The 144,179-nt window shown below is 33.3% G+C and overlaps 10 protein-coding genes, 2 long non-coding RNA genes and 1 pseudogene across 28 annotated transcripts; 5 read left to right on the forward strand and 8 right to left on the reverse strand.

Moving 5' to 3' along the window:
• The first annotated feature begins 2,339 nt into the window (after positions 1-2,339).
• Positions 2,340-11,311, forward strand: LOC107955574 (importin subunit alpha-like; annotated as a pseudogene).
• A 1,748-nt stretch (positions 11,312-13,059) lies between these two features.
• Positions 13,060-13,985, forward strand: LOC107886993 (uncharacterized). Its single transcript, XM_016811116.2, has 3 exons — positions 13,060-13,395; positions 13,485-13,710; positions 13,815-13,985. The coding sequence occupies exons 1-3, from the start codon at positions 13,252-13,254 to the stop codon at positions 13,928-13,930; spliced, it is 486 nt and encodes a 161-aa protein (XP_016666605.1). The 5' UTR covers positions 13,060-13,251; the 3' UTR covers positions 13,931-13,985.
• Positions 13,986-14,691: 706 nt separating this feature from the next.
• Positions 14,692-16,559, reverse strand: LOC107886986 (F-box/FBD/LRR-repeat protein At4g26340). The gene is made up of 3 exons (XM_016811105.2): positions 15,504-16,559; positions 15,271-15,408; positions 14,692-15,200 (listed from the first exon to the last, which is right to left on the reverse strand). The coding sequence occupies exons 1-3, from the start codon at positions 16,515-16,517 to the stop codon at positions 14,919-14,921; spliced, it is 1,434 nt and encodes a 477-aa protein (XP_016666594.1). The 5' UTR covers positions 16,518-16,559; the 3' UTR covers positions 14,692-14,918.
• Positions 16,560-27,462: 10,903 nt separating this feature from the next.
• On the reverse strand, positions 27,463-30,968 carry LOC107887002 (pentatricopeptide repeat-containing protein At1g09190). 3 transcript variants are annotated; one of them, XM_041079915.1, is made up of 4 exons: positions 28,961-30,968; positions 28,556-28,875; positions 28,294-28,442; positions 27,463-28,202 (listed from the first exon to the last, which is right to left on the reverse strand). In XM_041079915.1, the coding sequence occupies exon 1, from the start codon at positions 30,779-30,781 to the stop codon at positions 29,456-29,458; it is 1,326 nt and encodes a 441-aa protein (XP_040935849.1). In that variant the 5' UTR covers positions 30,782-30,968; the 3' UTR covers positions 27,463-28,202; positions 28,294-28,442; positions 28,556-28,875; positions 28,961-29,455. The 3 variants fall into 3 exon arrangements, with proteins under 3 accessions (XP_040935849.1, XP_040935850.1, XP_016666617.1); XM_041079916.1 differs by having other exon boundaries at positions 27,463-27,762; positions 28,162-28,202; positions 28,556-30,968; XM_016811128.2 differs by having other exon boundaries at positions 28,556-30,968.
• A 10,577-nt stretch (positions 30,969-41,545) lies between these two features.
• On the reverse strand, positions 41,546-48,318 carry LOC107887009 (uncharacterized). Of its 4 annotated transcripts, none has more exons than XR_005904475.1 (5): positions 47,736-48,318; positions 47,557-47,663; positions 47,415-47,477; positions 46,980-47,332; positions 41,546-41,876 (listed from the first exon to the last, which is right to left on the reverse strand). It is a non-coding gene; the product is annotated as an uncharacterized lncRNA (long non-coding RNA). The 4 variants fall into 4 exon arrangements; XR_001680965.2 differs by lacking the exon at positions 41,546-41,876 and adding an exon at positions 42,533-42,784; XR_001680964.2 differs by having other exon boundaries at positions 41,639-41,876; positions 47,557-48,279.
• Positions 48,319-53,049: 4,731 nt separating this feature from the next.
• On the reverse strand, positions 53,050-54,664 carry LOC107887019 (uncharacterized). The gene has a single exon (XM_016811156.2). The coding sequence runs from the start codon at positions 54,537-54,539 to the stop codon at positions 53,271-53,273; it is 1,269 nt and encodes a 422-aa protein (XP_016666645.1). The 5' UTR covers positions 54,540-54,664; the 3' UTR covers positions 53,050-53,270.
• A 2,616-nt stretch (positions 54,665-57,280) lies between these two features.
• Positions 57,281-62,130, reverse strand: LOC107887029 (uncharacterized). Of its 11 annotated transcripts, none has more exons than XM_041079919.1 (6): positions 61,592-62,122; positions 61,221-61,331; positions 61,036-61,091; positions 59,180-60,934; positions 58,472-58,598; positions 57,281-57,981 (listed from the first exon to the last, which is right to left on the reverse strand). In XM_041079919.1, exons 2-6 carry the CDS (start codon positions 61,321-61,323, stop codon positions 57,431-57,433), a joined length of 2,592 nt encoding a protein of 863 aa, XP_040935853.1. In that variant the 5' UTR covers positions 61,324-61,331; positions 61,592-62,122; the 3' UTR covers positions 57,281-57,430. The 11 variants fall into 11 exon arrangements, with proteins under 11 accessions (XP_040935853.1, XP_040935852.1, XP_016666674.2 ...); XM_041079918.1 differs by having other exon boundaries at positions 59,180-60,931; positions 61,036-61,094; positions 61,592-62,121; XM_016811185.2 differs by having other exon boundaries at positions 61,036-61,094; positions 61,592-62,121.
• Positions 62,131-63,905: 1,775 nt separating this feature from the next.
• On the reverse strand, positions 63,906-68,254 carry LOC107887081 (ATP-dependent DNA helicase Q-like 1). Its single transcript, XM_016811217.2, has 10 exons — positions 68,086-68,254; positions 67,513-67,874; positions 67,158-67,409; positions 66,733-66,896; positions 66,505-66,601; positions 66,375-66,418; positions 65,290-65,404; positions 64,849-65,202; positions 64,211-64,435; positions 63,906-64,139 (listed from the first exon to the last, which is right to left on the reverse strand). The coding sequence occupies exons 1-10, from the start codon at positions 68,198-68,200 to the stop codon at positions 64,032-64,034; spliced, it is 1,836 nt and encodes a 611-aa protein (XP_016666706.1). The 5' UTR covers positions 68,201-68,254; the 3' UTR covers positions 63,906-64,031.
• A 2,753-nt stretch (positions 68,255-71,007) lies between these two features.
• Positions 71,008-72,690, reverse strand: LOC107887087 (uncharacterized). The gene is made up of 2 exons (XR_001680994.2): positions 72,025-72,690; positions 71,008-71,449 (listed from the first exon to the last, which is right to left on the reverse strand). It is a non-coding gene; the product is annotated as an uncharacterized lncRNA (long non-coding RNA).
• Positions 72,691-79,145: 6,455 nt separating this feature from the next.
• On the forward strand, positions 79,146-81,340 carry LOC107904485 (universal stress protein A-like protein). Its single transcript, XM_041079922.1, has 4 exons — positions 79,146-79,596; positions 79,682-79,794; positions 79,882-80,000; positions 81,047-81,340. Exons 1-4 carry the CDS (start codon positions 79,419-79,421, stop codon positions 81,150-81,152), a joined length of 516 nt encoding a protein of 171 aa, XP_040935856.1. The 5' UTR covers positions 79,146-79,418; the 3' UTR covers positions 81,153-81,340.
• Positions 81,341-81,425: 85 nt separating this feature from the next.
• Positions 81,426-85,474, forward strand: LOC107955582 (histidine kinase CKI1). Its single transcript, XM_041079921.1, has 7 exons — positions 81,426-81,651; positions 81,729-81,950; positions 82,042-82,704; positions 82,793-83,168; positions 83,261-83,847; positions 83,922-85,097; positions 85,170-85,474. The coding sequence occupies exons 1-7, from the start codon at positions 81,589-81,591 to the stop codon at positions 85,368-85,370; spliced, it is 3,288 nt and encodes a 1,095-aa protein (XP_040935855.1). The 5' UTR covers positions 81,426-81,588; the 3' UTR covers positions 85,371-85,474.
• A 20,262-nt stretch (positions 85,475-105,736) lies between these two features.
• LOC107887091 (calreticulin) lies at positions 105,737-109,059 on the reverse strand. The gene is made up of 14 exons (XM_016811233.2): positions 108,867-109,059; positions 108,087-108,194; positions 107,812-108,004; positions 107,459-107,717; positions 107,295-107,351; positions 107,155-107,202; positions 106,976-107,062; positions 106,835-106,892; positions 106,670-106,737; positions 106,482-106,577; positions 106,334-106,381; positions 106,226-106,255; positions 106,048-106,137; positions 105,737-105,962 (listed from the first exon to the last, which is right to left on the reverse strand). The coding sequence occupies exons 1-14, from the start codon at positions 108,964-108,966 to the stop codon at positions 105,951-105,953; spliced, it is 1,254 nt and encodes a 417-aa protein (XP_016666722.1). The 5' UTR covers positions 108,967-109,059; the 3' UTR covers positions 105,737-105,950.
• Positions 109,060-113,682: 4,623 nt separating this feature from the next.
• LOC107887100 (uncharacterized) lies at positions 113,683-116,280 on the forward strand. 2 transcript variants are annotated; one of them, XR_001681004.2, is made up of 5 exons: positions 113,683-113,801; positions 113,942-114,089; positions 114,701-114,816; positions 115,285-115,759; positions 115,905-116,280. XR_001681004.2 is itself a non-coding variant. In XM_016811244.2 (4 exons), exons 2-4 carry the CDS (start codon positions 113,982-113,984, stop codon positions 115,625-115,627), a joined length of 567 nt encoding a protein of 188 aa, XP_016666733.1. In that variant the 5' UTR covers positions 113,683-113,801; positions 113,942-113,981; the 3' UTR covers positions 115,628-116,280. The 2 variants fall into 2 exon arrangements, 1 of the variants encoding a protein (XP_016666733.1); XM_016811244.2 differs by having other exon boundaries at positions 115,285-116,280.
• Positions 116,281-144,179: the final 27,899 nt, after the last annotated feature.

Genomic DNA, 144,179 nt, shown 5'->3' on the forward strand with positions numbered 1-144,179 from the left:
TAACAAATCTATAACATCGTATTGTTTTAATGAAACAGAAATAAGAATACAGACGATTAATACTATTTGAGATCAACTTAAATAGCCATAGTCGAATATGATTCAATTATAACGTTCTGAATACCTTTTTTCCACGCAACTTCAACCCCAAGGAAAATTTCCCATAGCTCTGCCATATTAACACTGCAAATTCCATGGAAGATTGAAAAACCCACAACCCAATTACCATGGCAATCTCGAGTAGCACCTCCCACACTACTTGCTCTCATCCCCCACCACTTGTTTTTCATCTATAAGAACAATTGCCATAAAGTATAGTAAAACTTCATTTGTTTTTGTAATGCCCTAAGTTTTTAATTTTTGAGTGTTAATTTATGTCAAGTAATTCATTTAGTTTAGTGGTTAAGTGTTCTAGACGTGTGTTTGAGGTCCTATGTTTGATTCCCTTTCCTTAGAGGTTTTTTTATTATTTTTACTTACTTTTAGCTTATCTTAGCGGTTGATATGGGTAGGAACCTTTTTGCATTGCATCATGTGCACAACATATTTGAATGTTATTGATTTATGCTATGTATTGTATTTTTTTGTATTGAATGGTATCGAAATTAATGATTGTTACTCGAATGAATGATGACCTATGCTCATACACCATTTGACAACAATTTGATAATGGCTATGTAACGATATGAAATTCCCATGATACTTCTGTTTTCTTCTATTAAAGCTAATCTTTTTCATTGTATTCGATATTTATGTTTGTTTAAATAATTGTTTGACTAACACTGAGCTTTTCATAAGCTCACCCCCCAATAGTGTTTAACTTTTCAGGTAAACCTCAAAATTAAGACCAAACTCGGCATTCGGAGAATCAACTTGGACCTCTGATTATTATTTTTTAATTAAGTATTATTAAGTCTTTATTGCTTTTGGCTTGTAATTTTTAATTATTTCTGATCTGTGGCTTAGTAACTTTTCTTTTGGGAATTTTTGTATGCATGAATTACTCAAGCATAATAACCGGATAATGCATTATATCGGGCTTAAGTAAAATTTGATATTGTTTCCTAGTTTCCACTACATTGCAAATGAACTGTTTTTGAAAAACAAATCGATAAGGCAACTAATTTTCCAAAATGACTTGAAAAATGGTTTTTCCGCTGCAATAGTTTAACATCGAGTTTTTTTTTAAAAGAAGAGCAACAAGCAAACGATTTTTCTAAAACAACTCTATCAACAATAAAATGAATCCTAACCATACACGACCTAATGAATGAATGCTTTTAAGCTAACTTAAAGTACAATTATAGTTTTCTCTAAAATGAGTTTATTTAAAATCTTCAAAAGTAACGTAAGTTAGCTTAAACATTTCGGTGGCTAATTTAGCCTTCTCAATCTAGCCATAACGTCTAGGCCGAATTTAGGAGGTTACAATTCAGGTTGTCCAGGCATTGGGAAATATTGCTGCTGGTTCTCTTAGATGTCGTGATCTTGTCCTTAGCCATGGTTCTTTGCTACCTTTGTGAGCTCTATTGAATGAACCTATTTCACGTTTTATGCTGAGAATTGCTACATGGACATTGTCATTGTTTTGTAAGCCTCACTTTGATCAAGTTTAACCCAAAGTCCCTTCTTTTTTTAGGATATATTGCTAGTTTAACATGAATTAACAATTTTTTTCATGTAAAATATTTTTTTCCTTGCTAAATCATAAATATATTAAAAGCTAAAAAGCAAGTGTAGTAACAATTTACAAAGTCTAAACCAAAATAGAGCAAACCACAAACACTCAAACAAATCATCTACCAAACAACATAAACACCCTCACAATCAATTAAATTAATTTTTGGCTTGCTATTTATCCTTTATCTACTGTTCAAGCTAAGCTTGTACTCCTTACATTAGCCCGTCTTATTCATTCCAATGATGAACAAATGTTGACTCATGCATGTTAGGCACTCTCTCATCTTTCTGGTGGTACAAATGACAAAATCCAAGTTGTTATTGAAGCAGGTGTATATGGGCATCTAGTGAAACTTTTGATTTGAGTTAGACTATTTTTTTGTTGATTGACTTTAGAACCATTCTATTTCTAAGCTATTTTGTTTGGTTTCTTGACCGAAATCGTAAATTTTTGTGCTTTTACAAGCACTCATCTCCTTCAGTGATAACTCATGCTCTTTTTACAATTCAACATATTGTTACTGGAGATGATGTGCAAACTCAGGTATTAGCCATTTATTATATCTTTTTCTGTTAATAACTAGTTTTCTCACTAAAACCACATTTTCTCATTTACGAGTAAACCTTGTTGCTAGACAATTTTGATTGTTATGAATGTGATGGAAGTTGTAAAGGAGAACCCTTATTGTTGTCTAAAGTACGATACCAGTTTTCATTTGAAATATGTTTCCATATTAGACATTGTGAAATCCAAATATCATATTCATCCTGTTGAAGTTGGCCTGCATGCAGCATGTGAAGAAGCCAAAGTATCAAGAAGCAGCCCGAGTCATGCATGCAGCTGTAAAGAAAAGAGATCAAACTGTTGTATTTTTACTGATTGAAGTATGCATCTTGAACCAGAAAAGGCGGCCATGCAGCTGGAGACCAATAGACAGAAGCAGAAGCTTACTGATGCTGTCCAATTTCAACTCATTTTGGTTACCTTAAGTTCATAGTTTGTAACTTAGTTCTTTTAGAACTTAGTTGGTAAATCTTTTGATGTATTTTTAGATGTTGATTGACTGAAAATTCAGCAAAGCAACTTGTGCAAGCTAGTTTAGCAATTTTCAATGTTTTAAGTGGTGTTAGGTAAATGTTTAGGTAGCATTTTGACTTGTAATGATCATCTCATGTTTGATATATGTAATGACTGTTTGCTAATGTTTAATTAATGAAAATCATCATCTTTTCCATTTAATATCCTTTCCATTTCCTTTGCTTATTTCCTTTGCTTTTCAATTTTGTTTCTATTTTACTTAAAAACTCCAAACCTGATTCACAAGTTTTCTTCATTTTTTATCCGGATAAAGTGTCCCAAAACACCAACACATCCTTTGAACTTAAAGGATTCTTTTATTGAAGATGATTCTAAAAAGTATTATTGTGATTCTTGTGAGAAAGAAATAATTCCAAATAATAATATATATTATTGTGAAGAATGTAATGGTCAAACAATTGCTCACATAGAATACATGTTGACTGAAGTAAGTTAATTACATACTTAACTTTTTAAATATAAAGGTCTAATATTTTTTGCTCTAATAGATCTCTAACATGATATATGCTCTTGTTTTTAGGTAGAGGATAACATAGAGATTAGGAAGAATAATCACGAAGAGCGTTTGTGAAAAAAGGTCAATTTTCCATTTTTATTGTAAACATACAATGTCAAGACGGTAACATTTCCACATTAGCAAATTAGTTTATTGGTTTTCATAAATTTGTTTTTAGTTTATTTATTTTATTAAGCTTAATGATCAAAGTTTGAAGCCAATTAAGTGGTTCGATTACAGTTTTGTTGTTGGCATGTGCATGATAGTAACATGCTTATTTCTTTAATTTTTGTTTATGTCATAGTTTTACCTCGTGACCATCTTCGTAAATTATTTGCATGATATGTTGATTGGTTCTACTTCTGACTTGATTGAACATTGAGTTGTTCTTATCACGTTCCGCTCCTTGACTGCAGCTGGAAAATTTGGTTGCCAGTGTCTGGTCTGATGATAGTAGTTTGCATCTTCAAGCAATCACTCAGTTGACAAAATTGGTTTCAAATAGTGAGAAAATTATTTTGTAATAAACTTTATTTAAATAGTGATATAAAGTTTAAATTATATCTTTTTTCCATTTATTACGGAATGTAAAGCACCTATTGAGGAAGTAATTCAAGTTGGAGCGGTTCCTCGCTTTGTTGAGTTACTTAGTTCCCCAAGTGATTCTGTTCGTGAGAAAGTATGCATATGAAATGAAATTATTCTAATTAGAAAGTGAGATCAATTATGTTTTACTTAGCAAAAGCTGGTATGGAATGTTTTATAATATTATGTATTCATCTCTTCTTTTTTTTCTTTTTGAAATTCAGGCTGTCTGCGCATTGGGAAATATTGTTGTTGATTCTTTTAGATGTCGTGACCTTGTCCTTAGCCATGGTGCTTTGCTTCCTTTGTTGGCTCTGTTGAATGAACCTGTTTCATATTCTATGCTGAGAAATGTTGCATGGACACTATCAATGTTTTGTAAGCCCCCATTTGATTAGGTTTGACCTTAAGTCCCTTCTTTTTTGGGAGCTATTGTTAGTTTAACCATTGTTTTCTTGCTAAATCATAAATATATTTGTTAAAGGTGGCAACAAACAGCAGTATGTATGTTACCCAGATGAAATACAACAACTACAAATGTACGTATATTATCCAGATGAAGTATGTTTTTTTGTAACAGACGACCTGTATATGATATGACAGAAAACTTTTTGACTGGATAAAGTTGGTCAAGTACTTTCCAGTTTTAGACAGGTCTTAGGTTATCATTAGGATGAATTTAATGTTTGTTCACTTCTACAAGTTAAAAATATTGTTGTAGTTTTATATATGTACATCATACATTTGATAAATCAATGTAAGAAGAATAGCCAATTCTTGCTCTCTCAATTTCTCATTTTTGCTTCTGTTTGTTTGGTTGTTTCTTGCAACTCTCATCTCTTTGAATCTCAAACTTATTTCATACTTTATCCAGAATTATTACTTTGTTGCTCTAGCTTTATCAAGAGCTTCATATTTTATCCGGATAACTTTGTTCTATTTTTCTTCCTGTATGAAAAACCCAACAAATGGTATCAGAGCTTCATATTTTATTCGGATAACTTTGTTCTGTTTTTCTTCCTGTGTGAAAAACCCAAAAAATGGTATCAAGAGTCTAAGTTTTTGAGGACCTTGGTTGTGTTTGAGAGAAAAGAAGCAGAAGCTATTTTTTCTATTGGTCTGTTTGTTTGCTGCAAAGATGAGTTTCACACCACCACCACCACCACCTATGTTTGCTAGAGAAAACTACCACATTTGAGTGGTTAAGATGAAGACATACCTTCAAGCACATGATTTATAGAGTGTGATCGAGAATGATGCTGAACCACCTCCATTGAGGGCCAATCCAACTATTGCTCAGATGAGGCAACACAGTGAAGAGTGTGCCACGAAGCATAAAGAAATGGCCTGCTTGTAAAATAGGGTCTCTGATGTGATCTTCACAAGAATAATGACTTGTGATTCACCAAAGCAAGCATGAGAGAAGCTAAAGGAGAAGTTTATGGGGTCAGACAAAACAAGAGAACAACAGCTGATCAACCTTAGAAGGGATTTTGAGAATCTGAAGATGAGAGAGTCAGAGACCATTAAGCAGTACTCTGACAGAATAATGGCCATAGTCAACAACATTAGGCTCCTTGGTGATAATTTCAGTGAGAGTAGAGTTGTTGAAAAGGTCATTACAATTCTCCTGGAGAAGTTTGAGTCAAAGATTTCTTCATTGGAGGACTCGAGGGATTTATCAGCCATCTCACTGTCTGAGTTTGTAAATTCCCTATATGCACTTGAGCAAAGGAGGGCCAACAGGCAGGAAGAGCATCCTGAAGGAGCTTTCCAAGTAAAGGCTAAGGAAGGCTCAGGTTCTGGTCAAAACGGGAAGAAACCTTGGGTCGATAGAAGGGAGAAATTAAGGAGAGATGCAGGGAAAAAGAGGTTTCCACCATGTATTCACCGCAAGAAAACTTCACATTTGGAGAAGAACTGCTGGTACAGACCAGATGTTCAGTGCATGAGATGCAAACAACTGGGACATGTTGAGAGGGTGTGCAAAAACAAAGGGAAGGCACAAGCTCAACAGCAAATGCAAGCTAAGGCTGCTGATGATCTTCAAGCTTAGGAGGAGTATGTTTTTATAGCCTCTTGTTTTGCAACCTCGAGCAAGGTTAGTTGTGACTGGTTAGTAGATAGTGGCTGCACACACTACATGGTAGCTGATGGAAGGCTGTTCAAGGAGCTCGACAGAAGTTTTGCCTCAAAGATCAGGATTGGTAATGGAAACCTGATTGAAGCCAAAGGCAAGGGTAATGTGGTGATCAACACAAAGTTAGGTAACAAAGTGATTTCTGATGTACTTTTTGTGCCTGACATAGATCAGAATCTACTTAGTGTTGGTCAGCTTGTAGAAAAAGGTTACTCACTTACTTTTAATAATGGCTTATGCATTGTTGAAGACTCTTATGGTCAGGAGTTGGTCACAGTAGCAATGACAGACAAATGTTTTATGCTTGATGTCAATCAACTTGTGAAGAGGACTTACACCAGCCTTGTTGATGATGCTAGTTTATGGCACAAGAGATTAGGACATGTTAATTACAAATCACTTGATCAGTTGCATAAGTTGAACTTGGTTGAAGACATGTCGAAAGTTGAACCCAAAGACACTGTCTGTGAGGTTTGCCAGCTTGGTAAGCAAACCAGGTTGCCTTTTCTTGCTAATGTGGCATGAAGGGCTCGAGAAAGACTTGAGTTAGTCCATTCTGATGTCTGTAGACCAATGAAGACCTCTTCCTTAAATGACAGTAAGTACTTTGTGCTATTTATAGATGACCTAACCAGGTTTTGCTAGGTTTATTTCTTGAAGCAGAAATCTGAAGTGTTTGAAGCCTTCAACAAATTTAAGGCATTGGCTGAAAATCAGTTTGGTTGCAAGATTAAGGATTTAAGAACAGATAATGGCACTGAGTATCTGTCTGAAAGGTTTCAGAAGTTGTGTGAACAAGCTGGGATGCATCATCAACTAACAACAGTCTATACTCCTCAGCAAAATGGAGTATGTAGAGGAAAAATCGAACAGTACTTGATATGACTAGATGTTTGCTGTTTGAAAGCAAGCTGCCAAGCAAGTTTTGGGCTGAGGCTGTCAATACCTTAGTGTACCTGTTCAACAAGTTTCCAATCGTTACTGTGAAGGAAAAGACTCATTTTGAAGCCTGGCATGGAATCAAACCTTCTGTTTCACTCCTAAAAGTGTTTGGCTGTGTTTGCTATGCCCTTATTCCAGCTGAGAGGAGAACCAAGCTCGAGAGAAGGGCTACTCCAGGAATATTGGTTAGCTACAGCAGCACTAACAAGGGCTACAGGGTATATGATCCCTCGAAAAAGAAAATATTGGTGAGTAGGGATGTGAGGTTTGATGAAGGTAGAGTATGGAGTTGGAATGATGCTGATGCAAGGTTGACTGATGAAGATCAGCTGGACAGTAGTTTGGAGCTAGCTGATGAAGAGCCAGTTGATGATATTTTTGATGAAGCACCTGTAAGAGGGACAAGGACTATTGCAGACATCTATCAAAGATGTAATGTTACAATAGTTGAACCTTCAAATTTTTAAGAGGCTGCTAAAGAAGAATGTTGGAAGAAGGCCATGGAAGCTGAAATGGAGATGATCCATAAAAATGACACATGGGAGCTGGTTGATAGGCCAGTAAACAGAAAGATCATAGGTGTCAAATGGGTGTTCAGGACCAAGAACAATGCAGATGGATCTCTGAACAAGCATAAGGCCAGACTAGTTGTAAAGGGGTATAGTCAGCAGCTAGGTGTTGATTATTTTGAAACCTTTGCACCTGTTGCAAGGTTAGACACCATAAGGCTATTGTTTGCCTTAGCTGCTCAAAAACAGTGGAAGGTGCATCAATTGGATGTAAATTCAGCATTTCTGAATGGATTTCTCAAGAAAGAAATCTTCATAGAACAGCCTAAGTGTTTCAAGGTCCCTGGTGAGGAAGACAAGGTTTACAAGCTCAAAAAGGCATTGTATGGCCTAAAACAGGCTCCAAGGGCCTGTTATGACAAGATTGATGCATACCTGTTGAAGCTTGGATTTGAGAAGAGCATAAGTGAGCCTACACTCTATGTGAAGAAGGCTAAGAAAGAAACCTTGTTGAGAGTCTCACTTTATGTGGATGACTTATTGATTACTGGTTGCAGGGGTGAGCTGATTGAAGATTTCAAGAAGCAAATGCTAGATGTGTTCGAGATGACTGATTTAGGTTTGATGACCTACTTTCTTGGTATGGAAGTTAATCAGAACGAGCATGGCATTTTCATAAGCCAGCAAGCATTTGCACAGAAAGTTTTAAATAAATTCAGCATGTCAAAGTGCAAGTTTGTTAGCACTCCTGTTGCACTAGAAGAGAAACTCTCAAGCATCAATGAGCATGATCGAGTAGATGAAAAGGAGTATAGGAGTTTGGTTGGTTGTCTACTCTACTTGACAACAACAAGGCCAGACATCTTGTATGTTGTTAGTCTTCTATCGAGATTCATGCACTGCTGCAATGTTGCACATTTTAAAGCTGCTAAAAGAGTCCTAAGGTATGTCAAAGGCACCTTAGGCTATGGTGTAAAGTTTGAGAGAGCTGAAGAACTGAAGCTGGTCGGTTATTTAGACAGTGACTGGGCTGGCTCAGTTGATGACATGAAGAGTACATCAGGATACTTCTTCACTCTAGGATCAGGAATCTTTAGCTGGAGCTCAAAAAAGCAACAAACCGTTGCTCAATCAACAGCTGAAGCAGAGTATATTGCGGTTGCTGAGGCTGTTAATCAAGCAATTTGGCTTAGAAAACTGTTGGATGACTTGAATGCTGGTCAAGCTGAAGCAACAGAGATCAAAGTTGACAATCAGTCAGCTGTTGCAATTGACAAGAACCCTGTGTTTCATGGAAAAACTAAGCATTTCAAGATCAAATACCATTTTGTGAGGGAGGTAGAGTTGTCAAAGGAGATCAACTTGGTTAATTGCTGCTCAGAAGTTCAATTAGCAGACATTTTGACCAAGCCGTTAGCTGCCACCAGGTTCGAGTATTTGAAGAAGCAAATTGGAGTTTGTTGTTTTGTAGCCAATGGGGAGTGATAAATGTGGCAACAAACAGTAGTATATATGTTACCCGAATGAACTACAGCAACTACAAATGTACGTATGTTATCCAGATGAAGTACGTTTTTTTGTAACAGACGACATGTATATGATATGACAGAAAACTTTTTGACTGGATAAAGTTAGTCAAGTACTTTCCAGTTTTAGCTAGGTCCTAGGTTATCATTAGGATGAATTTAATGTTTGTTCACTTCTACAAGTTAAAAATGTTATTATAGTTTTATATATGTACATCATACATTTGATAAATCAATGTAAGAAGAATAGCCAATTCTTGCACTCTCAATTTCTCATTTTTGCTTCTGTTTGTTTGGTTGTTTCTTGCAACTCTCATATCTTTGAATCTTTTGGTTGTTTCTTGCAACTCTCATATCTTTGAATCTCAAACTTATTTCATACTTTATCCGGAATTATTGCTTTGTTGCTCTAGCTTCATCAAGAGCTTCATATTTTATCCAGATAACTTTGTTCTTTTTTTCTTCCTGTGTGAAAAACCCAACAATATTAAAAGCTAAAATGCAAGTGCAATAACAATTTACAAGTCTAAACCAAAACAGAGCAAACCACAAACACTTAAACAAAACATCAGCCAAACAACATAAACACCCTCACAATTGAATACAGAAGTATCCAACATCAATGAACAAAAATAGGAAAAGAAAAACACGTCGAGCAAATAATCATAACCATCGGTAGGAAAATACTGTAGATTAACCAAAAGTAGATTAAGTAAGTCTAACTATCATGCAATAAAACACTTTCAAGCAATACACCTTCCAAAGATGAGGGACCTTGTTTTGACACTAGTTCAGCCTCAGATGGAAACCAGCCTAGGAAAAGATAACCACAGCATTAATCCACTCAATAACCCTTAAATTTACCAACACCTAAAATTAACAACAACGAAAGACTAATGGAAAGCCACGTCTTAGCAACTAGAACATCCATAATGGAAATGGAACCTCCAATTCTTCCCATTTAACACAAATGGTGATCTAGTGAATTGTTTGTCTGATACGTAAACTATGCATTGCTGTGCACTACTAACATTAAACTAGAAATTGAGATATATTGCTTGGAGGCTTACAAATGTTTAGTATTATTATATAGCTATGAATATTCCATTCAATTCGCTAGCGGGATTAAATTGATTTTTGTCTTACTAATTATCCTTTATTTACTGTTCAGGTTAAGCTTGTACTCCCTACATTAGCCCGTTTTATTCATTCAGATGATGTAAAATGTTGACTCATACATGTTGGGCACTCTCATATCTTTCTGATAGCACAAATGATAAAATCCAAGTTGTTATTGAAGCAGGTGTATGTGAGAGTCTGGTGGAACTTTTGATGTGAGTTAGACTATTTTTTGTTGATTGAGCGGTTCTATTTCTAAGCTATTTTGTTTGGTTTCTTGACTGAAATCGTAAATTTTTGGGCTTTCAAAGGCATCCGTCTCCCTTAGTGATAACTCTTAGTCTTTATACAGTTGAACATATTGTTACTGGAGATGATGTACAAACTCATGTATTTGCCATTTATCATATCTTGTTCTGTTAATAACTAGTTTTCTCACTAAAACCACATTTATGTTCTCATTTATGGGCAAACCTTGTTGCTATATAGTGTGTCATTAGTCATCAGCCATTATCATACCTTTTAAACCTTCTGACAAATAATTATAAAAAGAGAATCAAGAAGGTTGCTTGTTGGATAATCTCAAATATCACAACTAGAAATGAGGAGCATGTATCAATTTCGAACCCAATGTTTTATCCGCATTGATTTGTACAATCAAACAGTGGGTAATGGTATGAATTTTATAGGTGGTCATTGAAGCTAATATTATTGCTTCTCTAGTTCATTTGCTTCAAAATGCTAAATTTGATATTAAGAAAGAAGTTGCGTGGGCAATCTCAAATGCTACATTTAGTGGAACTCAAGATCAAATCAGGTACGAAAATGGTGTCCCATATTATTTTTCAAGGGAATCATTATTTGGCAGAGTATGAATGATAAACTACCTTATTTAGGCATGTCACATATTTCAGGTTCCTTGTAATTCAAGGTTGCATCAAGCCATTGTGTGAACTTATCAACTGCCCCGATCCAAAAGTTGTTACAGTTTGCTTAAAAGGGCTTGAAAACATTCTCAAGGTAGGAGAAGCTGATAAAAATATGGACACTACAAGAGGAGTGAATCTCTATGCACAAATGATCGATGATGCAAAGGGTTAAGAGAAGATCAAGAATTTACAATCTAATGACAACACCGAAATTTATGAACAGGCTGAGGAAATTTTCTATACATATGGTAATGCTACTCAAAATAGGGTTGTATTTCCATATTAAATGAAGATCTCAAGTTTAAATATAGAGGCATATTGGTGAGCTCTTTGTATTCAATGAAGATCTCAAAATATTATTTGAAAGATTAATTAGGACTATGCGATTATATTCGTTGCATAGAATTCTTTAAATTTGAAAATAAATGATATTTAAATATTTCTTTTCATTTCCAAGTTTTACTTATAAATGTAGATGGTATATTATCACATCCTTATAGGGTAACATAAATTTAGTAGCTTTTATAAAAATATATATTTATTACATTATGTTAATATAAAATTTAAAATCAAAATACAAATAAATATAACAAAATAAATTAAAATGTAAAGAGGTGTTTGTTTAATGAGAAAAAGTTTGTGGGTTAAATCTAAATTTAAAAGATTTTTTTTAAAAAAAAATCTAAATTTATAATACCAAAAATACTTTCAAAAATCTTTTTTAATATAATTTTATTTGTATTTGAATTAAATAATTTTGATGGATAATTAAATACAATTTAATTTATTTAATATTTTTTTATTAAAATCATGTGTTATCTTATATAGCATGCATGAACTTAATTCATCATGTTAAGAAGGATAATTAGGCAAGGGACACACAAGGGAAAATTAAAATCAAAAGTGGCTTTAGAGAAATTATATCATTAGTTACAATTTCTATCATCCATAATAACATTTCATTATAAAAATTAAATTTGTTTTTGGTGAATACGAGAAAGAAATTCCTTAAACTATGAACCAACAACAATTTTAGTAAAATCAACTCTCAAAATATGATTTCAAATTTTATCATGTACAAATTTCTTAACGGTTTTACTAAAAACATAGAGAAGACAAAAGTAATCTAATAATAAAGAAAACAGAAAAATAGAAATTAATTTATAGAAAAATAAACAATTTGTACATTTACTCATTACACTTTAATTTATTATTAATTTGATGATTTTATTATTATTAATGTTACGGCTAATTAACATCATTATTAATGTATTAAGCACAAATATCAAACGCCACCGGTTTTAAAAGAAATAAAGAATTCGAAAATTATATCTTCTTTAATTGACAGAACTTTAAAACATGAAATTAATAATACTTGGTTGCCAAATAATAAATTCTAAAGAACTTAATCCTAAATTAAAGAATTTGGTGTATTATTCGAGATAGGTTTAACTATAAATTTAACCTTCAAATTATATAAAAAAAATTCTTAAAAACATAATTTTTTTGATAAAATGATACTAAAATTATCAATTTCTATCTTATTTTACTCATAAGGCATATAACATCCCATAAAAAAGTTTCACATGTGACAATTTTATTGTCTAATTATATTTTGGTAAAATAATACAATTAATAGTTTAAGTATCACTCTTAAAAAAATAATTACAGAATTAGTATATGGTTTGAAGACCAGTTTTGCATTTAACCCTTCAAAACGGTCAATCATACTAAAAAGTACCTTTTTCCGGAAAATAAGTAGAAGCACATATCAGATGCGTTCGTGCGTGTGTATATATATGATATAAGAGCTGGTTAACAAGTTTTATAACCAAGATATAATATTAATAGCAATAGAGATCCTGTTTTAGAAGTAACAAGTTCCTTTAGTCAAACTTTATGATTTTGTGCTTCTGTCTACTTCACACAACATACCAAAGCTTTAAACTACCAGTTTTGAATCTCAAATGTTGCAGACGCAAGTACAAAGTTGGTGACCTGTTTCACCAACTTACACTTAACACCACTAATCATTTTTTCCAACTCCTAAACACCCTTTGGCAAGCTACCAACCCTCACCTTATTCAAATCCAGGTGGTCTACTCTTTTGGTTTCTTTCCCTTTGCTTTTTTTTTTTTCTTGGAGGGTGTGGGGGGTTACCAATCCCTCGAGCATCAAATAAAACCAGTCTCTCCGCGAAGCTATTTGGTCACAGTTGCTGCAACAATGGCAGCACCTACTTCATCAAACCTCAAGTGTTTCAAATTCATTTTCATTGCCATATTCTGCTGCAACGTTAACTCAGGGAATGCTCAGAATTTCCCCGCACAATCCCTTGCAAAAGCGTTCTTTTGTTTCAGCAACAAATATGTAAGATTTTAATGTACTGTTTTTGTTTTAATGTAAATATTCATTGGTAATTTTCTTTTTTATGGATATATATATATATATATACACAGATTTATACTGGCTGCGACGAGGCTTATAGATTGAATGAGAGTGGTAACCTTAACGTACCACATGAAGCTACTGACATCTTCTGCAACGGACCTTGCTTTGCTGAGACACAGTTAGTGCTTAAATGTGTTGACAACATTTTATCAGACTTCATATTTTATAACAAGGCCACCATTGGAGACGTCTCAAATGTACTCCATGCTGGTTGCAGCTACACAAACAGAAGAGGTAATGTCATTGATTTTCTATTAGTAAAATGTCGCATGCTATCTATATCAGGATTCCATATATTATTCTTCCTTTTGTCTGAAGCTTTTTCACCCTTTTGTCAGGGAATTTCGATGTGGGAGATTATTTTCAGGGTGAAATAAGCGAGGCACCAAGTTTGCGCAGCTTTATCATCAGCTTGTCTACATTAACACTAATCATTGGCTTTTTTATGTTTTAATCTTATATCTGCTCTACGGCAAATTGGCATTGAATAACATGCATTATTTCTAATATATATACACATACTGGCGGTGCTTTCCAAGTTATATGAACAATAAAATAGATTTTGTCTGATATCATAGCATAGGAGAACATGTTATTCACTGATATACTGGAATCAAGCAGGATTATAGCTTATAGATTTTGGAAACTAAAGCTTAACTTGTCTATGTGACATCAAATTTGCAGCGACACAGAGAGATTTAAACATAATATATTAACGTCTGTATATAAATATATAGATATGAAGATAGCATGTCATATGTCCTTCCCTCAAATTCAGTTTCAAGATATGATAATGACTAGCTACCCCCACCACAACCAAGATTAGGCTAAGAAGGCTCATCATTTACACTGGTGGCCTCCTTTTCTTCCTTCTTTGGTGTTTTCACCACAGCAGCAGCATGATGGCTTCCCCTGGTGGTATCTGGTTTCAGATCTTCTTCCTTCTTTGGAGTGCATACATAGATCCTATATCCACAGAAACTCTGCCTTTCCATGTCTGCTCTTTTCTTTCACTGCTAGCTTCTGGGGTTGGGAGGTTATAATCAAAGCAAAGGGCAATTTATGCAACTATGGATGGATGGATAGAATGGAGTGTGGAGTAATAGTAGTTTATAGAAGCAGAAGAGACCAATAAAATTCCTATTGGATCCTTTCATCTTTCATGAAACAATAATCTCTCAAAGTTAATGTCTTAATTAAATTGAGTGCAATGTATAATCCAAAGAGGATTCATAATATGCTTCAAATCAAGTGCATCATAATAATGTCTCAAGGACAGTTCACAAATTTTTTAATCAAATCAATCACTATTTCCCATCAATATATCACCAAAAGACTTTCACTTCACTCCCAAGCAAACTAAAACATATTACTTTTTTCCTATCTATTTTTCCATCAGCAATAAGCACTTGCTGAACACTCCATTAACAAACCAATTCTTGTTATCTTGACGTACCACCGGCCGGAAAATCGGAAAACACGATCTTGCATCTGCTCGCCTTTGGAGATTCCCACAGTTTCCTCCTCAAGTCTATACATGAAAATGGAGTGACAACCATCTTTTTCAATACCTTTCCCATATGCAGAAGATATAAAATCAATTCGATTTCGTAGCTTGTTTGGCCTTCAGGTGCAATGATTTCTACCGTTTCGAGGTGCGATATCAAACACGATGGGACTGGCACCGGAGGCATCCATGTCATTGGTCCGGAGATGAAGTGATCCTGAGGAAGATGACGGGGGAACATTACACTTATTCTAAGTGATCATGAAATCCTCAAAATTGAAACTTACCTTATCAAAGATCAAGTGCTTCAAATGAGGTGAATGTTGAATAATGGAAGAAACAAAATACAAGTCTTGGCAACTTCCTATTTTCAAATGGGTCAAATTGCAGAACTCAGGTAAATTATCAAACTCTACCTTAGCCATCTGGATATGAAAACAGTAATCATATTTAATATCCATGTATGTATCCATGTATGTATGAGATATGATCAGCATAGTTAAAGGTTAAAACAACTTACAAATGTATGGTGGGTGGACCATTCAAGTTTTTGAGCATTGGAGATGCCTTGAAAAAGCTTCTCGACTGATATATGGCCATGATGACCGAAAGATGAACCAATATCCATAACAACAGAAACTAAAGAGGGTGAAACACTCATGCTAAAACCCAACATAGAATGTTCCACAAAATGAAGATGTTCAAGTTTTGGTGCTTTAACAACAAAATAACCACGAAACCCTTCTTCACGTTTCCATTTTAGTATCTTCAATGAAGGTGAAATAAAGTAAAAATGCGGGATTGATTTAAAACCGGTATCCCCGGGTTCCATGTATAGTTCTTCAAGAACAGGACAGCCTGATAAAAGATTCTTCAACGTGTTTTCTTCCTCAAATCGGACTTTAACAAGACGGAGATACTTAAGACTCAATAAATAGACCGTTTCAAGGACATCGAAACGGATAAGAACTCTATTAATGGACTCTAAACTTAATGTTACCAGGTTTTGACATTGAAACAATGTAGGAGGCATATTGAGAGCCGGAAATGTACAATCAATCGAAATAGAAAAATCAAACTTTTCAAGATCATTTGTACTTACAGCATCAACCCATTTGATGATATATGGGCTGTGTCTATACCTAATGAAATCTGCATAACCAAAATAATATGAAAGGGTGAAGGCTTTTACCGGGAATATCATGTTATGGCCAAATAAAACCCCATTGATGAAGTTAATGAAAGTAGTTCTTCGTCTAATCTCTTTGTCAAGAGACAAGCGTTGATCGAAGCGCCTCACACATGATTTGTTATTCAAGTTGATGATATGAGTCAAAGTCCAAACCTTTTCCCATCTTTTTGATAAAATCATGGTTTTGAAAGCATCCCTTAGTTCCAAAAACGACAGAATGTGAGCCAAAACATCGTCCGATAAGTTGCTGATCCTGTCTTGTTCTTCGTCCATCATCGTCTGCCTCTCTTGTTTTTTCTGAGTTCCTATGATGTTAAAGGCAAATAGATCTTTTGGAGGCATATAAGATTCTAAGAGTTATACCCAAACGTTAACTCTCGTTAAAGCAAATCTCTATCATCCTTTTAGAGATTTATACGATTCGTCATGGATTCATCTTTAATATTTAAAGGACTTAATTTATTGGATAAACTGCTAAAACAGTCACTTTTACTTGTATTAGGTTAAATTTTAGTCACTTATGTTTGAAATGTTACGTTTTAGTCACTTACGTTATCATGTTGTAATATTTTATGGACGTTAACGGTGACACGATAAGCTGACATGGTACACTATATCATTATTTCAAATGAAAATTTTAGGTTAAATTCTACAATTGGTCCTTGTATTTTTTTCATTTTGAACAATTTAATTTAAATTAATCTAAAATTTTTGTTTGAAATGATGATTTAACGTGTTACATCAACTTACCGTTACACCGTTAACAGCAATTAACGGCTAAGTGAGTAAGTGACTAAAACATAATATTTCAAACATAAGTGACTAAAATATAACCTAAGACAAACAAAAATGACTATTTTGATAGTTTACCTTAATTTATTTCCCACGGAATAAAAAAACAAGGTGACCTGTTTGCATTTCTTATAACTATCAAAATCATATGATACAAAGATATCACCCTATTAGACTTTGTCCCATTGCTTTCTTAACACTCTTGTTCTCATGCATCCACCACGTGAAGGAGATCAACCATGCCAGCAATTCATTATTAAGTTGGGCCAAAATAAAATTTTACAAATTTGAAAGGTCAAAATAAAAAAAATTATGTTCGAAACAGGTTTAAAGTGAATACCTCATAATTAAAATGGACTAAAAAAGATATTATACCCCTTAACTAGGAGTGTCAAAGCCGCTACCGACCCTCCGAATATAAATTGCCTAATTAAATTACAAGAGTGAAGCAACACAAAAAACTAGAATTCCATCCTTACTCAAATTTGATGTATTATACATAAAAAGGACTTCATTAATAGGTATGCTTTTATATGTTATTCTTCCCTTTGTATATACTTTTTAACCTTTTTTTTAATAAAATTAAAATAATTATTTAATAATTCATTGGAATGCATTGTCAAAAATTAGATAAAACAAATTAACATAATCTTTTAAAGATTAGATATTTTTTTAATAAAAAAGATTAAAGAGTTTTAGTTCAGATAGGAGTATTACTGAAACATGACAACATACTTCTCAAATAGCAGTGAGAAGAGAAGCAAGTTTTCAACTAGACATATATATATATAATGATGACTAGTTACACCCACCACAACCAAGATTAGGCTTAGAAGGCTCATCCTTAACGGTTTCATTCTCTTCCTTCTTTGGTGTTTTCACCACAGCAGCAGGTACTGGAACTGGTGCAGCTTGACGGTTTCCCTTGGTGATATCTGGTTTCACATCTTCTTCCTTCTTTGGAGTCACCATTGCTTCCTTCTTTGGAGTGCATACATAACTCCTATATCCGCAGCGACTCTTCCTTCCCATGTTCGCTCTTTTTCTTTCACTGCTAACTTCAAGAATTGGGATGTTATAAAGAGGGCAAACAACAAATTTTGCTACTATGGATGGATGTATGGAATGTGAGTTAGGAATAGTAATTTATAGAAGTAGCAGAGCCTAATAAAATTCCTAATGGATCTTTTCATCTTTAATTTGTTCATGAAACTAAAATTCCTCAAACTTAGTGTCCCATTAATTGGATTAGTACAATTTACCTTGCAAATTTCCTCGTACAGGAATGAACCCAAATAGGATTCATCAGGTCCTATCTATTTGCTTGTTAACCCCTCCCTCCCTTATTTTTAGACCACCAAGCTTTCATGCCAATTAACTTGAACCCAAAATCCAAATCAGACTCAAACTTAGTCAACTATAAAAAGTTAAAAATCCAAGTTCGTCCAACTTGAATTACGACTCAAATCTGAAACTGATCCAATTCAAAAATACTCAAACTCGGAATGACTTAAACCTCAAGTGGTCAGAATTCAAAGTAACCCGAATCAAAAAGAACTCAAACTCAAATCCAATGACCCTGAACCAAACTGACAAAAAAATTAAACAAGAATAGTTCCCAGTCAACTAACACGAGCTGAAATGATCCAAAAATGAAATCACTCAAATTTATCCAATCCACTGACAAGTATATTTTCCTAACTATTTCCATTAGCAATGAGCACTAGTTGAACACTCCTTTTAACAAAACAACTCTTGTTTTCTTGACATACCACCATCCGAAAAATAGGAAAACATGATCTGGCATATATGAAAACAGGGTGATAGCCATCTTTTTCAATACCTTCCTCGCATGCAGAACATATAAAGTTATAACGGATAAATGTACTTTATGCTCAAGGGCAAAAGACTATTCGATTATTGGAGCAATGGGCAATGGGCAATGGGCAGTTTATTGAAGCAAAAGGAAAATTAGATGTTTTTGTCAGCATTCCAACATGTACTAAAATAGTTTCTTATGTATTGCTAGTGTCTGATATTGATTAGAACTTACTCAAAGTTAGTCAGCTTAGGAATTGCATGATTTATTACCCATATGGATGTGAACTTATATTTGTTTCCTTGAATCAAAGAAGTTTTGTTTTAATTTGGAATTTAGTAGCTTCTAGTACTTATGTTGGTAAAGTTGAGGAAAGAAATTTGTGGCACAAAAGGTTAAGGCATGTGAGTTAGAAAAGCACTTTGTCATTTGTACAAAAGTGATCTTGTTTTAAACGTCAAAAGTTCTTGAGCATAGTGAAATCCTTGGAGTGTGTCAGTTGAGGAAGCATAGAAGGCTTCCATTTCTAGCAAATAAAGCTTGGAGAGCAATAGATAAATTGCATCTCATCCATAGTGATGTGTGTGGAGCTATGAAAATACTAACACTTAATGGAAGCTAGTACTTTAACTTGTTCGTTGATGACAGTACCAAATTTTGCTAGGTTTATTTCTTGAAGCAGAAATCAAAAGTTACACAAGTTTTCTGGAAATTCAAGGCTTTTGTGAAAAATTAGACTAATTGCAAGATAAGAATCATTGGATAAGACAATGGGACTGATATACGTCTCACATGTTTGGAGAGTTTTATGAAGTAGCTGGTATTGAGCATCAATTGGAAAATACTTATTCATCAACAAAATGGGGTTAATAAGAAAAATAAAAAACAGGGTTGCTATGCACATGGCATGATGCTTTCGGTTAAAAGGTACTTGTAACACCCTAAACTCGGCCCAGATGTTACGGCCGAATCCAGCACGTCACGTTGAAGCGTTACTGAAAAACTCATGTTTTATCTAAAATCTTTCTTAGCGTTTAGAGAGTATTTTCGTTATGGGTTAAAGTGAATGGAAGCTGTGCACCAAGTAGGATGCTAGAAAAAGAGGAGGTGAGTCCATTAGACTGCTTAAGTACCAAGCTCTCCACGGATCCACTCCTAGACATGCACACAACTATTGCCACACTTTAACCGAGTGTTTGTTCATGGAAACCGATTCGTTTCAAACCAATATGAAGGTTATTAATCTTGAAAACATTTTCATTGTGGAAGCTTTGCCATGTTATCACGATATTTTGAAAACAAGTAATCCTTTTAAAACGCACCTAGAGCTACTCAACTTCAAACAATTAAATCAGTATCATGCCTAAGCTAACAAAACATATTAAAAACAATTAAAAGTAATTAAAGCGGCCTTATTACAACTTAAACCCAAAGCAATTAAAGTAAATAAAACTAATCATTTCATAAAAAGAGAATTTAGCTTGCAAAACATGTGGCCACTCCGAATCCCTCATAGCTCCAAGTCTACTATGGTTGAAGGTTACCTGCATGGATAAAATTAAGGGGTGAGTTTGGAAAACTCAGTGTGTAAAATAACCCAACCATAGTCCAGATCAGTTCAAACCACAGAAACAGATTAAGTTGGGCCTTAGCCCTATACAGAATTTAGAATGAAGCCTATAGGCCCATAACAGAAACAGAACAGATATATCATGTATGCAGAAAACCCAACCCATATCCATCCGTATAAACCCCCGTGCCAACCTTACACCATGTGGGGAGACTACTCGACCCACCCATTAGCTACACGTCACTAAATTTGCAGCATGGCTGCCAGAATAGATATTATGACAGAGTCACCAGATATAGATATTGTGGCAGAGCCACCAGAACAGATATTTATGGCATAGCCACCAGAACGCTTCCTCCATCAATAAAACCTATAACCCATGCAACAGATATACATGTCATGGCATACCACAAACAGAATCAGAATATCATGCATCTCAGTCAAAATTAACCCTAGGGGTATAATGGTAATTTTGCACCTAGGGGTATAATGGTAATTTTCATACTTAGGGGTATTTTAGTAAATTTAACTACAGCCATTAGCGTATTAACAGAAACACTTACTGAGCATTTTTACCAAATTGGGTCTGTTGGCCCACTAACCCGTTTTCGGCCCATTAAGCCCAAATATATCAAAGTGCACGAAATTGCGCACTCTGCAATGATACCGCTTGTGATTACCAAAACTAACAAACAAATCACCTCACGAACGCTCGCACGCTCGCAAGTTCATAAAATGCCGACTTTTCGGCATTTCGGCGTTTCGATTTTTGCCGATCTAGTCCATGAATGAGTGTCGTTTACACACCTGATTTGTAACGGTATGCTGGCGAGATCCACTCCCGAGTTGCCTACAATCGAGTTACTAAACGTCAGTCTACATACCGAAAACAAACTACGTACTATTTCCCCCTTACCATATTCGGCCAACATTCCCCTTAGACGCTAGAGTTCTTACCTTTTTGCCGAAATATGGATTAGATCTAGAGATCCAATATGAATCAGTCTTCAAACCCTTCATTGCACGCTCCTTGGTCCACGCTAACGCTTACACAATGAAAAAGAAAGAGGCACTAACGCCCTTAGTCCAAACACTAGCCACCCTTAAGGGGTTTCGGCTTTTATCTTAAATCATAAATAATTAACGGAAGTTATTCGACAAACTTACCAATCGTTGTTCGGCCCAGAAAAGTGCTCCTATCTATGATCTTAACTCCAATCCACCGTAGTTACGAGAAGAAGCAGATTCAAGTAGCCAAAAATTCGACTTCCTATACTACAGGTATGAGGGTTTCGGCTTTTTAAGAAAGAAAAGAATAGAGGTTCGGCTATGATGAGATTCGACTATTGAGAAATAATGAAGAAAGGAAAATAAGGAAAGATACAGAGAGAGAAGAGTATGGGTTCGGCTATGGAGAAAAGAAAAAATGGAAGAAAAGAAAAGGTGAGAAGGGGAGTAGTATTTGGTTATGGAGAAAATGGCACAGTGAGGGCTTCCAAGTTCGGAAATTAGCAGAATGAAAGGGAAAGAAAAAAAAACCCTAAGCCAAACCTATTTCGGCAAGCCAAAAGAAGAAAAGAAGGAAAAAGGATTGCCAGGGACGGCACCACACTTCCCAAATGCCGAAATCCCCCCTTCAAAGACCTAGCCGAAACTCCCTACACTAGAGACCCTTGGCCAGCCAACTCTTGCTCCTTAAGAGTCCAACATTCGGCCAAAACCACCCTCCTTGATCAGCTCCTAAATCTTCTCTGTTATCTCCTCCTTACTCAATCTCCTTACCAGCTCAAACTCTCCCTAGCAGAGTTCCCCTTGACTTCCATCACATCCCCTTTTTGTTCAAAAAAAAATTTAATACCTCAAATTGCTTGCCTTGTGTAACTTGAACCTTAGCTCCCCCTAAAGATCTACACGCCACTCCCCCAAACACTTATGTGGCGTCACATGCCACTCTGCCACAGGTCTCTTGTGCCTTATTTTACCATCTTTTAATTTAAAAGCCCACAACGCCCGAACCCTCTCTTTCTAAAATTGGGAATTCAGAAATTGCCTCGAATTGGATTTACTCTTGGGCCTTTTAAAGGCCCACTAACATACTCAGACCCACAACAGATAGTTAAAACACATAATTTCTAGAATTTATTGAAAATCACAGAAATCCTGAAAATTGGGGCGTTACAGAACTTGCCTAAAAAATTTTAGGCAGAGGCTGTAAACACCTTCAATGTCTCCCTTAAAGGTTTTTAGATGCATATGTTATTCTTATATTCCAAAAGCCAAAAGATATAAGATGGAAAGAAAATATCATTTTGGAATCTTCGTTGGTGACACCAGGAAGAAGGGTTGTTAACTTCAGTGAGCATGCATCTTGGAATTGGAGTAAGTCTGAAGTTGAGAATTTTAAGGAATGTCTGTTTGGACTTGGTTTACCTCAAGATCAAGTTGAAGTTGAAAATAATGAAAAATCTGATGATAAGCATCCTATAAAAGATACTGCACCATTTTCAAATGTTTATGAGAGAAGCAATATAACAGTTTTAGAACTTGCTAACTTTGAGGGAGCTATCTTTGAAGGTTAGAAAGAAGCCATGCAAAATGAAATGTCTATTATTCATAAAAATTAAACTTTGGGTGCTCCTTGATATTCCAATGCATAGTATTGTTATAAGTGTTAAATGGGTGTTTAGAACTGTAATACCCTGAAAATTTTTACAGTAAAATATTATTCGTGATCTAGTAAAATAAGGAAATAAAGTGACAAAAAGGGAATTTTTGAGTGCTGTCAATATTGAGAAGTATATTATGATATATTAATTCAAGAAAGGACTAAATTGCAAAGATGAGAAGTTTTGTTGTACAAGAGTAAATACTCAAAATTTAAAGGGTTGAAGTGTAAATATAAAAAAGTTGAAGGACTAATGGTGCAAATATTTTAAGGGTGGAATGATCTAGAAACCAAGAAAAATTGATGAATTAGGACCAAATTGAATAGGTAAAAAATTATGAGGGACTAAATCGCAATTTTACCAAATTAACTGATGACTCAAGGATGGAATTCTAAAAGATCATGAAGGGCAAAATGGTCAATTAGTAAGAGAGAGAATTCTAGAATGTAATGATTATGTTGATGATATTTTAAATTAATTAATTAGATAAATATTATTTTATTAATATTTTATGAGATGTTTATTATTATTATATTATTATTTATTTAGTATAAAAGGAAGGAAAGATGAAGAATTATCAACACATTTCCTTTCCCATGCAAACTAACGTAAGATAAGAAGAAGAAAAGAAGTTTGCTTTCTTTACAATTTAGTCCTTCCACCAAAAATTCATTATTTTCACCTAAAAATTGAAAGAATTTCCATAGCCATCAAGAGAGAAAGATAGCAAGGAGATGATGGGGAGCAATAATATCAAGTTGCATTCAAGAAATCGAAGCTGGAGGAGAGAGAAAAATCAAGTTAAAGATTGAAGTCAATAAGAAAAGGTAAGTACATCAAGATTTCAATATATTTTTAAGTTTGTTATTATTGATAAAGCATGGAAATAATGTTATAGTAGAGTTTTCTTACATAAGGTCCTATGTTCTTGATATGTTAGTGAAGAAAAAAATAGAGAAAGTGATGAGAAATGGTGTAGAAAAAGAAAATAAGAGTGTTATAACATGGTAATTAATAGCTTGCACAAAAACAGTTTGGACAGTAGCAGTAGACTAACTTTGAAAAATCACCATAAATTGTAGAAATCGAATTAGAAGATGAAAAAAATATGGAATTAAATATTATTAAGTATAGTTTCTTATAGAAGAAATGATGTAAGCAATGGAATTGTAAATCATGAGACATGATGAATTTTGTGAGACAAGGTCAGAATGATTTCGGGTTCCCCTATTCTGACTTTATAAAATCATAAAAAATTGGATAAAAATAATTATGGGATTAAATTTATATTTTTAGAATCCTGAATGAGTATATTTTCAATAGAAACAAACGGGAACATCATTCGAATTCTGTACGAGGAGATAATAAATTTTTAGTGAAGAAGGGCCAGAACTGTCAGACAGCAGAACAGGGGTAACTTTAAAGAATAAACTGTACTTATTGGATAAACCAAAAATTATGAAAATTTTATGGTAAGAATATATATGAGTCTAGTTTGAGTGAAAATTATCGTATCTTAATTTTGAGTTCTATAACTCCAGATATAAATAATTTAGTGACTATGACATAGATAGACAGCTTGAATGTTCATAAAAGTAAAAAAATAAAAATTATGGATAATGTTACTTACAAGTGTGTTATCTACATTAAGGATGTGGAATGGAGAGGAGGAGGAGGAAAAATATGTATGAATATTCATCTAGCATGGCTAATTTGTATATTTTAGGCTTAGGGACTAAATTGAATAAAAGTAAAACTTTATGGGAAATTTTGTAAACATGTCAGAAATGATCAAATTGCATGAAATGGATTGTTTTATTATTTAAATTACAAAATTGAATGAAATTATTAATTTAGTTCAAGATCGGGGGGAAAAACATGTTTTAGGGATTAAATTAAAAAGTGTTGAAATTATGAAAAATTCTGATATTTTATAGAATTCATGGACTGTTATCAATATATATGAGAATAATAGCTGGAAATAAGGATTAAATTGCAAGAATTTTATTTTCCTGACCCTAAGGACAAAATCGTCATTAATTAAAAGTTTAGGGGCAAAATGGTAATTTTTCCTAGAGCATTAATTAAATGCATTAGAAGATGAAATGAATGAAAATGATGATCAAATTTATTTATAAAGATCCGGACGACTCAAATATGAGACTTGATCGTGGAAAAGAAAAGATATCGGATTAATGAAATTATAAACACAAACAAGCAATGAGGTAAGTTTGTGTAACTTGAATTGTATTTTAAATACTTGAAATATGTGGTTATGTGATGAAAATATGATTTGAATGTTCAATTCATGATATTTGATGAAATATTGATAATACTCGATATAAATTGAAAATAAATCCCAGTTGAATGAAAGGAAAATTCGATGGATCTCTAAAAAGGAATTGACGGTAAAAAGGATCTAGCCCGGACGGGTGATCCTATTCTGATATAGCCCTCCCGAAGAATACGTGTAAAATGGATTTAGCCCGGATGGGTAATCTGAATTAGGGTCTGAATTTAGCCTGGACTGGTAATTCAGATCCAAGCTCATTAGAGTAATTGTCGTTGCAGGGGATTTAGCCTAGACTGGTAATCCCGACAATACTCTATGAGTTTATATTACAAGGGATTTAGCCTGGACTGGTAATCCCGCTGTAAGGATGAGGTTCGCGGGAGTGTGCTCTCTGAAATGAAATGTGTAAGACCATGGTTGAAAGATACCATGGCAACATGATTAGAAATGTGTAAGACCATGGTTGAAAGATACCATGGCAACATAATATGAAATGTGTAAGACCATGGTTGAAAGATACCATAGCAACCTGATATGAAATGTGTAAGACCATGGTTGAAAGATACCATGGCAGCCTGATATGAAATGTGTAAGACCATGGTTGAAAGATACCATGGCAACGTGATATGAAATGAACAAGACCATGGTTGAAAGATACCATGGCAACATGACAGAAAATGAGTAAGACCATAGTTGAAAGACACTATGGCATCATGTCAAAGATAAATAAGACCGTGGATGGGAGACGCTCTAACATCTGTTGAACAATTAATATTCAGGTAATATGTATCAGATGACGAATGGTTATATGAAATAATTATGAAGATAGATAAACGAAATAAGTATAAGTACATGGAATATAATTTATGTTTACCAGAATAAATATACATAAAATATATGGAAATGATGGAGCATGAAATATTGATATAATGAAATGAATGATATATGCTTATGAAGAAACAGTAAGAGCATGATATGTTTCATGACATGTACATATATGATTATCTTTGATATGTTGATACAAGGAAATTTATGTAAGTTGAGACTATTATTAAACTCAAGTGTGATATGTCGAGAAAATAGATATATAAATGTTGAATTTATATGAGATATGTGCAAGTATACTAACAATGTTGCTGTTTGATGCTTATACAAGTGTCAAACTATTGATTGAATGGTAATATATTTATTTATATGATGCATTGAATCGGTAAGTATTTAAATTTTTTTTTAGTGATCTGTAAATGGTAATAATGCTCCGAAACCCTGTTCTGGCAGCGGATACGGGTTAGGGGTGTTACAAGAACCAAGCTCAATGTCGATGATTTTGTCGACAGATTAAAAGCAAGACTAGTGGTAAAAAAGATATTATCAACAGTTTAGAGTGAACTATTCTAAAACATTTGCACCAGTGGTAAGGTTAGACACCATTAAATTGTTGCTAGCTTTGGCAGCTCAAATGGAATGAAACATCCGTTAACTTGATGTTGAATCAGTGTTCTTAAATGGTTCTTGAAGGAATAAATTTATATCGAGCAATCACCAGGGTTCATTGTGGAGGGAAATGAATCAAAAGTCTATTAGCTTAAGAAAACTTTGTATGACCTGAAGTAGACACCCAGAGCCTGGTATGAGAGGATAGATAATCACCTGCTAAAGTTGGGTTTTGAAACGAGTCTAAGTGAGCCTACCTTTTAGGTTAAGAATCAAAAGAAGAAACTTTGTTGATAGTATCTTTATATGTTGATGATCTCTTGGTAACTGGGAGTAGTGAACAATTGTTGATATCAAACTTTTAAATCATGCATATAAACTACTTTTAGTGAGTTAGTATTGGACTCGTAAAGCTAAACTCTACCATCCATTTAGAGGCCTATCCGATTGATATTTAATATTGAAATGTATTGTCATTAGATAAAACAAACTAATGTAATCTTTTAAAGATTTAAGATTCTTTTTGATAGAAAAGATTTAAGAGTTTTAGTTGAGATAAATAGTAAATCAGATGTTATTCTCTTATATGATAGGATGAGGCAGCTTATACCCTATAGACTTCGGTAACTAGACCTCTTCATATAAGCATTTGTTATTTGAGGGGTATTACTGAAACATGACAATATTCTTCTAAAATAGCAGTGAGAAGCTAGTTTTCAACTATAATATATTAACTGTATAAGAATAGTATGTGATACGGGCTCCGCTCTAACTTTGTTTCTAGATATAAAAATAACTAGTTACACCACCACAACCAACATTAGGCTTAGAAGCCTCATTCTTAACATTGACGGTCTCATTCTCTTCCTTGGTTGTTTTCACCACAGCAGCAGGTACAGGAACTGGTGCAGCATGATGGTAATATCAGGTTTCACATCTTCCTTCTTTGGGGTGCATACATAGTTCCCAGAACCGCAGCAGCTCTTCCTTTTCATTTTTGCTTTCACTGCTAGCTTCAGGAATTGAGATGTTATAAATAAGGCAAAGGGCAATTTTTGCGACTATGGATAGATGGATGGAATGGAGTGTGGAAGAGTAGTAATTTATAGTAGCAGAGAAGAGACCAATACTATTCATATTGGATCCTTTCATCTTTCATGAACCAAAAATCCCCCAAAGTTGGTGTCCAATTAATTAAATTGAGTGCAATGTATAGGAATGAATCAAAAGAGGATGCACCAGGTTTCCTCTATTATATTATGAACCCCTCCCCTCCCATAATTTGAGCATTTATGAATTGACAAGCTCTTAGACCACTAAGTCTTCAAGCTCTAATTCCCCTTTAAGTCAAGCAGAGTAATTCTGTTTCCTATAAATGTATCAGAAAAGAATTGTACTACATTGGAACTGACCCTTGAGACCTCCGGGTTAATGGTCCAAGGATGAAGTGATCCTGAGGAAGATGATGGGGAACATTATAAGTGAAGGATAAAAAACTATTAACTCATCCAAAGTGAAACATGAAATCCTCACAATTAACTTACCTTATCAAAGATTAAATGCATCAAATGAGGTGAATGTTGAAGAATGGAAGAAACAAAATGCATATCTTGGCAACTTCATATTTTCAAATGGATCAAATTGCAGAACTTGGGTAAATTATCAAGCTCTTCCTCAACCACCTGGAGGAAGCCTGCCACATACGAAAACACTAATTAGTATCAAGCCACATATGAAAACAGTAATGATATTATCAAGTATGCACGGCATAGCTATGTTTATCAAGGGGGAAGTTAAAGAACTTACAAATGTAAGGCGTGTGGATAATTCAAGTTTTGAGCATTGGAGATGCCTTGGAAAAGCTTCATGATTGATAAGGTAACCCAAAAAGTTAAAGAGGCTGAAGCACTCGTGCAAAATCCCAGCAGAGAATGTTCCACAAGATCAAGATATTCAAGTTTTGGTGCTTCAACAACATAAAAAACTACCAAATCTATCTGAATGTCCTAAACCTTGCGATCTTAGAATCTTCAATGAAGGTGAAATAACAGAAAACTTCTGGTTTTTACTAAATTGAGATTCTGATTGTCTGAGTTCCATACATAGTTCTTCAAGAACCAGACAGCCTGATAAAAGATTCTTCAATGAGTTTTTATCCTCAAATAGGAGGACTTTAGCAAGATGGAGATTCTTAAGACTTCAAAAACTGACCTTTTGGGGGGCATCCAGACAGATAACAGCTCTATAAATGCAATCTAAATTTCAGATTACCAGCTTTTGGCACTGAAAAATGGTAGGAGGCATCTTGATAGCTAGAAACTTACAATCAATTGCAATACGAAAATCAATCTTCTCAAAATCATTTGTACGTGCAGCATCAATCCATGTGATATTAAGGCCCCGCCTAATTTAATTCTCAGAGAATAAAACAAGGAAATCTCCAAAAGATTCTACAGTTTAAGCTTTTGGCATTTGGTGGTGGAACAAAATATACAGGATTTTAATGGAGGGAAAGGAAGGCAGGTTCAGATTCTATAATTATCAAAATCATATAGTACAACGATTAGAATGTAATCACCCTGTCATGCTTTGCCCTACTGCTTTTTTAACACTCTTTTCCCTCATCAATACTCTTATTTTCTCTACTTCATCCCATCTCCCTTCTTCTGCATAAATGTTTGACAACAATACATAATTACCTGAATTCTATGGTTCAAGATTGATAAGTTCTTTAACAGCAAGTTCTGCAAGCTCTAGTTCACCATAAGTACAACAAGCACTGAGCAAAGAACCCCATAAAGTAGCATTAGGCTGAAAATGCATGCTCCTAATCAGGTCATAAGCCATTCTCACGCATCCACCGCGTGAAAGGAGATCAACCATGCATCCATAATGCTCAAGTTTAGGATCAATATGGTAATTTTTGTTCATTACATCAAACAACTCTTGCCCTTTTTCAAGCAACCCTGCATGTGTACAGCATGTTAGCACCCCTATAAAAGTCGCATCATTAGGCCTCTCACCATTGTTTATCATCTCCTCAAACAACTCCACCCCAAGTTCTCCTCTTCCATTAAAAGCCAGACCTGAGATCATGGTATTCCATGACACAACGTTCTTACAAGGCATATCTTTAAAAACCTGAAGGGCCGTTTCCAAATTTCCACCCTTACTATAAAAATCAACCAATGCATTTCCCACGGAAATCACGTTTCGATAAAGCTTGCTTGACTCCGCATAAGAATGAATCCATTGACCAATATTAACATCCCCTAAATGAGCACAAATAGGCAAAACAATAACCACGGTAGCTTCATCAGGTTGGAACCCCAGCTCCCTCATTTCGTGAAAAAGTTCCAAAGCTTCACTATGCCTCCCAGTCTGTGCTAAGTAAGAAATCATCGAATTCCATGAAACTACACTCCTCTCGCTCATCTGCCTAAATAAACTTAACCCCAAATCGACACCCCCTCTCTTGCAAAACCCACGAATCATCAAATTCCAAATGATGACATCCCTTTTAGACATTCCATCAAACACCTTCTTTGCTTCCTCCATTCTCCCACTAGAACTGTATAACTCCAGAACCCCAACCTGAACTGAGCCAAAAAGCTCGAACCCAGATCTAAGAACTTCCCCATGAATGCATTGTCCGATTCTTACATCACAAAGACCCGAACATGCCTTCAGCAAAGGCGAAAACGTGTATTCATCGGGAAAAATCCCGTGAGCTTTCATTGAAGAAAACAAGGTAACAGCTTCTTCAAAGGGACCATTAAGGGAGTACCCTTTGACCATGGAGTTAAAAAGTAAAATGTTGGGGTTGTGGGTCTGCAAAAACACAAGGTTCGCGTAGTCCATTTTGTTGAGGTGACCACAAACAGATACAAAATGGGAAAGGATTTGGTTGGATTGGTGAAGACATTGACGGATGAAATGAGCATGGATTTGCCGGAGGTTGCATCGAGCTTTCTGGCCATGGAGGAGGCGAAGGATCTTGCGCTCCATCACTAGGGATGCTCTGCTCATCATGTTATTTCTAATGGCATTTGAAAGCTATGTCTTTTGTTTTGAGTCACATGTATGATATGGGATATATTTTGTGGGCGAATTTGCATAAAATTGTAAAGAACAGCTAAATGAATAGTCAGAATTCAAGTATTTGGTTCCAACCATTGCCATTGTTATGAGTTCCAAGCTGGAGGTAACCTGGCATTAATAGTTCTTTTCATTTAATTGGGATACAAGTTAATCCATTCAACTCAATTAAACAGATTTTATAAAAAATCAATATCCCTTTATGAACTAATACCCAATTAATTTCCAGTTTAACCAGTCTAGTTTAGTTCAAAAAACTTTGGATACAAGTTAAGGTTGATAAGATGATTTCATTTGTTTGTGTTTCACTCGGATGGGATACATGGGTAAGTAATTGTATCCTAATTTAGATATAGGATCGAGTTTGGGTTAAATTCATATACAATATTAATGTTATATATAGAAGTAATTTTCTTGGTCCTGCAAAAGTGGTTTTAAATTTTGTCTATATTTATAAATGGTTAACTCGAATTCATTTAGATTTGCTTATATTATTGTTACATTTTTAGAATATAATTACTTTTATTTAATATTTAATAATTATGCATATTATCATCATTATATATTTTTTTTAATTAAATTTATAAAAGCTTAACATGTCGAGTCTGGTTAGGTTTGGGCATTGAATTTTAAAGCTCAACTCATATTTAAACGGGTCTAATTTTTTTACTTAAGCCTATCTTTCGAGCTTAGTCCTATTTTTTTTGTCGAAACCAGGGTATCCACCACTAGTAGCAGTGACTATTTCCCTCATTTTGAGTGTTTTCTATAGAAGTAAACGATTAGCCATGAAATTGCTCCATTCTCATAGGCGAGGGGATTGAACCCTCAACCTCGTGGTTAAATGATGATGTAAGCAACTATTATATCACGTCTCATGGTTTAGTCCTACATTTTCATTGAATACACATTTGGTACCTAAAATTACAAATTGCCATAGAAAAAAGTATACTATTTTCTTTTTCCACTTAACTTACCCAGCTACCCTCATAGCAATTTGTTGATACATGGTATCAATGGAGGTAGAGAATGAAGAGAGGGGGTGGTGTTGAAGGAGGCTGGCTCACTCATTCTCGGGTCGAGAGTCAAAAAAGTAGAGGCACTCAAGATGATCGCTTAATGCATTAGGATTGAGAATGGAGAGGAGTCCCTCCACAATGTTTTGATACATTGGGGTATTTATAATTAAGTGATGGCTTTTACTTGATTATGCTACTTAGTGGGCCCTGAGTGGTCCAATAGAGGGTCTAATCGAGTCCAAGTTGAGTTAAGAATATAACAATAATTCATCTCCTAATCAAGAGTTAGGTTATAAAATAATTGTGTTTCAAGACTATCTACATGGTGGAGGGTACAATTTATTAGTTGGATGACTCGAGAATATACAATGCCTTGTTATTAAAATTTATTTGTACCTATAATAATGCAATGGTAGATGGTGTTCCTATTCATGGTTGGCTCATATAAATTTCGATTTATGATTTAGTGGATGGTATGTCTATTGGCTCGACAATCCGAAAATGAATAACATATACTTAAGTAATATAATTATCAATTAAATGATTAAAATCTATACGATAAAAACGTGTCATATATAATATTATGGATGCAATTATTGAAAATATAAAATAGAGGAGGTTGAAGCCATCTACTGGTAATAAAATATAAGAGATGCAACTCATTCGTTAATAATATGAAACTTAAAAAAATACATACCATCAATTAACGATATAAAATGTAAGAAATGTGTAATGCCCTGCCTACCATCAATACATTCTTTTTCTTACATGGGACTTCTCCCACTAGTCTACACTTTCTTGTTACAAGAATTTCCTTTTTCCCATTTTAACTTCCTCAATTACGAAAAAAAAGCATAATTGTTTCTTTTTATAAAATTCTTTTAATTTTTAATTTAATATTTCACTTTCTTTTAGTTTTTAAATATGTAATTATTTGTCTAATCACTTTAAAATAGATAAAAAAGTTAATTTTATTAAGGTGGCATAAACATGGCAGATTATTTTTTTAAAAAATAAAAAATATTTTAAATTTTGTAATTTTATAATAATTTTATTTTTAAATGATTTTCTGTCATATTAAAAATTTAATTAATTACTGACATGGTATTCACGTGTGCATGGTCAACTAAGTTTATAGATATTAATTTTTTCATCCATTTTGGGTGGTTTGACAAACATACGAAAATTTAAATAAAAAACTAATATAAATTTTTTTATAAAGTTGAAAGGCCAAACAGATCATTATACTTTAAAAAATAACATTGTATAGCTCATAACTTTAAAAATATTTAAATTTAAAATGATTTGAATTCCTAATAAATCAATTCAAAAAACTTAAATCTCATATCCAATTCTAACTTAAAAGAAATTAAAAATTAAAATTAACTTAATCCGAAATTTAAGAATAACAAATTTTAAATTTTAAAATCACTTGATTTAACACAAAATTAATTTAATCCCTCAGATCTATTCAGAACAGAGATAAGGGATTAAATATTTGATGGGAGAAGGAAGAAAAATTAACATAGTGGACTTGTTGTACAAACCCATAACTCAAAATCTACATGAAAAGCCCGTCCTCTATAAGGGGACTTTAGTTGAAGTGATTTTGCCCCACATATTGCTGCTGGAACTGGAACCTTATATGCTACTTTTGGCTTCTATTGGCAACAGCTAACCCAAAGCTTATCTACAAACTAAATCTGATTATGAATCGAGTCATTCTTTGAGGTCCGAAAGTTTATCCGAAAAGTAAAAAATTTTAAATAAAAATATACACCGAAAAAATAGATTTGAACAAATAGTAAAAATGGGCTGAATTTTTGGTAGGATTTTTTTTATTCGGGCCTGGTCGAATCACTCTAAACTTTTTTTTTTTTGTTTTGCTACCCTTTTAGTGTTGTTTTGTTGTCATTTTACAATAGTATTGCTTCTATTTTATTATTATTGTTTGAATACTGTATATAACTCTTATTATATTGTTAATTTTGTTATTATTTTAAAGTCATTTATTTGCTAAGTTGCAACTATCTTAATGTTATTCAAGTATAATTTTTTTAATATTTTTTTAATTTGTTGAAAATATTTATTTTAATATTTTTAATGTATTATATTTTTTATATTTGTTTTTAAATAAAAATAATCTAAAAAGAAGTTATACAGACAAACTGGATCAAGCTCGGCTTAATATTTTTAACTCAAGTTGAGTTTAAAAAAAAATTTAAACTCATATTTTGAACCGAACCAAATCCAAACATAAAAAACAAATTTAAAATTTTTAGTTAACTTTACTGGACCGGTTCATAAACAAATCTACTTCAAACCAATTATATGGATAATGATGGACGTAAGACTATTGGGAAAGGCAGAGAGGTGATGTGTTTTGTTGGATTTTTCAATTTCCCATTGTCCTAAAACGACAAGATGATCACAAGATGGAAGGAAAAGATAAAGAAGAAGCCAAAAGAGTATTAATCCATTTGTTTGAAACTGGTAACACTATCAAAATCAATGCCAAAGTCCCTTAATCTTAACCTCCTTTATGTCCATGTCTCATCATCCCCTTTCATGTCTTCATCTACCTAATTACTTCTGCATTGGTACGCTAATGTCGGTTTATTTTTGTTTATTATTCCAAATTTATTAATATTTTTAAAATATTTAATATATGTATTATTTAAATGAATGAGGTTAAATAAATTTTAAATATAAAATATTTATTAATAAATTTTGGGATGTTCTTGAAGGACTACAAGTAACTCGAAATCTAGGGCTAAAAAGGAGTGTTTAAGATGGATAGTATGCAATTATTCATTTTATTCAAGCAATTTCAGTAGAGTAACATCACTTAATTGTGTTACGAGTTTTTAAAAATCTATTCCAACTATTTTGAACAGTTCAGATTACATATATATTTAAAGAGGGTAACCGGTAGTTGATAGTTTGACATGAATAGCGTCCTCAAAACCTCTGGATATGTATATCTACATGCAACCGTCGGATACAAAAGTATGTAAACTATAAAAACGGGTCAAAGTGGATTGTCCCACACTAGCACTTCCACGTAATAACTCTACTAAAAGCGATCCTATTACCGGAATAGCTTCTAGAACACCTGTTACAATTTTGATTGCCCAATAACCAATTTGGTCCTGAGGTAAGGAATAACCTGTTATGCCAAAAGATGCGATCAACACAGCTAGAACCATGCCTATAACCCAAATTAATTCGTGATTCTTCAACTGTTACACAATAATTACTCTAAAATAACTTTTTCTCGTCTAAAAATAAACAAAAAAAAATATCATTACATGTAATATTGTAACAACCTAATTTTCAGTGGTGTCGGAACAGTGATTTGAGATCACTAAATCCGACAAATGAGTAGGAAATATTATTAATTTAGTGAGTATAAGTTAAACGTGAAGTTAGGAAAAATTTTGAAATTGTGAATAGTGTACTAAAAATATATATATATTAAAATAATTAGAATCGAAAACGAGGTATCGAGACCTCGGGAATTTTAAATCAAGTCATAAATATTTTTATAAATATTTATGGAGTGTTACTAAGTTAGTATTAAAGTTTCGTCAAGAAATTTTAAAGTACTGATAGCTAATTGAACAAAAAAGACTAAATTGTATCAAATGCAAAATTGTGGGAAATGATTAAATAGCTTAAATGATAAAAGAAAAAGGGTTTAAAAGGAAAATAGACCCAAGGTCTATTTGGGTTGGACGGCAAGTGCATGAAATCAGCAAGAAAATAAGGAGAATTAAGGGAAAAATTGCAAAATTGCAAAATTTACTTAATAAAGCTAGGACTAAAGTGGAATTATCTAGATTTCTCTTTATTTTTCTGTATTCTCATCAGCAAAAACACCATGGAAGAGTTCCCTTAAGCTTCTTTTCATATTTTTACTGCAAGTAAGTTCAATTATTGATTATTTCTTGAATTTTTTGTGTTTTTGTGACTTTTACAACTAGGTCCACTTGTTGAATTCATTAGTTTCTTATTCTATGACAGAAATTGAAAGTTGATATGAATATGTGTTGGAATTATATGATGATTTAGCATGGAATTAGAGCTTTAAATTGTTTATATACTGATTTTATTGAAAGAATTGAATAGAAAGTGAATGTTTGGGACCTAAATTGTAAAAGAGTTTGAAGTTAGAGTTTTATGTGGAAATTCTGAATTTAAATAGTTATGAAATAACTTATAATGTCTAGGAAAAGTATTAATTGAGAAAATTAGCTTAATTGAGGGGTTAATTGAGTAAGGACTGAATTGTATGAACTGTGAAATTTGGGGCAAAATGAAAATCAACATTTTACACTAAAACAGTTTTAGACAGCAGCAATAGTCTAACTTTGAAAAATCACCAAAAATTGTATAAATTGAATTAGAGAATGAATAAAATATGAAATTAAATATTATTAAGTCTAGTTTCTTATAGAAGAAGCGGTGTAAGCAATAAATTGTAAATCATGAGATATAATAAGTTTTGTGAGACAATGTCAGAATGATTTCGGGTTCCCCTGTTCTGAATTTGGAAAATCATAAAAAATGGGATAAAAATAATTATGGGCTTAAATTTATATTTTTAGAATCCTGAATGAGTCTATTTTCGAAAGAAATAAACAGAAACATCATTCGAATTCTATACGAGGAGATAGTTGATTTTTAGTGAAGAAGAGTTGGAACTATCAGACAGCAGAATAGGGGAAAATTTAAAGAATAAACTGTACTTATTGGCTAAACCAAAAATTCTGAAAATTTTATGGTAAGAAGATATATGAGTCTAGTTTCATGGAAAATTAGTGGATCTTAATTTGGAGTTCCATAGCTCCAGATATAAGTAATTTAGTGACTATGACACAGATGGATAGCTTTGAATATGCATATAAGTCAATAGTGAAATTATTGATAATGTTACTTGTAAGCATGATATATACATTAAGGATGTGGAATGGAGAGGAGGAGGAGGAAAATATATATGAATATTCAGCTAGCATGGCTAATTTGCATGTTTTGAGCTCAGGGACTAAATTGAATAAAAGTAAAACTTTAGGGGTAATTTTGTAAAAATGTCAAAAATGACTAAATTGAAAGGAATGAATTGTTTTATTATCTAAATTAATAAATTGAATGAAATTATCAATTTAAGATTGGGTGAAATTTGGGAAAATGGTAAATTACCAATATGTCCCTAAATCTTGGTATTTCTGCAATTTAGTCAGGTAGGTTCGTATATCTTGAATGAGCATGTAAATATGACAATTTAAATATTGTATCGTATTATATATGACGTTTGAATTGAATATATGAAAAAGGATGTTAAATGAAACATGAAAATGAATACTAAATAATATAAATTAATTGAAATTATTCTGAAAATCTCGGTAATGCCTCGTATCCTATCCTGGTCTCAGGTACGGGTATGGGGTATTACAAATATTATTTGAGTATAAACCCTAGCCAAGAGTGCTTTGCTTAGTATCCTAGAGAGAACAAATTTTTGTGGCTTAGGATGGAGGAGAGTGGTGGCTCAGAGGGTTTTAAAGGAGATGAGATCTCCCTTCTGGCGGAGGAACTAATCCAATTATCAGTCAAAAGCTCGATGGTGGTACCAAGTGAAAAACCAACCTTATTGTGCACAATATGGATGAAGAAATTCTATAATCCAGATAGTTTTCGGGCACAGATGAAAAGTATTTGGAAGACAAGAAAGAAGTTTGAGATTAAATTGGAAGGGCAGAATCTATTTTTGATCATGTTTGAAAGCGAAGAAGATTTGGAATTAGTTATAGAGGGGCAGCGATGGCTATTTTGGAAAAATTTAATAATTTTTGTGTAACGTCCCCCTACCCGAGACCGTTGCCGGAGTCAAGCAAGAGACATTACAAAACTTATCTTAGCACTTAAACAGTTTTCGTAGTAAACTATCCATCTGCGTCACGGTCGCTAAAAAAATCATATCTCTAGTTACGAAACTCGAAATCCAATTCCATAAATTTTCCCTGAAACTAGACTCATATATCTACTTACTAATTTTTTTCTAGAATTATTGGTCGGGCCAATTAGTATAGTTTATTAGAAAAAGTCTCCCCTGTTTCAGGGTTCGGCTACTCTGACCCTTGTGCACTACGAATCAAATTTCTTCCTGTACAGAAATCCAATGACTATTCCATTTGTTTCAATTAAAAATAGACTCAATGAGGAATCTATACATATAAATTTTTAGTCATAATTCTTAATACACAATTTATGGTGAATTTATAAAGTCAAAATAGGGAATCCAGAAATTGCTCTAACCCTGTTTCACCATAACGTAAATATCTCATAAACTACAACTCTTTTACCTATTTTGTTTCTTCCATATAAAAATAGATTCATTAAGATTCAATTACATATTTTATTCATCATCTAATTCACTTTATATTATTTTTGGTATATTTTCAAAGTTGGACTACTGTTACTGTCCAAATCTGTTTTAGTATAAAATGTTGATAACTAAGTTTATAACATCTTCATTTCTTCTCTCTACAATATTTACCAACACTTCCTCTTATTACTCTTCACTAACATATCAAAACATACCATACTTAGGGTTTTGGTAACATTTACAAAACATACCAAAATATCACTTAACAACTTAGATACTTTCAAAATGACCAAAAGACATCCTAGGTACAATGCCATTTTCCAAAAAGACAGAAACTTCACCAATTTGAGTTCGGGGATCGGCTTGTATGCTAAGTCATTATACTTTCATACCTAGCCTGCGCACAGAAGCAAACCGTACGCTGAGAATACTCTCAGTGGTATTTCTATAAACAATAGCTTAATCAACTTTAAAACATGGTAATTCAAACACATTATTGCTATTATTCAATATCAATCAGTACTTTAATAACATTTACTTTATTTACCCTTATTAACATAACTCGGACACTAACGGATACACGGATCCAACCCACACTCCGGGATAAGCACATAGTGCTTCATCGGAACAAATCCGGAACTTTAACATTATAGTACACAAAGTACTTCATCGGAACAAATCCGGAACTTTAACATTATAGTACATAAAGTACTTCATCGGAACAAATCCGGAACTTTAACAGTAGTCGACACATAGTGTCTCATCGACTCAATGTCGGAATATCCCAATACTTCCAATTCCTATGACATGTCAACTATATCCGACTAGCCCGGCACTGTTAATAGGGTATTCAAAATCACATTCATTTCAATATGGTAAAAATACTTACCTCATTCACATTTTCATACAATATAAATATCAAATATAGCAATAACGATTAAGCTCGGTTTATAGAAATACAAACCACTATTTATCGAATTTAATCGATATCTTCGTTCACTTTCTCTTTTCCCTTCTTTGATGACGTATCTGGTGCTACGTTTGCTACTAACAATCATACAATTAAAAATCATCAATATACTAATTCATAAAACACATTTTCACTTTCTATCAAACTTTTACAAAAATTCCAATTTCGTCCTTTTTCCATTACTAATCTTTTTTTCTTTAACTTAAGCTTCATATTCTCTTTTAATCAACTCATTAACAATTTCTAACTCATAAAATTCATTATAAAACATAAATTTTGAGCTCTATTCAACTTAATCCCTATTTAAACCTAACTTAGAATTCTTTTAATAAATCACTCAATTTTCACTTCTAACTTCAATTTCTATCGATTTAACCCATAAAACCTCAATTTATTCAACTAAATCAATATCTAAAAATTTTCTATTTTTCTTCATTTTAACCTCATACATGTAGAACTTTGAATTAGGCATCCATAAACATAAAAATTATAAGAAAATAAGCTAAAGCATCTTACCAATCAAGCTTTAGGGCCTTAATCTTCAAATTTCCCTTTTCTATTTCTTTCTTTCTTTCTTTCTTTCTCACATTTGCTCTCCGTAACTCTTTCTATCTTTCTTTCTTTCTTTCTTTTTTTAACTTACTCATAAATCTATATTCAATATAATAATATTAATAATATAATATTATTCTAATAAAATAACTTAATCTATAAGAAAAACTACTTTAACACATTTAATATCTTTACTAACTATTACACATGTTATATCATACATTCACACACATGGCACTTAGGGTCTAATTGCTAGATTAGTCCATTTACTAATCTTTATCTATAATTAAACTTTTATACCGTATGCAATTTAGTCCTTTAAACTAAATTCAAGCTACTTCACTTAATTAAACACTAAATAACCATTCAACTATAATTCATAAATATTTCTAATAAATATTCATGAATTAATTTCATGGAAACAGTACTCAAACTCAATTTTCGATACCGTAACTTTTGGTTCATTACATTTTGATCGGTTGATTAGATTGATAGAAAGAAGTCAAATCCGACTTAATTCATCCCTTTTTTGGATAAAGATTGGACCATGTTCTCCAGAATTTGATAAAAAAAGATTTGATGTATGCTATAGAGGTTACTTTTGGAGGCGTCTTCAGATCTGAAACAATTGGGGAATTCTGTCGGCTGAGAGTCAAGCTTGATGTGCAAAAACCCTTGTGAAGGGGTATTTTCGTCTCAACAAAAAATCAAAGTAAGTCCTGGATTCCTTTTAAATATAAAAAATTACCTACATTCTGTTTTGGTTGTGGAAGGATAGGGCATGGGCTCATGGAGTGCCAAGAGTTTACACCTGAAGAAAGAAACAAAATTAGAATTGATCCTCCTTTTTCACTAACTTTGAAAGCAGAATTAAAATTAGTTGGAAGAGAGAGTCTAGCGTTTAATGCCAGTTCAAAAAAGATGTTGCCCCAATGTTTATACGTAGGAAATACTGAGAATTCTCCTGAATTAAACTTACAAGTGAAGGAAATAATATTATGTCCCAAGTTAATTCACAAGGCACAGATAAAGAGCTAGCGTTGAAGCTGCAGGAGGGTAAAATAGATGTTGAAGATAAGGCGACTGGGGCAATTAAAAACTCTACAGAAATTATGAAATTAGCAAAAAAAGTGAGTTGGAAGCGAATCGAGATAGAAAGAGGGGTGGACGCTTTTAATGGCAAAAGTATATTGTGGAAAAGGAAATCGGAAGAGATTGCTTTTGAAGGAGATGATCCAGGATTCTCTCGTGAAGATGAAACAAAAAGAATGAAGTATGAAGCCAAAGAATGTCAAACTACAAAAGATACAATTTTTTCGGATGAATATTTCCTTCAGAATTATGATTTTCACCAATATAGATCGGCGGCTACCAAGAGGCATGTCGACCGGGCACAATGAAAACCATATGCTGGAATGTTCGTGGATTGGAGAGTCCACAGGCAACTCGAAGGCTTCAGTATTTGCTGAACCAACATAAGTCCCGGATGGTTTTCCTTATGAAGACCAAAATTGATGGAAAGTGCATGGAAAAATTAGGAGGAGATGTGGTTTTGAAAATGGAATTGATGTAGGAGCAGAAGGGTCTAGAGGGAGAATTTGTATGGCGTGGAAAACAGGAATTACTATAGTTCTCAAAAATTTCTCAAGAAGTCATATTAATGTAATGGTAAAGGAGGAAAATGTCAATGAAGAGTGGAGATTTACAGGATTTTATGGCTCGCCTTATGTTCAGGATAAGAACGCCTTATGGAATATATTAAGGCAATTGGGTAAAGATCAAATGTAATACCCCTACCCGTATTCATTGCCGGAATAGGGTACGAGGCATTACCGGAGTTTACGAATTAATTTTTTTTTTTCAATTCAACATATTTTCATGATAGATTCATACATTTATATAAGATAACGTCATCACACATCTATAACCAGGTTTGTTAACCATACTAATGGCTAACTTTACATTCATTTCACATTAACATTTACTTTGTTAGCTTATACATGCCATTGATTTCCAAAATAAAGTTTCTTTATATACCGAAATCCTGAGGTTGACAGTGTGATGTGTCTCCGACCAAATCCGACCTCCGAGCTCTTAACACTACAAAACAGGGAAAAAGGAAACGGGGTAAGCACTTTGTGCTTAGTAAGCTCATGTAACAAGAATTATACTTACCTAATATTTTCAATACAATATAATAAACATTCATATATCCATTCAATGCATTATTACCCTAACATGCACAAACTCAACATTCAAGTTAGTACAATAATTTCCATGTATCAATAATATATATATACCATGATTGATGTACTCATCAATACCATGATTTTCATTCCCTTATTATTTTTCATATTTATCCCGTTGAAGTTATCGAAATTTCGATGGATTTTCAGAGGTACACTTTTAGTGTACAATTCCGGGTCCGTCAATTCATATTCATGTGCGCACATTTCCATTTCAGAGAGCACACTCTCGCGAACCTCAACTTTGCAGCGGGATTACCAGTCCAAGCTAAATCCCCTGCAATATAAACTCATAGAGTATTGTCGGGATTACCAGTCCAGGCTAAATCCCCTGCAACGACAATTACTCTAATGAGCTTGGATCTGAATTACCAGTCCAGGCTAAATTCAGACCCTAATTCGGATTACCTGTCCGGGCTAAATCCATTTTACACATATTCTTCGGGAGGGCTATATCAGGATAGGATCACCCGTCCGGGCTAGATCCTTTTTACCGTCAATTCCTTTTCAGAGATCCATCGAATTTTCCTTTCATTCAACCGGGATTTCTTCCCATTTTATCAAATATATCAATGTTTCATTAATTTTCATACAATGAACACACAAATCATATTCACATCAATAACATACAATCTCAAGTATTTAAGAATATAATTCAAGTTACATGAACTTACCTTGATACTTGTTTGTAAACAGTAAAAATCTATTAATCCCGAACTTTTTCCTTTCCTCGATCTAGCTTCGTATTTGAATCTTCTGGATCTAAATAAATAAATTTAATTATCAACTTAATACATTTCATGTTCATATGCAACATTCTCTATAATTCAACTATTATTTATAGTTCATTCAAAGCTGTCTACTTGAGTCATAGTCACTAAATTATTTATAACTTGAGATACGGAACTCCAAATTAAGATCCGTTAATTTTCCCTGAAACTAGACTCATATATATTTTTACCATAAAATTTTCAGAATTTTCAGTTTAGCCAACCAGTACATTTTATTCTTCAAAGTCACCTCTGTTCTGTTGTCTAATAGTTCTGACCCTTCTTCACTAAAAATAAATTATCTCTTTATACAGAATTCAAATGATGTTCTTGTTTGTTTCTATTAAAAATAGACTCATTCATAATTCTAGACATATAAATTTAAGTCCCTAATTATTTTTATTCAATTTTTTATAATTTTTCAAAGTCAGAACAGGGGAACCCGAATTCATTCTGACCTTGTCTCACATAATTCATTATATATAAAAATTTACAAATCCATTGCTTACAATATTTCTTCTATGAGAAACTAGACTCGATAAGCTTTAATTCCATATTTTTTTCATCTTCTAATTCGATTCCTACAATTTTTGGTGATTTTTCAAAGTTAGTCTACTGCTGCTGTCCAAACTGTTTTAGTGCAAGCTGTTTATTACCATTTTTCCCCTAAGCTTTTAATAAATGATAATTTCGTCCCTACTCAATTAGCCTCTCAATTGAGCTGATTTTTCTCAATTAACATTTTATTCTATCACCTTAAACTAGTTTACAACCTTTAGGAATCATAATTTCAGCAATAGACTTTAATTCCAAACATTTTCACAATTAGGTCCCAAAAATCAATTTCCATTGAAATTGCCTAATAAAATCATCTCATAAACAAGTTAAAGCTTTAATTTCATTCTATTTCATCATAAACTTACAGCACTCAACCATGGTGACTTTAAATTTCATCCATGAAATTAAAAACTAATGAATTTAATAGTAGGATCTAGTTGTAAAAGTCTTAGAAACACAAAAATTACAAGAAAAAGGCAAGGATTAACTCACTTGGTGCAAAAATTATGAAATACCAGCTTAGAGAACCCTCCTATGGCGTTTTTAGCTGCTGGAATTGAAGAGAAATGAAGAGAAATCTAGATATTTCCTATTTAGTCCTAGTTTTATTTAGTTAATTTTGTAATATTCCAATTTTACCCTTAATTTATCAATTTTTCTGCTGATTTCATACCCTTGCCGTCCAGCCCAAATAAATTTTGGGTCTAATTTCCTTTTATATCCTTTCTCATTAGACTAATAAGCTATTTAATCACTCTAGCAACTTTTACACCTATTACAATTCAGTCCTTTTCATTTAATTGACTACCCAAACATTAAAATTTCCTAACGAAATTTTAATACAACATTAATAACATTTCATAAATATTTATAAAATTATTTTTGACTCGGTTTTACGAGATAGAGGTCCCGATACCTTATTTTACCCAATTTCTTCAATAATTTCTTTTTCTAACTAATCACTAAATTGATAAAATTTTCCTATCAATATTTTCATACGATTTTCCTATCATATAAATTTTCAAGCAAAAATATTGAAATAAATTTCTCTTTAAATCGGATTTGTGGTTACGAAACCACTGTTTCGATAACATTGAATTTACGCCATTACATCAAAACCATCCATGGCTAGTTTGTGGTGATTTTAATGAAATAATGTACTCTTTTGAAAAAAGTAGTGGCCAACCGAGGGAAGAAAAAAGAATGGGAGCTTTTCGCGAAGTTCTTAATGAATATCAATTAATAGATGTGGGTTACATGGGGGTTTGGTTTACATGGGAGCGTGGAAACTTACCGGAAACAAATATTAAAGAAAGACTTGATAGGGGCGTGGCAAATGAGAAATAGATGCGACTTTTTCTAAATGGAACTATTCATCATTTAACGCATACGATTTCAGATCACTGCCCCTTACTTATAAGTACTAATAATGGGAAAAGTAATAATGGAAGCCAAAGTTTCAAATTCGAGGCATAGTGGACAATGGAGGAATCTTTTGAACAAGAGGTTAGAAGAGCGTGGGAGTCTTCGGATGGATCTATATGCAAAAAACTAGATAGGCTACAATTCAGCCTAGTGGGGTGGGCTAACGTAATAAAGAAAGAACGAGTTGGTTTAAAGAACAGGCTCACAAAGGACCTTGAAGAATTAATGGCAAGCGACAGAGATAATATCACTATGGAAAAGCTGATCGATACTAAGATTCGACTCAATATGGAGATTGACAAAGATGAAATGTACTGGGAACAAAGGGCACGAGCTAACTGGCTTCAATTAGGGGATAAGAATACAGCCTTTTTTCACAAGTATGCTTTAGTACGTAAACAAATAAATACTATAAATAGGCTGGAAGACGATGGAGGACAGGAAATCACTAATGAGTTGGCAATTAATGAGGCTGCTTCAAATTATTTCCAAAATCTATTCATATCGAAGGGTGTGGGAAATTTATCCCATATACTAAAAGGAATAAATACTAGTATTTCAGCTGATATAAATGCAGTTTTAATTGCACCATTTACAGCAAAAGAGGTTTTTTCAGCTTTGAAAGGAATGGGGCCTACTAAAGCGCCATTTCATGATGGTTTTTAAGCACTATTTTTTCAAAAATTCTGGCACATTGTAGGTAAGGATGTTGAGAAATTTTGCTTGGGAATTCTGAATGATGGAAAGAATCTTGATTTAGTAAATCTTACCGATATTGTGCTTATCCCAAAACTACCAAAACCTACAAGTCTAGCTAATTTCAGACCTATCAGCCTATGCATAGTTTTATACAAAATTGTGGCAAAAACAATTGCTAATCGTTTTCAGGGGGTCATTGGAAGAAGCATAAACAAGGCCCAAAGTATTTTTGTTCCAGGAAGACTAATTACAGATAACGTGCTCATAGCTTATGAACTCTTTCACACATTGCAGAAAAAACAGACCGGGGAAAAAGAGTTGAATAGGTTTTTCTAAAGGAAGTTATGCTGAAAATGGGATATGCAAAGGAACGGGTCTCATTGATTATGAAATGTATCTCTACAGCCTCCTACACAGTCAACATCAATGGAAGAAGAGGAATTGCTTCTAAACCCACCTAAAGGCTCCGTCAAGGTGATCCACTTAGCCCTTTTCTATTTCTAATATACAGTGAGGGACTCTCGTCTTTAATAAGAATGGCGACAACTGATGGTTTTCCAAAAGAAGTAAAAGTAAGTAGAAGAGGGCCAACGATTTCCCACCTATTGTTTGCAGATGATAGTATAATGTTTGGCCAAGCGACAAATAAAGGAGCACGAATCTTAAAAGTTATCTTGAAAGAGTACGGATAGTGTTCAGGACAATGTGTGAATTTGAGTAAGTCAACAGTTTTCTATAGCTCAAATACAACAAAAAGAGACAAAGTGGAGGTATCAAGAGTATTAGGGGTGAGATGCTCAACAAATCTAGAAAAATATCTTGGACTCCCTAATGTAGTAGACAGACAAAAAAAGGAAGCTTTTCAGAATATAAAGAATAAAATTAAATCAAAAATTGATAGTTGGAGCATAAGATTATTGTCACAATGGGGTAAGGAGGTTTTTATCAAGTCAGTGCTTCAAGCAATTCCAGCATATGCTATGTCATGTTTTCTCCTACCAAAATCTTTTTGTGGGGGATTTGGAAAATATTTTTTCGAAATTCTGGTGGCAAAAAGGGCAGCGTAGAAAAGGGATACATTGGTGTCAATGGAAATATATGTGCCGATTAAAAGAGGAATGGGGTATGGGTTTCAAGAATATGTCGCAATTTAATATCTCACTACTAGCTAAGCAAGGATGGAGGATTACTAATAATCAGGATTCATTGGTCACACAAGTTTTTAAAGCAAAATATTTTCCGAATGATCACTTTTTAAATTCTCGATTGGGAAAAACTAGCTCCTGTATTAGGAAAAGCATATAGGCAGTAAGGGGTATTTTAGGAAAAGGTATGTGCTGGAGGGTTGGTACAGGTTCAAATATTTCCATTAATGATGATGCGTGGATTCCAGATGCTGTTAATTTTAAAGTATCTTCAGTTGTTAATACTATGCAAGATGCAAAAGTTAGTGAGCTAATCAACAGTACTGCGTGAAAATGGAACAGAGAACTCATCAACAATACCTTTTCAACGGTCGATGCTGGAAAAGTTCTCTAGATACCTTTAGCAAGCACACCTCACGACGATCTGCTTGTGTGGGGAGGTGATCATTCAGGGGAATTCTCGGTACGCAGTGCCTATAAACTATTACAAATCTTTGATTAATTTCATAGAGCTTACGCTTTACAAACCAAATACGGGGATTTTTACAAAAAACTATGGCGACTAAATTTACTGACCAAAATAAATATTACAGTATAGAGAATTGCATAGAACTATTTGCCTACGAAGGTTAATATACAACACCGAAAACTGATCAGTAACAAAGACTGTCCCCAGTGCGGAGAAAGGAATGAAACAACCGACAGAATATGCCCTGTCACAATAGAAGTTTGGACACTATTAAAACTTCAAAATATTCTCATGAATCCAGACATGGATTTTTTACAATAGATTACCTGGGCCTCTGGTCAGTTTAATGTGTGCCAGAATAGACTCTTCTGCTATGGCCTTTGGGATATCTGGGGTGAAAGAAACAAAAGAGTACATGAGTAAAAAATCAGCACAAGGCAAGTAATAGTGAACTTCATTAATAACTACCTTGTTGAACTTAATGGTCTTGAAAAGGCAAAGCCAGTGCGACAAGAGGAATAAAAAAGATGAACTCAGCCACCTAGCGAGTTCTTCAAAATTAATTTTGATGGTGCCTATGATTCGACTTATCAACAATCTGCTTCAGGAGTTGTAGTTAGAAACACTGAAGGAGTCGTTTTACTCACCTACTCAGAGGTTCACCACGATGTACCGTCCACCTTTGCTGCTGAAGTAATTGTATGTCGAAAAGCTGTCCAAATAGGAGTAGAACAAGAATGGCCAAAGATCATCATAGAAGGTGATTCCCTCACAATAATAAAGAAATGTTTGTCAGAGAGTCAAGATCGATCATGTATTGGAACATATATTCACGATATTAAGTAGAAACTAAATAGATCTAGGAGTGTCATATTCAAGTATACACCAAAATCGAGAAACGCTCTCGCGATACAGTGGCAACAGAATCGCTAAAAAGGAAGGAAGAGTTATACGTAGAAATAAAGGCCCAGAATATGCTGAGAAACAAAACCAGATCGAATGGAGAAAGGAACTAGATTGAAGAGGAAATGAAGAAGAAATACATAAGAGGAAAGCAAGGGAAGTAGAGGTATCAGTTTTGAAGAACTCCTTTCCATATACTAAATCGTCAAAAGCAAAGAAAAGTAATGAGTTTTCTAGATGAATAGACAAGGTTCGACAGTTTCTGACTGGGCATTAATTAGAAGCAATAATTAGGAATTCTCTAGACTTCTAGGAAAATATCTAGATTTTTTAGTTTTGGGCTCTGTTGCATTGGACCGATTTTAATTTGATTAAGTTTGAAAAGTTGTCTTTTTCTTTTTTAGGATCTGTTTGTATTTCATTTCCCATTAATAAAGCCCAGTTTGAAGTTTCAAAAAAATATATATATCATTACATACTAGAAATTCCACAAAGTATAACAGCTCGTTTTCAGTGAAATCGGAATAGTGATTTCAGGACAACAAATCTGAGTCCGTAAGAAAAATTATTTTAAAATTATTTTATGGTCTACCGTATGATAGGAATATCGTATAAAAAATTTGTTAAGAGAATTTCACCGATTACATGATTAATTGGTAAAAGAATTAAATTGCATGAAATGCAAAAGTTGAGTTCTAGTAGCTATAAGTATCAAATAGCTATGGAATTCAAAATTTGAGGTCCTTATATGGAAAATAAACCATTACGAGGAGTTAGTAGATAAGTATGATGTATCTTCCATGGAAAATTAAATAAAGAAAAGGACTAAACTGGAAAGATGAAATAATAAAAGATGATATCTTAATTAAATAAGAAATATCATCATTTTATATCATCTTTCCCAAATTAAAGACATGGAAACCCTAGTTATGGGTGTTGAACTCAAGCAAACTATTTTGGCTTAATTAGGTATGTTTTCTTGTCCCGTTTTTAATCATTTTCATATTTCTAAGATCGTAATAGCTTAATCTAACTATCTCGGGGATTAATTTGTAAATTTATCAAAGTGGTAGGATTTTACCATCGATAAATATAGTTGAATTATGAAATTTTATGGTAGAAAATGAAAGGTTGTTGTTAGATAAACAACTTTTGTAAAGGGAATTTTGATGAAATTATGATTTAGGGATTGAAAAGTTGTAAAATTCATAGAAAAATTCTGAATTTTATGAAAGACATGGGCTGTTAATGTTACATGTAAAAATCGGCTAGGTTTGGAATAAGGATTAAATTACATGAATTTCATTTTCCGAATCTAAAGACGAAATTAGAATTAATTAAAAGTATAGGGGCAAAATAGTAATTCTGCCTAAAGTGTGAATTGAATTAAATTGAATATGAATTGATGTTAAATTCATTCATATAGATTTGGATAGACCAAATACGAAATTAGAACGAGGAAAAGAGATGGTATCAGATTAGTAGATTACAAATACATGAACACTTGTTAAGGTAAGTTCGTGTAACTAAATTGTGTATATTTATATGTTTGAAATGAATGTTGTATATGTGAATTGTGAAATTGTTATTTATATGAAATTGATTACATATCCGATAGAGCCTGGTAAATGTTAAGTTCCGTTTGAATAGATGAAATTTCAATAGATACCAGGTTCTCGAATTGGTTATGGTCCTGCATATGTTGCGGATACACCACAGCTCGAAAGAGCTTCTTGTTATTAGTCCTCTCGAGCTTCCCGTTATATAGTTCCTGCGAGATTTCTGTTAATAGCTATTTGAAGCATTCTGATTGGTTGTGATCCTGCATGTGTTGTGGGCACACTGTAGCTCTTATGAGCGTCTCGTTATATGGCTCTTTGGAGCTTCCCGATTAAAGGCTCTTTGTGAGCTTCCTGATTAATGGTTCTCTGAAGCTTCTCGGTATTGGCTCGCTTGAACTTCTCGATATATGGCTATCCGGTGCTTCTCGATTAACGGCTCTTTGGAGCTACCTATTATTAACTCACATGAGCTTCTTGATTATGGCTCTTATGAGCTTCTCGCTTTACAGCCTGGATAAGCTTCTCATTATACAGCCTGGATAAGCTTCCCATTATGCAGCTCAGATGGGCTTCTTGCTATATGGATTAAGAGAGGGCTTCTCGATTATGTGCTCTAATGAGCACCCCCGAATATGAATTGACGGATTTCAGATTCGTACACTTCATGTATACTACCCTTGTATCCATCAATATTTTAAATGATTTAATGGGTAAAGTTCCGATATAAGATGAAATGAATTTAAGATGAATTACTATTAGAAATATTTGAAATACAAAGATATGATATATACATGTTCAGGGATACTTGAAGTGATAAATACATGTATGTGGAAATTGAATATTAATGAGCTCATTCATGTTTCTTGGTATTTATGTGAATTACATGACTAACATGCTTGATGAGGATATGTGTTTAGGCAATTGGCCAAATTGGTTTGAGCATATTTAGTTAGCTTACCTTAAATGTGAAATAAATGGTAAGTTAATTTCATGTTATACGAACTTTCTAAGCATTAAATGCTTACTCTGTTTTATAGTAATTCGAAAGCTCGTTGGGTTAGAGGCTTGGCGGAGATGTTATCACACTATCCATCAGCTCATTTCGGTATATATAGTAATTACATTTTGGTTATAATGGCATGTATAGGCTAAAAGTGATTATGGATGGTATGTATGTGTTTGGTTGAAATTAGCCATTTGGTATGGCATGTAATTGATATTTTTTGATACGTAAAATGTGGTTTTAATATGTTGATGCGTATTTGAAATGGATAAATGATCAAATTTGTATAGGCATGTTGATGATTGGTTTGTGATAGTATAAATTTGGTAAAATATGCCCATATGTATGTATGGTTGTTTTGGTAAGTTTGGATAATTGAACATATGAGTTGATATGTGATGTATAAGACTTAGTTTTGGCTTGATTTGAATTTTTTATATTGGTTTGTGAAAGTGTTAAAGTGTTGATGTATTGGGTGAGAAATAAAGCTTGGAAATAGCTTTATTTTGTCCACACAGGCGTGTGTCTCAGCTATGTATGATACATGACCTGGCACATGGGCGTTTGACTTGGCCGTGTGTCCGCTGCATTTTCAAAATTTCAAAACAAAATGCTCAGAATTGATCACACGGCCTGGCACATGGGCGTGTGGCTTGGTCGTGTGACCCCTGCACCTTCACACAGCCTAGCACACGGGCGTGTGATTTGGCCATGTGACCCAAGTCAGAGAGTTACACGGGTACAAACATGGGTTGAGGCATGGCCGTGTGTCCCATTTCGAATGCCCACACGGCCTGACCACATGGACGTGTGTACCCTGCGCCTAGGAAAAATTTTGAAATTTCGCGAAAAATTCTCTTAGTACCCGATTTAATCCCGACTTGTTTCTAATATATGTTTTGGGCCTCGATGGTTCATATAAGGGACTTTATGAATAATATCTAACATAAATGCTAAATAATATGAAATGCCTGTATTTGTTTTGTTTATTCCGGTAATACTCCGTAACCCTATTTCGACGACGAATAAGAATTAAGGGTGTTACATAAAGAAAATACACGTAAAGCTATATTTGTGAAGCCTTTAAAGATTTTGTTTTTTCTTTTAATCTTTCTATTTCATTTGTTTGTTATATAAATTATTTATCAATTTTTCCTTCAAATTTTAAACATTAAAAATTTAAAGTTGGTAAAGTTAAAGTTTTTATTGTTTATTACTATAAACAGTAAGAATAATAATTTTATATATTTTTAATATTATTTATATATCAGGACACAATGATCTATTAATGGGATCAAAATTAAGTGAAATAAATTGATGCAAACTGAAATTTTCATTGATACGGAATATGAATTTACTACTATAATTTTCTACTGATCGGAAATGGTGCCCACCCATCAATACAACCAGAACCGATGTGGAACCAATTATGTTGACTAACCCTTCATGTCTCCATTGAATAAAGCTCACAAATTTTTAACCATACTAGAAATCATCACGCCTACAAATCATTTTAACTAATAATTTTTTTATAAAAAATTATATTTTAAAGAAAAATAAAGTAAGGGTTAAAAATTAAGAGGTAATTTTTAAGCACATGATTATTTTTAGGTGTAGTTACTGGGTTGGTTATTTTTTAATTTAAATAATTATTTTTTATTAATAAAAGAAAGAGTAAAAGACCATAAAAAAAACTTCAAACTAGTATACTTCCAATGGTGCAAATAGTAATTAAAAAAGAGTTACAATATTAAAGAAGTCCTTGAATATCTACCCAAAAAGAAACTCCTTGAACTATCTAGTTTTATTTAAATAAACCCTTATGCTATTTTCCCTAAAAGTTTTTATAATTTTATTATACCTAAATAAATTATTAAACTTTAATTGATATCAGAACCTCGTGTGATAACCTGATACTTAGACTATTCATCATTCCAAGTATAGTCTGCATTCAAATCGCAAAATTTATCCTGTTCTTTAATTGGTATCCCTTGATCTTTAATTTATACCTAATATTTCAGTTGAAATAAAGACTAATAGGGCTTATTTGGATAAAACAAAAGTAAATTAATTGAAGGGTTCTTCTAGTAGGTTTTTTAGTTATGAGATGCCTTTTTTTTTTTAGGCAGAACAAGTGAAGATAGGAGCAGTGTTGATGTGAATTCATATCTTTCCAAAATCCCAACAAATCCATCATGCAATACATTGAAAAAAAAAACATCATGTCCATGTGCATGTGCATGTGTAAACCAAGAAGAAACAAACAAAAAGATCCAGAGTTTTTTTCATTTAGATTGAGGGTCGGTCAGGTCATATGGGGGGCCATCATCATGTGCTACTGCTGCTTTGGGTTTTCATATTTGCTCATCTGCCATCATATTGTAAACCAGGAAAAAAGGTTGAAACTTTAGATGCCCTGAACTCAAACCATGTGTGTGATATTATTGCCTTAATGGATCACCCTTTTTAAAAATCTTACAAATGCATCAACACTAGCAAAATATACCCATTCTTTTAATAAGTTCATCACTGCAAAATACATGGAAAATATTGAACATTGTTTTACTCAATCATCATCATTTCTAAAGGAAAAGCTTCTCCTTTATTGCAAAAGAGAACTTAATCATAATATTTTCTAAAAGGAAACAAAACATAACAAAAAAATCTTCTATACAATTAACTTTTTTTCTTTTCATATGGTAGGTACCCCTAATTTACCTGGAGGAAACAGGATTCAAAGCTTTACATAAGCCATTCATGGCACCATAGCCTTTTGAACTAAAGCCCAAGCAACCAAGCAAGCCTTGCCTGTAAGGCAAAAAAGTCTTCTTCCTCATTTCTTCAGCTTGTGCTCTATTTGCAGTGTAATGCAACTCATGTGGTGATGGTGGAACCCTCCTCTTAGATATCCCATTCATAGGCTTATTATTATTGTTCTTGTTGCTTCTTTGATTCTCTGATCCCCCATTTGACACATTATTGCTTAGCTTCTCTTTTCTCCCAGGTTTCTTCTCTTTTGCCGGAGAGAATGAAATGGTTGACCAGAACTTATGATTGTTGCTTCTTCCTTCACTTTTGCTCCTTAAAAAATCTTTCAAAAAAACCCATCTCTTTGAGCTTCTCCCAGCTGAAGAAGACCTTGAAGAAGAAGCTGACATTGAAGCACTGGTTTCATTGCTGTCAGCTGTGTCAGCTTTCTTGTCTAAGCGTTGATCTAAGCACATGCTTTGATCATCAATGTTGAGACCCAAAGTGGCAGTTCTCAATGGGGACATGGATCTTGTTCTTCTCCTTAAAGACTTATCCCTCAACCACAGATCTCTGCCTCTTACTTTGCCATCAACAACTTCATTGTCTTCATCTTCATGTTCATGTTCAAGATCCAGCAAAGGAGCCAAAACCTGAGGCCTTTCCAAATGGGTGCATAGCTTCATAGGTCTGATCTTTCCATTCAAGAACAGTTCATCAGCTGAGCTCATGGATCCTGTTTGACCCGACCCTGATGATGACCCATATCTTGCAGAGAACTCAAACTCAAAACCAAGGGGAACAGGGTTATTATCAGGAGAAGATGGTTGAGTTGATGCTACCATTGAAGAAGATACCGAGGTCATTGCAAAATGCATAGGACTAGCTGGTGCACTATAATAGAACCCACCATAACCATTGATGGAGCCAGGTCCTGGTCCTGGCGCTCGGCCAGGGCTTGAAGGAGCACTTACATAGGGTGTAGAGCAGGTACTGTCATAGTCTTCATGGAAAACTTGGGGCTCATCATGGGGACCTAAGGTTTGGCCATTTGGGGTAATTTGTAGTTGTGATGCTAAGCTTGAGCTTGATTTGTTGATTGGGTTTTGGAACTCCATTTTTTTTTTCTTTTTGGTGAGTGGAGTGAAGTGAGAAAGCTTTGGAGAGAGTTGTGTTGAGAGTACAAATAATGAGATAAAGAGATGAGAGAGCTTTTGAGTTAGAGATTTGTTCATCAATGTGGTTAATGAGTGGGGGGGAGTGCTTTATAATTTGTTAAATACCCAAAATGTCAATTTGGGGCTTCTTTCCATTTGTCCGTCCTAAACTATGAGAATAAACATTTATTAATTAATTTCTCAATAACCCCTTTCTCTTTTCAATGATTATTAATGATATTCCAAGTCTAGAACTAGAATAGATCCCACCTAATTAGCTCATCACTTCAACTTACACTTCTTTTTTTCAAAGAGGATTTCCATATCAGGAAAGAGATCATAAACAACATTTTTGTAATTGTTGTAAACGAAAAGTTACAAATAACTTAAGGTTATATCACTTGATTATTAATAAATAGTCATAATTACTTAAGTAGATATTTATTAAATTATTATAACTCACAAAGAGATATGAGCCCTCCTATAAATAGGAGTAAAATTTCATTTGCATGATAACTCATATTTGATATCGCACCAGCTTTTATATTCTTAAATTGTTCTATAAAAAATTAATGTACAAATTCTTTATAGAAATTGATATTCTTGCTATGCACCACTTAGTGTTTAATGGATTGTTTCTGTCAGTGCAACACGTAGACAGTCATTGGGGTTCATTGTATCCTTGAGGTTCATCTGTTAGTAACTCTTTTGCACATCATAATATAGGTAGGGTGAATAGAACCTTAAAGAATATCCCCACGCACCAATATATATATATGTATAAAGAGAGAGAGAGAGAGGATTGTATGAAATTATTATTCTACGTCATCCTTATCTGTTTCCAATAAGAGCATGATAAATTTGATTTTTCCTCTCTCTCTTTATATATATATATATAAAGCAATATGAATGTTTAATCAAAGTCAAGTCATACTAAGCAAATTCTCAAACTAATGTGTTGGATCCAGTGCCATCAATTTTGTGCATCTCAATTAACCTACAAAACCTCTAAGAATAATAAAATCACTAGACTAAATGTTATTAAAATTGAGTTGAACTAGACTTGAGAAAGCAAAATACAATGGATCTAGGAAGCATGAGTCCTCTTTGACACAAGGAAACCTCCCTCAAGGATGAAGCCAAGAAAAACCTTAACCAACATTATTATGTCGAAAGACACAACCCTCTTATGTTGAAAACAAGGGTGGTTGGCGGAGGAGGAGGAGGATGTGGTGGTGATGTGGAGGATAATTAAAGAGAGTTAAAAGGGATGGGGAGGGAAGAGTAGGTGGGGGAAGAATGGAGGTCAATGAACTGCTTAGTGTTCGACAAACATCAATCGTGGACGGTGGAGGAAACCTCACCTCCCCAAAAAACAAGCATTTGATTTTACTTTTTTTTTATTAAGAAATAAGGAAAAAAAGAGCCAACTTTGATCGTAATATAATTTGAATGAAATAATTTTTCATGTAAAATATTATGTTTTGAAATAACACTTTTAATTAAAAGATTCCTTTCATTTTTATTATTTAATTTAATCCAAGAACTTTGAAATTTTAATAAATCGTCAAAATATATGTTTTAATTTATCGATTTTAATTGAATTAATTCATGTAATGATATTATTTATGTTCCCTACATCCTTCTTCAACCATTTCATACAATTTAAGAAAAGACTATTTTGGTACAACATATTATTAAAAAATAGATTAGAAATTAACTAAATCCCCAATACACTCTCTCCTTCAAATTCTTTTTAATTCAACCTCACCCCAAACTCAGAAAGTCAATGCCAATGGCAGCCACTCAATTAATTAAGAATACCCTGCTTGTAAGGGTGAATAATTGGAGCTGAATGTCTCAACTTGTTGAATAAAAAAAAACCTAATGCTACATCAAAAGAATTAAAAAAACAAAACAAAACAAAAAGCAAGCATTGAGAGAAGAGTAGGGGAATTAGGGATCCATGTGATGTGGGGAATTGGAAACTGCTCATTCAAAAAAGAAAAACCCTAAACTACACATTGTCAAGTTACAAGTGTGAAAAAAAGATGAAGACTTTCCTGTGATGTCACCCCACCATTTCTTCCCCAACAACCTCATTTGGTGTCACATGTTCTTCAAAAGGTAATGGGAGCCATTGGGCAATGCATCAAAAGATGAACAATAATTTTAAGGCATAGGTACACATCAACACCATGGGGGAACAGAAACTATAGCTCCTCCTTTTCATAGGATCCTAATTTTGGAGCAGCTGTTCCTCCTAGGCTGTGAGGTCCTGCACTGTCACCTACATTATCCTGCCTACTGATTATTAACTAATAATTTAATCTTTGTTAGAATAAACTTTCTTATTTAATATATTGAATTAAGGGTCAGAAGGATTACCACCCTAATCATGTTTAGATTTTTTTCCCTTTTAAATTAATCAGAAGGATTAAGATTTCTACATGCTAATCTGTAAACATCTCAGAAAACTCTCTTTTCAGTTCCCAATAAAGAAGAATATTGGTAGTATTCTGTAAGGCAGGCCATTTTCATTGCCAGCTATAGGATAAAAATGGAATAACCAATGAACATGTGTTTCTCTTTAAGGTTTAAAGTTAAACTGTCATGGATTCATTTAGACATACTTCCAAGATTTTGATTTGATGGTTTCTGGGAAAATTAAAAAAAAAAAAGGATTAAACTTAAGTTCTAAGAAAAGTAAATTTGAGTACGAGAATTTCAAGGTTTAAAGACAAAATAACCATCTGATATTTTGTTCATTCTATTTTAGTCTCCAAATCTTCTTTAGACTTTGTTGTCATATAATGATGTGAGGAAATAAAAAGTTGCCATTGATTTTCATGGATGCAAAGTTCACAATTTTGAATTATACAGCAAGTATATATATATCTTCTTTCTGAGCAAAGAAGATTTTAACAATGGAACCTCAAAAAATACTAAAAAAAAAAAGAGAGGCTATCTTAAAGCAATAATAATAAATCAGAAACTAATTCATCAACTAAAGAAGTTAATACAATCTTCTCGATTTCTACACCCTCTTCAAATGCTTCCATGTCAAAATCAAGCCATCTTCCATACTTTGTGCTCATGTCCTTGTCTACAAGATCATCCACCATGGTATCATCCAAGCTTTTCCAACCAAAAATTTCTTTGTACACCTCTTTTGCCAACCACTCCCTATTTTGGATCAAAATTTCCCATTTAACCAAACCTTTGCAGCTTCCAACTGAAACCTGTCTGTACCTTGACTCCACGCATTCACTCACGCAATCAAGTAGAAGCTTTTGTTCGAGTTTGTAATCTTCTCCATTTCTCTCCGCTCCATTCAGATGCTCAAGCTGATTGGAAGCCTTCAGGGTCATAACCTTCTCAGTCTGACCCAATGCATATTCTGTAAATAGTAGCTCAGAATCTTTTAGCACCATTTTCACAAAACCGTTTTCCCAATCGGTTGACTCTTTACAATCTCCGGAATTTGGTGGCCTTGTTAAATGCTTTTTGTCCATTTCTCCTGAAGGTTTAGAAGATGCCAAGTCAGTTAACTCCATACCAAATTCTTGATCTTGAACCAACAAGAATGGTTTGGAGCCTGAGTGTTAAGAGTGTTGTACGTGGTGGTTAAAGCAACGATAACAGAATTCTGTAATGTCATTCAATCAGGCTTTAGCTTATACAATAGTCACCACAATAACATGGTTACTGAAATTTATCCATAATGAAGATATAAGCAAAAATAAAAGTATGATGCAAAATTCATAAACTAATCCAAATCATTCTAAATTCATGCACTTCACAAATAACATTGCACTGCCTCTCAGACATATAGTTTACTATATTCTCTAGACTTTGTCCCAAGTTCTTAATCACAAAAATATTCCTAGTAGCTTCATATCTTTCCAATTCATATATGATGCATAAGAAAATGGGCTCAAATGGAAGAACTGTAGAACTACAAAAAAGAAAATAAGAATAAGACGAGTGAAGCTTACTGTTTCTGCTACCTGAGCAGCTACCACTCGTGACAGCATGTTTAAGAGTCAAAAGCAGGCCGGGATGTTGGTTATCAACTTCTATGTCATTCTCACTGCTGCTGCTGCCAGCATTTTGCTCTTCGATTTCTTCAGATAGCTGGCATCATTCAAACTTAATTTTAAGTTATATGTCATCTTTATGTAAGATTGAAAACTAAGAATACAGTTTCTAGAGATGTAATAGACAATAAACTGAAGAACGGTTGCATGAATGAAGGAGAAGCACAAGTCCCAGATACCAATAGAGAAACATCTATAATTTCAAATAGAATCACAGGATGAAGATGCCAGGCATATGTTGACAGAAAAAAGGAAGTAGAATTGAAATTGCAAGTTGTTTGGCAGTGCACTAGATCAGATTTCCATATTTCAACAAATCAAGAAGAATCCAACTTTGGAGAAAATGAAACCACCTTAAACAAAGTTCTCCATCAATTACCAACTTCTCTTTGTGATCACCATTCATAGCTATTGCTTGCTCTGGCTTTTAACAATAAATCTAAAAGTTTCTACATATAATAATTATTTAATACTATTATTATTTATTTGGTTCAGGGAAAGCTAAAATCCAAGCAGATTCTATACTCTTGAAAAAACCTTTTGCAGTGCACAAAAGCAGGAAAAAAACCAAGACCTGCTATTATGAGTATATCATAGCAGTGAGCAAGAAAAACAAACCTGCCACTTTCCCCAATCAATCCCCAGCTTGTCAGAAGAGTGATCAAAGTCACTTGAGCTATATGAGATATCATGATCTAGATCCACCTGAAGAGTTTTTTGATGTGCTGCTGATGTTGTGGTTGCTGTACCAGATGAGGGCACTGAGTTTTGCAAACTGGAAGTGGGGCTAAAAGAAGTCCCCTCTATAATGATATTGCAGTTGGATGACTCGATTCTACATGTCAATTCTTGAAGCTTTTTCTCCAAAATAACACTCAGAGCATCCCCACCAATTACATTGAATCCAGGAGAAGAAAATGACGAGCTTTTTAAAAATAGCAAATCATTGTCACTAGAAGGATCAGTATCAAAGCTGCTGCTCTGTTCAGAAACTTTATTAGTGGAAGATACGTCAGGCATGGACCTTGATAAGGGGGATGTAAATGTAAATGAAATGACATCCATGCTTGTTTTCTTTATATCTGAATCCTGATTTAAGTGCCCATCAGCTGTAACATTACATTTTATGGACCTTTCACCACCATTTTTAGATGATATATCAGGAACAGTTTCTCCAACTGGAAGATCCTCATTTACAGGACGTTTCTTTCTAGGCAAATTCTTTCTTCTAGACATTGGGACCTCCTTTGCAGTATCAGTTGCCACTGAAACCGTCTTCCTGGAGTTTACGGTCCTATTAAGCCCTGTTGTACCATTTATGGACCTACCATTTTTACCTTGTTGGTCCAAGGTTGAACTCTTTGATGTTGAATAATCTCTATTGGATATGCAATTCTGCTTCTGATTATTCTGCCTCAGCACATTGTTAGTCCTGTTTGCAGAGGTTCTTTTCTCCACTGTCCTTTGTACGTCTGACACACTTGTAGAAAACTGTTTTCTTTTAGCATCATTCCTTTCCTTCTTGTTCACTACACTCCCATTAAAACTCAATGATGACCCTTCTTTCCTTTGAATACTAACCCTTGCTTGTTCTGCAAGTGAGACTGCTTTTCCCTTTTTCCTTGAACCATTAGAAATACTTTTTTCTGAGTCCTTAGTTATCCTGAATGTTGGTGTATAATCTGATTTACAGCGAATCTTGTCCTTGTGCTGTACTTTCAAAGGCTTCACCGTACTCTCACCACACTCATCGGCTCTTTGAGGCCTGGATGCTTTATGTGCAGCTTCAATTTTCTCTTTCAAATTCCGCATTTTCAAAGGAACAGAGGAGGACCCAAATGATGGCACTTTACCTTTGGAAGTTGCCTGAGGACTAGCCTCAATAATCTTTGCAGCTGCTTCCATTATATAAGCTGCGTTCTTGGTTGGGGTGAATGCTGGATTCCTGATAGGAGACAAAAGCTTATGATGAGTGATTGGAATTGGCTTTGCTGACTTTGGAGGCAATATTTCAGTCTGAAATCTCTCAATTGGTCGGTTCTGCACCTTACGAGACCTTGGTTCAATGGGATTTGAAGACGACCTGTCAAGCTTGTTAGAAATGTTAGCGTAGTCTGCAGGTTGATATTCATTCCATAAATTAGGAGTATTTCTTTCAGTGTGAGATACTCTAAGAGAAGAAGACCCTGAGTACGGGATGGAAGAAAGCTCATAGACATTCAATGTCGGCAACGAGTCCAACCCCATAAGCCTAGCAACAACCCCAGGCGCTCTAGATCCATATCCTTCATCACTAGTCACTGAAGAAGAAGAATTAAAATCACCACTTCGCGTATTATTTGAAGTGGCACTATACTCATCCCCCTCTCTCTGCTAATGCAAGAAAACCAAACAATACATCAGAAAAACTAACATTTAACCAGGATAAACAGTAGAGCAAAAGAAGATTAAAGTGAGAAGGAGAGGAAATTTACCACCGAATAAGGCGGCGGCTTCACTGCATGTTCCTCAGCTTTTCCTCTCTTTGATTCTTCTATGGTAAAAAATGCAAACAAATGGTGCAGTTAATTACAAACATGTCCACGATAAATTAAAATAGAAACTTAAAAACACAAAAGAAATACATGCATATCCATATAGATGAAGAACAACAATGTACCTTGTAACTCAGAATTGTTTGAAAACAGCTTCTTTCGAGATTTACCATTCCAATCAAATAATTGAAAAAACCCTCCCTTTGCACGTTTCCTTTCAGCCTCCATTATCTTATCTAACATAAATCAACATAACTCAAAGATTTAAACCCAAAATGCAGAAAAAAAGTTCAATTATTTATCAAACAAGACCCTAAAAGTCAATCTAAAAGGAGTATTATCCCCTAAACTAAAAAAATGTAGCAGCTCTTAAGGGAGTTGATGCGAAGTCAATAAGCGAACTCTAATTTCAAAAACCACATACAAACAAGCGAATCAGATCTCCATAAGATGTAAATGAACCCCAGGAAAAATAATTAAAAAGAAAAAAAGTCACCTTGAATTCTTCAAAAGTGGCAAAACCCCATGATCCAGGTACCAAGCTCCTTCCTTGTTAAAATGGGCTTACATAAAAGCAGCTAAACCTAACTGGGTATTCTTTAAATTGATCAATAAACTTAAATCTTTCAAAAGTTTGAACCTTCAAGCACCATTTTGTTTTCTTTCTTCCAAGTATTGTAAGGCTGTCTTTTTTACTGCAACTAGAATACTACTACTAATGCAGATAACAGAAAAAAGAAATGGAATTTGGTTTTAGCAAAATGGACCAAAAAAGGACAGAAAAAAGGATCCATCACTGGGAAATATTTTAATAACATTAGCAGAGAGATAAAAGAGACAGATTTGTTTGATACCCAGAGATTTAGAAGCAAAAAAAGTCAAATTAAATAAAGAAAAAACAACTGGATGAGAGAGTTTAACAGTGTAAGAAATGTCTGGTTTTGAGCATTAAATTTTTGGAGGAGGAGTGACATTACATTGCACGACCCAACTCTGCTGTTGAAGATTTAAAGACCCAAGGCTTTGTCTTGTGAAATAAATTAATTTTTTAAAAGGGGGAAAAACTTACTGCCTTGGTCATGTAACGTTCTTACTTTGTTACCACAGCCACATGGGGCAGTTTCACCATGGGCTTAGGACCTTCTCCATTGGTCGGACTCCACCTGCACCTCCACTTCGCTAATTATTTTTTGTCAAATTCTGCTATTAATCCCTATACTATGTATAAATTGTAGATTTAATCTCTATAATTTAATTATCGTCATTTTTAACCATATTTTTTGAACTTTAAAATTACAATCCTAACCCAATTTCTATACTCTACCATTTTTAATAATATTAAGCGATAAACATATTATCACATATGTAATCAGGAGTGATCTGCCTTGCCCCCAAAAAAAAAATTTGTATTAACCCTTTTAAAATCTAAAAAAATGCAAATTAATACATGATAAAGTGGTATTTTGTCTCTCTAAACTGATAAAATTGTGATTTAACCTTTCTAAAAATTATAAAGCCTTAAGGTTACAATGAAAAAAAAACATTTTAGTTCTCATAAAAATTTTAATTTTATTTTCAACCCCTCCATAAAAATCACTTCCTAGCTTCGCCCTATTTGTAATGTTATGACAACTTGTTATTATTACATAATACTCGCAAGAAGGCATGTTATTTTAGTTAATAGTTTAACAACTATTGTCTAAGTCGAGACTGAAATTTCAAAATTTTTAAAAATTTAAGGACTAAAAAAATGGCCAATTAGAGAATAATGACTAAATCCTCAATTTTTGCATAGCACAAGACTAATAACTAAATTTGACCTATCAAATTTAATTGATATTGTTTAGATTAAAATTGAAATTTCAAAATTCAAAAAATATAAAAAAGAAAATTAACCAAATTCAAGCAACCTATAATTATACAAGGGTATATAGCAAAACTTGACCCATTGTTTTGTATATTTCACCCAAAAATAAATATACTTTAACTGAATCAAAATATTTACAATCAAACAAAAAAAATTAAAACTGAAATGTGAAATGTAATGAAAAATACCTTATTCACGTGATTGGTTTATTCTTTATGAAGTTAAATTTCCTTTATTTAAATTTTGTTGTTCTTCCGCTTTCTTTAAAACCTTTGGCCCTTTGCAAGTTTATATTTGCAAAGCTTAAAAATTGTGAAATGGTAGTGCCACTGTGCCATTTCCATTGCAGGAACTGTGTTTGTCCTTGTAAGAAAAGAAGCAGAAAACAAACTATTAACTTACACTATTTAATTCATAAGTTTGAAGCATGCAATTGCAAATGTGCAATACAACTACATGTCATTCTGTTTTGTTCAGTGCTGTTAAGATTCCTATCCTAAGATTTTCTTATCCTTTTTTGCCTGGTTTCTCCGACAACCAAAAAGGCCCAAAACCAACTAACCTATAAAAATAAACCCTTTATTTTTTTTCAAACTTTTCAACCAAAATTTATTATTTTTATTTATCAAAAAGTTTTGGTTAATAGACAAGTTTTTACAATTTTAAGCAAAGGGGTTAGTCTTTTAGGCACATGATTATGTAACAACAATATAGGGTGGTTGACATGTCAATTTCAATGTCAAACAACAATACATAATCTCTCTTAATTGAAGGAATCCTTCCCTGTGAATGTGCTGTGCTGAATGAACCAGAAACCCTACAAAAGACAGACCATGTTTTTGGCTGTTGTTTTCATTGGCTGGGCGCAATAGCAACATTATCATTAGTCGTAGCATACCTCCGGTGGGTCTCTCAATTATACGCTAAACATACCTCAGCTGTAGGACTTGAAACATGTTTTTCCATTTAACCTCACAAATCACGACAAATTCATGCAATAAAAGATCATTTCTTCATCCAAATTGAGAAGGTAAGGGAAGGAAATAAAAAACCTTCATGCCTATGGTCATTAGGAAGTTCTGAGACAATTATCACAAGGGTTTGAACCGTTTTTACAAGCTTTTCTGTCAAAAGACTCTCCAAAGTGTTCGAGTAAGATTTTTCTCCGGCATTCATCCTAGAAAAGATGAGTTTCAGCGTAAGTTATGGTATCAAGAGAAAATAAAAGAAAAAGGGTCACTGACAAACCTTGAGTTCACAGTACTGCCGCATTTTCTGAGCTTGAGCCATGGCTGTTTTAAAGCTTTGGCTCTTGCAACCTTGCCCGTTTCGTAACATGCATACAACCCGACTGAAATCCTTCTTCTGGTACAAAGCAATGCATACAGCACTGCAATTATCTCTTCCAGCCCTCCCGGACTCTTGATAATAACTTTCAATTGATTTGGACATTGTGTTGTGCACAACGAAACGCTGAAAATAGTTTTATAAGAAAAAGAATAAATAAACTCTATTTAAAAAACTAATGAAACATAAAGATGTATTTTAATATCAACTACCATAAATCAGGTGCAATTATTTTAATTACAATGTTATATAGCTACATACGTGAAAATAACTGGAACGATCAAAGGAAAAACAGTAATTAGGTTAAATGTTGTGTTGAATTTTATTTTAAAAATTGACTAGACTGGTTGATGAATGTAATTATGATTGTATAAAGCATAGATAGTTTTCCCATATAAATCAGTCACCTACCAAATAAAAATTTCCCCCATAATGCACTGTCTAATATGGTCCAATTACACAACCGGAAATGTGCACAGCCTAGTTTATAAAATTTATAGGCATGATAGAGTTAAATTGTAAATCTTATCTGGACTTACAACATCTGGTTTGTCGATTCCCATCCCGAAAGCAATAGTTGCGCATACAATCTGGACCTCTCCATCAAACCATTTCTTCTGAACAGTTACTCTTTGTTGAGAAGCCAAACCAGCATGGTAATATACTGTTTTAATCTTGCATTTCTCATTCAGAAAATTTGAAACCTCAGCACATTCATTTTTTGAAAGGCAATATACAATCCCACATTGATTCTTAAAACGATCTTGCAGAAGCTGACCAAGTTGTTTTAATGAATCCTTAGCCTTCCCAATCACCTCATACTTCAAATTGGATCTATCAAAGCTTGTCTTGAGGACTAAAGCATTAGGAATTCTCAACGCTTTAAGAATATCCTGCAAAGCACCAATGGAGACAAAACGAAAACTTATTGTTTAATTTATTCAACAATTAAAAGAAAAGCCCAACTTAACTTTAAGTACCTCACGGACTGAATGGGTGGCTGTGGCCGTCAATGCTGTCACTGGAACATTCGGAAAATGCTGCTTAAGACATCCTAGTCCTCTGTAGTCTGGACGAAAATCATGACCCCACTGGCTGGAAAGAATTTAAAGCTCGTAATTTTCTTGTTATAATAAATTAATATAACAAATTGCATAGTTTGATCATTGATTTTCGCTGCTAAGGCACATAATGTTTATCAGCCAGGGATACAGTTGGCCTGGGATGTATTGCTTACTATGTAACATAATGCTAGTCATAGCAAGCTTTGTAGGATGCAGGTTGGTTATTCTAAAAAGAATCTCACTCATGATTCCTCCATCCAAAAAAAAAAAAAAGAAAGCACATAAAGAAACAAACTATAAAAGGCCGACATAATTTGTTCATGATGTGGTCTTTTACACAGAAACAGAAGAATTAGGCTTATGCAGACAATCAGCAGTCAAACATAGAGTTCCTACACAACTCTTTCATCTCAGCTAGGGCCATCTCGGATGCCATAAAAGCCTTGGTGTCAAGTTAAATAGAGAAAATATACAAATGCAGTCAATGGCTGAGAAACATGGATAATCAGCTTGGAAAAAAAATTGTATTTGGCAAATATCAAAAAACACTTACACCTACTAATTTTTTGACTATGATAATTTGAGATACATTTTCTTTCGAGTTTGGTTCCCATGAGATATTCACTTTTCATAGACTCTTACTTTTCTATAACCACAATAGTATACCAAGTTGTGTATTATCAAATCTCCGACTTACACCAATTGTTAGGTCTTTGGACCTTGCACAAATGTTTGGTATTTGGATCATGTCAGAGCATGGTTTGATGCATGCAGAAACCTCATAGCAATCAGGGAGCTGAGTTGATTTGAGTTTTGAAAATATTTTACAAGAGGCCTTGAACAGTTCACAAGTTATGTACCATATGCATATCAAACATGGGAGGAATAAAGCTTCTTACATGACATATATTCTAAGAATAGAATCAAATATCAAAATATGCACGTCAAAACCATCAATAATAACCCAAATTTCTGTAGTATAAACCAAGAAAAGGGCAAACCTCACACAATGTGCTTCATCAACAGCAAAACCTGCCAATTGTCCCTACATGAGAGAAGAAATTACAATAGCAACTAAAAATTTCAAAGCTTAACAGGTTTACATTCATTTAGTAAGAATGTAAAACTCACCTTTCTATGCAAGCATTTCAATACCTCAAGAAATGATTGGTTTCCAGCAACCCTTTCTGGAGTCACATATAAAAGCTTGCATGATGGATTATCTTTTCTACAAGCACAAAAAGAAAACATAAATAGGAAAAGAAATAGCTAGACCAAAAACCTTTTCAGTGATCACTGTATCTATAAATTCAGAAAAAAGAAAAAGAAAGATATTTCCTAGCCAAAAAAATAACTTGCCTTAGCTCATGCAGGACAGCTGCTGCTTGAGAAGCAGTTTGTTGAGAATTCAAAAATGTAGCAGGTATTCCAAACTTAAGGTTCAGTGTAACTATTTGATCCTGAATTAGAGATAGTAAAGGAGAAATGACCAGTGTAACACCAGGTTTCAAGGTCGCCGGAAGCTAAACAAAACATAAGATACATCACAATGTTGAAAATAAAGATAAAAACTAACTCAACTAGCCAAAACAAATAAATAAGTAACAAAAATAAAACAAACGAAGCAGGTCTGCCCTATCCAAGTATCCAAATAAAATCCCATCATTATCGAAGTGTATATTATTCAGTTGCAGCAGTAAAGGTCAGATCTTTCACCTGATTACTTCTGAAACTTTACAAATTTAATAGAGATAGTTCACAATTATCATCTTTAGAGATTTGACCTGATAACAGAGACTTTTACCACCCCCGGTAGGCATGAGAATGAAGCAATCTCGCTTAGCCAGAGATGCTTTACAAGCCTGACGCTGCAATGCTCGAAATGATCTGTTACCAAAGATAACAACATTTGCTAATTCAACGTCATCCAAAGCCTGTAATTCATCATAACTCAGAGTCCCATTGCCACCCATTGACGTGCTGAAGAACTGTTTTTGTCCAGAAATTGAACCTCCAGTCACACTACTCCTACAGTCCTTCAAAATCAAGCCAACTAATTCAGTATCTTCAAGTGTCTTAACTTTAACAAGAAACCAATCATTGTGATTACTAAAAATCTTATAGTGAAAAACTTCTTACCACACGACTACTTTGATCCTGACGAGAAGAGAGGGTCGAAAAGTTACCCTTTTTCTTCGAAATCCAGGCGTCCAAGCTCTCTTCGTCACTGGAAGAATCCAACTCCATCAAATTTGTTTGCTTTTTTCGTTTAGGCGAATCATCTATGACGTTGATGCAGTTTCTCACATTGGTATTACTGTTACTTCTAGTATTGGGAAGGGCATTTTTGTCAAGCATATTATTCAAAGCTCCACAAGCTTCTGATTCCACAACCTGTAAATCATCATCCCAATCCTCACTATCTTCCATTGTTTCAGCCAACGCCACAAGAAAATCATCTCCACAGTGCTCCACAGTAATAAAATCTCGCCCATCATCACCTTCAGAAATTCAATCAATTTTTAAATCTTGCACTATATATTTACTTGTTCTTCTCTTAATTTCACCCATAATTTTATTTATCATTTAATATTAATAAGAACCATTTCTTTTTTTTCTATCGAATGAAAGAAAAAAAAATGAAAGTCGAAAATTGGTTCAAAAATTAACCCAAAATAAGGCAAAAAATGAAAAAAAAATTATGAGAAGTACCGTAGAGAGAGATCAAACGATCTAAGCTCTTCTTTGCCAATCGTTCGTCAAAACCGAACTCAAGAGCCAGGCTCAGCAACCGAGCTTTCTCCAGCTTGAAATCGTGATCTTCCATTTCCGGATTGACGAGCGGTGAATCTTGCGAGGTTTTTTTCTTTTCTTATTTTAATCAAGGCAGAAGCTAAAATTAAAACTCCCGCGCTATTGAGCTTTTAAACCTAGAATATCCGGCGCCTAATTTGATGTTACGACGTCGTGTTGATACCACAATTTAATTAACATAAATGAAAAGGTTAAAATGTGCTTGAAGTCCCTATACTCTTCATACATTTTTAATGTAGTTTTTCTACTTTTATTTTTAGGGATTTAATCTTATTTTTTTTAAAATTCAAGTTTACTTGTTAACCTATTAAAATTATTCTGTTAAATTCAATGGTGAAATATTTTGAAATAAACAATATTTACTTAGTAGCCTTGTAAACAAAAAAAAAAGGTGTTGAGATGAATTTGAATTTAATAGAAGAATCTTAGTAATGTTAACAATTGGACTTACATTTTAAAATTAAAAAAATTAAAAAATTAAATTTCTTAAAATAAAAGTAAAAATATTGATTTCAAATTTACAAAGAATAAAGAGACTTAAAGTATATTTTAACCAAATAAAATGTTAACCTATGTCATATTAAATTATGTTTCCATAAAAAAATCACTAGATTATGCCCCCATGACTTGAATGAAACTAAATTCTTGATGTGAATTTTTTTTTATCGGCTTTAAATCTGATAAAAATAAAAAATACTGTTACAATAATATATATCTTTTAATAAAAAAAATTTAAACCTTTAATATTGTTAACTCGTAATATTAGTTCAGCCAATAACATTATTATTAAAGATAATAAAATTTCTATATGATAGACATGTGCTATATTTCTCATTACAATTTTTACTTGTCAAGTAAAACTTAAATAGAAGAAAAATACAACCACTTGCACTACTTGTAAGCTTAGGAACTTGAAAAGTGCAATTTGCTCACTGGTATCTTATCAAATTTAATAAAATTAACTAGCAACAACTCTAAGTAAGTTGACAACTTATTAGCTTGTATTAAAAACATCAAGATAGTTCGCATGTCAATTCACAAGACAGCTCGCGTCTTGTGTATCCGTGAGTCTATTCGTATTTTGACAATCCACCAAATGGTTGGCATTTGGATTGTCTTCAAGAAATTTCGCCATCCGTCTCACATTTGGACTATTCGTCAAATGACTTATGCTTAGATTGCTCGTCAGGTTGCTCAAACTTGGATTGTTCGCCAGATTGTAAGCTTTTGCATAATTGATCATCTCGTAACAGCGGTTACATATGAAATTGCATTGACCAAATTTCTTCAAATGACCACGATAAAGAATGCTGAGAAGTCATTGGAGAACTAAACTTCAACTAGATAAAATTCTTCCAATGAAAATGCACCCACAAAGTAACTCACGAAGGATGATGTCCAAGATAGGTGCCCCTTTTGCGGCAACCACCCCAAAAGCATTGAACATATCCTTAGGGATTGCCCTTCACGAAACAATGGAGGAAAGAATGGTTGTATGGAAACCTATGTACCAAAGTCTAGATTCATAGGAATAAAGTTGTGGCAATTGGTCTTCACTCATATGCTATGGGAAATATAGCTATGTCACAATGGTATTATCTTTGGAAGAAGTCTGTAGTTAATCAAGCTCTTTATCGAACTGATGGATACTTTGCTCTATAGTCGACCATTTTGAGAAGACTCTTACACTTCTTTGTTCCTATTACCTAGAAAGCCACCAAGAGAGATAGGATGAAACTCAACTCTTATGGGGCATTAGTAGCAAACCTCGAAAAAGTAGGTGTTGAGGCCCTCATACGAGATCGTAATGGTAACTGGATTATACGCTCCTACAGGCATATCCATTGCCAATATGTTGAGGCAGAGCTCGGGGAACTCTGAGATGGACTCGAGTTAGCTATGGACTTGAACTTTGATAAACTTGAAATTGAAGATGATGTTACCACTGCTATTAGCTTGCTCTCAACCAACTACAACACTGATATTCTTTTATCTACTTTAGCTGATGATTATAGGATGCTGCTAATTTCTATCCAGTTTAGGACTCTCACATGAATTATGTAATTGAAGTCCTTTAATTATACTTATCTAGATTTATTAATTACACACATTTGTGATTATAAAGTAATTACACGTAAACAAATGACTTTTCAAATAATAATTAAAAAAGCTAATTCAAGTACTTGTTAATAGTTGAGCAAAAATAAAATTAATAAATTATGGTAGGTAACAAATATATTAATAAAAAATAGATATTAAAAATAAATTGATGGGTGATATCAATTCAATCAACACTTTAAATATAAATAGTCGCTTTTATTTGTCTCGTGTCTCATTTTACTCACTTATATTTGAAATGTTACGTTGTGTTGTAACATTTTAATCACTAAGCTGTTAATTGTCGTTAACGGTGTAACGGTAAGCTAACATGACACATTAAATCATCATTCATGGAAAACATAAAAAAGACTACATTCAAAGAAATGAAAAGAGGAAGAAATCAGAGGGAGAAGAGAATGGAAAATAAAGAAAAAAAAAGTTAAAAAGAATAAAAGGAAAAAAATTAAATTACTCAAAATAAAAAAAAATATATATATATATAGGGACTAATTGTAGAATTTATCCTAAAATTTTTATTTGAAATGATAATTTAACGTACCACGTTAACTTACCGTCACACTGTTAATGACTAAAATATAAGTAACTAAAATGTAAACCAAGACAAACAAAAATGATTATTTTTATAGTTTATCTTTAAATATAATATAGAAATATTATATATTTCTTCAAATTAATAAACAATGTATTTGTTACAGGTAATTTTAACTTATATATAAACATAGATTAAGCAAACCCTTAAGGTAACGAATACAACTATGCCTTTCTTTATTAGAGACAAAAAAAGAAGGTAAAATTAATATTAACCATCGAAGCCTAAATAGTCATGAACCAACCTTTCATTCATTCCTCCACCTCTCTTTTCCGTAATCAAAGGAGCTTTCATTATCATCCTCTTATCTCTTCTTCTCAACTAAAAAAGCTTGAAAAAGAAGAAGAAAAAGAAAACCAAGAGAGAGCAAAGAAAGGGTTCGGGGGCATCAATTGATGGATGAGTTTCGGCCCTCATCCTACCAAGTATACGGTGGTGGCGATGGCGGTCGAAACCTCGAAATCATAGATGGCAACGTGTTGAAATACGTGCATAAGCCTTGCTACGCTTCAACTTACCCTCCTTCCTTTGATCATCATCATCAAAAACAGACTGTTCCTAAGAAGAAAAAGAAGTCATCGTCTCTTTCAATCAAGTCATGGTGGAATGATCCAAAGATGAAAAGGAAGATGAGACTTACGGGCTATAAAATGTACGCCATTGAAGGGAAGATCAAAACTTCTTTGAAGAAAGCACATAAGTGGATCAAGAAGAAGTATCGTAGTATCGTGCATGGTTACTAATATATGAGAGTGGGAGATATATATGTTTGATCATAAAGAAAACACAAGTATTTTCCATTTTTTTTTGTGTTCTTGCTTGGATGTGCATCGTTTTATATTTTTTATTTTTTTCTTCGTTGCTGTTGCTGCACTTTTTAGACCACTTGTAATAGAAAAAAAATTTATGTGTTTTCTTTGGTTATTTTCTTTCATGAAGAACTTGTAACGTGTTGCATGATGAAAATATATGAACAATATATTGAAATTATTCACATGTAACCCCTAATCATGAGTCCATGAATTTAATATGTTTTTCTAACCGTACAACGAAGTATATACTAACCCAAGTTAATTACTATTTAATAATAATAATAATTATACTAGAAGTCATAAATGAGAGATTACCTGTAAAAAGAGTTGAATCGGAACGATGGAGACCACCAGAACTACCCTTACCCAAGATAAGTTTTGATGCTGCTTTTCAAAGCTATACAAAGAAATCATGCTCGGGGATAGTGGGCAAAAATTCAGAAGGGTCGATTTTGGGTTCGAGAATGATTATCAACAATCACGTACTTACTCCTTTCGCGGCAGAAGCGCTTGCATGCCTCCAGACAATTCAAGTGGGCCTTTATCTGGGTTCCCTTACTATAGTAAGGAAACTACATGCACAAAACGAAGATGGATCTGTCATTAGTGCGTATATTACAGATGCAAAATCTTTGAGCGAAATCTATGACACATGTATTTTTAAACATGTACTAAGGAAAGAGAACGGATTGGCACATCTCCTAGTTACGGAAGGGATTTGAAGGGGCGAAACAACTTATCTGGTGGAAAGGGTGCCTTTGTTTGCTGCTAGTGCGGTGGAAAAGGATAGGCGGAGGTCAGACCCGTCGAATTAGCTGTTGATGGCTGTGATTGCTCGAGAGATAGAGGTCTTTGGATTTTGCATTTTCTGAAAGAGACAGTTTGTTTTCCTAATAGGCTCCTGTGGTTGAGCTCATTAAATCGGCTAGGTTCTCTTTGGTTTTATCGAAGAGATGCTTTTATTTTCTAGGAAATTGTTAGTTTTCCTTTATCTTCTACTAACTATTATTGTTGTTGTTTTTTTAACCCTATTAATAAATGAAATTCAGCCTTTTCTTCAAAAACTCAACTAGGGATGAAGCTATACCATTTGGTGAAGGGGATGAGATAAAATTTTAAAATTTTGAGTGAGGAAGCTAAAAATTTTATTTTAAAAAGGTTTAAATTATATTATTTTTTATTTTTTAGGGTTCATATATATTTTTTCATTTATTTAAATAATTAAAAATTTTAAATTAATGATTAATACTTAGGACTATTAACTAAAAATGCCCATTCCTCTCTCAACCCAACTTCAATTACTAATTTAAAATTGCATGGTATATATACTAAACCAACTTTAGAAATGAGGTATAGCTTACCCTTGAGTAGACTTGATAATGACTCGACCCGAAGGTTCGCCCGAAATGTGAGAGAGTTTAGACAAAAATATAGATTCGAAAAATGGGTTTGGACAAAAAAAAGTCCCATTTAAAAAACAGGCTAGACCTCGGGTAAGGCATTTTTGGCCCTGCCCGACCTGAATTCACTAAAGGATAAAAAAATCTACTCTTTTTTTTTGTTTTTGACTGTTATTTTCTTGTTATTTTCTCCCTATTTTGCTACCATTTTACTATTATATTGCTACTATTTTGTTATTACTGTTTGGATATTGTATAAAACTTATTTTATTGTTAATTTTGTTATTATTTTAAAGACATTTGTTAATTTTGTTATTATTTTAGAGACATTTACTTGTTAAGTTGCATCTATCTTAGCGTTAATTAAGTCTACATATTTTTTAAAATTTATTTTCAATTTGTTGGAAAATATTTAGTTTGATGTTTTTAGTATTTTTGATGTATTATATATATTTAAAAATTATATAAAAATAATATAAAAAATTAATAAGGGAGGGACGGGTTGGGGCTTAGGTTTTATCATTTTTATTCGGGTTGGGCTTGGGCAAAATTTTTAGCCCATTTTTTGACTGGGCCGGGCCCAGGCCCTGATCCAATAAATGAGCCTAAATTTTTAGTTGAGCCCAGCCCGATTGGGCCCAGCCCATGAGCACCTCTACCCTTGAATATGTTACAAGGCTTTAAATGTTTTTGGTTTACGATGAAAATGTGTTTGAAAATTAAATTAATAGAATTTAAATGTGAAAAATTAAATTTATCTAAAATTAGAATCAAATTGATAAAATATATAAGTATTGAGAATTAAATGTGTCAATTATACCAATTAATAAAGGCCGCATACGAAAAAGTGATCACAAAAGAACCAATCAAAAACATTATTGGTGAAATTGAAAGTTTTTGTACTTTAATGACTAAAACAAAAATACGCTAATAATTAAGTGAATAATGGTTAGTTTACCCTTAGAACAATTCAAATGATACGATCCAAAATTAAAATACGGTAAAACTAGAAAAAAATATTCAAGGATATATATGTGGAGGTGTTCAAGCTCTGGTTAAAACCGAATTAACAGATCGAACCGATCTAATTCGGTTAATCGGTGATGACCAAACTTAGTTCAGTCGGAGGTCGGTTAATGATTTTTTGGAATTTTGGTTATCGGTTAATTTAGTTTGAAATCTGGTAATTAACCGAATTAACCAAACTTAATAATTATGTAGTATTTCAAGACTTAAAATTTCGGTTAACTTTCACGACAAATGAACATTATTAATGTATTTTTTTATATGATTTATACTTGTTTCAACCAAAAGACAAGAACATATAAATTTTGGTTAATTCGGACTGACCAATTTAACTAAAATTATTTCGATTCGATTAATGATTAAAGGATTATACAGTTCGATTAATTCGGTTAATGCTATTTCGATTATGTTAATAACCAAAATATTTCGGGTTTGCAGCTACCATTTTAGTCACTTTTTCTTCCTTGTTTGTCACCCTTCCTCTTTATTTAGGGTCACAATATTAGCTTATGGATGGCATATATCTTCAGTGCATAGGTAAGTCCACCATAAATGATGCTTAACACTAATCTCAGCTTAACACCTGTCGAAGAAGCCCATCTCAGAATCTCTCTTAGACATAAGAGTTCAGCAGACATCTTGTCTTTTGATGACAAACATTTCCAAACATATATCTTCAAGAGTTTAGTTGTTTATTTTTGAGAGGATTTCAATAAATTATTGGTCCAAAAAATAAGTATGAAAAATAAATCTGGTTTTTTAATTTAGCAAACTTTTCTTACGACGAAGATGTTTATCAACATGGATAAAGTTGTTTAAGGAGATAAGACTTTTGGTATAAGGAGTAAAGTAGAAGAACAAATTCTTCGTAGGACTGAATATTTCCTTCTAATTCAATCTTTTCCATAGTATCTGTCGATAAATGGTAGCAAGACACTCTTTTTCTGTGCCAAATGAATAATACTTGTAAGAAAATACAACTGTTTAATTTGGGAAAAAACTTAAGACGATAGATCTAAACCCAGTCCCCCTCAATATGACTGTCATTATCTCTGTTAGAGACATTAGAAACCCATTTATAAACCATTGGTTCCCTAAAAAACAAAAGCCAACATGTTAGCCAACCCCCCATCACTAACAGGTTTATCCATGAATGAGGTTCTCTTGGATGAGGATGACGCACTGTATGGATTTCTTCACTCTCCATAGAGAACATCATTATAGATATCTAACTAGGGGAAGGGGGAGGAGGGGCCTTTTTCTCCCTGTTTGTGGTTTTCTTCAAGTGTGCTAGGTGAGCTTCTTTTCTCTTTTTCTTGACTTTGTTTTGTTTTCTATGTTTTTCTTGTGTTATCAAAATATTAAGAACAAAAGTTAGTCGTTTGAGTGCACAATGTTGAATATGACTTATATTTCAGTCGAATTTAAAAAATAATCTTTCAGTTAAATTCTATTTATTTGTTTCAATCAAATTTTGATTAGTCTAGATTATTTTATTATTATTTGACCTATGAATTTAGCCTATAAATAGGCTCTTTTACAACCTTAGAAAATACATCTATTAGATATTAGAACTCATAACACATTTAGAGAATTTTGTGTTTACGTTTTGAGAGTTCTTTATTTTCAAATTTTCAGGGTTTAATTTTTATCTCTATCTTTTGTACTTTTCGTTCTTTTTCCATTATAGTAAAATTATATTTACTCGTAGTTTTTTATCCTCTTTGGAGGGATTTTTTCAAGTTAAATTTGTGTGTTTAATTACTCAATTATTTCTCTATTTTTTTACTTGTTGCTTAATTAGGTCGATCCCAACAAATGGTATCAGAGCTAATTCAATTTTCATATATCAACCCATTCAAAGATGGCAACAACAAGGTTTGAAATTGAGAAATTTGTTGGTGAGACAAATTTCAATCTGTGACAAGTTCGGATGATGGTAATTCTAGTTCAAACTGGCTTGAAAAATGTTGTTATCGAGAAAAAGCCTAAGAATCTAAATCAAACAGAATAGGAAGAGCTTAATGAAAAGACCTTGTCTGCAATCCAGTTGTGCCTCGCGAATACGGTATTACAGGAGGTATTGATGGATAAAATCTCATTTGCCTTATGGAAAAAGGTTAAAAACTCTTTATGCGACTAAGTCTCTAGCTAACAGTTTAGTGTTGAAACAACGTTTCTTTATGTTTTGCATGAATGAATGTGAGCTTTTTAGAGATCACATCAGTTAATTCATTACTCTTTTAAATGATTTAAAGAACGTTGAGGTTTATATTGATGATGAAGATCAGGCTATGCTATTATTGTGCTCTTTACCCCTTTCATACAAGTCTTTCAAAGAGACCTTGATTTATAACAAAGACAAACTCTCGTTCAAAGATATGAAGGGTTATTTGTTGAATAAAGACAAACTCGACAATGAGTTTTGTTTGGATAACAAGACAGATAAGCAAGCTTCCGTTTTGGTAGCATCAAAGAAACGAGACAAAAGATGTCGCTATTGTAAAAAGTTAGGTCACGTCAAAGCAGGTTCTTACAAACTGTGAAATAAAAGAGCTGTTGAAAGTAACGAGAAAGATGTAGTTCGTGCTACTTTTGGTCAATGAAAGCAGTGATGATTTCTTGTTAGTGTTAATGAGTGATAACTCCAAGCTCATGTCTGAATGGATCCTAGATTCAGGATATTCTTTCCACATGTGTCCCAATAGAGAATGGTTCTCCACATATAGTTTGGTTGAAGGTGAAGTTGTGCGCATGGGAAACTATTCATCTAGTAAGATAATTGGTATTGGTACTGTTAAAATTAGGATACACGATAGGACGATTAGGACACTCTCAGATGTCAATTATGTACCAAATTTATGAAAGAATCTCATCTCCTTGAATATTTTAGACTTGAAAGGATGCAGAATCAATATCAAGTCGAGCGACATTAAAGTATCTTGTGAAGCTCTCATTTTGTTGAAAGGTAAAAGAACCGACAGTTTTTATATTCTAGAAGGTTCTATAGTAACCGGTGAAATCAGACGTCCCTCATCTGTTACGGAGTTGAAGCCAACTTGTTTAGAGCGGAGGCAACTTAGTCATAGGAGGGAAAAAGGTATGACCATTTCATTGAAGAGAGATTCTCTTTTGGATGCAGGTTTTGAAAAGTTAGGGCACTGTGTTCATGAAAATCAGACTTGGGTTAAATTTGATTTGGCAGTGTACAAGTCAAAGGCTAGAAGTCTTCTAGTTTCTAAGCACAGATTCGACTCAGTTAATTCCCTGCATAGTTCATGGTAGGCTCGTTGCAAGCTTTGGCAAAGATGACGTTGTGGAAATATGAGTCAAGGTGGAGATTTGTTGAGTATGACTCCTATTTCAGTCAAACTTGAGAAATATGAGTCAAGGTGGAGATTTGTTGAGTATGACTCCTATTTCAGTCAAACTTGAGAAATAATCTTTCAGTTAAACTCTGTTTATTTGTTTCAATCAAACTCTGATTAGTCTAAATTATTTTATTATTATTTGATCTATGAATTTAGCCTAAGCTCTTTTACAACCTTAGAAAATACACTTATTAGAGATTAGAATTCATAACACATTTAGAGAATTTTGTGTTTATGTTTTGAGGGTTCCTTGTTTTCGAGTTTTCGGGGTTTAGTTTTTATCTCCTCCTTTTGTACTTTTCGTTTTTTTGCCATTATAGTAAAATTATCTTTACCTGTGGTTTTTTATCCTCTTTGGAGGGGTTTTTCCACGTTAAATTTGTGTGTTCAATTTCTCAATTTATTTCACTATTTTTTTACTTGTTGCTTAACCGAGTCAATCTCAACACACAACAATAGAGAAAGCGATAAGGGTTTTGTTAGAGTATCGTGGCCTCCAATTGGACAATTATTAGTAGGAATCGACATTTCCAAGTGGGGAAATTTGCTTAGTATGGTGGCTTGGCCAAAGGGGAAGGGGGGATATTAGCTTTCTTTATACCTCTATGTGCATTTAAGGATGAGTTTCATTGTTCATGTCTAGGTTATCTACCCAGACCCGAAGATTAGTTCAAAATTTGAGAGGATTTGGACAAAAATATTAGGCTCGAAAATAAGTTTAAACAAAAAAACTAGACCCATTTAAAATATGGGTCAGGCTCAGGTTTGAATGTTTAAGGCGCAAGCCCGGTCTGACCCGTTTTTAAATTTATAATACTTTATATTATGTTATTTTTGTATATTATGTAATTTAGAACACATGAAACAAATAAATCTATATTAAATATATAATACTACTCTAATGTAAACACTAAAATAATATTAAAATGATTATATAAAAAATTTCAATAAATTAAAAATGTATAAAATTATTAAATATTAAAATAATATAATATAAATATTTTTTAAAATTTTTAAAAATAATATGAGAGGGTTAAAATGAGCTTGGGTTAGTCTTTTATAAATATAGGCGGGTTTGGACAAAATTTTAAATCTATATTTCAGGCCAGGTCGGACTTGGACAAACATAAAGTATGTTAATATCATTTTTAAGCCCGACTCATGAGTACCTCTAGTACTTTCTCACCTTCCCTTCATCTCGAGTTTTTTTTATTTCTCAATATATCTATTGAAGTGAGCCTAATAACTAATCATCTACATTCCGTAGGCCCATTAAAGGGGTAGATACTGGTCATGAGTTTTAAAACTACTTCATATCTAATGCAATAATCGAATCCTCAACCATTGGGTAAAGAAAAACTCTTACCACCTCTTCACCCCATTTTTGTGGAGATGCTCAATGTCTATGGACTCGCATCAGGGCAGTTAGTGAGAACTTGTTGGTGGAATCTGGTGATGTTATTCATTGACCACCAGAAATGCACGGAAGAACCCTCGGCAAATGTATTTTGAAATATCTACGTGTTATATCCTCTGCTACTGGCTTCAAAAGGAGATCCTATTCTTTAGAATGGGCTAAAGATGAAACTTATCCTTCTACTACCACTTTAAAAATAAGAAATTAATAATTTTTTAACTTTAAAATTTGGAATTAATCTAAAATCTTACGTGTACCAACACTCTCTACATAACATGGTAAGGAAATGAATACATATTAAATAAAAGGAAAAAACCAGACAAGACACAGATTGTTTATGTCTGATACATGCATGCAACGTTTGAGACAAAACCAACCACCCAAAAAGGCCGAAACACTCCCTTCTATAAGATCCATTACACTCTCCCTCTGCACAGCTTACCATCAAAACTTGCAACTTTTCATTAACTGTTCAAATCCGAGCTCCTAGATCCAATGGCTGATGTTGTAGATAAGGACCGCAAAATCCTGGTAGCCGTGGATGAAGGCGAGGAGAGCATGTACGCTCTCTCATGGTGCCTCAAGAACATCATTTCTCAATGTTGCAAAGATACCCTTTTCCTCCTTTACGTTAGATCTGCACAAGCTTTTCACTCTTCGCTCGATGGCACAGGTTTTTTTTTTTTTAATGTCGAAATCTAAATGCATGCAATAATGGGTAATTTTTTTTTTTAAATTTGTTGTGGTTTTTGTTTCAGGGTATTTGTTTTCTGCTGATGTTTTGGCCACCGTGGACAAGTACAGCAACGATGTGGCGAATTGTATCATTGAAAAGGCCAAAAGGATGTGCAGAGAGAAAGGTGATGATGAGGTGAGTTACTGAGTAATTCTTGTTTTGGTTTATTTGGAGGATCAAAATTGAGTGTTTTGAGAATTGAAGGGGTTTTTGGGTAATTAGGTTAAAGTAGAGGAGATAATAGAGAGTGGTGATCCAAGGGACGTGATTTGCCGGGTTGCCGAGAATATCAATGCTGACGTTCTTGTTATGGGAAGCCATGGCTATGGCCTTATTCAGAGGTGGGTAATCTCTGTCAATTTTTGGTCTAATCCTCAACTATTCTTATTTTAATTATTTAATCTTTCGTCTTTCTATTATTATTAATATTACCCACCCATAATTTCAGTCGTATATATTCGTAATGGTTAAAATATTCAATGTCCTAAATATGACTTGGATTCGAATAATACTAATCGTGTCGTTGTTAAGAGTTTAACTTTTTTTATAAGTCTCTCTCTATATATATTAGCATAATTTTATTGATAGGATTTTCAAAAATTTCATGTCAAATTATTTGAATTAAAGCTTATTATTAATATTAGTAGGAGAATCAAATAAATAGGCAATTGTGATTAGAGTTGAGTATTTGATCAAATCTAGTAAAAAAAATTTGAGTTGACGAGTTCTATTTTATCATTTTTATTTGATTTAAATTTTTTTTAAACCAAGTTGAGTAAAATTGTTTGAGTTAAATTAAAAGTTTAAACATATCCAAAAATATTTGAAATCATATATGTTTAAAAACTTTTTCAAAACAAAATAATAAAAAAATAAGATACTTTAATACAATAAATTTGAATCATTAATTAATTTATTTAGTTCCTCCAAATTATTATTTTAGAAAAAATTTAAATTTTTTAATTTTTAAAAATATAAATTTTGGAATTTTTATAAATAATTTGATTTTTAAAAATTATTTTAAAATTTTGGAATTTATTTTTTAATTTTTAGTTGAGAAAAGTCAATTTACTCATTTTCAAAATTGATAGGGACCGAAAGTGTATTTACAAAAATTTATTATTCAAATTATTCGAGTTATTTGAATTCTAAAATTTAACTCGATCCAAACTCGAATTACTTATTTATGTTTACTCGATAAACTTAAAATTTATTTTTTAATTTTTTTAACCGAATCAAATTTTACCCGCTGGAATATCACAGATTATTGATTCATACTATATTTTCTATTACAGCTCAAATTTATTACAAGAATGAATGTGATAGGGATTAGTGATTAGGCCTAAATAGGTTTTAATATATGGTTTGAATAATTTCTGGGTGACAGGGCATTCTTGGGGAGTGTAAGCAATCACTGTGCACAGAATGTGAAGTGCCCTGTTTTGATTGTGAAGAAGCCCAAATCTTCCTCCTCTGCAACTGGAACCAAATGATGGGAATTTTAGATTACATATTCACTCACACTCTGCTTTATTTATATCCAAATTTCACTTCTTTTTTCTTCCATTCTACAATCTTAAACTTTCATATCTTTGTGATGTTATTTGTTGAATAAACTTGCATATTTGAATGTAAAATTTCCAAAAGATGCAATTTAAATTTAAATTCTCAACTGCTTAAATTTTTGAATTCATTTTGGTTTCTGTTTTAATAATATATTCATTTCTTCAAATTCCCTATTATCCCTCTACCAGTTTTCTGTTATTGATTTCAATGAATCTTTCAATTCTTTTTTCAAATCTTTTGTTCTCTTTCAATTCGGTGTTGTTCTTTAAATACTTGCATTAACTATGGTACTCTGTATTTCTCAGTGATTTTGTTATATGATTATACTTGTTTGATTGTTTCAAGTCATAGTCCAAGCTCAACATGCCTCAGCAGAGAAATTGTCCCAAAATACTTCTATCAACAATTTGTTCTCTTATCATTTTAGTAATTATCAGTCTCATGAACTAATTCTCCTCTTCTTCAATCTTCTTCTTCTTACATATTGTTGAACTTGATGGCAGGGGGTTTGTGTGTATCTAACAAGAAAGTTATGCATGTTGAACAACGATACCAGAGATAGATTTACGTCTGATTCTTATTCAGAACACCAGAACTCGATTTCGGCAATCGAAGCCACTTCAAGGTTCTTGCTTCCTCTCAACACATCAGCACTCAACTTAGCAAGAACATTGAGCTCGGCGCTAAATGGATCCGAGCTATCATTTGTTACAATTGAGAAAAAGGTGGTACATTATCAAGGTTTAATTACAGTTTTTGTTTCGGTTTTTTCAGTGACATGAATGTGATTTGTGAACACATTTTGTTGTATGTCAGATTGCACCGTCGTTGTTCATTGCGCTTTCAACAATTCCAAGTCTATCACAGATTTCTTACGTGGGATTGAATGGCTTGATGTTTTCGTATTACAATGATGAGGACGACCAAAAGCTAGCAGTATTCTGCAACACTTCCTTTTCTTCCCATTGGTATAGTATGCTGGTCAATCGTGATACTGGCGTCTTGTATGGAAAGGCAATTACTTTGAATGCCACGAATCGAATAAACGAAACATGGTTTCAAGAAGCCTTAAATCGAACCAAAGGGTATTTTTCTCTCGGCAAAGGATGGAATGATGATCAAGATAGCCTATTTCTTAGCTCTGTTACTATGGATGGAAGTGGTGTTATATCTGTTGGTTTCCCTGTTCAAGTGGTTATTGATCATTTTGCAGCATTAAACTTTAGTGGAGGGTACTTCCATTTGGCTACCGTCGACGGGGATGTGATTGTGCAATCCGAGCTTCCAAATGCTGAAATTATAGTAAATAACAACACAGTTTTAATTCGAGCATCAGAACTTGACGGTAGTACGATACGGAGTATCAGTTACTGTTCGTGTGAACCTGTTGATGGGAACAGAGTATCGTTTCATGGGAGAATTATGGGAGAGAAGTACACATTTTATTGCTCCACAGTTGAGATTGCTGGAGTTCAAGCAGTAAGTCTTTTGGCATCAATGGAAAAGACCCTTTTGTCTGAAGTTCAATGCTGATTAAGCTAATCAATGGTTACAACTTGATTTTCAGGTGTATGTGTTAGCGTATCACAAGGGCGGATTGGTCACCATCATTGAAGAGAACACCAAGCTATCCTTATTGCTTCTTATTCTCATGTTTATATCCATATTGGTTGCGTTCATTATCTTCATTTTCTTTTCCATTAGAGCAGCAAAAAGAGAAATGTACTTGTGCGCTGCTTTCGTAAAACAAATGAATGCAACTCAACAAGCGGAGCGCAAGAGCATGTTTAAGACTCGAACTTACTTGAGGGCAAACCACGACATTCGATCTTCCTTGGCTGCAATCTCAACTTTGCTCGATCTTTGTCATGCCGATGCTCATCCTCACCCCGAGTTAGCTGCAAATTTGGTTCAGATAAAGAGTTGCAACAAGGACCTTCTAGGTGAGTTTGATATAAGATTCTTGCATCTATGCAATATTAAATTGCTACTATTCATTATATTCATTAATGCTTACTTTGATAAAATCATTCAGATATATTAAATTCAGTATTGAATATCGGTAAAATTGAGGCCGGGAAGATGGATCTCGAAGAAGAAGAATTCAACTTGGCTCAACTCCTTGAGAACGTTGTCGATATCGAATATCCTTCAGGTATCAAAAAGGGCGTTGATGTTGTACTTGATCCTTGTGATGGTTCCATTGGTAAACTATCTCTGGTGAGAGGTGATAGAGTTAAGCTTAAACAAATTTTGTTCAACTTACTTCGCAATGCTATTAAGTTTACATCAGATGGTCACGTCTCGATTCGTGCAGTCGTCAAAAAACGAAGTTTTGAAAAAGAAATCATTGCTTCTAATGGTAATTTAGTATCGAAGTGTCTATCCCTATTATTTTGCAAGAAAGAAGACTTTGAGGATATGGATGCACTTCATAGAGCTGAACAAAATCTCAACAAAATGGAGTTTGAGTTCGAGGTTGACGATACCGGCAAGGGAATTCCTAAAGACAAGCAAGCATCTATTTATGAAGAATTTATTCAGGTTAAGGATACAACTGTCGGTGAAGGTCGCCTCGAAGAAGAAGGATGTGGTCTCGGACTTGGTATTGTTCAATCCATTGTAAGTGCTTGAAACCTCTTAAATTGTAAGATACATGCATATTGTACTTTATGATTAAATGTTGTTTTTTGTAGGTGCGGCTGATGGATGGAGAAATAGGCATTGTTGATAAAGAGCCTGGTGAGAGAGGCACTTGTTTCAGGTTCACTGTTATGCTTACGGTTTGTCAGCCCGAGCCGACTCTCGAACCCTTAGACTCTGTGAATGGAGGTGAACCACGTTGTTCCATTTCTAGGAGCCCTGCAGCTAGTTCTCATGTCATACTTTACATAACAGGGGAAGAAAGGAAGAGAGTTCTGAAGAAATATATGGAAAGCTTAAACATAAAAGTGACATTAGTAAAGCAAGGGAAATGTGTTCATCGGCTGCTCGAAAAGATAAAGTGCAAGCTGGATTATTCTTACAGCAATTCTTCAAGAAGGCCCGAGTCAAGTTCAGCTAACTTCCCAGCAAAATCTGCATCAAGCAGTTCTACTGCAGGAACAAATGATACATCTGCTGGGATCAAAGGAGGAAGTGATAGTAGTTGGGGACAATACACAAAGAACAACTCTAGAAATTGTCCAACTTTCATACTAGTAGTAATTGAATCCAGTCTTGGCAATTTATCTGAACTGTGCTGTGCTGTAGCTAATTTCCGGGCATGTATTCCGGATAACTTATGTAAGTTTGTCTTGTTAGATAATCCGGTTACGCGTTTAAGAGGTGGAAAAGAAGAGGATAAGTTAGTTAGTCATTTTCATGAACGAATAAGTGAACCATTCCATGGATCACGCTTAATGAAAGTGCTGCATCTACTTCCAGAACGTGAAGAATTCCAACAGAATTGCTTGGGGACCAATCGACATAGGACTTCTTCATCTCATCCTCCATCACTTGAGCAGGTGGCAATAAATGAAAATACAGAGATGAAAATTAAAAAGTCTTTAAATGAGAAGACAATTCTCAAGCAGGTGGTGATAAACGAAAATACAGAGACGATGATAATAAAAAAGCCGAATGAGAAGACAATTCTCGAGCAGGTAATGATAAACGAAAATACGGAGAAGCCTTTGAATGAGAAGACAATTCTTTTAGTTGAAGACTCTCCGCTAAATCGAAGGATAACAAGTGAAAGGCTTAAGAAACTTGGAGCAGAAGTTGAAGTGTGTACAAATGGGGAAGAGGCAGTCGATAAAGTTTGCAAGATGTTGAAAGAAAATAACAAACGCAAAGCTCAACCTTATGATTTTATCCTCATGGATTGCCAGGTATTGTTGTGCTATTGACCTCAATTAAAAATTAGCATACATATAGTTAAATTTGAGAATTTTTTTTTATAGATGCCGGTGATGGATGGATATGAAGCAACAAGACTAATAAGAAGGGAGGAGAAATCGTATGGTGTTAGTATACCAGTGATTGCATTAACCGCTGATCCTTTATCTGAGGAAGCAACTACCGGCGCTGGAATGAATTCTTATTTGATTAAGCCATTGAATCTTGATAAATTACTTGAAATTATGTCAACTTTATCTAAATAATTTATTTAAAATTTTAACTTTCGTATAATTATGTCACTGAAGTGAAAGTCCATAATATTTGTAGTTAAACTTTTGTTAATGAATATGTTAATAAATTGAATTAATGCTTTGGTATTTTGAATGCTAACAAATTGTATATAACCATATATAGACAAGAAAGTAAGGGAGGAAAGATGTTCAAATGCTACTTACAACCTAAATCATGCAAGAAAGAGACACAATGGAAAGAGTCTAGAGGCTTCTAGAGACCTCTACTTACCTTGTCCAATAATAGCTAATACAACAAGAATTAAGCATAGAGAATATGTTTTGTTTTATTTATTTAAGCTACATTGTCATCATAGGAAAAATATCGAATCTTTCATATGTTTGATATATGTTTCATTTTGTAATCACAATCCATAGAACTTAAAAAGAAAGATTAAACTTAAGAAAAAAAACCATATATTAATACTAAACCTGATTATGGGTCGGACCACCAACTTAGATTCGAAGGTTCGTTCGAAAAGTGGAATGATTTAAGAAAAGATATAGGCTTGTAAAATGGGTTTGGACAAAAAATAATACTCGTTTTCTAAAGGAGTTAGGCATTGGGTAGGATTTTTGGCCCTAGCTTGATCTGAATCAGCCTAAACTTTTTTTGTTATTGTTTTGTTGTCATTTCATTATTATATTACTAGTATTTTATTGTTGTTATTTGGATATTTGTATAACTATTATTTTATTGTTAATTTTACTACTATTTGTTTGCTAAGTTAATTTTACTACTATTTGTTTGCTAAGTTAATTTTACTACTATTTGTTTGCTAAGTTACAACTATCTTATTTTAATTGTATTTGATATATTATATTTTTAAATTTATTTTTATATAAAAAATAATCTAAAAAATAATAAAATGGACGGGCCAGATTGGGCTCCAGTTTAATATTGTTAATCTGGACCAGACTTAAGTAGAATTTTAGGTTTGTTTTTCGAATCGAATCAAACCCGAATCTAAAAAACAGATTTAAAATTTTGCGTCGATCCTCCTAGGCCCATGATCTAATCTAACTAATACCATTAATAAAAACATTAAATCAAATAAAATCAAATTTTTATTATACAAATAGGCTAAGCAAGAAACCACTACAAATCTAAGTTCTAAATTTAGAGAAACAAATAACAACAACCCAAGCTTTCTAATTTTATTTTCTTTATTTTATTAATTTTCTTTTGTGGACAATCAAATAGAAGCACTACTTTATGGAATCAAAAGGAACACTAATTTAAACAATATATCATAACTAAATGTAGGAAAAATCTTCAAGCAAAATGATTCAAATAGTAACTTATTAATTTGTAATGAGTCGTTTTCTTGATGGTATTATTGGTTTTTTGTTTTTATATATGCTTTGTTTACCCTAAAAAAATCTTACAATGGTTATAGGTTTTGATCATATCTATTATTTTTTATACAATATTTAGAATTATCTATAACTCTTTCTTAGCTCATAAACAAGAGGATAATGCGCTTCAGCGCATTCAAACCACACCCTTCTACATTGACAATAATACGCAAACCAATCGAATTAAGGCTCAAGAGGAAATATATAAATTCAAAGAATTTAAAGCTAAAAATGTTGCTAAAAAATAATTCATTAATATAGAAAGAAATGTAAATAGGGTGTTGAACAGGTCACTTTCTTTTTTTTTTCTCAGCCAAAATATGGTAATATTAAAAATAAAAAAATAACCAAAAAGTTAGTAAAAATTAACAAAAAAATTATAAAAGAAAACATCTAATTTATCTTTAATTTAAAAATATTGGGGAGGATTAATTTAAAAGAAAATTAATTTTTGTTGGACATTAAAATCAGTGACTTTAACTTGGTACCTACAGATTTATATATATAAATACAAGTTAATATAATATATGATATATATTATTAAATATTCAAGTTAAAATATATTATGTTATATTTACAAGTTAATATATTAAATATATAGATATATAATGAATATTTTTCATATATCTTCAATATTTATTTATTTTTGAATATTAAATATATATTGATATATAAACGTATAATACACTTTTTATGTATATTAAATAAATATACATACAAAAATTAACATATAGAAAAACTTCTTGTGTTGGCCTGATGGTCAAGGTATTCATTGCTCCAGGTATGACTTGGATTCGAGTTGCACTAGTCTCATTGTTATAGGGCTTTGCCTTCTCACAAAAATATATATATATATATATTATATTTATATATAACATATTGAGTAAATCAATCGGGCTTCTATTATAAAAAAGGAAAAAAGAAGTTGATTGGGTTTCTTATTTTTAAGTAGGGTTTGGTACGATTATGGAAAGTAGCCACTTTCCTGATAATTTAATCAGTTTGGAAAATGATTTCAACATTTGGTCTGTTTTTTATTTACTTTCATTGTGATCTAACCTTTCATTGGGAATTACTTTCCCATAAATATCGTAATTCTCATAGTAAAATGTGAGAAAGTTACTTTCTCGTATAGATTGAAAAGTTTAAAAATATTAAGACAAAATTAACTTATTTTATATTGATTTAGGGTATTAATCTACTTAAAAAGAGAAAAAGAAAAAAGAAGAAGAATCTATTTCCTTCTCCTTGTGTCTTACTACTTGCTTTTTTGTATTATTTCAATGGATTCTTTGCAAGTATTATATATATTTAATTTTTTTAATTTATTCAAAAGCAAATTTTATATATACATTATTTTATACGCGCATTATTATATTTACAAAATATAAATAGGACAAATTTAAAACAATTTTGCTTTCAATTAACATTATAAATAATATATTTTAGATATCAATTAAATTTTGTTATAAATATTTAACCAAAATATTTGTTAAGAATAAAGTTTATAATAAAAATTAGGGATAAATCTCAAAATTATACATGAATTTTAATTTAATGTGCAATTGTATACATAAACTTTAATTTGGTGCAATTATACAAATGAAATGAATTCAAATAGAATTTCAAAAAATATAGAACTATAGGAAGGGTCAATAGCATTATTTTTTTATAAAAACTTTTTCGTTGAAACAAACGGAGCCTAAGGCCATTTTTCCTTATTTTGTGTGGTATATTTTGGATGCAAATACTTAATTTCATTGAATTTAAAATTAATAATAAAGGAGTTCTAGTAAATTTAATTTAATTTCAAATAATAGAGGTTCAAAAATTTGTGGATGTTATAGTTAAAAGGCCATGCGTATGTTACGCTTTTCACGCGTATTTAGAGATTTTTTTCTTTTTGGTAAATTACAATAATAGGGTAAAGCCCAAAAAACAAACGCAACTAGCGCGATTCAAACCCAGGCCACACCTGAGGCAATGAACACCCTTGACCATCAGGTCATTTACATGAGGTTCATTTGGAGATTTTTTTCAAAAATGTGTTCTGTTCTTTTTTCATATTGTTAAGTTTTTTTTTTCATAGAACAAAGCTACTGAGTAATTCTGAATATAACTGCAAATAGAAGAGTGGAATATTTTACAGCAGTCGCAATTCAGTGCATAATGTAACCTAGTAGTAACAAACCAGCTACTATGTTTGTCATTTGGGAAAGTCCCAGTCCCAAGGTATCCTTCATGCAATGTAGCACTTCCATTCTTGTAGCTTGGTGAAGGAGAAGGCTTTACGTTTTTAAATATTATATCCATAAAGTTTTAGGGAACAAGATTAAGGAAAGAATCATATTGGCCCCTGTTGCCTCTCTAAGTCATTGGAATGACGTCTTTCTCTTTCAGATTTCTTTCTCTTATGATGATAACTAGGCAACCTGATATTAAAGAGAGACATATGAGAAGTGGCAGAGCTAAAAAATTCTTTTTGGGGCGAAATTAAATTATATATTTTTACGATAGTAAAAAACAATTTTATCATTTTAATATTCTATATTTTTATAATTTTTAAAATGTTAAATCAAATTTTTATTATTTTTGGAGGGGTCAAAGTATAATTTTATCATTACTAATTTAAAATTTTATAAATTATAAAGGGCCTAAATTAAAAATCTAACATATTAAGGGGCCATGGCCCTTGGGTCTCTTAGTGGCTCCACCACTGTGTATGAGACTTGACAATATTGTAAAAGATTGAGTAAAATAGCATGATAAGGGCAATACTTTGATAACAGTATGACTTAGTTCTTATTGTTGCCTAAGTGTTCCTAGATGGTTTTGATATCTATTGTCCTTGCTGACTTTTAAAGGATGGTTGGATGCCTTTGAAAGGAGTGTAAAACTTGGTTCAAAACCAATGACACAAAATACCCCAAATACAAGGTTGTGTTTGAATCTCCCTCTTCAAGGTCGCAAGCACCAAGTCACATTTGGACTGTGAATGCTATGGCTCATGAGATAATTCTTCCTTTCAGCATGAGAGTATTCAAGATAGGATCGAATCAGGTGATGGAAAGAAATCTCTTAGCTCCTCAACCTACATTGTTAAGATTGGCCGACATTTCAACACTTCTCTTAATAGTAGGGCCCTCTTGATGGTTGATAGTCCTTACCATCTCATTGAGCGTGGTTGTCTCGACGAAGGAAAGGCTGTAGTTGGAAAGATTCAGGGTATTGATAAGACTGAGACTGAGTTGTTAGAACTGTAAAAACAAGATATGATATAAACTTAAAATTGTAAATCAAGATCTGTCATGTCAAAGCGTTAAGAATTAATTTAAATGCTGGTACCCCGAGCTGGTTCGGTTGCTGGCAAATTGGTCTAAGCCAGTGATGGTTCAACTGGTCTGGTCCAACTATCGGTTGGGCCATTGGCCCGATTTCACATACTAGGCCCAATTCGACCAATTTTTGGGTTTTGGTCTCATTTTTGGGATCCCAAGCCCAATTTACGATATCAGATCCAATTTTCAAGTTCAATTACCCATTGGGCCAATTGTCTGACTTGAAAATTAATTTTCAAAAACATCATATTAATTTTAATTAATTTGATTAATTTAAATTTATCTGATTAAAATTAATTTTTCCCAAAAATCATTTAGATTTTCCAAATTAAATTTTCAAGAAAATCCTTTAACCAAATTCTCTAATTGAACAATTCTTACAACTGCCTAATTTAATTCCACATTGAATAAATCGACTCAATTAAATTATTTCCAAAGTCGTAGAATTTTTTTCTAATTAAAAAAATAGTTCGATTGAGTTTTTATTGAGCTAGCAGAGGAACCAATCAGACATATACAATTAGGCTCTAGTAATTGCAATTATGTCTAAAAGTATCGTTCTGATAATTCGTAATTACTTAATCATGTAGTCAGTCCATAAGAAGTACCAAGACTGAAAACTCCTTATTGTATACTATTTACGAAAGCAATTCATCCAATTACTTTGTCCAATGACCTCGTCATATGTGTGTTACCCTCATATGATATCCTTGATTCTTTTGAGTTAAATCTGTTCATTCAATACAATCCTATTTTATCTCATTCTCACTATTGTGGTCAAGAACAAGTAACCTGTGGTCACATTCTATATTTATCAATCCACATAATGCCAATGAGAGGGTATTGTTAACTCTTTAGTTGAGCTATGAACTCGACTGTTGCTAGTAAAGTCATGTCATACACAAGTTATGTACCCAACATATAGGCTATCGACACGATCATCTTTAGAGCATAAGCCTCCAATTATATCAAAGCACATAAGTTACATACGCATGGTCAATGACTAACTCAAGATTTAGGTAAATCACACCATGAAAGTCACAAGTGAATTAATTAACAAACGGATTCAGAATTAATTCATCTTGGGTCCAGTCTAATATATCATTCTGCCAATGAATACATCTACGTCTCTACCCATGGAGTCTACTACTCCAATAGCCAAAACTAGTCATCTCCTCAATTAGAATTATAGACGACATAATAATCCTTCTCAATATTTGAATCAAATGCTCACTTTATATCTTTTATCGGATTATGGACTCGTTTAGATTATCTACTGAAATAAGTTGTCTTTCTCGCAATGTAAACGTTCTTACAATGCACTTATTATCAGTTTGAACTTAGATAATCAATGAGCTAATATATGATTGTTACAAATTCGTTAAGTATGCAAAATATGAAAGACAGAAATACAAAAGACATAGTAGTGAAAAGTGAAATTAATTTTATTTATTCATCGTTCAATTAAATAGAAAATAGTTACATGTTTACTACAATATGGACACATTTCCCAACATTTACCTCATAGTCTTATACAGAGTTTCATGTATTGTGATCTGCCATTTTGATTTACTCATTTTCAAAGGTAACGCCGTGAACATATATACATTCATATCACATTATGCCATGGGTCTTAACAACATGGTCTTATACACATTCATGTATCGCAATTTGCCTTTCAATCTCATCTTATTGGAGGCTACGCCATGAATGGTTCCAATTCATACCAAGCTGCCACGAGCCTCTACCTCATGGTCTTATACTTGTTTTTAGTCTGTGATATGCCAATCTGGTTAGCATTGTAGCTGCCCTACCAAAGGCTTTACAGTGGGACATTTCTCAATTCTTACTTACCCAAATGATTGTATTCTGACTATCATTTCTTTCGCACCATAAATACACCTGCACTTTTATTAATCAATATTCTTCTTAACTAGAACTTTACACAGTAATACCTATTTTATCCTTACTATGATCATACATTTACTGATCACTATAGTCATCATCATCCTTTATATATATTTATTTTTATCTGATAGATTTACACAAGAGAGTCAGAGTAGAGACTCACTTGACACTCACTTACTGCAGTTCTAAACTCCAGACCCAGACATCCCTCTTGAACCAGCAACAACCACTGCTTAGAAACATAATTTCAATATTACTACTCTTGTACATTCAAATTACTTATCATCTTAATCGCTAACAATTTCATACAAAAACCTTATACTTACAGTCTTACTGCTCAAATACCACCTATAGATTTACTCATTCAAAACTTAAGATACAGAGCTAAAACACTTACCATGGAACGAAAAAACCACAGATCATAAAAGAACCATAACTTCTAGATTATCGATGTAATACTCATTCAGACTCAAGGAATGAATCAAGGAATACCACTTAAGGGAGAAGAAGAAGAAGAAGAAGAAGAAGAAGAAAGAAGAATCCCTTCCAAAACTCATCTTTCACATATAAATATGACTCAACTTACCTAGGGAATTTTAACAAGTGTCACACATGTTAGAATTTTCCCTAATAATGGTTTACAGTGTAACACCCCTTACCCGTGTCCGTCGCCGGAACAGGGTACGAGGTATTAACAAATTATAGTATATACTATTAAATAAAACCCAACAAAAATATGGCGTGCAATTTGATCATGAATCATTATAACATATGCCATTAATAATACAAACCAATTTCAAAGGCTTCGTCCAAAATGATTAGTTTGATACTACAAGTAGTAATTTAAACCTAGACAATTATGACACGTAACAAAATAACTAAGTCTGCTATACATGCCATATTTCAAAATGTTGAGTTCAGATACCCAGAGTATTGATAGTGCGGGCGGATCTTCTACGATCTCTAACTCCTGTGCTAGCTGGATGACACTATAAGACAAATGAGAGAAAAGAAAGTAAGCTTATAGCTTAGTAAGTAAGTATATAAATAACAAATAAGGAATCTAATATGTTTACAACATAACTCAATTATATCATATTTTTAAATTTTACTATTTACTCCAATTTGATCAAGCTGTCCCTCCTGCGTCATGATCACTAAATAAATCATAACTAGAGTTACGAAACTCGAAATTAAAATCCGTAAAATTTCCCTGAATCTAGACTCATAAAAATTTTTACTAATTTTTTTCTAGAATTTTTGGTTTAGCCAATTAGTACAGTTTATTAGTTAAAGTTTCCCCTGTTACACAGCTCAACTGATCTGACCTCTGTTCACTACGAATTGAATTTCTCTCAGTACACAATTCAAATAACCATGAAACCTGTTTTATTTAAAACTAGACTCAATAAGTAATTTAGGAATATAAACTATATTTCTTAATTTGTTTTGTACAATTTTTAATGATTTTTCAAAGTTGGAACAGGGGACCACATAGTCATCCTGAGCAAGTCACACACAATTGTAAATATCTAAAAATATAGAATTCCTTTGCTTTCTCTGTTTCTTTTATATGAAAATAGACTCATTAGGATTTAATTTAACATCTCATTCAACCTCTAATTAAATTCCTTCTATTTTTGGTGATTTTTCAAAATCACGTCACTGCTACTGTCCAAAACAGTTTTAATGCTAATTTCACTCTTTCACCCATTATTTGCACTAACCTCATTTTAACTTACATATATATATATCAGAAATCATTTTCACCACATTTCATACATCACAAGTGTAGGTCTATGACTACAATGTCACCACAAAGCCATCCCGTTGAACAATTCAGATTAATCCTCGATACTTGATGGTTTCAGCACACAGCCCTACCATCATATTTCATTTAATTCGGCTCTCTTGTACACATGGTGAACACTTAGTACCACTCATGCGACCTAGCCGATGTGTCTCGTAGCTCTCTTGTCTACATGGTGTCCTTCACTTGGAATCACGCATGCGACCTAGCTACATTTATCTCTCACGTAGCTCTCTTGTCTACATGGGATACATCCCGTATCACACATGTGACCTAGCTACTACATAGTATCTCGTAGCTCTCTTGTACACATGATGGGCACTCAACACCATACATGTGACCTAGCTACGCTCCATCAATTTTATTCAATCTTTCCGAATGTTAAACCGGGATTCCTCTCTTTATTATTTATTTCTATTCTTCCAATAGTCGATTTATGCTACAATATCAGCTAGAATATATATAATAGGCTGAAATATAAAAATGTAAATGAAGTTAATGTTTATTTACATACAAACTTACCTCGGTGCAAAATATGGGAATTTTACAATTTAGTCCAAAACTTTTTCCTTCCCCCGTTTGAGGTCGATTCCACGCCTTTCTTGATTATGAAGCTTGAAAGTTGAAGAAACCCTAGCTATGGAGGAGAGCAATTTTCGGCAGCAACTAATGAAGATGATAACCAATTTTGTGTTATTTTTCCCATTTTATTTCATTTAATATACAAATGACCAAATGCCTTTACTACTAAACTTTCAAAAAAATTCCCTCCATGTCCAACTTTTGTCCATAACTTAGGAATGGGTCAAATTGCTATTTAAGACCTCCTAGTTAATATCCCAAAGCAATTTCATACTAAAAACTTCTAAAACACGAGTTTTACAATTTATTCGATTTAGTCCCTAATCTCAACTTAAGCGCGCAATGCATAGAATTTCATCCCGAAATTTTCACGAAATCATGAAATCATATCATAAACCCCAAAATAATTATAAAACAATTATTTTTATCTCGGATTTGTGGTCACGAAACCACTATTCCGATTAGGCCCTAATTCGGGTTGTCACATACAGTTTTTTGAAGAACATAATTAAATACCCTTCATCACAATTAGCAAGCTAGGCTATACAATTGATTTCTAACCGAACTATTTATAAATCTAACTAGCATAGTATTCCAGACATACTAAGTGTACTATACCTTTGGCGAATACTCAGTCCATAATTACCATTTGTCAAACAACACGAACTTCTCCTTAACATGGCAAAATACCATGAATTCAAATTCTTACTTTTTTATGTGGCAGATACTGAAAGCTCTCTCGCTTACGCCAATACAATCACTTGGGCAGATAACACTTCGTCAGGCAGACTGTTTAGTATGATCCGCCAAATCTTTAGTATAACTTTCTTTATATAGGGAAAGTTTAGAGAGTTCAACTCTGATTAAATTTAATCAATTTAATATTAAATTATTATAATACTTATCAAGATAAATATTAGATTAAATTTAATATTAAATTGATTAAATTAATAGAATATTTATCTATCAAATAAATATAAATATTAAATATTAAATCTTATTAAAATAATATTTTTTTTAGAATAATTAATCTGAAATCAAATTATCTAGTAGAGTCTCAATAGGAGTGTGATTCTTCCGCTGCTCAACTGCCGAAAGACCACCCGTCGACCACTGGAATGTCATCATCACCACCGCCAGCATCATCATGTCCAGTGGTGCCATCGCAGGTGCAACACCCCGAGCAGATTCAACTATTACCGATTTGGCTCAAGCTAGTGACGGCCCAACCAATTCGATTCAACCATTCGTTGGACAGTCAGTTCGGTTTCACATACCAAGCCCAGTTTGATCAATTTTTAGGTTCTCGTGCCTAATGTTCGATCTTAGGTCCAATTTTTAAGTTCAATTACCTATTTGGTCAATTATTTGACTTGTAAATTAATTTATACGAATATCATATTTATTTTAATTAACTTGATTAATTTAATTTTGCTTTATCAAAATTAGTTTTCCCAAAAATCACTAAGATTTTCCAAATTAATTTTTCAAGAAATTTTTTTAATCAAATTTTCTAGTCGAACAATTCTCACGACTGCATAATTTAATTTCACATCAAATAAAGTGACTAAATCAAATTATTTCCAAAGTCGTAGAATTTTTTTTATGATTCAAATGCAATCCGATCAATTTTTTGTTGAGTTAGCGAAGGGACTAATCAAACATATACAATTAGGCTAAAGTAATTGCAATTATGTCTAGAAATATTGTTCTGATAATTCACAATTTACTTAATCATGGAGTTAATCAACAAGAAGTACCATAATTGAAAACTCCTTATTATATATTTTTTACAAAAGCAATTCATCCAACTATTTTTTGAAATGACCTCGTCATGTGTGTGTTACCCTCATATGATATCCTTGATTCCTATTTATTTCATTGTTACCATTGTGTCTTCTTAATGATTAATATGATCACTGTAAAAAAATAACTGTGATAAATTGCTTGTTCATGAACAAGCTACCCGTGACCACGTTCCATATTTATCAATCCACACAATGCCAATAAAAGGATATTGTTAACTCTTTAATCGAGCTATAAATTCCATTATTGCTAGTAAAGCCATGCCAAACACAAGTCTTTTGACTAATTCAAAATTTAGGTAAATCACACCATGAATGTTGCAAGTGAATTAATTCACAAAAGGATTAAGAATTAATTCAATTTAGGTCCAGTCCAATGTATCATTCTTCCAATGACTATATCTATGTCTCTACCCGTGCAGTTAACTGCTTCGAGAGCTAAGACTAGCATATCCCCAATTGGAATTATAGACGACATAATAATCATTCTAAATATTTGAATCAAATGTTCACTTTGATTCTTTTACGGTATTATAGACTCGTTTATATTATCTACTAAAGTAAGTAGTCTTTCTCACAGTGTAAGTGTTCTTACAGTGCCACTTATCATCAGTTTGAACTTAGACAATCAATGAACTAATATTTACTTGTCACAATTTCGCTATGCATACAAAACATGAAAGACAGAAATACAAAAGACATAATAGTGAAATGTGAAATTAAATTTATTTATTTTTTCATCGTTCAAATATATAGAAAGCAGTTATATGTTTATTACATAATGGGTAAATTTCCTAACATAAGTGATAGTAGTTCGGGACAATACACAAAGAACAACATTAAAAATTGTTTAACTTTCATGCTAATAGTAATTGGATCCAGTCTTGGCAATTTATCCGAACTATGCTCTGTTTTAGCTAATTTTTGGGCATGTATTCGGGGAAACTTATGTAAGTTTGTCTTTTTAGATAATCCAGTTACAAGTCCGAGAGGAGGATGAGAAGAGGATAAGTTGGTTAATTACTTTCATGAACATATAAATGAACTATTTCATGGATCATATTTAATTAAAGTGATGCATCTACTTTCGAAATATGAAGTATTCCAACAGAAATGCTTAAGGACCAATCAACATAAGACTTCTTTATCTCATCCTCCGTCACTCGAGCAAGTGGTGATAAATGAAAATACATAGACAAGAATAAAAAAAACCTTTGGGTAAAAAGACACTTCTCAAGCAGTTGGTGATAGACGAAAATATGGAGACGAGGCCTTTGAATGAGAAGGCAATTCTTTTAGTTGAAGATTGTCAGTTGATACGGAGGATAACAAGAGATAGGCTTAAGAAACTTGAAGCAAAAGTTGAAGTGTGCATCAATGGGAAAGAGGAATTTGATAAAGTTTGCAAGATGTTAAAAGAAAACAACAAATGAAACTAAAAAGTTCAACATTATGATTGTATCCTCATGGATTGCCAGGTATTGTAATGCTATTGACCTCAAATAAAAATTAGCATACATACAGATAAATTTGATTTGATTTGATTTTATTTTATTTGATAGATGCCAGTGATGTATGGTTACGAAGCAACAAGACTAATAAGAAGGGGGGAGAAGCCATATGGTGTTACTATACCAATTATTGCATTAACCATTGATCCTATACTTGATGAAGCAATTACCAGTGATGGAATGAATTCTTATTTGATTAAGGCATTGAATCTTGACAAATTGCTCGAGATTATTCCAACTTTATCTGAATAATTTGTTTTAAGTTTTTGGCTTTCTTTCGTATAACTTGTAAATAATAGATGCATGTCACTAAAGTGAAACTCCTTGATCTCTCTAGTTAAACTTCTGTTAATGAATGTGTTAATAAATTGAATTAATGCTTTGGTATTTTGAATGTTAACAAATTGTATATAACCATATAAACAATAAAGTAGGGAAGGAAAGATGTTCAAATGTCGATTATTTACATTGAGACAAGTTGAAAGGATAGATATATTGTTACTGGTGTCAGGTGTCAAGTTGAGGGGATAGGTATATTGTTACAGGTGTCAGGTTTTGAGAGGATAGATATATTATTATAGGTGAAGGCCTTTGGTATATTATCTACAAATATCTTTGCTTAAAGACAGCCTAAATCATGGTAAAATGAGACACAGTGGAAAGAGTCTAGGGGTTTCTAGAGGCCTCTACTTACCTTGTTGTCCAATAATGGGTAATAAAACAAGAATTAAATATAGAGAATGTCTTTTTCTATTTATTTAAGCTACATTGTTATCATTAAAAAATATCCAACCGTTCATATGTTTGATATATGTATCATTTTGTTGCATTAATCTTTTTAGTAGTAAATATCACAACTTATAGAATTTCAAAGAAGGATCAAACTTACGTAAAAAAAAATCTATACTAGTATTAGACTTGATTATGGATGAGACCATTCGCTTAGGTCTGAAGGCCTGTCCAAAAAGTGAGAGGGTTTGGGTAAAAATATGGGTTTGTAAAATTGGTTTGGATAAAAAAAATAAGGCTTATTTTCTAAACGAGTCAGATCTCGAGTAAGAATTTTTTATCCAAATCTGGCCCGAATTAGCCTGAACTTTCTTTTTTGCTGTCAATTCGCTATTATATTAATACCATTTTATTATTCTTTAGCTATTTTCTAACTTTTATTTTATTTTTAATTTTGCTATTATTTTAGAGGACTTTTTCCCTACTTTATCAGTTTTTCATCTCACCAAATTTAAGTCAGGTCATATACCTATCCTGATTGACGTGGGGAAAAAGAAATCCTAACATCACTAATAGGTTATTTAAAATTTTTTGGGGCATGTTAGAGCACGATAGTTTTAAAGAACTTGTCCAAAAAAGTTGTGTAACACCCCAAACCCAGTCGAGTAAGTTCGACTTGAATCTGGCAAGCTACAATAGCCACCAAAATGACTCACCGTTAACTCCTAACCTAACCTCAAACACATCACATACTTACAACAAAAATCATGCTAAGTTATAACACAACAACAGAAATAATTTACTCAAAGGAAAATATGCGAGCTTACAAAACTACCAAGAAAGGTTCGCATATCATCTATAAACAAGTTATGGTTCGCACATAATAGCTTAGTTTAGGTTCACTTATACAAGTAGGCTTTTCAATTAAAGAATTATTCATGTAAGGATTTCATACTCTAATAGGGTTTCGTATGCATAAAATAACATAGGTTCGCATAACACATATAGAGTGAGTTCACACAAAACATGAGTTCATAAGGTAACAGTATTTCGCATACTTCCTAGGTTCACACCGAAACATGCAAAACTTGGTTCGCGTACAATAAAGGCTTTTCAAACAAATGAATCTTTTACAAACAAGGGTTCGCATACATATATGGGTTCATACAATTTACCTGGGTTTGCAAGTAATAAGACTAACACTTTCAAGGTTACGCATACAATTTTTAGAATTCCAAACATGGATCGTAGAAAACAATACTTAGCAATAAATCTAACTTGTATAATTTGATATAAATTAAAGCAAATCAACTAGCACTTACGCATGAAAAGCTTCAAATTAATCATAAAAAAAAAGATAAAAAAATATTCTAAGTCATGGTTTGCAAAACAATAAAACAAAACTTAAACAGACAAAATAAACTTAAGCTTAAAGAGAATTGTTTCAATAACAGAGTCAGAAATATAATGAGTGTAAAATCCACTTAATTAAAAACCCGATCACCTAATTTCCAAGGTTCACCATTATCTAATCAGAGATGTGCCTTGCCAAGACATTTACCTCGCCATTGTTATCCTCAACCTATTTACCTACGAAGTAAGAGAGGAGTGGGTGAGTTCATTGTGAACTCAATGAATAATTAAGAATCAACAAGTTATGCTTTAAAACAGAGCTTAAAACAGAATGAATACTTAGTTCTAAAATCGTTTTGCATGTTAAGTTCGCAATGGGGATGTGAGACCCAGTTCGCAAATCCTATCAAAAAACATAAGTTTGCAACAAAAGTTCACATGTATTCACTAAAAATCATACTTAAAAACTTAGCTTGTGCTTTCTTGAAAACAAAACTTATTCAGTATGAAACATGCTTATATACTTGTCTTATAAGAATAGTTGAGAAGCATAAAATATGTTCTCACACTTAATACACTTATCAGAATTTGTCTCGTTGGATATGTGAATCTCCTTATAACGCCTCAGAATGACTCAAAGAGTTCTTATAACGTGTGCCATAAGTGTAGCGAGAGGCAATACACTCTCCTGTACACCAACATGTCCTAGTGAATGGAGCACAACTCGACATTCCCTTATCACTTTACATGTCCTAGGGCCTCAACGCCCAAAATCACAGAAACAGAGAGGTGATTACTCACAATCCTTTGGTATACCAATATATCCAACATGGCTCGCAAATGAGCACGCACAAATACATATCACAGAGAGCTCACAAAGGGAGCTTGCACAGAATTTTATCACATAGAACTCGCATAAAGAGCTCACTTGAAAACACTTGTAAAGAGCTTGTACAAAAGCTCTTAAAAAATAATGTATAAAATCGTACTTAAAAACGTTTCTAGAAAACATAAGCTCACATAGGAGCTCGCATAAAACTTAGTTTTTAAAATATATCTCAAAATCGTATTTTTGAAAATAGATTCCTAGATCTTGAAAATAGGGTTTTGTCAAAAACTTACTTTTAAAACTTAGTTTGAAAACAAGTTCTTGGAATCCATCATAGTTCGCACACAAGATACGAAGCTTAAACATTTATACAGAAAAACATATTGGTTAGTACATACTTATGACGACCTAGATCACTCACCGAAAAACTGAGAAACTTAAACAAGCTTGGCTTTACCTTTATCTTTGCTAGTAAATGGTCCGGCTGGTTCGCAACATACATAAACACACAACTTAAACAGACAAAACTTACAGAATTCACACATGCAAGCAAACTTAGCTTACTGGAAATCATACCTAACAGGATAGAGACTTAACATGGGTGCTACGAACTGAACTTAGAATAGAAACTTTGATGGAAGAATATCGATGGAAGATTTTCACAGAATTAAGGGTTATATTTATAGACTTAAGAGTTCTTGTAATCTAAGGATACCCTACTTGACTTAGGAAAGACGTTACTTACACGTGAAGTATTCCTAAATACACTATATCTTTATTTCCTAATTTGAGTCTAACTTTATCTTTGATTGTCGAACCCTAGTTCGCAACTCAACTGGCAAACCCCCAATTCGCCAAACAGGCTAGTGAACACTAGCTCACCATCACATTGGCGAATCCCTTGCAATGAACGTGGTGAACCCCTTACCATATCTTTTGGCGTACACTGCTATTGTCGAACTCCTTGCTGATACTCTTTTGGTGAACTCCCAGCTCGTCGAAGCCTTGACGAACCCCTTGTTCACCGAAGCACTGGCGAACCCTCATTTCACGAAGCCAAAACTTCCAAGCCCGACCTCGGGATATTACAAGCTAAGTGTCAAACCAGTCCATATCTGAGTCCATGGCAGCTTTTACAACATGGTGAAGGAATAGAACAACAATACTTGCAAGTATATTAGGGCTAGGAAGAAAAAAGTGATGGCAAGGTTAAATAGGATCCAACGGGCAATGGAAACTCATCAAACAAGAAACTCGATTGCTTTGAGGGCTAAACTTCAACAAGAGTCAAAAGAAATTCTTGGCTATGAGGAACTTATCAGGAAACAGAAAACCAAAGCGGACTAGCTTGAATTTAGGGATTAGAATACAAATTATCTTCATAGTAGAATTATGTCTCCTAGAAGGCATAATTATATAAATTCGTTATGGTTAGAAAAGGAATGGTGTTATAAGGGATGAGCAAAATTCGATTCGATTTGAAAAAATCAAAAAAAAAATTGAAGTTCAAGTTATAATCAAATCGAGTTATTCGAGTCAACTTGAATAAGTAATTCAAGTTTCAAGTTTGAGTCGAGTTAAATTTTACAATTCGAATAACTCAAATAATTTGAATAATAGATTGGTGTAAATAGCATTTTGGTTCCTGTCCATTTTAAAAATGAGTAAATTGGTCTCTCTAAACAAAAATTACCAAAAAAAATTCAAAATGTTTATAAAAATTTCAAAATTTATATTTTTTAAAAATTATAAATATATATAAAGAAAGTTAAAAAATTCTAAAATAATAATTTTGGAATCTAAATATATTAATTAGTGGTTCAGTTTATCAATTTAGGATGATAAAATAGAACTCATGAATTTGATTAACTCAAAATTTTTTCACTCGATTCAATTAGACGCTCACCCCTAACAATGATGATAAGTTAAAAAATGCAACGATTGCTTTCTTTTAGTAAGCTATATTCGATGAAAGAAACTATTATAGCAAGTTTTTTATTTCTAATTGTTTTCCAAATATTAGAAAGGAAGATATTGAGTTTCTTAATTCGAGAGTGATTGAAGTGGAGAGCAATTCAATCTTGTTTGATATTGTACCTTTGAAGGCACCAAGTAGGGATGGTTTACATGCAAAATTTTTCCAAAGTCAATGAGATATGGTTGTGCCTTAGGTATGCGAGATGGTTAAATAGTTTTTAAGGGAGGTGTTTTAGAGCCATGAGTTGAATTTTGGTGAAGGGTGTTTAAGAAGTGATTTACCTTATAATGGATAATATAATTTTTGTTTAAGAAGTGATTCACTTTATGCTCATAAAGAAGAGTCGTATTAATTGGATGACAATTAAAGTAGATTTGAAAAAGGTTTGTGACGAAATCCGTTAGGAATTTCTTGAAAACACTTTGAGGGATGCTAATATTTTGCATAGCTTTATAAGTATTATTTTGCATCCCATAATTTCTTCTTCAATATAGTTTTATGGAATGGCTTGTTAAAGAAAGAGTTTGTCTTTCTCAAGAAATAAGGATTTAGGATTTAGGAAATAAGAGAGAGACCAAATATCACTATATCATTTCATTTTGGGGATGGAGCATTTGAGCCACATTAATTTAAAGCATGTGGAAGATGAGTGGAAATTACTCAAGCTATCAAGAAATTGTCAACCAATTTCACATCTTTTTTTTGCGGAAGATCTGATCCTATTTTGAAATCAAACTTAATCCAAGCAAATATTATTGATTCTCTCTTGAAACAATTTATTATTTTTCAAGTCACAAAATTAATGCTTACAAGACTTAGGTATATTTTTTACCAACACAGGGAGCAATGCTCAATATGCAATCGTTACAAGGTTTGGGTTCAAGGGGGTTGATGATATGGGAACTTATCTAGGGATGCTACTATTCCACAAAATAGTCTCTAAGATACATACCATTTCGTAGTAGATAAAGTTCATAAGAGATCAGAAGTTGGAATGCTAGCCTACTTTCTATGGCTTGTAGAGTAGGGATGTTCAAACGGTTAATCAAACCAAATTATTATTAACCGAATTAATTAAATTTTTTAATCCTTTAACTGTTAACAGAACTAAAAATTTTTCAAAAAAATTAACCGAATAGGAATATTTTGGTTAATTCAGTTGGTTAACCGAATTAACCGAAATTTATATGTTTTTTTTAAAACAAGTATAAAACATATAAAAAAATTGATAATGTTCATTCGACCGAATTAACCAAATTAACTGAAATAGTAATAGCCTAATACATATAATATATAATATTATTTATTAAGTTCGGTTAATTACCATATTTCGAACCGAATTAATCGTTAACAAAAATTCTAATAAAAAACTTTAATCGACCTTCGACCGAACTAGATCGATTAACCAATTAATTAATTGAATTAAATCAATTCAATCGATTAATTCAATTTTAACTAAAATTTAAACACCCTGCTAATTACTATTTCTAATTATTTCATGCAAACGACATTACTTCTGGCAAGCATTTGTAGTGAGATTGAAAAGTCGGTGAGAAGTTTTGTCGGATAATAACTGAAAAGCAGCTAAATGAGATACGTGTTATCAATCAATTCATAATGGCAAATGCGAGAGCTCATTCATCCTCAAATTAGGCTTTAATCTATTGGCGAACTATGAGGCTCTCTTGGTCCAATTTCTTAAAAGCAAAATATAATTTTGGTGAAGGATGCCACAAAAAACTGATAGCTTGAATTGTTCTTTAATTTGGGGATCCTTGATGAGGTCTTGGGATAGAATAAGAGAGCATTTATTGGTCAATCAGTGATGGTGCGCATACCAAGTTCTAGGTTGATACATGGATGCCGGGGCTTGGCCCAATAAAGGACTACTACCTCAACTCATATTACATTGATGATGAGATGAAGGAACGAGTTATGAGGGGTGTTGGAATTGGGAGTTTTTGGAGCAAGTCTTCAGTCTGCAAACTCCCGTACACATAGCGAGAATTAGGCCACCTTAGATGAGGGCAGGATCGGATATGTGTGTATGGCGTTGTGTCAATAATGGTAGATTCTCAGTCGCAAAAGCCTATAGATATTTAGCAGAGAAAACTTGGGAACCATTTGATAATCGATGGCTTCAAGTATGGAGATTACAAGCTGCTCAATGCTGTGGATTGCTTTGTGAGGGAAGCTTCTATCTTAAGAATGCAGGTCATGTTTTGGAGAATGCCATGTTGGACGGCATTATTTGGGATAAATTTGCACCTCAAAATGTCATATTCCAAGTTTTTTCACTGATAGGTTTGCCAAAAATACTAGCGGTAGTTGTTTTTGATGTTGGAGAGGACTTTAATTCCGAAGGAGTGGATAACAAAAACGAATCCTGTAGGCTGTAACGCTTCTGCGCAAAGGTTAGTCGAGCAGATAGGTTGGAGATCTCCCCAAGTGGAACTGACTGAAACCGAATGCGGATGGAACAGTCAACTCAAGTAACACATCTGCATCTGCATCTGCATCAGCATCAGCTGGGGGAGTGCAGTGGATAATGAGAATAGAGGTTGTTCTCTATTGCGGTCCAAAACAAGTATTTTTTTTTCATTAGCAACACTTCTTGTAGTCAAAAGAGTAACGAAAAAGCTGAGATTTAATTACATTTGAAAGTAAAAATTATCATAATACCTTTATTTGTGTATAAAAATTACTTAAATATTTGTGTACCATTAATATTACAAATAATTTATATTAATTATTTAAAAGATATTTACATTTTATATTTCATGTATCATTATATTTAAATATTTAAATATCATATAATTATTTTTTTTCTATTATCATATCTAAAAAAAACATTTTAACTTTTAACCATAATTTTAACAATAAAGAACACTAAAAACAAACAAACACACTTTTTCACCACAATTTTGGAAAACACTCTTGAAAAACACTTTCAAACAACAACTGTAATAATAAAAACTTGTGGATGTTAATTTAACAATTGTACATAGTTTATTGAGTGATATTGTTGGTAGAAATTTTGAGACTTGATATGAGATGTAGTTTCTTTTTAGGGCTGTGCCCTCTCTTCAATTCAAAAAAAAGAAATGAAAAGTAAAAGGCAACATACGAGCCTGAAATGTTCAAAACCATTGGATAAATCTTAGTTTAGGCAGAGTTAATGAAATCATACTAAAACGCGTCACTCAAACTTCTCTTGCCAGCATTTAATTCCCTTTTTATCTAAATAAAAACTAATAAGACTACATCTTAAAAAGATACTACTGGAAAATTTAAGCACTTGTGTTTAAGCTCTCAACCAAATTGCCAGCGAAATACTGTATTCCTCTTGCCTTATAGCTCATCCTGCAAAAACACAATAATCGATCAATAAACATACATGCATACATACTATAGTAATAATATTTGATCAGAAAAGCAGAATACTTACATGTTGTACTGCATCTTCCTCAGCACTGTCTTTGCTTGAATCTGACTCACTTCCTTCACCATCATCAGTATCATCGTCGTCGTCCTCAGCCTGGAACATCATCAAGCAACACCATGAAAACCATAACAAAAGAAAACAGTGAGTGAAATCATATTCATAATTAGGCATGTATGCTTACATCGGAATCCACTGGCTCATCCTTCGATTCCTGAACATCATGTTCCATCAGTTAGAATGTAAAATACAATCAGTAACATATAAGACACTCCTTGATTAAAAACAGTACCTCTTCCTCTTTCTTCTTCTCTTCCTCCTCAAATGCTGCCTTCTCAGCCTGCAAAAGCCAATAAAATCACTCGCATATGAATAAAACAACTAAGAAATATGTGAATATGTACATATATTATAAATTCAAAATACAGAGATGCACTTACATCCTTCTGCTTGCCCCATGTTTCTTCAGCTAGTTTCTTGGCATACTCTACATCATCAGCAACTAAGATGTTATCAAACATTGTTCCTGATTTCACCTGACAAAACAGAAACAATGAGCCATTACCATTTTAAAATGGCATGGATTAAAAGTATTGTAGGAGTAGAGAATAAAGGGGCAAAACAATACCTGCCACAACTCAATACCAACATACTTCAAGCTGGGGAAAACATAGAGATCCGGATCATCCTTGAAATCTGTGGGTCATATGAAAACACAATAATAAATAACCTAAAACTTTGCTGTTAAAGAGTAAAAAGAAAAAGGCTTGAGAGGAAAGGAAAAGAAATAAACCAGGGTTGTCAATCATTGGTGCCTTCCACTTGCCCTTGTAGTTGGGGTTCTTGATTTTCTGCAGATAGAGGAAAATTCTTTACACATTTCTAATTCAAAAATAATATTAAAATGCTGCTTCTAGTTGAGGATTTCACAAACCTTTGGCTTCCATGGGCCCTTGTATTCAGGATTGGGAATAGTTGAAGGTGTCCATTCACCATCTTCTTCATCATCCCAATCTTCAGGCTGGTGTAAATTATTTCAACCATTAATCTTTATTTTAAATAAGGCATGGCATTTCCCAACAAAAAGCATTCCAGAAAGAATTAAATGACTACCTTCTTAGCATCAGGATCTGGAATTTCTTTTGGAATGTCATCATAACCCTATAGTAATCAAAGACGAGATTATTTTTCCCATGCACTTTCAGGAAGTATATATAAAGTAGCATAAGAGAATGAAGGGGCAAGGTTACTACCTCAGGCTTCTTGTCTTCGGGATCAGGGATGTATTCCTTGTCATCCCAATCTTCAGGCTGTCCATGATGCAAAATACTTAAGTTGTATTCAAAATTCATATGAGAACAAAATAAGCCAAAATGACATCAATTTAGATTAGGTTTGACCAATTACGGTTACCTACCTTCTTGGCCTCAGGATCCTTTATTTTCTTAGGTGGGAGAAGATCCCAATCAGTGTACAAGCTACCAGTTTGTTTCTCAACATTGTCAACAAGGATACTGTAGGTAGCATCCGGACGGAGAATGAACGTATAAACATGAGTGAGTTGGTCAGTCTCACAAGGAACTTCCTTTTTGATCAAGTGGTTTGTCCCATTGTAGGTGAGAATAGCATGCACTTTCTTAGTGCTATAGCCGCAGATATCAGGCCCAAACATGATGCTGCAACCAACCAACACAACAAAAAAAGGGTAAATCCATAATAATTTTACCTTTTAGAGATACATATAGCTTAGGTCACAGGTGAAGAAAAAACCTGTATGGGGTTTCACCACCAAATTTTTTCTGGTCAATGTCACCGCTGAGCAACTTCATGTAGCCACCACCACAATCAAGCTTTTGCTCATGCTTGACAGAAAATTGGAAGACTAGAGTCTTATCTTTGTTGTTGACTTCTGGGAACTCAGCTGAAATAGCATAGAACCTGTAGTCTTCACTAGTTTGAATACCTATACGAAACGCAAAAGCCATCAGTAACTAACTAGAAACAAGGAGTTAAAAGACACCTTTTACGAGTATCCAGAATGTTACCTTTGTCATTAGGATCTCCATTCCATTTTCCAGAAGTGTAATTCCACTCCCCAGCCATGTTCTCATCCTTTTTCCAGTCAGATTTTACCCACCGACTTTCCCATCCCTCTTCAGTTTCATAACAAAAGAAAATTAGCCCCAAAAAGAGGAAACTGTACAATTTGAAAACAGTGAAAGGTAAAAAAGGTACAATTAAAACTGAAGTGGCTTCCTTTACATGAGTTCTCTTTAATTTTTTTAAAGGAATTCAGAATCATGAGAATGTAAGCAGGCATAGTACTACTATTTACAATTTCTACTTGATTACTCCCATATGTATTCTTCTAAAAAAGATAATAAGTATAAATTATTTCCTTCTCACATTATTAAAAACTAATTCTTCCTTCACTTCTGTTCTCTAAAAATAACAAACACTCTCTCAAGTATCAATGAACAATAAAATAATACAAACAAACGCTAGAACACTGTTAAAATAAACTGAAACGATAGATACTGTAGCTTTCACCGCCATTTATTGTGGTAATTAAACTACATTTCTGATATTACGCTTACAAAAAAAATTCAGAATCACAATGCCAAATAGAAAATGCAGATCTAATCGAATTAATTATATTTTCAAACGTAATTAAGCATTTGATAAAAGAAACAAATCAAAAACAACTGGATCGCCAATAGCTTGATCCGTTCAAAGTAGATCGAAATGAAAGCATATATCTCTACAAAAACAGATTCAAACGGCGAAAGCAAGCCGATCTAAAAGACGAGCCCGTAAAGGCTTACCATCAAAACGTTCTTCGAAGAATACTTTAGCGGAGGCGATTGCGAGGAGCGAAACAAAGATTACAGACAGGAAAATAGGGTTTCGTTTGGGAATCGCCATTAGTGAAGCTGCAGACTGGCAAACGAAAATTGACGAGTTTCCCTTTATATAGTGGTCGTTGAATTCAGTGATGGTTTACAGTTCAGTGAAAAAATGACATGGACTGTAGTAAATTATCTCATCCAATAGATGAACACCACGTTTCCATTAGATTGACGTGGCGAAGAACTATTGGGAAGGAATTGACATGACACGTAGAGGATTTTTAAGAGGTTACGTTTCAGTCATTTGGAACTGTGCTAAACGTGGCAATTATTCAGTGGCCCAGTTAGAGAGGGGTCCACTCTACAAGTTAATTTGTGCCTTTGGCCAAACTTAAATTTCATAATTTAGGAGTAGGATTTACGTTTTTTATTTATTATTATCCCCTGCAAATATCCATTCAAATTTAAATTTATTCAAAAATTTAAAATATATGTTTTATTATTTTTTAATTAATTTTAATATTTTTAGTTTGTTAAATAATTTTTAAAATTTATAGTTTTTAAAAAATTAATTAATTACTAATATGACATTCATACGTCAAATTTAAATGTTAAAAGAGATGAAAAATTAAATAAAAAAATAAAGTTGGAGGGCGAAATAAATTATTGTGACTTTTATATTTTAGATAAAAAAATTAATTTATTTTTTGTTCATAAAAAGTATTATGATTTTAAAAGTAAAAAGATTATCAGTATTAAGATGTAGATGGAGGACCATTTATTAATGATGATTGTTAGGACCATACTAAATTATTCTCTAATGCATAAACAAAAATACTGTTTTCATTTATTCTTAGTTAATAGGAGTGTTATTTTTCTCTACCAAAAAAAATAGTAAGATCAAATGTGGCGCAATGTATCAAATATGATGATGAATAAAAATCATATTTAAGATGTTAAAAAAATTAAAATTTTAGATTGGAGTTCTGTTTTATGGTAACCTTTTTTTAATGTGTATTAAATTGAGAGAGTGGCGACAATTGTATGATAAAAAGGTAATAAAACCAGAGAGGTAAATCCATCAAATAAGATAATTTTAGTCGGCCATGGACTCTAAATCCAAATAATCTCTAAAATGGGCTACAGCCGGCACCCTTTTTTTGGGGTTTTTTTTTTTCTAAATTATATTATTTGGCTTGTATGCTTTGATTGGAAGACACTTAAAATTCATTGCATAACATTACTGGACTTTGTGATCAAATTATTATTATGTGAGCTGAGATTGCACAAGATTTGATTTAAAAAACATAAAAGTTTAATATTCCAAATGAAGTATTAAATTTATTTATTGTTGTTAGAATTTAGTAATTAAGTTCGATTGAGTTTTAGTTTAATTGGTATAAGTATTGTTATCAATATAGAAGGATGTGAATTCGACTGCGCTGAAACGCATTATCTTCCTATTTATAAGTTGGGAAGGGACTATGACTTAGTTATAAGTATTATATCAAAAAGAGCAGATATAATCAGAACCTATAATAAGATTATTCAACAAAACTTAGGATTATTAAAAGTAACAAACCCAAGCTTGATTTTCTTTTGCTTATTGGTTTTTTTTTTTAAGTGTAAGATAATAGAATTACATAAAAACATATTTTAAAAAACATTTCTTATAAGATTTGCTAATTTAATTTGGGTGTAATTCCTTATAATTATATAATAATATGTTTGGGTAATCAATGTATAAGGAAAGGATTGTATAAAATAGGGACGACGAGTCATCTGTATCCCTTTGTCAATAGTTTAATGTCATATCAGTATTTTCATTCTAAATTTCATATTTTCATCCTGAAAGAAAAAACAGATCTAAATGAAAATTTCATACAATCAGTTCTCATCAATGTAATTGTTAGGTCTCACCGAATTAGGTGTAATTGAAGTATTCTAATTTATTTTATTTAACGATGAGATGTCATATTATTATTCATTGATAGTGCATGGAACTTATGCACCAACAATGCATCAAATATTCTTCGTTAAATCAAACGTCGGCCTTACAACTATTACAAGCAATATCGCATTCAAATTTTCCCATTTGGGTACAAAATAATATTGTCTTGAGGTGAATGAAGATTGGAAACATGGTATTTAGGAGATAAATTGCAACACAATGTTATTTGTTTCCACGAAAAACCAATCTAAGTAATGGTAAATTTTGTGAAATTATCGATGTTGAAAGTAAAAGAAAAGAAAAAGATGATTACATAAGCACCAAATAGAAGAAGAGGAACAAGTGCATTGGGCTTCACAGTCGTTTACTCTTTGAAAACTACGAAATGGATATGAAAGATTTGTGTTTCTAAAGATCCAAGGAGAGTTGTATACAATGTATTTATATTATACCTAAGCTTTGGGTTGTCCGAAGGGTTATTCCATGCATGCTTGTTGGTTCTTTCACTAGTCATGTTGGCTCTACATTTTTAGGTGTTTTAAGTTTTTTTTTCAAACAGAACCGTGTTAGATGTACTAATTGATTTAATCTCTAATAAAAACATGATTGTGTTGAATGTTTGAAATATCACACCTACAAGCATAAAATTAATTTAGCATTGTTTCTTAGAAGCATTTTTGGGTCATTAAAAAAATGTTTTTGCAAAATTTTCCTATTTCCCAAAAATACTTTTAAAAAATTTAAAAATATCTTATTTAGTAATATTTTTATTTCAAAAGTATCTAAGAAGCGATGCTAAACTAGCCATTAATAAAGTTCAAATACCCAACAACAAATATCTGGTGGAACATGTCAAAGCTAAGTGCAAAAAGATAAAAGGAATAATGTAGTTTAGTCCATTCTGCAGAGTAGTCGAATACCACATGAAAATTACTGGAGAAATGAGCTTGAAAAGAACCAGAGAAATATCTTGTCGTATTCATATTCACATTCCATCATCTCCTTTCCTAAGCCTTTTTTTCTGAAAATTTCTTTGACTTAGAGCTGGACTCAAGCATTAGAAGATAATCAAGCTGTCAATTCCGATATCCCTTAATTCATCTTTCTAATTTTGCAAACCGAATTGAACATTTTTAAAACTCTTTGGTAGACCCAAATTTATGTCAGTTCAAAAAAGATTAACGATGCTAAAGCTTTATAAACTTGAACTTACTTTATGATGTGACTTGCATAACATTACGTGCAAATTAGATTTGTCCATTGGTCTGGTGATGAGACTCGAAGGCTCGCCCGAAAAATGGGAGGGTTTGGGTAAAAATATAGGTTCGAAAAAGGACTTGGACAAAAAAATAAGATTTGTTTAGAATATGGGTCGGACCTCGGGTAAGACTTTCTTAGCTCATGCTCGACCCGACTCAAATATGAAAAAAAAATTACTCTTTTTTTGCTTTTATTATTTTCTTGCTATTTTCTTGTTGCTTGTTCACTATTTTGCTATCATTTTACAATTATGTTACTATTATTTTGTTGTCATGATTTAGATATTGTATAACTCTTATTTTATTATTAATTTTGTTACTTTTTTACATTTGCTTGTTAAGTTACATTTATCTTAGTGTTATTTAAGTATACATATTTTTTAAATTTATTTTTAATTTATTAAAAAATATTTATGTTAATGTTTTTAATATTTTTTATCTATTATATATTTTAAAAAAATTATATAAAAAATTAATATGAACGGGCTCGGGTTTTAGTATTTTTATCCGGGCCAGGCTTGGATAAAATTTGTGGCCCTTTTTCTAGGCCTAGCCCAGGCCTAGCAAACAAGCTAAAAAAATTTTTGGACCTGACCCGGCTCATGAATACATCTAGTACAAACATATTTTATCGAAAAAAAATCAAATCCAATGTCAAAACAAGTAATTGAGATTTTTAATTAAAATGATATAAAAAGTAAAATTAATTTTCAAAATACTATAAATTACCCATTATTTATCAAACTAATATGAATGTTAGAATTATTTTAAGTATGGGCCACACTTGGAGGTGTTTGTGGATCAGATCGAATTGTGTTTGGGTTAAGCCTAAATATAATATTAACATATTTTATATTTGCTTAAGCCTGGCCCGACTCGAAATATGAGCTTAAAATTTTACCTAAACCCTTAATATTTGCAAAAGATTAATCCAAACACATTTTAAGTCTGCTCATATTATTTTTAATTATTTTTAAAAAATATTTATATTATATTATTTTAATATTTAATAATTTTATTTTTTATATAGTTATCTTAACATTATTTTAATCTTTACATTAGAGTAGTATTATATATTACTATTTGTTTATTTTTTTAATGTGTTCTAAATTATATTATATATAAAAATAACATAATATAAAGTATTATAAACTTAAAACAGGCTGAGGTCAGGCCTTGAATGTTCAAATTCAAATTCGGCCCATATTTTAAATAGTTCTTATTTTTTTATCTAAACTCATTTTTCGGACCTAATATTTTTGTCTAAACTCTTCCAAATTTCGGACAGATCTTTAAATCTGGAAGAATAACTGAATCCATGAACAGTTGTATTGATTAGTTAGTATTTTAGGATAATGTTGCCCATGATATTTGCCACAATTAAAATTTTTGTATAACTTTTTTTTACAATAAAAGAGCTAAATATCATTAAAGCGAAATTAAGATATTTTTCAATGCACAAAAAATTTCCTAAATAATTTATAACTTATATATCATTTTGGAAATTAATTTTATTTTTATATTATTTCAATTAAAAAAAAAGGAAAAGAGGTATCTGCCTTGAAGAGTATCTTGCAAACGACGCCGTTTTCCCTAGCAGGAGTCTGCCTCAGAGTTCAATATTACTACTTGTTTTTCCTCGTGGAAGAAACAAATAAATCATCGTTTGTTTTGCGGATTGACATCAAAGAGGACGACAAGGTACGATGAAACCCTTTCTAATTATCTAATCTCCATCTTCTGCTATTCATCTTCTGTATTTTTTCCCAAGTACCCAAATTTTTTTTGGCTTAACGAAGCCTCAAGAATTGAATTTTTATTCTTTTTGCTTCTTTTTTCAGGCATTGAATTTAAGGGCTTGAATCTGTTAATTTTAGTAATATGGGGTCATCGTCCGTAATAACCCCAGAAGATGTGTTGGAGTCATTGATGAATGATGGAACCATTGATGCTCTCAGGTTGAAGATTATAAATCAACTAAAAGCCAATGTTAGTCCCTTTCTTATCTCTTTTATATTCAACCTGGTTTTATCTGGGTATTTTTGTTTTGATGTCAAAATAGTTCCCTGAACGTTTTTCTGGTATACTTTCCCTTGAATTTGTGCATTATCATGAAAAATTGCAAATTTAGTGATATTTGAGCTTGTTTGATAGCTTGGATTTGAATCTTCGTTCCTTTGTTGGAATGCAATGATCAATTATTGAGTGAACTCTTTGGCCGTACATAGATTTTGGAGTCCCCTTGTGAATCCAGTTAACTCCTTTTAGTTTTTCCTTCTTTATGATGTTATAAAGGAGAAGATTTTTTCTTTTTTGTGGGTACTGGTTATAACGTTACATACTTAATGTAATCTCTATAAATGTTTGACAATGATTTGTTTATTATATTTATTGTTCTAAGTTCTAACTTGGTTAAAGATGATCAATTAACTTAAGTTCTGGGATCTCCGTTGAAGTTGCTGATATTGATTGTGTGCTTTGCTGGCATTCCATAATTAATTAATATTGTATACAAAACCTACATTCATTGAATTTGAAGAGTAATTACTTATAACACTTCCTCCAATGTATATGATATCTTCAATTTCTATTTGCTATAGGAGGAGCTGAAGAACACAACCATCAAAATGGCAGCGCAGAGTAAGGTCCTCAACACGTCTGGTGCGGAGAAACAGACCAAAAGAGAATTGTTTGATGCACTTAGGCAGGAACTTGAGTGAGTCTTGTGGATCCTTCATTGTTCTTAACAGCTAACGCTCGATATTTCTTAGACCGTTTCATGTATTTCTTTCATGTTTTTATCCTCCCAGCCTGAGGAGAATTTTTTGATGCACTTAGGCAGGAACTTGAGTGAGTCTTGTTGATCCTTCATTGTTTTTAACAGCTAAAGCTCAATAATGCTTTAGATGGTTTTCTGTACTTCTTTCATGTTCTTACCCTCCCAGCCGAAAGAAAATTGTTTGATGCCCTTAGGCAGGAACTTGTTGTTTGTAACAGCTAAAGTTCAATAATGCTCTAGATGGTTTTGCGTACCTCCATGTCTTTACCATCCCAGCCTATATGTTTCTAATAATTTATAAAACTTTTTAAATCTTCACTCTCAATATGCTATTTGCTCCTGACTGGAAATCTAATGGGAATTAAACGTAATGTGGAACTAATTTTTGCTCTTATTATTGGGCAGAACGCCAGTGCTCGAGAGGGCCTCAAAAGCAGTTTGGGAGTTGATTCTAGACAGCAATGGGCTAGGGAAGGAAATAAGTGAAACAGTTGAAAGAGTATTTTGTAAATTAAGTGGCAGGGAACCTCCACTGTTTCCTCATTCAAATGATATTGTTCTTCAGCCTGAAAAAGCAGTCGGAAATGAGAAAAGAAAAGGGAAAGAAAAAGAGTATGAAATCGAAAGGGAGAACTCTAAATCCAAATCAAAGAAACGAAGTTTCAACGACATGAATGCTGAGGGAAATGCCACTGACATCACTGGAACCTCTGGTGATACTCCAGCTGCACCGCATGATGCTAATTAATCTCCCACAACTAGCATGAAGATATGTTTATGTGTCAACAGAGACCATTGTCTCAGAACCTGGTGTAGTCTTTTGACTGGGAAAAAAATTCACCCTTCAATTTAGAGTGATAGAACAATACAAGAGTGCTAGGTTTAGTTCATTTCCTTCTTATCCCCAGGCCTGTTTCTTTTGGCTTTGCTTATTTACTCTTTTTTTTTTAGCATCTTTTTGGCTCTTGCACAATAGAAATCCCCTTGACGCTCAATTATTTCTTGTCTTTGTTGTACTTTGATAGATTGCCCTCAAAAGAGACCATTTGCACTTAGAAGATGTCAAGTTCATAGCTGCGAATTTTCAAAACAGATATGGAGGAAGGTATTGGCAGCTTGTGATAGTGAAAGAACTGTGGAATCTTTGCAGGATGAACTAAATTGGGCAGTATATACCAGATTTGGCATTTGAGAAACAGGAGACTCCATGGTGCAAGGGACTTAGCTTGACGTCGTTTAACATGGTTGTGAAGATTCTTTTCTTTTCTTTTCTTTTTTTTTTTTGATAAAAAGACCATGAGTAAGAATAAGGGCTGTTTGCTTTATGAATTTTTGATGTAATGTTTAAAATTATCTAGAGCTTCTTCCGACTCTTAAATAAGAAGATAATATATTTTAGCATACTCGAATCTATGTATTGACAATAATATTAATGCCAATTGAGATAAGACTTAATCAATATAAATGTTTTATGTTTAAATCTTTATACAAAATGTAAATATTATTTTTCAAAAATTTTCCTCTAAAGAATATAAACTATTTTTAGAAAGAGTATTAGAGTGGCTGACCTTAGTTAATTCTCCTGAGTGGGTAGGAATGCCTTATTTTCAAAGTTTTATAAATAAAAAAATAATTATTGTTTTCAATTTTTTTTATAAAAGTCAATAAATATTATGTTCAAAAAAGATTCGAGAGCGATTGAACTTAATTAGGGGTGAGCATTAGATCGAGTCATCGAGTAAAGAAATTTTAAGTTAATTGAGTTGATGAATTCTATTTTAGTAACAGAATTTAATTTAAATTCTTTTTAATCGAGTCAAATTGAGTCGAGTTAACGAATCTTACTATTATTTATTCTCAATGTTGCGTTTATATAGGCCGATTATTTAACTAGTAGACGAAGAACAAGATTATTTAACTACATAAATAATATAATTATTTTGCCTTTTAATTTAATAGGTAAACAATTATTAAAACGATATAGTTTTGTCTTTTTAATTTAATGGTCTTAACTTTTTAACTTTTGAAAAAATAAACATTTTTCAAAAACGAAGTAATTTTGTTTTTTTATTCAAATTTTTAAATAACTCGAATTGTATAATTTATATTCGAATTAAACCGAAAAATTTAATTTTTTATTCGAATTAATCTAAATAACTTAAACTATTTAATTCAAAATTTAATTTTTTTATCAAAATTTTCAAATCGAATTTTATTCGCTCTTAACATTAGTCAACTAATTTGCAAGTGGGCGAGAATGCCTTATTTTAAAATTTTATCCTAAAGTATTTAAATTATGGCTTCTGCCTCTACAATTTCATCTGATGACCGGACCTGTATCGAAACGTTCACTGATGAAGAACGCAACACCAAAAAGGTCAGATTCAAAGAGGTGGGAAAAGATTCAATAGACAATATGGTGGTTGGCATGATTCCAGTCAAAGAAGTTTCTTGGAAAGAGAAGCTTATGGGAAGGAATGTTTCTGAATCCGGTGATGTTATTTCTGATGGAGACTTCGTCATTGAAGAAGGTGACATTCTTCGATCCTCCATTAATGGAATCCCTGCCATTGACTTCTCGGAGCGTTTAAGGAATTTTTTGGTTAGGGATATGGAGACTACCATAGTTGTCAAGCTGTTGGGACGGAACATAGGTTACGGGGCGTTACACAATCGTATTTCTAGCCTTTGGAAACCCTCTCAACCTTTTCGTCTGATGGATATCGAAAATGGATATTTCCTTGTCCGTTTCCAATGAAGGGTAGACTATGACCTGGCTCTGACTCAAGGTCCATGGATAGTGTTTGGTCACTATCTGACTGTTCAGCCTTGGACAATCGAATTCGATCCACTGAAACCTTTTCCAAATATGGTTACGGCCTAGATTCGTTTCCCAGGATTACCGAGCTTCCTGTATAAGAAAAATATTTTAGAGGAGATAGGGAGTTTAGTCGGACAAGTAATGAAGTTAGATTTCAAGACGGATAGTGGGAATAGGGGTCAATTTGCGAGAATGGCTGTGTTGATTGATCTGCATAAGCCACTTATTTCTCAAGTCTCGATCAATGGCCGAATCCAAAGAGTGGAATTTGAAGCTCTTTCCACGGTATGCTTTCATTGTGGCAAATATGGTCATTTAAAAACTTCTTGTTCTTCTTTTTTGGCAGAACAGAACATACAAGGAGAGAAGGAAGATGTACCTGTGACGGCGGACAAGGACGTAGATCCGGCGACAGTACTGACGCTTTTGGTCTATGGATGGTGTTCAGCGCAAATCTAGGCGTACTCCAGTCGGAAAGCCGAATCAACATGCAAGTTTAGCGGAAGAAAATCGTGATGGGTCAAGATTCATGGCTTTAATTTCTGATGATAATCAATTGACAGATTTGGGGTGTAACGTCCCCTAACCCTATACCGTCGTTGGAACAGGGTTACAAGACATTACCAGTCAGTACAGCCCAATTCCGGTTATTAATTAAAATAAATATTCACTCTCACCCTAATTTTAAGATGTCGTCCCATTAATGGGCCCTCGTGATCCAATATGAACAGTAAATTCAATTTGGAACTAATTTAGAATCACTACGAATTTTTTTTTGTTATAAATTTCAAAACTCATACTATATACCGTTGCCAACCATAATTTACTTATTTCATCAATACTTTTACAACCTAAATGACTCTCATTAAACATCCTAGGTACATGCCATTATCAATACTCAACATACTTTACCTCATTGAATTCGGGATCGGCCTGGAATGCTAATTCAACAGTCTAGCCTTAACTTAACCTGCGCACGGAAACAAACCGTACGCTGAGTATACACTCAGTGGTATTTCTATAATCCGAACACTTGATAATATAACAATTAAACTTAAAAATCACAATAACAAATATAACTATTCATTTATTTATTTTATAGATAAGTTTCATTTACTTACCATAAAAATTCTATACAAGCCATATAACAAACACAACATATTTGCTCAATTCTTTTCATTTGCTTACCGTATAAATTCTTTACAATATATTCACAATTCATTTGTATTCACACTTTAATTCTTAACAATATATCATTTTAATTCATTCTAACATCAATCATCATCCATTTGAACTTCACTCATTTCATGAATCTTTTGGTTCATGTTTTCAATCTCATATTTCAATTTCAATTCTCAATTCAATTTCTCATTTCATTCCAATAGCTCAATCACTCAAACTCACTCGATTTATCTTTTCACTTATTTACCCCTATTAACAAGACTCGAACTCTGATAGATACGTGGATTCCTCCCAAACACACCAGAATATCCAACCCAAACACACCAGAATATCCAACCCAAACACACCCGGAATATTATAAATACTCCATAACACACCAGTATATCATATCCTCCCAAACACACCAATAAGGCATTAAATGCCTCTTCGGATAAACCAAAGTATATAATAACAGAAACATCTTCTTGGCCGAATTACAAATCTCCTCATCACATCACAAATCCAATGGCATGCCATTTGTATCCAATCTGGTCCGATACTGTTAATAGGGTATTTGATTCACTTTCTTAATTTAATAAATCTTTCATCAATTTACCATTCTAATAATCACATATATTCACACATTTTCATAATTTTATACATTTTCATTCAATTCAACAAATATATTTCAATTATTCACATTAATTCATAATTCAATACAACTCAATTCACTTTTCAATATCAAATATTCAATTATCACAAATCTCATATATTCATATCAATTCCCTCATATTCCAATCAATATAATTTTTCAATATAACATTCATTCAATATTCAAATTTTTACATAAATCATATATATAATATATATTTCAATCAATATAAATTTAATCAAAATGATTTCAATCAATATAAATTTGATAAATTCATCACATACCAAAATCAATCCATTTCAATTGTAAAACATCATAATTCTAACACTAACAGTTGTCATATGTATATAAATATAACAAATAATGACTGAGTTCAGATTATAGAAATACAAACCGTAGTTTTTGAGCTAACTCCCGTTGACTTTGTCTTGTCCTTTCTTAGCCGAGATTTCCGGTACCACATTGACTACGAAATTAATACAATTCATAATCATTAATAAATTACTAATTTATATCTTGAGTTACATAATTCTAAATTAAGATTCGCTAATTTTTCCTGAAATTAGACTCACAAATCTTCTTACCATAAAATTTTCAGAATTTTGTTTTTTTGGTTTAGCCATTAAGTACATTTTATTCTTTAAATTCACCCCTATTCTGCTATCTGACAGTTTCAACCCTTCTTCACTAAAAATTAATTATCTCATAGTATAGAACTCGGATAATATTCCCATTGATTTCTCCTAAAAATAGACTCATTAGGGATTCTAAACAGATAACTTTAACCCTCTAATTTTTCTCCAATTTTTGGTGATTTTCCAAAGTCAGAACAGGGAAACCCGAATTCATTCTGACATTGTGTCACAAAATTCATTATATCTCATAATTTACAATTCAATTTCTTAAACCGTTTCCTTTATAAGAAACTAGACTTAATAAGCTTTAATTCCATATTTTATTCATCCTCTAATTCAATTTCTATAATTTTTGGTGATTTTTCAAACTTAGACTACTGTTGCTGTCCAAAATAGTCTTAGTGCAAAATGTTGATTTTCTACTTTTAATTTCAATTTAATCCTAACTAAATTCACTTACTTTTCTATCTTAATTCATACTTTATTTCTACTCAATTTTTAACCAAACTTAGACATAATTATCAATTTTTTTATCATAAAACCATAATTTCGAAATTCTTTCAATTTAGTCCTTAAAGCATAAAACTTATGAATCACTTTACAATTCAATCCTTATTTCATTTCTAACTTGAATTTCTATCAATTTAGCCTTTAGTTCATCATTTTACTCAACATGAACAATATTTATAAATCTAATAACTTTCAAAATATCAACTTAATTTCATCAAAACTTTGTTCTAAAGCTTTTAAAACATCAAAATTAAGTAAAAATGGCTAAATTGACATACCTATTAAAGTTTAAAGCTTCAAAACCTTGATTTTCTCTTTTCTCCCTTTCTTTCTTTCTTTCCTTTCTTTCTCCCCTTTTCTTCTCTGTTTCTGTTTCGTTTGCTTTGTTTTTCTTTTTCATTTCTTTTATTTCATTTTCTTTATTTTATTATTAAACTATTATAATATTTATTATTTATACATGTGTAAATTTATTAATATACATGTATTAATTTTTCACCTTATACTTGTCATAACTTTTATTTATTTAATTAATTAATATAAAATGATATAAATATAATATACTTTAATTATTATTATTTTACTTATATAATAAGTAAATACACATGTATAATACATGTGTACCATTTATATTTGTACGCATTTAACTTATTTTAACCATACATTTGTCACCCCTTTTTGGCTTATTTCCTATTTAGTCCTTTCACTTTTCTTTATTCTATAATTAAACTTTCACACTTAATTCAATTTAATCCTTTCCACTAATTACTCTTAATTAAGCTAAATTTACTTAATTAAAGTGTAATTAACCACTCAATTGACTTCGTAAATATTTTTAATAAATATTTACGAATCTATTTTTTTAGAAATGGAGACCCAAAAATTCACTTTCTCGATAACCGTAAAATTTGGGTCATTACATGGGGTTGAAAAATCAGGGATTGGAAAGTCATGGGTTGAAACTTCAGGGTTGAAGGAGGTTGTTTTTAAAAAAGGTGATTTTATTAGGAATTTAAAAGAGAATAGGCCTGGGGGTTTTTATGGACAGCGGGCTAAAGATAATATAGGCAATGAAATAATGGGTCATAATAGTCGTATTGGGCTGAGTAGGCCAGTTCTTTTGGAAGTTGAACATTGTAACACTGGGAAAGGTCTGGCGATTGGGGGTTTAATTTCAGGGAAAAATATCGGTCTAAATTCTTATGGGTCTCAATCATTTTTAATAGACAAGCAGGATTTAAATGATTCAGGGATTTTAGACCATGGAGCACAGACGGGTCCTTCACCGATTTTATAAAATAAAAGCTCCTCACTGTATTTTAATCCTACATTTGAAGGTCCTTTTGAATCTGAGGTGGTATTAAATTCCAGCTTGTTAGATCCCAAAAGACATCCGACTGTTACTTTTAAAGGAAATTCGGATCATAATGTCATAACAAAAGGGTCAAATAATAGACCAAGTTATGCAAATATCTTGTCCGTTCCTTCAAAAGGCCATGGTCCTGATAATAAAAAAGGAAGTGGGCGAAGTGGTCGAGCGCTGAATAAGACAATTCGTGGACATGGGGGACGTTTTAAAATTACTGGAAATTCCCGTTTCTCACTCCCTGATGTTATGAATTCCATGGCAAAGCTTATTGGTGAGCAGGTGGAGGCTCTTTCTGATACGGTCATTACCAACGATGAGGGAGATAAAGCTTCCATTGGCCTTTGAAAGGTTAGTACTCATTTTTTAATATTTTATTTATGAATTTAACTATTTTTTCTTGGAATTGTCAGGGTAGTGCTAGTTCGAAGTTTATTCGGGTTTTTCATGAGTATAATTATGAACATAAACCCGATTTGATCAGCCTTATAGAAACGAGGGTCAGTGGGACAAAAGCTAATTCGATTATTGCGAAACTTGGTTTTCAATACTCACATCGAGTAGAGGTAGTGGGTTTTTCCGGTGGTATTTGGATTGGTTGGAAAGAATCTATTTATATGGAGATTCTAAAAAATCATTGCAATTTGTGTTAGTTAGAATTTCTGGTACCTCTTTTAGTAAACCTCTTCTGGTTACTTTTGTGTACGCCAGTCCGAATCAGAGTAAACAAAAAATTTTATGGGAGGTTTTGCAGAGAACTATTCCAGCAGACGGGACTCCATGGATGGCGATTGGTGACTTTAATGTTATTCTTTCTCCTACCGAGAAGAGAGGGGGTCGGTCACTAGGAAAAATATGCCCATTTTTCAGTAAACTTATGGATTCCGCTTTGTTGCAAGATTTAGGCTTTAGAGGTCCGCAATTCACTTGGCAGAGAGGGGGGTTATGGAGCGGCTGGATAGGGCTATTTGTAATAACGCTTGGTCTACTCTTTTTCCTTCTCTTGTGACTCACTTGCCACGACTTAAATCGGATCATAGACCCCTTAAACTATTTTTGATGCCTAACTTTCTTTCCTCGCAAGGGCGTCCGTTTAGGTTTTTAGCAGGTTGGGTTGAACATCCAGCATTCTCCAATTTTGTTAAAGAAAATTGGAGGCTTTTTACTGATATGTCGAAGATCCACTCCGAGTTTACTGATCTAGTCAAAAGATGGAATAAAGATATGTATGGCTATATTCCTACCCGAAAGAAGTTTTTAACTAAGAAACTACAAAACATTGAAATCGAACGTAACAGAAATAACTCGACTTTTCTCAGACAAGTTGAAATAGAAGTTAGAGAAGATTTGGATAATGTTTTGTATCATAAGGAAATTCTCTGGCGTCAGAAAGCTCGTTGTGATTGGTTAGTCTTAGGAGATCGCAACACCAAATTTTTTCATACCCGTACTTTGAGAAGAAGAAAGCAGAATCTAATCACTGCTTTAAAAAATGAGCTGGGGGATTGGATCAAGGATGAAGAACAACTTAAGACTGAAGTAGTCAATTTCTTTAAAGCTTTGTATGGTGATCATCCTGGACCAATGACTGGTTTACCCACTAGCGCATTCCCGCCCCTCACTGATGAGGATCTGAAGTTTCTTAATAATCTAGTTTCTGATGAAGAAATTAGAGTTGCTTTGTTTGACATGGCTCCTCTGAAGGTTCCAGGAAGTGACAGTTTTCACGCACTTTTCTACCAAAGTCAGTGGGACCATGTTGGCACTTCCATTTGCAGTTGGGTTAAGAGTATTTTTGCTGGTAAAAGTATTGATGCGGAGTTAAATAATTCGCTTATTGTTCTTTTACCTAAAATCCAAAATCCGGAATGCTTTGCTCAGTTTCTTCCAATTAGTTTGTGCTTGTTCTTTATAAATTGGTTATGAAGATTACTACTAATCATTTTAAAGTGGTTTTCCCAAAACTTATAGCTCCTGAGCAGATTGGCTTCATAGCAGGACGGAATATCACAGATAATATTGTCATTGCTCAAGAGGTTGTACACTCTATGAAGAGCATGCAGAAAAATAGAAAGTGGATGGCCATCAAAATTGATTTGGAAAAAGCTTACGATCGAGTGCGATGAGATGTCATAGACTCGTCACTTCAAGCTGCAGGTATTCCTATTTTTTTACGTAATGTTATTATGTCTGCTATTTCCACTTCTACTATGCAGGTATTGTGGAATGGGATTCCAACTTCGAAATTTAAACCAACTAGAGATGTTCAACAAGGCTGTCCTTTATCTCCGTACTTATTCATTTTGTGCATGGAGTGGCGAGTCACAATATTCATGCTGCTATTGGTGCGGGTAATTGGACCCCTATTCAGCTGGCTCGCAATGGTCCACCGTTTTCTCATCTTTTCTTCGCGGATGATTTGATTCTCTTCGGTCACGCTGAGGAGCATCAGGCTCAAATCATTAAGAATATTCTTGATGATTTTTGTAGCTACTCGGGGCGCAAAATTAATATAAGGAAGACAAATATTTTTTTCTCTAAAGGTGTGGACAGCAATTCAAGAAAATGTATCAGTAGTTTTTTTGGATTTCAGGAAGTTGAAAATTTTGGGCTTTACTTAGGTGTTCCCCTTTTTCCATAAAAGGGTTACTAATAATACACTACGTTTTGTGGTCGATAAAATGCGCAGAAAGTTGTCTAGTTGGGACCCCAGGTAGCTTTTCTTGGCCGGTAGGGTGACTTTAGCTCAATCTGTCCTTCTTTCGATCCCAAGTTACTTTATGCAAACAATGATGGTTCCTAAAGGTTCGTGCGACGAGATCGAATGTATTGTGTGAAAATTCATTTGGGGATCCTCTAATGGCAACTCGAAGGCAGCATTGGTTAGTTGGGACTCGGTGTGTCAACCGAAAGCTTATGGGGGCCTTGGTCTAAGGCGTCTGAAAGATTATAACACCTCTTTCATGATGAAGATTGGTTTTAACATTGTCTCTAATGTTAATGCTTTGTGGGTTCGTGTCCTTCGATCAAAGTACGGAGTTCCTAGTGGTTTACCCGAAAATATTTCAAGGGGGCGTTGTTCTTTCCTATGGAGATCAATTGCTAAGGTTTGGCCCCTTATTTATGAAAACCTCTTATGGTCCGTTGGTGATGGTAAGAATATTCAATGTTGGCGTGATTCTTGGATCCCAAATTGTGGACCCTTATTATCTTATATTTCATGTTTTTCTAACCTTAATATGGATTGTAGGCTTAGTAATATGATTGCAGGTGATGGATCGTGGAATTTAGACCTTTTTCGTTTGTGGATTCCAGAAGCGATCGTTAATAAAATAGTTGGAATCCCACCACCACACCCTTCTTTAGGGCCTGACAAAATTGTGTGGGGAGCTACCTAGACTGGGTTATTTTCCATTAAAAGTGCCTATGAGAAGATCCGAGATGGTACTTTGAATTCTAAAGAATGTACTTGGGAGTTGCCTTGGAATTTTAACGGTCCTCAGCGTATCCGGTACTTTTTATGGCTCGCCCTCAAGCAGTGCCTTCTAACGAATGCCGAAAGATCAAGAAGAGGCATAGGGAATAACAGCACTTATGGATTTTATGGTCATGAATGCGAGGATGTACTTCACGTACTTCGAGATTGTTCTGCAACCCGAATTATATGGGATAGTATTATTCCAGAAGAAAGACGATCCAGGTTCTATTTTGGCTCCCTTCAAAATTGGATGATGATTAATCTCAAAAATCATTTTTCTATTTCTATTGATGGTGTGGACTGGTCGTGTTTTTTTGGGATTATCGCTTGGCGAATTTGGAAGAATCGTAACTACTTTATTTTTCAAGATTTTTCTTGGAGTTACGAAGAGATTCTCAAGGGTTCCTACAGTTGGGCAAGACAATATTCATCAGCCACAAAGCTAGTTCATAATAAGGCACATGCTTCTTCACACATTTTGCATACAGACAGTAATTGGGTAATTTTGAAATCTGATGGTTCGGTCAGATTTGATGATGGCTTTGCAGCTGCTAGAGGGTTTCTTTCTGATCATAATAATGGGTGGATGATAGGGTATTGTAGGTATCTAGGTAACTGCACGGTGGTCGAAGCGGAGGGATTTTAAATGGCTTAAATCTTATTTTGAATAGAAGTCTCGAAAAGGTTGTTATCCAAACTGATAGTATTGAAGCTGTTAAAGCTATTCAAGAAGGATATTCAGGGACATCTAGTTCTGCTCTCGTCAGAAGAATCCTTATTATTCTTAAAGCTCTTAATCAGTGGAAGATTCAGCATATTCCTCGTGAAGAAAATCTAATCACAGATAGTTTGGCCAAATCAATTCATTCTAAAAGACTTAGGTTATGATTAATAGAGGATCCTCCTTTATGGATTTAGTTTTCATTTATTTGTAATTTTTTCTTTTCACTAAAAAAAAATTATCCTATGTTTGGACTGAAGTAATACAAAATAAAGTTAAGGAGTTGAGTATCCCTTCTCCTCAACAATACAAATTTTTAGTAACCTCAAATTAAAAAAAGCTAGGGAAGGTAAATAAAATTTTAAAATGTAAATTTTAATTATTTCTTTTCCTTTCCAGTTTAATTAAATAAAAATAGTTAAATTTACTTTATTTTCCTTTATTTTACTTTACTTTACTTTCCTTTACAATTATTAATCCAAACATAGTGTTAATTAATTAAACATTTCTTTTATCTTTTCCTATGAAAAAAAGTGAATATTCAAATAATTTGATTAATCTTAAAAACAAAACTTTATATTTATATTTTAAAAATCTCAACAAAAATTTAAAATATTTACCATTTAAATTTTTTTTAAAAAGGATTTGATTATAAAGATGTAATAAAAAATTAATAATTTTAAATTTATTTTTTGAATTTGAAATTTAATAGATAAATTTACTTTAAAACTTAAAAATTAAATAATCACTTAGGATAGAGTATCTTATATTTTAAAAATTAATATTGATATAGATAATACATATAAGTGCATTTTAACCCATGGCACAAAATGTAAGGCATAGGCAAAGCAGCATCACTAATCTCCCCTATCTTTTAGATGTTATTTGAGTCACGAAATGTAAAATTATTTATGATAAAAAGAATTATTGAATATGTTAAATTATTTTGGTTTATTTTGCAATTTATTTAACGGAATGTTAGATTATTTAAAATTATATTTTATAAACGTTTGAATTTAAAAGAATTATTATTATTATGTGGACTCACGTTAGTCATTAATTTTTTTTAAATTAAAAAAATATTTTTAAAAAATTAAAAAAAGTACTAAAAAGTATAAAAAATATAAAAACTATTTTTATATTTAAAAATAATAATTAATTGCTAACGTATATGCTATGTCATCTAAAGTTAACTGTTAACAAAAGTTAACCTTTTTATCTATAGGGATAATTTGACAAACAATACAAATTTAAGAGTTAAAATAAGCGAAAATTAAATAGAGAACTAAAATAACATTTTTATAAAGTTGAAGGACCAAAAAATTTCATTATGCCTTAAAAGAATATATCAAATTTGTCTGTAGCGATTGTCGAAACCATTTTCAAATCGAGCTTTGGAAAATGGGAATCGATTTTAAAAATGAAAACAGGAGTCGCCACCAATCTTTTTAGGTGTGATTGGATCACCTTTAAAACATTTTGTTTTAAAATCATTAGTTTTGGTCCACGAAGTAAAAGAACGGGTTCGGGAGTCGGTTACGTACGAGGAAGGATTAGCACCCTCGTAACGCCCAAAAATTGGTACCTAATTGATTATCAAATGTCTTTAATGTCGAAAGAAAAAAAAATTTAAGATGTAGTCCTCTTTAAAATATTTTAACTTTGAAATTTGGGATTCACTAGCGTCAAAGTATTAACATTAAGTTATCCCTTTTTTGAAATTCCTATCTCGAAGCAGCAAAACGCTATATCCAATAAGTTAGGACATATTGCTTTGAAATTCCAAGATACTGGCTTGCATTTAGAAAACCTTTAAAAACTTAGAAGGGTGCTTAATTATTCGAATTCAACGAGAAAAGTGACAACCCAATAAGTTAGGGTACTACTTTCTCGAAATTTCCAAACACCAAGCATCGCCTTATTTGCAAAAAAAAAATCTTATCTCGAGGTAATAATATGTCATATCCAGTGAGTTAGGACACAACACCTCAAATATCAGAGAGTAAGTATTTTATTTAACACTCGTATTATGATTTAAAAGAATATGCCGTTATTTAGGTTAAACGTGGGAGAAAAAAAAATCGAAATCCAGTAAGTTAGGGAACCATTGTCTCGGATTACCAAATACGAAATATTTACTTTAGTGAAAGAATCACTATCGGGTTGGATAAAACCTAAATTCGTAATGAAACGAGATAATAAAGAATGCATAACAAATAAAAATTGATAACCATAACAGGATTAACATAAACACAAATATGAATACTAACGATAAATACGAAGGTAAGATAAATGAGTCGAATAAATAATAAGAAAGGGAAATAATGAATAAGCTAAATGTTTGAAATTATTTAAAAAAAACTATTAATAGAATAGATGATGAAATAATAATAAAAGTAATGATATGTAAATAAAATAAATATGCTAAAAAATATACAGTTATCAAATTAGTTAATATAAAATAATAACGTATAAGTAAATACAAAAATAAAGGAAAATATAATAACAATAATAGAAAAATACAACAATAATAATAGTAAAAGATATTATAACATAATAATATAATAGTAATAGTAACAATATGACGATAATAGTAAAAATAATATATTAAATAATAGTAATAAAAGTAGTGCTAATAATAATAATAATAATAATAATCTATTAAGTTATAATGAAAATAATGATAATGATGATATATTAGATAATATTAGTAAAATAATAAGTAACAATAATAAATTATAATAATAGTGATGAGAATAACAAGTGATGATAATAATAGTAACAATAGTAGTAATAATATATTAGTAATATATAATAGAGGTAGTAAAAAAAATATAGTAGTTATAGTAATAATAATATAAACAGTAGCATATATACGTATGAAAAATAATGATAGTAAAATATAATAATAGTAATAATAATAGTGGAATGAAGGTAATAATAATATTAAAGTAAAGTAAACAAAAATAATACTATATATCAATATATATATACATATAATGCAAATACACACTACCATATAATAATAATAATAATAAATAATATAGAAATACAAAGAGCAAATAAAAATATTAAATTTAAAAAACAATACTATATATAAAAGTATATACATACATATATGTACATAAAAATATACACTAATATATAATAATAATAATAAAATATTAAAATGCAGAAAGTAAATATGATATAATAGTAATATTAAAATGACGTAATAAAAATAATACTTATATATAGAAATGTACATACGTACATATATAATAAACATACATTAATTAATAGTAAAAACAATAGAAGTGCTAATAATACTAGTATTAGAATGAAATAAGAGATAAATACAAACATAATAATATAAATAAGGTAAACAGAAACAAATAAAAATAATAATAGGAAGGACATAATCGAATCTGAGAGCAATATTTTGGGACAAATCCGTAATAAATAAAAGAAGAGGGATTAATTCGCACACGCAAATAACCGGGAAGGACTAAAACAGACAATAGCCCTTTGACCCAAAACGCGCAGCTTTGATTCTATCCCTTATTTCTTACTACGATTGGAGTGAATATAATGAAACCCTTTGAACCTTTTTGATTGCTATTGATATACTGATTTTTTGTTCTTAAATCTAAAAAAAAAAAAATCCCCTCTTGAATCTCAAAAAAAATTCTTCTCTCCAAAATACAATAGATTCCTCTCTCCCCTCCCCCCTTTACATTGAGATTGTGGCTTTTTATAAGCTTTTACAACTTGTTCTTCTTTTTTTTTTTAATTTATTTGCCTTTTCCATTGTAGGCAAGTGGAGCAAAATGGGGGTGGGTGGCTAATTATGGTGGTGGAGTAGGTGGGATTAGGTTTTTCTTTTTCTGATTTTTTTTTTGGGGTTGGGTTAGTGTTTTGGGCTAAGTTTTGGGTTTGTATTGGGTTTTAATTGGGTAGTTAAGTTATGTTTATTTGGGTTTGGTTTTATTGGGCCCCGGGCAAAATTTGGGCCATACAGCTGCCCCTCTTTGCTTGTTGTTGTGTAACAAGAACTGAGCAAAGACTATAAAAGGACCAATTTTGCCCGGGCTCGCCGAGTCTTGAGTTCTTGATCTGCTTCTTCGATCTGTTCCCCATAAACACAGGGATGCCAAATCTGCTATCTTCAACTTGTTCCTTATAAACACAGGGATGCCATGCTGAAATCTTCGATCTGCTTCACTGTAAGCACAGGAATGTCAGATCTATTTCTTCGATTTGTTCCCTGACAATACAGAGATGCCAAATCATCTTAGATTTGCTTTAACGTAAGCACGTGAAAGCCAAATCAACTATGATTCGATTTGCTCATTGTAAGCATAAGGATGCCAAACCATCTTGGATCCGCTTCAGCATAAACATCCGAAGGTGAGATCTGCTATGTGTCTGCTCTCCATCAAAGTGAAGATGCCAAACTTCGATTCGTTCTCTGACGATACAGAGACGACAAATCATCTTAGATTTGCTTTCTCGTAATCACGTGAAAGCCAAATCAACTATGTCTTCGATTTGTTCCTTGTAAACATAAGGATGCCAAACCATCTTGGATCTGCTTTAGCGAAATCATCTGAAGGTGAGATCTGCTATGTGTCTGCTCTCCATCAAAGTGAAGATGCCAAACTTCGATTCGTTCTTTGACGATACAGAGACGACAAATCATCTTAGATCACGTGACAGCCAAATCAGCTATGTCTCCGATTTGCTCCTTGTAAACACAAGGATGCCAAACCATCTTGGATCTGCTTCAGTGAAATCGTTTGAAGGCGAGATCTGCTATGTGTCTGATCTCCATCAAAGTGAAGATGCCAAACTTCGATTCGTTCTCTGACAATACAGAGACGACAAATCATCTGAGATTTGCTTCATCGTAATCACGTGAAAGCCAAATCAGCTATGTCTTCGATTTGTTCCTTGTAAACACAAGGATGCCAAACCATCTTGGATCTGCTTCAGCGAAATCATCTGAAGGTGAGATCTGCTATGTGTCTGCTCTCCATCAAAGTGAAGATGCCAAACTTCGATTCGTTCTCTGACGATACAAAGACGACAAATCATCTTAGATCACGTGAAAGCCAAATCAGCTATGTCTCCGATTTGCTCCTTGTAAACACAAGGATGCCAAACCATCTTGGATCCGCTTCAGCATAAACATCTGAAGGCGAGATCTGCTATGTGTGGCCTATTACCCTACTGCTTAAGGGATTAAGGCGCGTCATCCTGTAAAATGATTATGCCTGATAATTAGGATGCCATGATCGAAATGAGTCAGATGTTCCTAATTAAACATGTTATGATGCAAAATTTTACGAATATGACCCCAATCCTAGACGTCACCACTCATTCCTTCATTTATCTTTTCAAAGCATTATTCTTGCTCAACCTGTAGGCATGTACCCTTCCTCCAATGCTACGATCCACTGAGGATGTCTGTAAAACAATCTTTTCTTAAAATTGAATCATTGATTTTGTTCATTTTCCTTTTAGACTGGATGAAAGAAATTCCTCGAGTTCCTTCATCTTTTACTTACGTGAATTTCTCGAACAATTGTCCTGTTTTAGTTTCTTGTATTGTCTAGAAATTTCAGAGTAATACGCAAAACTTCATTTGTAAACATATTTAGTTCATCTATAATTATTTTAATGCAACATAGAAGATGAATAAATCTTTAAGAATAATTGGATTTGAATGAATTAAGAAGAAAGAATACAAAAGAAATTAATCCGAAGGCCTATCTTTAGGAAGGAATAGAATCTAAAGATGGAAAACAAGATAGAAGTTAGATCCTCCAGATATCACCGCTTGAGTGCCTATACACCAGCTCCATGAAGTCTTACTTGAGTTCAAAATGTGTTTAAAAAATCCCAAGTACTCTGTTGATGCCCCAGTTTGTAGCATTCTTTGCTTTTTGTAACAAGATCACTGTGTACTCTTCAAAATTTGGGCTGCCCTTACAGGTTTTCAACTCAAAAACCTTTTGGTCACAAGGTGCCTTTTGCGGGTTTTCACCTTAGCCTCTCCGTTTTTTATTTTTTTTTCAAGGCGCCCTTTACGAATTTTCACCTTAGATTCTCTTTTTCTTTAGACAAAGTATTTTTTAACTGAGTCCGAGTTCACTGGATTAGGTAAACTTTTCCCATCCATTTCTGCTAAGATCAATGCACCACCGGAAAAAGCTTTCTTCACGACATACGGCCCTTCCCAATTCGGCATCCATTTTCCTCTAAAATCCTTTTGAATAGGAAGGATCTTTTTCAGTACAATGTCTCCCTCATGGAATTCTCTTGGTCGAATTTTCTTGTCATAAGCTCGCATCATTCGCTTCTGATACATCTGACCCTGTCGAATGGCTTTTAGCCTCTTTTCTTCAATCAAGTTCAACTGGTCATACCGGGATTGAACCCACTCAGCTTCATCTAACTTTACTTCTGTCAAGATTCGAAGAGAAGGTATTTCTACTTCAATAAGTAATACTGCTTCCATCCCATAGACTAACGAGAATGGAGTTGCCCCAGTAGAGGTTCTAACAGATGTTCGGTAGGCTAAGAGTGCAAATGGCAACTTCTCATGCCAATCTCTATATGTCTCAGTCATCTTCCCCACTATTTTCTTAATATTCTTGTTGGCAGCCTCCACTGCCCCATTCATTTTTGGACAATAAGGGGAAGAATTGTGATGCTTGATCTTGAACTGGTCGCAAACCTCTGCTATCGTTTTGTTGTTTAGGTTCAATGCATTGTCGGATATGATCTTCTCAGGCATTCCATACCGACAAATGATCTCCTTCTTCAAGAATCGACTCACAGCTGACTTAGTAACATTCGCATAAGAAGCAACCTCTACCCATTTTGTGAAGTAGTCAATTACTACAAAGATAAACCGATGTCCATTTGAAGCTCTCGGTGATATTGGTCCAATAACATCCATGGCCCACATGGAAAAGGGCCATGGAGAAGTCATAACATGCAAAGGTGAATGTGGTACATGAATTTTATCCCCATAAATCTGGCATTTATGGCATTTCTTGGTATAACTGATGCAATCCCTTTCCATAGTGGCCCACTAATAGCCAAACCTCATAATTTGCCTTGCCATCATGAACCCATTTGCATGTGTCCCGCATACACCTTCGTGAACTTCTTCTAGAATTAACTTAGCTTCCATAGCATCGACACATCTCAAAAGTACTTGGTTTTTTCGTCTTTTGTACAAGATATCTCCGTCTAAAACATAGTCGCAAGCTAACCTCCTTAAGGTTCGTTTGTCATTTTCACTGGCCTGTTCAGGGTATTTACGATCTCTCACGTATCGCAATATATCTTGATACTAGGGGTTATTGTCATTTCCCTCCCTCTCAATGTTATAACAATGAGCTGGATCTTCATAAACACTCATTTGAATTGGCTTCATTTCTTCTTCTTTATTTGCCTTGATCATTGAGGCCAAGGTTGCTAAAGCATCTGTCATTTGATTTTTGTCTCGTGGGAGATAATTGAAGATGATGCTATCAAATTCCTCAAGTAACCCCAAAACTACCTTTCGATAACTAATCAATTTAGGGTCCCTTATCTCCCATTCACCTCTAAGCTAATAAACAACCAACGCCGAATCCCAATATACTTCTAGAGTTTTTATACCTCGCTCTATAGCTACTTGAAGTCCCATGATGCATGCTTCATATTCAGCCATATTGTTTGTGCAATCAAAGTCCAACTTGCACATAAAAGGATAATGATCGCCATCCGGAGATACCAAGACTGCCACAATTCTATTTCCGACTGCATTAGAAGCCCCATCAAAATTGAGCCTCTAAGAAGAATTTTCAGTCATTGCTATACACATTAACTCTTCATTTGGAAAATCGAAGTTTAGTGGCTCATAATCCTCTAGAGCCCTACTAGCCAAGAAGTCTGCTACCGCACTTCCTTTTATAGCCTTCTGAATTATGTAGATTATATCAAAATCTGAAAGCAAGATTTGCCATCTCGCCATTCTTCCATTCAGAGCCGTTGACTCCATCATGTATTTCAACGGATCAAGTTTTGAGATGAGCCAAGTGGTATGGTATAGCATGTACTGTCTTAATCTCCGAGTTGTCCAAATCAGCGCACAACACAACTTTTCGATTGGTGAATATCTTATCTCATAGTCAGTGAACTTCTTACTGAGATAATAAATTGCCTTCTCCTTTTTCCCTGACTCATCATGCTGGCCAAGCACACATCCCATAGAATTACTGAACACTGATAAGTACAGTATTAATGGTTTATCTGGGCTGGGCGGAGACAATACTGGAGTATTCAACAAATACTGCTTGACCTTTTCAAAAGCACTCTGGCATTCCCCATCCCAAATACCTTGATTGTGCTTTCTGAGGAGGCGAAAGATAGGATCACATTTCTCGGTTAGTTGTGAAATGAACCGAGCAATGTAATTCAACCTTCCTAGGAATCCTCGAACTTCTTTCTGAGTACGTGGTGGAGGTAATTCTCGTATGGCTTTGACCTTGTCTGAGTCGACTTCAATTCCTTTTTCACTGACTACGAAGCCTAACAACTTTCCGGATCTGGCTCCAAAGGTACACTTTGCTGGATTGAGCTTCAGCTGAAATGTTCTCAACCTTACAAACAATCTTCTCAAGACCTCAATATGCTCTTTTTCCGTACGCGACTTGGCAATCATATCATCAACGTATACCTCGATATCCTTATGCATCATGTCGTGGAACAAGTTCACCATGGCCCTTTGGTACGTTGCCCCTACGTTTTTTAGTCCAAATGGCATTACTTTGTAGCAAAAGGTGCCCCACAAGGTTATAAAGGTGGTTTTATTCATGTCCTCTGGATGCATCTTTATCTGGTTGTATCCTGAGAAACCATCCATAAGGGAGAACAATGAATATCCCGCTGTGTTATCTACTAAAGTGTCAATGTGGGGTAAAGGAAAATTATCTTTTGGGCTTACTTTGTTCAAGTCTCTGTAATCAACACACATTCATACTTTCCCATCCTTCTTGGGGATAGGCACAATGTTAGCTACCCATTCAGAGTACTTCACTTCTTGCAAGAATCCTGCATCAAACTGCTTCTTGACTTCATCCTTTATCTTCAAAACGATATCTGGCCTCATTCTTCGCAACTTCTGTTGGACTGGCTTACAATCTTGTCTTATCGGAAGACGATGTACCACAATGTCAGTACTCAATCCAGGCATATCCTGGTATGACCAGGCGAAGATATCCTTGAACTCTCGAAGCAACTCAATCAGACCATGCCTTGTGTCCACACTAATTAGGGTTCCGATTTTCAACTCTTTCCCTTCCTCTAGGGCTATATTCTCTATTGCCTCTTTCTCATGTGGCATGATTTGTTTCTCCTCCTGCTTAACCATTCTTAACAGATCGTGAGATACGTCACAATCCTGAACATCTTCAAAATCCTGAGGTTCCGATAAAACACATGTCTTGCTCGCCAGAGAAATTAAGAGCTGTAGTATCAGCGCTCATATCATTGATATATAGGGACCTATGGAGGTATGAAAGAATATACAAAGAATGAATGAATCGAAGAATGATTGTTTATGTGCTATGAATAAAAAAATAAGAATTGTTAGAATTTGGAGGAATATTGGTCGATAAAAATAGAACGATACTCGTTTAAATTGATAAAAGGTTATGTTTTATTTAAATAATTATAGATGAACATAAGCCTATTTCACGAATATAATCTTATTACTCCTAGGCCCTAGAGTAACAGACATGTTTTGAAAATTACTCTGAAAAATTCCTAAAGACTACAGGAAGGTCTTCCGCATTCCAATTATTCAGAGAGCTCCCCGGTTCGTAAGGGCGAATGCCCTCGAGGCTTCCTTGCTCCGATCCCCACTCCACTTCTCTTCCATTCAAACGCGCCTTTCTTCTTGCTTGGCACTTCTCTATTTCTTGCCTCTTGTGCTTGTAGTCTGGCGTGAAGCCCAAGCCAAAGCGGTCCTTCTTCTCAATCAGTTTTGGGATTTGAACCTCTCCTTGCAACTGTCTTCCTAGCCCTTTTCCCGGTAATGCTCCTTTCCCCATCATTATTTGTAAGGCCATTCTCGTGGCTCCAGACATTTTGGGTACCGGCACTTTGCTTCCCTCCAAAATAAATGTGGCATTGATGACCTCTAAAGAGCGGAAAGAACATTCAATAGCCTCTTAATTTGCCTCAACATAAGGGCCTTGCTGGTAACTGCCGCTATGATGTCCTCTTCCGCATTGATGGTTATTAAGCGACCATCCATCACTAACTTTAATTTTTGGTGCAATGAAGAGGGCACTGCTCTTGTCGAGTGTATCCATGGTCTCCCCAATAAACAATTGTAGGAGGGCTTGATATCCATCACTAGGAAATCAACTTCATACGTATTCGGCCCAATCTCCAAAGGGATGTCGATTCGCCCCATTACTTTTCTTTCAGTTCCATCAAAGGCTCTTACCACATTATGACACGTTTTCATATGCGAACTGTCAATGGGCAATCTGTTCAAGGTGGATAGTGGCAGGACGTTCAAAGCAGACCCATTATCCACGAGTACACTTGAAAGTGTGTATCCTTTGCACCGAGTAGTGATGTGTAGGGCTTTGGTTGACCCTATGCCCCCAGGTGGAATTTCATCATCGTTAAAATAAATGAAATTGTCAGCACTAATATTGTTTACTAACCGGTCTAGCTTGTTAACGGATATGTCATGGGTAACATATGTTTCGTTAAGCGCCTTTAACAACGCATCTCGATGCACCTAAGAGCTCAAGAGTAGGGTTAACACTGATATACGCGCCGGCTGCTTGTGCAACTGCTCGACCACGCTATACTCGCTATGTTTCAGGAATTTTAGAAACTCCTTAGCCTCTTCCTTCTTTACCGGCTCATTGATGAGTACTTCAGTTTCCTTTTCCCTTTCAACCTTGACATCTTTCGTCTCTGCGGGCTCTATTCTGATATTCCCCCCATCATAATGTTTCCCACTTCGTGTATGAGAACCTTCATTTTGCGTGCCCCTGGACGCGCTAGCTATACTCTCCCCCTCAGGTATTGTTATATTGCATTCATAGCTCTATGGCACCCTCTTGTCATCCTTATAAGGGAAAGGATTGGGTTTATGGATGACTATTTTAGGCCTAGTTTGTAACCCCTCCTCATTATTCCCTGGCAAGGAGATAATAATTCTCGGTTGGCTGGTTCTTTCTCGTTCATTCTCCAGTACACATATTTGTCCTTCATAAGAACTACCCTCAGAAACCTTCAACTCTTTGTTAACTATAAGACCTTGTACCATGACCTTGAACTCTTCACAATTTTGAATCACATGACCTACTTCCCCATGGAACTCACAATGGTTCTCTATTCCTTCTCATTTTCTAGAGGTCAGTATACCTCTCTTTACCATCTCCTCCCATATTACCTTTATAGGTATCTTCACCTCAGCAATGTCTTCCTTGATATTTCTTTTCTTTGTTTCAACAATGGCATTCACTCCTTGATTGCCATGATCCGGTAATGGATTTTCAGCATTAGGGGTACTGTCGAATTTCACAACCCCCATCTTGATAAGCCTCTCCACGGCCTTCTTGAATCTTGTGCAATTTTCAATCGAATGCCCCGGTATTCCCGCATGATATTCGCACTTAGCATTTGAATCATACCATCTGGGGTATGGTGGCTGTAGTGTTTCAAGTGAAATGGAGCAATGGCATGTGCATCATACAAGTTTTGATAAAGCTCACGATACGTCACAGGGATAGGCGTAAATTGCATTCTTTCCGAATTTTGCCTTATGCCCGATTCCTGTCTTTGGGTATTTTGTTGTTCGACCATAGCTGCTTTGGGTTGACCAACTGTGATTGCCCTCGAGTTGAGACTATTCACCTCATTATCCTTTCTCCTTGGGGCTGATCTTTTAGCCACTTCCCCCTCGATTTTACCGCCTCTCACGGCATTCTCAATCATCTCACTCGCCATAGCTATATCCGCGAAACTTTTTGTGGTACTTCCAATCATATGTGTGATGAATGGCGCCTTCAAAGTATTAATAAATAACATGGTGGTTTCCTTTTCTAGCAATGGTGGTTGTACTTGCATTGCCATCTCCCTCCATCGTTGTGCATATTGCCTAAAACTTTCATTAGGTTTTTTTTCCATGTTTTGAAGTGTGATCCTATCTGGCGTCATATCGTCACATGGTTATATTTTTGCATGAAAGCCTGTGCAAGATCTCTCCATGAACTGATTCTTGCACGGCTCAACAGATTGTACCACCTAGCCGCCGCTCCTACTAGGCTGTCTTGAAAACAATGGATCAATAGTTGATCGTTGTTCACATAACCAGTCATTCTTCTACAAAACATTGTTATGTGTGCCTCTAGGTAAGTAGTCTCATTGTATTTTTCAAACTCTGGCATCTTAAATTTATGAGGAAGCACCAAATCTGGAACCAAACTTAAGTCTTTGGCATCAATCCCATGATGATTTCCAGCGCCTTCTAAAACCCTAAACTTCTCCTCTAACCACCTGCAATGATCTTCCAATTGTTTTGAGGATTCAGTGGCCATTCTTTCCTTCTCCATTAAATCCAGATAGGAGTAATAGGGTTGATCGAGCTATCACCCAAATTATTTCCCAACCCAGATGGGAAATTTATGGGGATTTTAGTATCCACTGGCTCATATTGAGGCCTTACTGTGACAGATGGCCTTCTAGGAGGTGCCTCGGTTTGTAGGGGCACATGAGGCGGAGTAAAACCCAGAGGAGGACCTTCATTATCCTCTTCAGTGATCGCCATGGGAGCTTTTCCTTTATCGGTGGCTCTCAGCAGCTGAGCCATTTCAACCATCATGTTTCTCTGAGCCTCTAGCATCTGCTCCCTTATTTCATTCTGTATTTTGGCCAACTGCTCTTGCATTTGATCTTGCATATCTTTTTGTAATTGCTCAAACCTTTGATCCATGTTCTTAGTTTTAGTACGAGTGCCGTAAGGATGTGTGATTTCCAGATTTTCTTTTCTACCTCTCTCTTTTCTACCTCTCTGGAAAGTAAACTTTAACTAATCAGGGTCTTTCTATAACTTTTAATGCAAATGATATGATGAAATGTTATGAGATGCAAATGCATGAATGTAAAAAGAATATCGATTCTGGTTCAACTTCATTTAGAAAATTTTATTTAGAAAAAGAATATCTTTACATATAAGAGGATTACAAATACGATTTCGCCCTAAGGCCCAAAGCTTTAACTCTATCTAATAAAAGGGCTAACTTTCGTCCTACATCCGACGATGATGAATACATCAGACTCAATACGTCAGCTCGAATTGCCAAATCTTGCACATACTCAGGAACCTCTCGAATCTGAGCTATGGCTTCACTAATGACATGATCCCTTTTTCTGACCTATTTTTTAGCTTGATATAGCTCTCCCCCCAGATAATTCTCTTGCGCCTTGAGCTGCTCAACCCGGAGTTCACCGTCATGCAATGCCACCTCTAAATCTTCGACCTTGCTTCTTAGCTCCTTTAACTCGACCGTAGAATTATGGTTTTGGTGCCAACGCAGGGATTTTCCAAGTTCCATTACCTTGGTCTTCAATCCTTTATTCTCTTCCTCTAATGCCAAATTTTACCCCTGCATTTCTTGGGATTTCCTTTCCCAGTATTCGGCTCTATCATTTTCTTCTTGAACCTCCTTCTGCCATTGATTGGAAGATCCTCCTACTCTCGCCCTCCTCAAGGCTACTTGTGCCCATTTGTAATGCTCCCATAGATCATCTCGATCTTCCTCAATCTTCCTCTTTTCTTTCCTCTCTTTCTCGACTTTCATCTTTTGAACATCAACGTCCAAACTCAAGTACATCTTTTCTTCTTCGAGCTTTGCTATCCTCCTCTCGAACTCCAAGCTTTGTCTCTCGAACTCTTGTTTCATAATTTCTAACTTTGAGGGCCTTACTTGCAAATATTCCTCCATTGGTCGAGCTCCTTCCATACTTGGCTTAGGGATATTATCATTAACTCTTCTACCTCTCCATTCTATGTATTCCGGTGTCGTAGCGGGGCTAATAACTTTTCCTCTCAATCGACAAGTCTTCTTCCAAGCACTAGAAACTTCACTAACCCTCCTCTTGTAATCGACTCCTCTATATACAAACTCACTTTGAGCCAACCCCTGAGTTGCTGGTATGAACTGTCTCAATCCATGCTGCCTCAGTACGAGCAAAGGGGCATAGCCAATGGCACCCCAAATCCCCAATAAGGGTACCCAATCAAAACTACCGCATCGGTAAAGAACCTCACCAGGCATCATCCACGGAGCCCTCCACTCGACATCTTTCGACTGAAGGTTCTGAAGTAACGCTATCCAATTCTAATTTTAGAACATCAACTCTCCTGGTTGAAGCTACTATATCTTTCAACGATGAATAATCCTCAAAGTAAACCCGACAAACCACCCTATCTATCAACCGGAAATGACTGCAGAACCAAGCCAAAAGCAACTGAGCACACCCTATAAACTTGCCAGCACCAGCCCTCCTACATGCACCTAAAGACCTAAATGTTTCCGCCAAAATTGCAGGGACAGAAGTGACCTATTTTCTGAGTCGATGAAAAAGATCCGTGGTTGCCTCATCCACATATCCCAAAGCCTTAGGGAAGACCATCAATCCATATAAACTTAGGGCAAAAACATCTATCTTCTTTGTCTCATCAGGGTGTGTCAGAATCAAATCTTTCAAAGCATCCCACGAAATGCACTTGCACTCAACCTTTTCTTTAATTCGGGCCGTGGCCCACTGCTCGCTCATCCCCGTAATAATCATCAATTTCTTCCAAAAGGTAGGGACACAAGGAGCTCGGGAATAGATCCTATCATTCTGAAACCGGGGACAACAAAGTAAAGCAGTGTACTCTTCCACAGTAGGTACCATGTCTACTTCCCCAAAAGTGAAGCAACTGTACGCCGGGTTCCAAAACTGAGCAAGGGCTCTGAATAAGTGCTCGTCTATCTGAACATCAAGCAAGTAAGGTAAGTCTCCATAGTTACCGTAGAATAATTGCCTAGTCTCTTTGCCCTACTAATCCCAGATTTCTTTAAGCTCTTGGAGATTATTCTGTGTGACATTTATACGAGTATAATCTGGCAGCTCCGACACATATCCTATAGCTATACTGTCTCCCTTTTCTAGTTGAGTTTGCTCAGACCATCTGTGGACGTTAACGTTGCCTTCCACTTTATCAAGAAGTCCGTTCTCCATAATAAAACTTCCTAACTTAGAAACTGACCACGAACCGATATCTTTGTAAATGCAAAATGACATGCAAGCAAAAGAAAAGAGATAGTCAGTATCACATGATATCAATAAATTTCAACGATAACTTATAAGGGTGATGTCTAAGTTGGGCTTATACGGTCCTTCGACATGGGGTTGGTTCTAAAGTTTGAGGTACCCGAACCAGCAGATTCCTCGATCCTCACCCACTATAGGCTCATTTGAATCGAGTTCAGTTCAGGGGAATACATTTCCCTATGGCTACACGGAGATGAAAATCTCACGAAACCATAGGTACGGATGTATCCCGAAAGTGATCTACTATCCTGCACGGAGGCAAAAACCTCACGAAGGCGTAGCTTCTCACTCCCACTTAAGGGTGTGACCACAACGGTCATGCAAAATGCAATGCGATCAAAATATAGCATGTAATAATACAAACACATGTAATGCAAAGAGGATTAAATTTTAAAATTTTTAATTTCCGACATTAAGACAAAAGATAATCAATTACATGGCCTGACTCTGTTATTACATCCCCAGTGGAGTCGCCAAGCTGTCGAAACCATTTTCAAATCGAGCTTTGGAAAATGGGAATCGATTTTAAAAATTAAAACGGAAGTCGCCACCAATCTTTTTAGGTGTGATTGGATCACCTTTAAAACATTTTGTTTTAAAATAATTAGTTTTGGTCCACGAAGTAAAAGAACGGGTTCAGGAGTCGGTTACGTACGAGGAAGGATTAGCACCCTCGTAACGCCCAAAAAATGGTACCTAATTAATTATCAAATGTCTTTAATGTCGAAAGAAAAAAAATTTAAGATGTAGTCCTCTTTAAAATATTTTAACTTTGAAAATTGGGATCACTAGCGTCAAAGTATTAACATTAAGTTATCCCTTTTTTTGAAATTCCTATCTCGAAGCAGCAAAACGCTATATCCAATAAGTTAGGACATATTGCTTTGAAATTCCAAGATACTGGCTTGCATTTAGAAAACCTTTAAAAACTTAGAAGGGTGCTTAATTATTCGAATTCAACGAGAAAAGTGGCAACCCAATAAGTTAGGGCACTACTTTCTCGAAATTTCCAAACACCAAGCATCGCCTTATTTGCAAAAAAAAAGTCTTATCTCGAGGTAATAAGATGTCATATCCAGTGAGTTAGGACACAACACCTCAAATATCAGAGAGTAAGTATTTTATTTAACACTCGTATTATGATTTAAAAGAATATGCCGTTATTTAGGTTAAACGTGAGAGAAAAAAAAATCGAAATCCAGTAAGTTAGGGAACGATTGTCTCGGATTACCAAATACGAAATATTTACTTTAGTGAAAGAATCACTATCGGGTTGGATAAAACCTAAATTCGTAATGAAACGAGATAATAAAAAATGCATAACAAATAAAAATTGATAACCATAACAGGATAAACATAAACACAAATATGAATACTAACGATAAATACGAAGGTAAGATAAATGAGTCGAATAAATAATAAGAAAGGGAAATAATGAATAAGCTAAATGTTTGAAATTATTTAAAAAAACTATAAATAGAATAGATGATGAAATAATAATAAAAGTAATGATATGTAAATAAAATAAATATGCTAAAAAATATACAGTTATCAAATTAGTTAATATAAAATAATAACGTATAAGTAAATACAAAAATAAAGGAAAATATAATAACAATAATAGAAAAATACAACAATAATAATAGTAAAAGATATTATAACATAATAATATAATAGTAATAGTAACAATATGACGATAATAGTAAAAATAATATATTAAATAATAGTAATAAAAGTAGTGCTAATAATAATAATAATAATAATAATCTATTAAGTTATAATGAAAATAATGATAATGATGATATATTAGATAATAATAGTAAAATAATAAGTAACAATAATAAATTATAATAATAGTGATGAGAATAACAAGTGATGATAATAACAGTAACAATAGTAGTAATAATATATTAATAATACATAATAGAGGTAGTAAAAAAATATAGTAGTTATAGTAATAATAATATAAACAATAGCATATATACGTATGAAAAATAATGATAGTAAAATATAATAATAGTAATAATAATAATGGAATGAAGGTAATAATAATATTAAAATAAAGTAAACAAAAATAATACTATATATCAATATATATATACATATAATGCAAATACACACTACCATATAATAATAATAATAATAATAAATAATATAGAAATACAAAGAGCAAATAAAAATATTAAATTTAAAAAACAATACTATATATAAAAGTATATACATACATATATGTACATAAAAATATACACTAATATATAATAATAATAATAAAATATTAAAATGCAGAAAGTAAATATGATATAATAGTAATATTAAAATGACGTAATAAAAATAATACTTATATATAGAAATGTACATACGTACATATATAATAAACATACATTAATTAATAGTAAAAACAATAGAAGTGCTAATAATGCTAGTATTAGAATGAAATAAGAGATAAATACAAACATAATAATATAAATAAGGTAAACAGAAACAAATAAAAATAATAATAGGAAGGACATAATCGAATCTGAGAGCAATATTTTGGGACAAATCCGTAATAAATAAAAGAAGAGGG

Source organism: Gossypium hirsutum, chromosome A11 (genome assembly GCF_007990345.1).
Source record: "Gossypium hirsutum isolate 1008001.06 chromosome A11, Gossypium_hirsutum_v2.1, whole genome shotgun sequence".
Classification (NCBI taxonomy): Eukaryota; Viridiplantae; Streptophyta; class Magnoliopsida; order Malvales; family Malvaceae; genus Gossypium; species Gossypium hirsutum.

Excerpts from the sequence above, each read along its gene's own strand:
- LOC107887002 (XM_041079915.1), bottom strand. The coding sequence starts at position 30,781 with ATGATGAGCAGAGCATCCCTAGTGATGGAGCGCAAGATCCTTCGCCTC.
- LOC107886986 (XM_016811105.2), bottom strand. The coding sequence starts at position 16,517 with ATGCCTCCAAAAGATCTATTTGCCTTTAACATCATAGGAACTCAGAAA. Across the intron at positions 15,409-15,503 it reads GGTCCACCCACCATACATTT|ATGGCTAAGGTAGAGTTTGA; the intron begins GTAAGTTGTTTT and ends TTTCATATCCAG. Across the intron at positions 15,201-15,270 it reads AGCACTTGATCTTTGATAAG|GATCACTTCATCTCCGGACC; the intron begins GTAAGTTTCAAT and ends CATCTTCCTCAG.
- LOC107887019 (XM_016811156.2), bottom strand. The coding sequence starts at position 54,539 with ATGAACAAATCTCTAACTCAAAAGCTCTCTCATCTCTTTATCTCATTA.
- LOC107887100 (XM_016811244.2), top strand. The coding sequence starts at position 113,982 with ATGGGGTCATCGTCCGTAATAACCCCAGAAGATGTGTTGGAGTCATTG. Across the intron at positions 114,090-114,700 it reads TAAATCAACTAAAAGCCAAT|GAGGAGCTGAAGAACACAAC; the intron begins GTTAGTCCCTTT and ends TATTTGCTATAG. Across the intron at positions 114,817-115,284 it reads GCACTTAGGCAGGAACTTGA|AACGCCAGTGCTCGAGAGGG; the intron begins GTGAGTCTTGTG and ends ATTATTGGGCAG.
- LOC107887091 (XM_016811233.2), bottom strand. The coding sequence starts at position 108,966 with ATGGCGATTCCCAAACGAAACCCTATTTTCCTGTCTGTAATCTTTGTT. Across the intron at positions 107,718-107,811 it reads GGTGGTGAAACCCCATACAG|CATCATGTTTGGGCCTGATA; the intron begins GTTTTTTCTTCA and ends GGTTGGTTGCAG. Across the intron at positions 107,203-107,294 it reads CCGAAGACAAGAAGCCTGAG|GGTTATGATGACATTCCAAA; the intron begins GTAGTAACCTTG and ends TGATTACTATAG.
- LOC107887081 (XM_016811217.2), bottom strand. The coding sequence starts at position 68,200 with ATGGAAGATCACGATTTCAAGCTGGAGAAAGCTCGGTTGCTGAGCCTG. Across the intron at positions 65,405-66,374 it reads GATGAAGCACATTGTGTGAG|CCAGTGGGGTCATGATTTTC; the intron begins GTTTGCCCTTTT and ends AATTCTTTCCAG. Across the intron at positions 64,140-64,210 it reads GGCAGTACTGTGAACTCAAG|GATGAATGCCGGAGAAAAAT; the intron begins GTTTGTCAGTGA and ends CATCTTTTCTAG.
- LOC107904485 (XM_041079922.1), top strand. The coding sequence starts at position 79,419 with ATGGCTGATGTTGTAGATAAGGACCGCAAAATCCTGGTAGCCGTGGAT. Across the intron at positions 79,795-79,881 it reads GAGAGAAAGGTGATGATGAG|GTTAAAGTAGAGGAGATAAT; the intron begins GTGAGTTACTGA and ends TTGGGTAATTAG. Across the intron at positions 80,001-81,046 it reads GGCTATGGCCTTATTCAGAG|GGCATTCTTGGGGAGTGTAA; the intron begins GTGGGTAATCTC and ends TCTGGGTGACAG.
- LOC107887029 (XM_016811199.2), bottom strand. The coding sequence starts at position 61,323 with ATGGAGGCTGAAAGGAAACGTGCAAAGGGAGGGTTTTTTCAATTATTT. Across the intron at positions 61,095-61,220 it reads AAACAATTCTGAGTTACAAG|AAGAATCAAAGAGAGGAAAA; the intron begins GTACATTGTTGT and ends TTTTTACCATAG. Across the intron at positions 57,982-58,459 it reads CTGCTCAGGTAGCAGAAACA|GAGAAATGGACAAAAAGCAT; the intron begins GTAAGCTTCACT and ends CTAAACCTTCAG.
- LOC107886993 (XM_016811116.2), top strand. The coding sequence starts at position 13,252 with ATGGCAGCACCTACTTCATCAAACCTCAAGTGTTTCAAATTCATTTTC. Across the intron at positions 13,396-13,484 it reads TTTGTTTCAGCAACAAATAT|ATTTATACTGGCTGCGACGA; the intron begins GTAAGATTTTAA and ends ATATATACACAG. Across the intron at positions 13,711-13,814 it reads CAGCTACACAAACAGAAGAG|GGAATTTCGATGTGGGAGAT; the intron begins GTAATGTCATTG and ends CCCTTTTGTCAG.
- LOC107955582 (XM_041079921.1), top strand. The coding sequence starts at position 81,589 with ATGCCTCAGCAGAGAAATTGTCCCAAAATACTTCTATCAACAATTTGT. Across the intron at positions 83,848-83,921 it reads TTGGTATTGTTCAATCCATT|GTGCGGCTGATGGATGGAGA; the intron begins GTAAGTGCTTGA and ends TGTTTTTTGTAG. Across the intron at positions 85,098-85,169 it reads TTATCCTCATGGATTGCCAG|ATGCCGGTGATGGATGGATA; the intron begins GTATTGTTGTGC and ends TTTTTTTTATAG.